Consider the following 144179-nt stretch of genomic DNA (forward strand, 5'->3'; position numbering starts at 1 on the left):
TTCGCAGCAGGCCACCTGAGCCTGCCCGCTCTTGGCACTCTAGAAGACACCCCTGCTTAAAAGGGGACACGGGAATCTGAGGCGAAATTGTATTTTTATGGAGCAATGCAATCTGGCAAGCTTATTGGGAAGTCCACTGAATGCTTAAATACAAAATTGCACTCGAATATCTTAGGTAGTTCTGAAAAACTTTTATATGCTTCATTGCTACACCAAACTTGCAGAAAGCCTGGCTCTACAACTAAACATGTTAGAAGCCCACAGTCACTTTTTTTACCAAAAGGATTGGTTAATGCAGTGACGTTCTCCATATATTTGTAGCAGCTCGATTTCTTTTCTACAAAATGCTTTATCCATGCTTGCATAATGCACTCATTATCGCAATGCCAGATTAGTGACAGTGAAAAAATGAGAAATTCAGAAATGTAGGTATGTCACTATATGAAGAATTTATCAAGGAACACAACGCAACCACATGAAAATCCGTGAACCCAGTGTCATGCCATGCTTTTTGCAAGCAGTAGTCAGGTCGAACAACACTTGAGCAAACTGGCATTTTCAGATTTCGGGTACTTTTTGCTACCTACGGTCACAAAAGCATTTCGAAGTCATTTCTGGGCTGTTTCCGGAGCAAATTTTTCAAGATAGAATTAAAATCCATTATTTTAAACTTTTGCGAATTGATACCCACATCCCCCCAAAGGAGAACTCCGGCTGGTTTTCTACCTCCATGGAATTTACTGAAACTCATGGTACTTTCTCTCCAGTCTACCAATTTTGTGTGGGAAATTTCTGAGCCACGTGGAATTTTGTTGCAATGCAAATTTAGAATTTTCCATTTCATGGGCTCATTCCGGGGCAATTTCTATGGACAAGCTTGAGTTCATTAAGTCTTAATTTGCACACTTCTTGATATTGGTTTATGAGGGTTTGACATCCCACGGCGACTCAAGACTATGAGGGACGCCGTAGTGAAGGGCTCCAGAAATTTCGACCACAGGTTCTTTAGCATGCAATGACAGCTCACAATACATGGGCCTCTAAAATTTCACCTCCATGGCAACTCGATCGCCGCAGCCGGGATCAAGCCCACGTCCTTCGGGTCAGCAGCCGAACGCCGTAACCACCGAGCAACCTTGGCGGCCTTTCTCGATATTAACTACATTTGCTGAAGGACAGAATTTCGAGCTTGTTTTTGGTTATTTCATACAAATAACAATCCAAGCTGTCGTGAACAGTTGCCAGTTTAGCCAATCAACAGTGACATGATGGGTTTACACAGTATCCGTGATGTCATGAGCAGTCGAGATCCAGTTTGGGTTTCAGTTTCATTGTTTCTGCCATTATAAAATATTTCTACTAGGGATTTTGAAAAACTGTTTCTTTTGCCATAAAGAGGTGGCTCTAAAGAATGTGAAACAATCAACTGAAATGTTCAAAAAAGCCCGAGTTGCCCTTAAATGTTTTGTGTTCAAAAAGCACTGCAGATAAAATAATCGCACAATTTATTGCCACATAGCATGCGCTTCATGCACCTAACACTAATTCAACAAATAAGCGTGCACCAAGGTCAATTGACATTTTATTCACAAGGAACAGTGCTTAGCTTTTTACAGCGTGTTTCCCAACTGTATTTCCAGCTTGCTTGAGAAAAGAAGCATTAGTAACTAAAACAGCGACACCATAAAAAATAGAAACACTGATGCCACAAGAAAATGTGGGCACCCTTCAATTTTGTTATAAACCTCCTAAACTCAACTTGCCCAACCACTATACTGCTTGCTGTGCTATACAAGTATAAATGTGAACATATGCTTGAAAACGATTCTTTCATGAATTACCGTATATAGTGGCATGCTGAGCTGCTGTCATTTCAAATCAAAAATGAATTAGCAGCGGGTACTACCAGTTTGCTGGATAATGAGACAAATGTGCAGCAAAAACTAAGCACTCAACGGAGACGCTCCTTATCGATCTGTAGGCCAACAACAACAAAAAAAAAGCTCGATTAGCAAAAGCTAAGAGAATGAAGGTTGTAGCAAGCAAAGCCCAAAGCCAAACAATATGAAGACATAAATGTCAAACAACTTGGAAGATTAAAAACAAAAGGCATGTACAGGATCCCATGCCTTGGTTTGCCTGAAATACTCAGAACATGGGTGTACTAACAGCCTAGAGTAAGTTTGCACTACCGGGGTGACAAAAAGTGCCTGGAGGTTTAGCATTGCTAAGCATGAAATATTGAGTGAAGGCATGGATTTTTGCAGGTGGACACCACCGCTACGTACCTCACAGCATGACTGAGTGAGCACGACAGCACGACCCAGTGAGCCAGTCACACTTGATGTTTAGAGGCTTCACAGATATGGACCCACACCACTGAAACCCAGGGAGTATGGCTAGAAGTGCTTGTGCACTAAAAACATCAGTTTTGCTTGACAGCTTGTAGCAGTCAACTGTGCTCAAGCAAACTTCAATCACGGTTGCTATTAGTAAAGTGATGCTGACCTTGTTGTAGGCGGGATCGTTCACAGAAAGCCATCCTGAAACTGCAGGTTAAGGGCTGAAGTGGCATTATTAGGCCATGTGGACACACCACTGTGCTCTACAGCCTGAAGGCCCTTGGTTGGCAAAGGTTGCTTCAAATCAAATTGCTTGAGGACCCTTTTTAAGCCTAGCTCAGCAAGTAATTCAGTTAGCCAGTATCCAGCAGCATGCAATTATCATGATTGGGTATAAAACACGCACACAGATGATGAGAACCGTTTCTAACACCCACACATTAGAAGCAATAAAAACAAATTTACATGGGCAGTATACTACAAAATATAGTGTAGACTGTAACATGCAAGAGACATGAATGACTAAGAAAAACCGTTTCCCTGCATAAAGCTATACACTATTTGTGCAAAGCATAAGCATTTACATAATCACCCCGAATGGGTGGAAATCGCACACACGTCCGATGTGAAAAGTGCTAATAACCGTGTGATAAGAAAAATCGCTTAGCTACATGCAGCTGTACATTTCACACATGATATGCGCATTTACATAATTTGCACAATAGGCTAAAACACGTCTGCAATGACGTGCACACATAGCGTCATGATAAAAAGGAAAATCGCTACGCTGCTTGTACACTGTTCTTAAATAGCGTATATGTGTCCGAATAACTAGCTCCGTACTCTTTCAGTTCCGATATAACATGTAGGAATAGGCATGTGCATACAGTGATAAACACAAATAATAAAATATACTTGATCAATTGCAGTCTAGTGTCTAGTGAACAGTGCAGCAATACAGATGAACGTGAAGACGACCATTCATGTGCCTGAATGTGGTTGGTATCATACTTTATACAGGCACCACTAAGGATGGTGCAAAATAGCTCCGTTTTGATCCTACCATGATTTGTTTCTTTTCGCTCCTTGCAAACCGCTCAATGGATGCAATGCCTTCCCTTGGCTGAGCTCGAGTCAATAACAGAAGGAGCACAAAGCATGGCGCTACTTTGTTTGGTTTATCGGCTTAAGATCCCAAGGCAACTTAGGCTATGAGGGATGCTGTAGTGGAAGGCTCAGGATAATTTTGACCACCTGGGGTTCTTTAACAAGCCCTGTCATCACACAGTACAAGGGCACCAAGAATGTCGCCTCGATCGAAATGAGACCGCCATGGCCTCGATCGAACCCGCGTCTTTTGGGTCAACAGCCGAGCGCCATAACCACTGAGCCACCGTGGTGGCTGGAGCTGCTTTAGTTAATCCTACAAAGTAAAAGAAAACTGTCACAGAATCTAAGTGGAATTGTTATATTATACGAGCCTAGGTTTCATGCTGCCTTTTCTACTCCTAGGTGAGAATTGGCTGCAAAAATCCAGAGACAACAGCTGTATCTGTTGCTGCACAGCTTTTGTTTCCATGAGGCAAGAAGGCGTGAAGTTCACGTAAGAACAACACAGAGGCATGAATATCTTTGCCAATGTATGGCCTTCTTGTATTACATTCATTTTCTTTTTCTCCTGTTTGGCACTGCCTCCTTGGTCCAAACAAGGTCTGCAGTACAGGACAAGAATAAAACTAAAAACAAAAAGGAGCGAAGCCCTGGCACAAATACAGGCATGCATGATACCAGTGCATATATATGCCATAGATGGCATATTTGCCAGTGGAACCACTGCTTTCATTTGAACACTGTTACTCTACACCTTTTGCCCCCACAGGTATAACCGGAATTGACGAAATCTGCATGATGATTAAATATTTGGACGAGAAAGCAGCAAATGGGTCTGTGAAAGAGCAGCTGTTCACGTCGACAAAGCAAGCGAGGACTGTAGATGCAAAAGATATACTGTCATTCAGGACAAGCCTGTTATATACCTAATGGCACATACAAATACATATTTCTGATTTAATTTTTTTTACTCGTGCCAGCATAGTATTTGCCAGTCAGGATGGCTGCCCAATGCTTTGCGCCAACAAAGAAAGCCTCATAACTTTAAGCGGGCACTGATCCTCCTCCTAAGCACACACAAATCTGTTCCCAGAAGAGATTGAAAGAGACCATTATAGCTTGCAAAACTGAAGTAAATGATACAACACGTGCTTTGGACAACCATGCCGCATTTTCTGGTGTGTAAGGTGCACCCCGTGCAAATGGCAGTTTTTCCGAAGAAGCAAAAAAAAAAAAACGTTATTTCCACCAGTGTATAAGATACACCTTTTCATCTGGCAAGCACAATGAAAACCAGGTGAAGATCCCGTAGCAACTATGAACTGCAATGCACAGTGCACGTGAAGCCAGCTGCTACGAATGCGATAAAGACAACATGGCAAAAGTGACACTGACGAAACTGACAGCAAAAATTAAACTTGCGAGAATATGCAAGTAGACCCCCAGAACAACATTTTAGAAATAGCTTCGTTTCTTTCCAGTTTTACAGATTGATTTTCTTCACAAGTGTGGTTAATGGGCACAGTGAAAGACATGCAATGGCGCGGCATTTTTCGTCGTATATAAAAAAGCGCAACTTACACACGAGAAAGCACGGTACTGCATTCACAAAAAAATCAGTAAGATGCACAATATAAGATTTTAATTGTCTCCAGCCACTTCAGCATTCCTGTTTCTAAGCTGTTTACAGTAAATGCACTGTTGCTACATAAAGAAATAAAAGCAGGCGAACACAAATTAGAAATTGGATTATATTAACCTGTGGAACACCTTTTCACCATGCTATTTTGCTGCATAGCAGCAACCATGCTGTATATTCACACCACAATCACTACTACCTTATGGAATAAGAGTAATTAACTGCACAACACCAAATAGAAGAAACTTCAGCGTTCCTGTCTACTTCTTTAGTTTTTTTTGCATTTATTAATAGTAATTAGAACCTCATACATGAGAAACTTAACACACTGATACCTTGCACAATTAGTAACAAGCATTCAGTGCCACTATTCTACTGTAGAATATCTGTGGTAGCCCTGCAGTAAACTGCTAGAAGTGTTGTATGTACAGCAGCATTATTTCTGCACAGCATGTACAAAGTCCAATGCCGCAATTACTGCTGTAAGGAGAGACAGAAACTGCAGTGACATTTTATTTCAACAAAATATGCATGTAACCACTAGCAAGTAAAATTCGTGCATTGTGGACATGACATAACTGACTAAACCAACGCTGCTTGCCTGCAAGCGCGCTACGGTTGTGTTTGTGAAGACAGAAGATAATTTTACGTTTCGTGCAACAACTCTTGCACAAAAAAGCACAACTAATTATTAAAACCAACCCATGAACTCAATCGAGTAAGAAATAACCAAGAGCAATTACTGGAAACAGACTATACTGCACAGCAGTGCTTCATAACACAAGTATGTGTGCTAGCTGCCGTGTAGTGTGTGCGTGCGCATGCAGATGCATGTGTGTGTTAGTTTCTTTAATGCTCACTCAGCAAATGAAACATAGAAATGCACCCAGTGTCTTCGCAATCACAAACAAGAACAATGACGAAAGTGAAGACAAACGTTCTGAACCATGACAACACAAAAGGGAAAAAGGCAGGACGTTGCCCTCGCCTCCTCTGCACAGCAAACGCACATTCTTGCCTATTTCCCTGACATAATGGGAGCCCCATATCAGTAGCACAAATGTGAATGTGCTTGCGTGATTAAAAAATTGGCTATGGTTTAGCTCTGGTTAAACCTGGAGTGACGCGAGAGCTACATCTGGCCGAGTGGAACTCGCTCAGTCGAATTGCAAAGTCGGTCTTTCGCCGCTCTGTTTCGCTGGGCGTCGTTCCTTCATCTTCGTCCCTGGATGTGGATTCACTGCCCCGCCCTCCCCCACTCGGTTTCGCCGGTGCACCACAGGCAGCTGCTCCGCACCGCGTGACCGACCACGTGACCAGCCACGGCGCCGCCACAGAGCTCAAGGGCGGCCACGAAACTCAAGGGGTGCCACGCTGAAGGCTCGAAGTGCTAGCGTAATGTAGCTATCCCTACAAAAGCCGCGTGAGCGTGCATATTTTGCTCCAGGAAGTTACCATTTAACTACGTACGACTAGAGACTGGCGACTAGGGACTCTGAACGGGCACTCCCAAAAAATAAAAGACCACACAGCTTAGTAACAACTGTTTTGCAGCTTAGTGCAGCCGCATTTCAGGTGGGCTCCCAACGTTTCTGCCTGTGGACCATACTGTTTCACGAGTCTACTGCCACGCACTGCAAAACAAAGTCTACAGGTTGCAACTTTAGATCGTGCAGCTTCCATTTCTGGTTGCACTAATCTCTGCACTACAGAAAAACTAAGGAGGCCAGAAGTCTTTTTTTCTTTTTTCCTTGCTTGTAAGTCCGTGCGCTTAGATGTGCTCTTATTTTCTTTGAAATGTGCCAATCTGCAAGCACTACCAGTCAGAACTGTAGAGGTAACAGCAGCTCTACAGCTACCTCCCACGGAAGCAGGCAGCACTGTGAAAGGCTGCATTCAGAGGCAACCCCAAGGGAACCGGACGCACGACTTGCAGTCTTCCTTGTTCTCTTGCATCCTCTCTGTTTGCCTATGAGTGCTACCTTCCACAACACGTGCATGCCCTGCGGACTCACCTAGCCACGAGTCCTTCCACTAAATACAGGGTGGCAGGTGTTTCAAGACCTGCCGCGGGACCGGACTGCTTGGGCAGAGGAGGTGGGGGCAGCGTGGGGTGAGACCAGAATTTGGGTTGAAAAAGGACCAGGGGAAACTTGAAACAAGAGCATCACAAAACACCACGGTTTAAAAACACTGAAACGCCGCCACAACAGCCTACAGGTCAGCTGCAAGTAGGACTAACGAGAATAAAAGCCAGAGGGGCCATGCTAGAGGGAACGTTCAGCACACCAAGGCGTTCTTCCCAATCCCTTCGTAGAAGCGGAAGCCCCCTCTGATTTCGCAACCAATGCTTGTATGGGCATGACAAGTGCTCTTTGCAGGGTCTACCAATGCTTGCTTTTTCACTGCATCGGTGCCTTACTGCTTGCTCCACAGCTGACAGGCATGAATGCTGCAGCCGCTTCTCACAAGCACAGCAGCGCTCGGCTACTTCCCTCGGTTCGACCCACCCGGCCACCGTCGGAGCACTCTGGATGAACACATCACCGAAACTCTGCCATCTTTCTTTTTCACCCAATGCATTCTTCCTTCGCACCATGGCGTTTCATGCAAAGAATGTCCGCACGGTGCCACGGATGGCTGCGCGGCAGATGGGGCAGTCTACGAGAGCCGAGGCGCACGACGGGCACGCAACGAGGTGGCCGCACGGCAGGAACACGACGCCTACCTCAGCATCGAGGCACACCTTACACAGCCGCTGATCCTTGAGCCGCGTTTCCTCCGGGTCCGAGGGCTCGGACCCTGCTGGCGTCACGGCCACCGGTGACGACTGCTTTCCAGCGCCTGTGCAGACAACGGTCCCCATTAGTCATCTGACCATACCATGGGCAGAGCAACACGAGGTTTCAGTGAACAATTCTCGGCTTTTTTAAACAAGCTGCTGAACTAACTTGCCAAACGAAAACGGGAGAGAGGGCTTTCATCGTAGCTGGATGCAACAGTTAATGAAAGGGGGGAACAGCACTATGTTAACAGTATACAGGACTATGTGCGATATTCAAAGAAACTTTTGGCACTGCGAAACAATTAACACTGGCTGCTAGCAAAAGCAGCCAATGCTTTACTGTCACAGGCAGTAAAAGAAATAGAGGGTAAAGAAGCCTAACAGACCTTTAGCATAGCAGAGACAAACCTTCAGATACCTTAACTAATAGGTTCCATTCTGAATTTTTTAATTATGAATAGAGACCCGCAATGCTGCCAGCCCCCCGCCTCATTACTTCTCTTTTTTTTTCCATATAGGTGAATGCTGCACCCATTATGATAGCTTTGTTCTAAATCACTAATTACCAACAATTTTTAACTCAATATTTAGCACTTCCCACTTCACTTTTGCCTTGACATGATACTCAAGGAAAAATGCGTCTTTCAGTAGAGATTTTGGTCACCTCTCTTGTGCACTTGGTTTTCTCTATTTCACCTGCACACGTTGCTCTCTCAGACTACCTGGCATAGCCTGATAAGCCTCACGCTGGCTTAAGCTGACCTGTCAGAATCCTTGAGATTTTACTTTGCTGAATAAAGGTTATTGTTATAATTAAAAACAAAAACTCCAAGGCACTATTTGCATGCCACATGACAAAGAACACCCTTGAAGCCTCAGCGTCCACTGCTTTGGACCCCAGCAATGCCTCATGGACTTACCAGAAAAGATATTCTTGGAGGAAGCCCCATTGGTGGCCCGTTCCTGCGGTGTCTGGTCAGCAGACGCCCTGCACAAAAAACAGAGCTCTCTGTTAGACACCCAATTCCAAACAAAAACCATCTGATCAATACTGAAAACGGAAAAAAAAAGGAAGAAAAGAAAAACCACTTGTGGCCAAAAAATGTTCAGGCCCAATAACCCACAAGGAAAGATCCGGTCTGCTGTGCTGATCAAACTGTCAGATCGGCTTTGAAAAGAACAGATAAAGTTCGGCCAGCACAGGAAGCACCACCAAAACTGTGCAAAGAATTAAATGTCATTAGGACTGCAAAAAATATTACAATTAATCATGCAAAGCAAAAAAAAAAAAAGGTGGCCCAGGAATAAAAATTTTGTTTGGAAATGCAATACTTTTATTAGACGTTGCATGAACTTTGCGATTATTTAATGCATTCAGAGATGCTGGTAACCTAACCCCTAACCATGGCATACCATAAGAATAAACGAAGAAGCATGCCGGCATGGGGCACCTCCGATGGGTCGCTGCTTCACGAAGTTTGTGGAAAACTTGACGTCGATGCCAGATTTTCTGCTACACAAGCTCCGTAACGCTATCACGTCAAAACGGTGCTCTTGAAATTTATACACACACAGGTTTACATATATGTTTACATATATATTTACATTACATATATATCTGTAATTTAAGTCGGCATGTACACCCCCCACCCTCCGAGGGATGACATCCCAGCGTGGTCACCTCAAAAAAAAAAAAAAAAAAAAAAAAGAGAGAGACAACTACACAATCGCAAATGGAGACCAAAGGCGATGAAATGGTGCTCCTTCCTGCCTTCCTTCCTCTCATACTTGAGTGTGGCCGGCTGACTAGCAGCAAACCGAATTTCCGACGGTCTTGTAGTTTCAGATTCCGGTGCAACGTATACTCTGGAGGTTTCCGGAAGTTTGCCATCATGCTGTCTACCGCTCGTCATGTAATGCCAGCATAAGCGAACTGCGTAAACGGTGCAATTCGAAACTTCACAGCAGAACCAATTAGCGCACAAATTGAAGATTCCATTTTTTTCTTTTAACACATTGACCTCCATGCATCCTGCCTGGAACAAGCACCAGCACAAGGCACATACTACTTGTGGCTCGGCAGAAACTACCTTCAATGCCGCAAATAGGTCGACAACCCCCAAATTTCAGGCAGCTGTTTTCAGAACCAAAAAAAATAAAATAAAAGAAAGAAGTCTAGTTATTCGCAGCAATATACGGTATTCGAATAAGTTGTCTGGCAATCAGCGAAGCAAAGAAGCAGTCCAGCAACAGCAGCACCTTGTGGCTATCTAATCAGAGTCTTTCTCTGGGAACTGAAACAGCCCTCTCTGCTTTTCGAGTGGCTTTATTGAAGATAAAGTAAGGCACTCGCCGAAATACCCGCTCAGGTCGGGATAACGGGTGCGAGCATATTTGCCTCCCAGGGGCGGGTGAGAAAGTGCCCTGGTTTTTCTTGCACTCTCCACTGTTGACTAGAACACGGTGAAAAAACAAGCTGCAGAGAAGGCTTTGGCGCTTGCCAATACGAAATAGAATGCCGGGCAAGGACACTCGGGAAGAAGCACCGTGGAGTAGCGCCCCACAATTTTTTTTTTTAGCTGAAAGCTATTGTTTCTGTAGGAAACCTTAGTTAACAACAAGGAAAGAAAAGAAGACAAATAAATGATCGAGATATTCATCGCAGCAAACTGCTGCTACAAAATGTCGCGATACACAGGCGCGTAATCATCAACAAATTTTTTTTTTTCATTCTCCTGTGGTTGTACTACGTTAGCGCTATTTAACTTCAAAAGTATGCGGAACCGATTAGCCTCGAGCAAAGTTCTACTGAAGCAACTGTTCGACGCTGATAATGCTACTGCGTGCAAACGGCCACCCTGAGGAGACATTTACTTGGGCAGGGCAAGCAGCTCGCCAAGGACCTGCAGCAGCTCGTCGCGGCTGGCGAAACCTCGGCCCTGGCCACGCATATGCCGCAGCAGTGCAGCACGCAGTGTCTCTGCAGGAACCCCTTGCGACAGGTAGAACTGCACGTCGTCCGACCGCATCAATGCCGCCAGCTCTGTCGCCATGCCCTCATCCGCCGCTCCTGTCTGCCCTTGCTGAGAGCTCGTTGAGGCAGCAACCTGCAACAGATGAAAAGCAATGAGTTGCAAAGGCGGAACAAGTGTCATGCGAAATGAGGAGATAGACTTTTGACATGGTAAAAACAGACCTGTCCCTCCTTGGCAACAGCATATTGTCGCAACACTTTTTACTGTTTGGTCATGCCGAAAATCGCTGCCACACGGCTTTATCACTTTATAATAAATAGGAATGCCGCAAAGGACACGGACACAGGAAGTTCAGGGTGGATACAGCACTCTTTCCATCCACCCTGCACTTCCTGTGTCCATGTAGTTTGCGCCGTTCAAATTGATAACATGAACCAACAAGCACTATAGCAAGTACTACTTTATCGCTTTGTTTGCGATGCAAGATGCGACCAGGTTTATCTCGCGTGACTGCAGCAGCACGCAACTGCTTCTACATTGTTCAAGATTGGTGCAGTTGCTTTTGGCGCTTTATCTCGAATGTTTTCGGCCAGCTTTAAACTGAGTGCAGCCGAAAGCAGCAGCGATTCTGTTCCTTGATGACTGCCGAGCACATCTGTTGGCATCACCACCGCTGAGTTTGTTCAGTTCTTTGAACATGCAAGGCAGCCCAATCAAGATTTCGTTTCATTGACACTTCAGTCTGCTCGTTCTATTCTCCCAGACAGTGTTGACACCATGTGCCAATATCATGCCTAGCTCAACCGAAAGACAGCCAAGGTGCTGGAACTAAACGAAATAAGCTGTCCAACTAAAACCGCCAATGACCAACCAAAGTGAAACCACCTGCAACGTTCTGACATCATGAGACTGCCCTCATGCAGAAAAAGCAGTACCTAAACAGTGCTCCACTTATACAAAACTTTCTCCATGCACAGACATTATAACAGCTGGATCAAACTCAAGAGTGAAGCAGCAGACCCCCCAAAGGAAGCCGTCCAACAAAGAAAGAAAACGTCGCTGTTAATCGCCCTGCGCCCACCATCCATCTGCGATGCCACATTGGCAGCTGCAAGGCAATTGACCACGATGTCATGGCAATAGGTTGCCATCATTGGTTGGAAGGCCTCCTCTGAGCGCCATTTGCTGCTTTACCGTTGAGGTGTCTGCAACATGCCACTGCCACGTATGCACTACATGCGTGGGAACTACTAAGAAGAGAAGCTTACAATAGAAGAAGTTCGGGCAAGTTAGTTTTTCATGATAGGGGCAGTCGCAGTGCCAAAAAGGACAGTACGAACACATGAACTGGACACACAAAATGCTGGTGTGTGCAGAATAAAACTGTATGCTTGTATCCAGTTCTTGTGTTCACGCTGTTCTTTTCACGCTCTGACTACCCTTAACAGGAGCATTGCCGGAGTTCATGAAAAAAACAATAAGACAGACAGCCACCTCCAGCTTACAGCACAGAACAATAGGAGCACCACTGCCTCACCGAGTTGAGATGCGACTGGTGTCTCCGCAGGCAGTCATTGATGTACGCCTCCCCCTTGGCGAGCAAGACAAATTGGCAGCGGGGGAACCACCGGGCATGCTCTTCCCACGGGTCGTCCCCGGAGTCCCAGTTGCAAAGGCCACCATCGCAGTGGAAGCACTTGGTGTAGTCCTGCACACCTGAACACATTCAGGGACAGCAGAGATTATCAGTCTTTGTTCCCTCCGGCCAAACATAGGCAGCAGCAGCACTAGCCTAGCAACAAACATGTGACGTTTCTTGAAAACAGACACCAAATTTTCAGGACATTTATTCTGATTTAATAGGAAAATTGGAAGCACAGGACAATAATTCTAAGTTTCTAAGAATGCTTGGAGCATGTAGATCAAGTTCCCGCAGTAAAAAGACAAAGCTCAGAATCCTCTTTAGTGCACCTTTAAGGGGGGAAGCGGGGATCAGATCGCGATTTTCGCGAAAAAAATCGATTTTTGAAAAGTACACTTTTCAGAAACTACAGCATCATTTCTATCTTGTACTGAAATATTTCACCGAAAAACAAACTCTAAGCACTAAAAATAAATATATTTGTCGGTGCCGGTGTCCACACATCCGCCCGAAATCGCGAAAAAGCCGGAAAGTTCAAGGCGCGACCGCTCGAATTTCCCGCCACGGAGCGCCGCCATTTTGGTATCATTGGAAAGCCCGACTCTTTGACTCTTTGTCCCAGCCCTTCCCTTCCTCCCCTGCCAGCCAGCAAGCGCACAAAAAAATAAAAACCGGAGGGTGGGAGCACGGAGCAGCCAATGGCTGCCGCGCCCCGATTGGCTCTGCGCCGCGGCGCGTTGTAAGGCGTCTCCTCATTGGCCGACACCGCGGCATAATGGCGGCTGAGGCAAGGAGCGTCTGCTTTCGTCCGTTGCTGGGAAGCCTTTCTGGCCTTTCCTTCTCTTGTGTTTCGAGGACTTCGACCACGTGCAATGGATCCGCGCACGTTCGAAAAGAAGTACCGGACGAAGCATGCCTACGTGAAGCGGAAACGCAAGCCCGTCACAGCATGGAAGAAGCGGCGATGTCAGCAGGTGGCTCGGCCGAGCCGAGCGTCCGTTCAGAATCTGCGGAGTACGCGCCCAACGTGGTGTGCGATCTCTCGCCCAACGTGCTGTGGGATCTTGCGCCGAGTCGAGCACCAGCCAGCGATAGTGAGACGAACCATGATCTTTCGCCGTTGAAGCGCGGGCGCACCGGTGACGATCGACATGCCAGTGAGTCTCGCCGTACGCGAGCGTCCCGTCGCAAGTTCGTCCAGCACAGATCACGGAGTGGGCTTGCAGCCTGCAGAGCATCAGAGACGCGCGTCCACGGTGAGTCGTTCAACACCGAGATGTCTCCGCAGCCAACAACCGCCAGTGAAGGCAGTCCCATGCCATTGACGAGTTCCGGCGCTTCGACGGAGCTGCAACGCGGGCGCACGCTCACTGCCGCGGATGCACCGGCGGCCGTCCTTGCCGCTCATCGCAGTGTTGACTGTTCACCCAGTGAACGTCACACTATTCAAGCTCACCTGAAAACACGATTTGTGTTCGCGGAAACTGCAGAACTGCAAGCGTCGAGAGTTCGCAAATCGCTTCGCGCGGTTTCAGCAATGGAGCGCAAGCTCGGGCTGACTGGCTCACTGGAAAATGCCATTCCCGCACCTCCAGAAGAGGAGTTTATGCTTGTTCAAGTTGCTAAGAGGGCTAAGAAGTCACCTGCTGCCAAGGACACCAAATTTTACAATGCAGGAGCATTCTAGACAGTGTGTGCCAGTATGGAACTTTGAGGCTTGTTTTCTCAAAAGTTTGTTTTGGGCTTATCAGCTCACTCGTGGAAAGCATAGCACGGCAATGGGAGCACGGATTTTAATCCTGTTTGTTTTGTTGCAATTGCTGAAGTGTGCCTTATTTCAAGACAGTCTTAGATTTACCATTTAGGCTCACCATTTTTTATTACACAATAATTGGAGCATGATACATTCTAAACATAAAGGGAAGGTGCATACTATGTTGTTTAGAAGAAGAGCAGAGAAATTTAAAAAGAAATCAAGAGAATCTTGACTTAGACTATACTTCTTAGTAACTATTAAAAACATTTACAGACCCATAACCCATTTTGCTGTCACGCTAGGCTTTCCACGAGCAAGCAACATGTGAGCAATATATAAATAATGATAAAATAAAAACTACTGAAGATATTATTGTGAAACTTTGTAGCTGTCTGTTTGATGCTATTTCAAACCTGTCTGCCAAATTTCATCACTCTAAGTTAAAAAATGAAAAAGTTTGTTCCGATCCCCACATCCCCCCTTAAAGTGTGCCAGTCAACACAGACTTTTGTGCATGGATCCAAACAGCTGTGCTAGACCGCTGTTCACTTCATAACAATGGAAACCCATCCAAACCCAATCTTTTCAGTAAGGACATCATGAGTTTGAATCGGCCGGTGGGAAGGAAGAGATCCACACGTAGTAGAAGTGGTCTCAGCATCATTGCATTACTTTTAGAAACAAGCAGTGACAGTGAAACTAGCATTTAGTTTTTTTTAAAAATATTTTGTATTCTAACAAGTACCCTCACTGCTATTAGAACGAGGTAATCTATCGACATACAGTGTAATGCACTTATAACGATACCAGATATAACAAATATATGTCGCTTACAACTATCAAATCGTTTAGATTTATCAATTCTCCCATTGCCCCTATGTAAAAATAAACCGTATATAATGATACAAGGATAGGATTCTGGCCACCCGGAAGGTGTTTACCAGCAAAATTTGTCTGAAAGTGATAAAAAATAAAGTACTTTGAAGTGAATGACATAAGAACTCCGGAGGAAACAGACCAGCGTGGCCAAATCTGTGAGGAAGCGCTGACTACGGCACTGGGAACCAAGCGCTATCGTCGCAATCACTGGAGAGAAGAGCTTGCTTGGCCACTGTCTCACACAAACCTAGTTTCAGCCAAAGATGGTTGAAAATTTACATATTACTTTAAGTGTTCACTTCTGTTGTGCGTTTGCCCGTTTCGCGTTGACCGCAGCACAGTTCTTAGCCTCGATAACATCGGGGTCCGTTTATCATTTGACAAGAGCTCCGGAGGGGGACTTGGCAGAGCGCCAAATGCTGTGCGCCCTTGACAGGAGAACCGGTGGATACATGCATGGGGAAATACACGTGTGTTCTTTTTGCTTTTTTTTGGCTGGTCCAGATATAACGATAACGGATTATAACAATCAAATTTTCCGGTTTTTCAACATCTTTGTAAGTGGATTGCACTGTAGAAAAAAATTTGAATTTGTCCCGAGTGCCCATTTTGTTTGTGCCAGTTTGTGCCCCTCTCCCTCTTTCAAAAATGAATATAAATTAACTTCATGGCGACTAACAAGTGATAATAAAGAAGCGTCAATGATGCTCACCAATGTAAAAAAACCCAGCTTGCACCAGCTCCAGTGGTCTCTTCGCACACGTGGAAGGCCACTTTTCAAACGTACGTAACCGGGCGTCGGGGGACGCTTGCGATGGGTGCTTCGGGCCGACGTGTACAGACACACCCAGGCCAGAAAGTTCACTCGGAGGGGTGTCCCCTTTCAGCTGCACCCCCTGGGAACTACACAACATCCACAGCAGTCCATCAATGCAAATGAACACTTGTTTTATGCCTGTGAGCATCCTGCCTTAGTAACGATCTATGCCAGGGGTTCTCAAATAAGGTTCCGCAGAATCCTCGGGTTCCATGCAGTGGTTTTCGGTTTCCCTGAGCACCTAAATCCATGCAAGCCCCCAACCTCCCACCTTTTCTTTACACATGTTATTTTGAGACTTGCCACACTAATTCCCCATAGCAAACTGTTTCACTACACAGCCAGCCATTACCAATTGAATTATGGCCGTTTCAAAGAGGCCGTGCATCAGCGAGCTCCTTTTTGCATCCATGTTAGGCACGAAGGGAAGCCATGACACAGAGTTCCTCAACATGTTTCGAAAGTCACTGCGGCTCTACAAATTTCAAAAAAAAGATTAAGAACCACTGGCATAAGGTACAATAAAGTGCCTGTACAAATGAAAATGCAGCAGTAACCCCTCAGGTGGGAGTTACCCCCCCCCCCCCCCCTTGCCCAACATATATGACGTAGCGAGAGGTGTGTACATAAAACAGGTAATGCACAGTCCTGCTTAAGCTAATGACTGCCAGCACTTACGCCGAAAGTCAATGCCGACTGTCAATCGTGTTACACCCAGAGCAGGGAGGGACTTATTTTCCAAACCTTTTGCTCATCCCAGCATACTCATCGTCCCTTGCAGGGCAGGGTACGACCTTTTTAAGGGTTCTGCCTCTGGCCCTTTCTAAGCCATGCCCGCTGCATAAAAATGCAACATGCATGAGGCAAAGGCAGTCCATAGGGCAATTATTCGGTTTCAGTGCGCTTTCTGCAGTTTATCCAAACAACAGTGTGCGTAGCAAGAGGGATGTAAACCTCATCCCAAAAGTTTACGGGGGACAACATTAGCTGCAGACAACCAAACACACATACACACAATTTTTTAATTTTCCTTTCCTCCACTTACCCCATCAACACCCATCACCACCTTTGTGCACCCAACCAGAACGGCAGTGACCCATCTGCAGGAGTGCAATGGAGAAGCCTTTAGTTCAACGAGCATGAGCAAGTGCTGAGCACAGGGGAAAGCACTCCGGAGCACTCTTGAGAGAGTGCTCCGGAGCACTCTTGAGAAAGTGCTCCAGAGTGGCAAGAAGGAAGGCAGCTGGCAAATGCTTCCCTTCCACATGGAGGTCTCTGTCACAGCTACGTCAAGGTCACTGCTGTCACAGCTGCAAGACTAAGCTGACACAGAACCCTTTTATGTTCACACTAATGGTCAAACAAATGCACTAAGCTAGCCAGTCCAGAATTTTCAAGCGAAGCACCTGCAGGATGACACAACATCAGATAAAACAAGCAGTTAGGTGCATCAGTCAATGCCATTACTATAATAATCAACACTGCCAAGTTGTTGTAAGACTTTTTGAGGCAAACTAGTAACAACCAAACATACCACTGCAGTAGAACCAGAGAGAACAAGCACTTCAATTGAGCTCCTGGCCTCTAATCTGACTGCCACGAAAACTAAATTTCTGCACAGTTCAGGATGCAGAGCTTAGCAGTCAAAAGCCATGACATCGTTAACAACGCAAACCCAGCAAATGCAAGCTAAGTCTTGAAAATCACAACAAAAAGGTTGTACCATATGCACAAAGTTTTCATTTTACGGATGAATGATCAAATAAAACGAAAAGAAGCCTTTGTCAACTTCTAGACAATGCAGTGTGGATCTTTTTTCGTCTCGCCAGTGTTTCGATTCTTTTGTATGTAAAAGGAACGCTTGTCTTCTCTGCTTAGAAGCTTTGGACATTCAGGGGTGCTGGAGAGCCCCGACACGAAGCTTAGAAGCGAAGCAGTTAAACCCTTTACTTTTGACAACGGCTGTACCACATTTCATCGCTAAAAGACTGCAGCCGTACTCCTAATCTCTGCTGGTCTATGGCAGACACCACTTGGCCATTTCCCCCTCCTCCTAACAATGAAACTCTGTGCAAGAAACAGGCAAATGCAGGACAGCTCCGTTTCCTGGTCTTTGAAACTTTATTCTTTGCATCAGTATGAAGTTGAAATGGAAGAAATGGCGCAGTAACTGTCTCACTCTTGCTGAACCCTTCAACAGCGTGACAAGGGAAAGGATGAAGCAGGGAGTGAAAGAAGGAGTAGAGAAAAGTGGTTCTGTAGTTAAGGTCTCCTGGTTAGTTTTGACCATCTGTGGTTCATTAACGATCACTGACATTGCAAAGCACATGGCACCCTTTGCAGTTCACTTCCATCAATCCTGTGCTGTCACAATCAGTGGCTAGCTCTCTCACTACTGAACCACCACAGTACTTGAGTCCAAAGAGGTCCCGTTCTTATTTTAGGCTGATAAAAACATGTTTTTGTAACAAAATGTTTGTGACACTTTCTAGTAAGAATTTCCTGCAGACACTGTCACTTATTTTGCCACTTTTGTCCATTCCCTCTGTGAAGAAAAAAAAAAACCTAATACCTTATTCTTAGCCAGAAGCCATTCACTCTCCCAAGAGAACCGCGAAAGTCAGAGGGTGCGCGCACATACCCGTTTGCTCCGATGAGCAGGTGGCGGCCCTCGGGCACTGAGCGAGACCGGTGCCGAGACTCGTGGCCGCACTCGTCCTGGCCGGCCAGGCTGGGGTCCAGCAGGAAAGGGCAGCACGGGTAGTGCCGCGCGTGCTCCCTCAGCGGATCGTCCCCACGCTCCCAGTTGTGCACCGTGCCGCGGCAGAAGGCACACCGCACCTAAGGGGAGAAAGGGTGCACTCAGACACCAAAACATTGCTGCAAGGAGGCCGAATTTGGCGAGTATTAAAGGCATGCCGAGGATGAAGTGATGTCTGCATTCTAACGACTAAGAGCATTTTACAAGCTAGAAAAAGTAAAAACAAAAATTAAAAAAAAAAAACTGGATGGCTGCCGCCAGCTAGTTTTCACAAGCAAGCTGCAGTGATGCCAAGAATATTTTTTTAAATTTTTGCTCGGATCATGAGGCTCGGCCACACTAACATTTACTTCAAGTGGTGATCGTGGAGTCCTTTTCGGTCTTGACAACACGACGGGTGTGAATTGAGGCGAAGTAGGAGGAAAACTTGCTCTACTTTTCAATCCAATTTTCTCATCAATATATGTGCCTTTACTCTGTGGAACACCATCAACGTAGCCACCTGGAGCCAAACATCACTTTTACTAAGAAAAAAAAAATGATGTGAGTCTTCCTCAGTGCCCTTAGAAGAGGGGCCACAAGTTTCAAACAAACAGGCAAAAGGAGAAAGGTAAATTATATCTCAGGACAAAAATACATATAAAAAAATTAAAAAACACTTATGAAACCATTTTAATGAATTATTTGGATAGAGGCAAACAAGAAGGGAATGAGAGGGACTAAGTGCTGCTATCAACTGATGTATTTCTCAATCAAAGCACTTCAAACCAAAAAAATAAACACATCAGTAGCAGTGCCAGTCTCCTGAATTCCCTTCTTCCTAATGGACTGTCTTAGTCATTAGCAGCAGCAAGCCTGATAGCAACCGCACCATACTCAGGGTCCCCACCTTGTCCTGCTCGTGAAGGTAGTAGAAGCCTGCCTGGGCCAGTAACCGCGGTGACAGGTAGTCCAACGGCCAATCCGAAAACGTGTTGAAGCGCTCCTCCTCTGACGCCTGGAGTCGGTGAAGCAAAAGGTCGTTTTCCTTTAAAACTTGAGATGATGCAGGTGTGTGGACACCCGGTGCAATGCCGACACGAGGTTGCGTCCGACAGTCGACTTGCATAGGGGTCGAATGCCTGGTGTTGTCGAATGAAGGGGGTGTTGTCGTAGCGGAGACTGGGCTCTGCGCAGCAGAGGCTGGCGCAGGCAGGGAGCGCACAAAAGCGCAATCCGGCCGAGCTTGCCGATGTCGCTTCACGACCTCGTCGGCGATCTTCCAGTCCCCAATTTCCAGCCCACACTGAAAGCACCGTGTGTGGTAGTCGTGACCCGCGTACACGAAACCACCCTGCAGGAAAAGCATGAAGTGGAGGAGGAGGGGGAGGAGAAAAAAACAAAGCTTAACATAGCCACTTATGATTCCACTGCACATAGCCCAGGCGACAACCGAATATATCCAGCTTTTTCGACACAGCAAAAATGATGCAAGCATATTTCCAATTACCGCACTGCACATTGTGCATGGCGTTATTTGTTATGCTGTTTTGACTGAATGTAAGGCACAGTGCAGAAATGCTGGGTAGAGAGAATCTCTCAAGGTGTCGCACCTCATTTCGAAAAACAAATGCCTGACAGACTTCATTTAGTTACAACAAAGAGAAGAAAGCATTAGACTAAAATCTGCGTTAGGGCTAGTCTGTTCATACTTGACTCACAAGAGGGCAGCACAAAAAACTGCTCGGGACACAGCAGAAACACAGCGCTCGTCCAGTCTTCTGTGTTCTCAGTTGATTAAGCCCTCTGCACCACTCAACTTGGTCGTCATTGCAATTCTGCTTCTGTGAAACCTGCAAGCAGCAGGCAAGCGAGCTTTCGTGTGCCTGGTGTTGGCATGCAAAACAATCCTCCTCCAGAGAAAAAATCCTGGTGAAGTTTGGACTTTGAAGCTGCCCCCACTCACAGAGCAGCACCCCAAACCACCCTGCTTTCTTCCAGTGAAACCAAGCCCACTGGGAAGTGCAGTGCCCACCTGTGCCAGCCTCTTGGCGGGGATTGGGGCGTTAAGGGGCCACCCATGAAACGAGGCGATCCGGACATCTTCCTGGCTCAGGTCCGGGCTACGGCTGACGGTGGCCATGCTTGAAAACTTGACCCCCAGTGGCCCATCAGTCACCATGCGCTCAGGGGCGGGCCGGAACGTGGGTGGCTGAGCCAACCGTTCTGCCACTGTATGTACCATCATGGGCGCCTGCACAGGGCAAGAAAGGTTCTTCAGACGTCGTGGCAATGAAAGCACCACAATAGAGAGAGGAGAGAGAACGAGGAGTGGAGGCAGTGAGGTTAACCAGAGGCTACCCTGCAATGGTGCAGAAGGAACAGGAGGGACAAGAAGGGGACAGAGAGAAGAGAAATAGGGGGTGAAATAGAGAAAGAAAAACACGATTAGTGAGTGTCATAGTGGCAACCTGTCCCGTTAGCTCGATGCTCCGAGAAATGAGGCACAACCTGGCAGGCTTCCTTATCTTTTGAAAAATGCAATTAAAGGAGTACAGTCATCACATTTTTGGTTAAATGTTTTCTTCTTCATAATGATGCGCAAGACATTAGTAGCATACACGGATCACCATGTGATATTCGCCTACAACTGCATAAAATAATTTATAATCGAATTTCTTTTGTCACCTGTTTCGGTATCAGTTTAGTTTAAACAGCTCAGCAATGGGTATAGGACATCAAAGGTCAGTATAGGTCATACGAAACATGGAAAACAAAAACAAAATAGGGATATAATAACCGATGCATCCATAAATTTTTTCTTAGGTACAGAGATTGGGGCTGTGAGATATGCCATATTGGAGGCCTGTCGATTTGTTTTCGGTACTACAGGTTCTTCAAAGCGCCACAGCTTACTATGTTCACTGTAAATACATCTAAACACAGAGCTAGTACAACCGTGACCAAACCCACAACATTCCCGCTCAGCAGCTGAACATCATACAGTCATCGTCGAAGTCATCGCGGCCAACGAAAAAACAGCAGTCATAGTCATGGTGGCAACAGTGGCCTCAACGAAACCAACGATGCATCACAACAGCACAACCAATCCTAAGAATCTTGGGTGTGAACACAAGATCCTCAGGAAACGGAAAGACCGCTGTACCACAGTGCCCCGCAGACGCAGCTAAGTGCTATCATAAACTTGCATAGGTATGCTCTAAAGCTGCCCTGAACTTTTGCGGCTGAGAATTTGTCTGACTTAAGGAAGGATCAAGGACCACCACTAGACTAGGGCAGTCTATGATGGCGACCAAATGCTAATTTTAACTACCACTTTGCTTGAAATCTATGTTCGATTTGTGTACCTCCTGTGCACACACCGAATAGAGCTGGCCAATGCAACTTCCCTGCCTTCACGCATCACAGCGGACGTGTTACATATTTTCCAAGTTTTCCAAGTCCAGTTCCCTGCTCTGGTTCCAATGAATCCATACAGAGGTACCTATGATACACGCGACTAACATGCTTTGCCGATTGATATTTAACTGGTTGTTCAAATGCTGCCACCTAAACATAATTTCCGACATTCCAGATGCGTTTAGGGGATGCGGAAAATAAAGTGGCCAATTTAGTCAACATTTCTCTGAGCAACGACAGATATGAACGACGCAAATTAATCCGGCAAAGCTAGCACTGGAGCTGGCTACTTGAGTCACATGGGTATCAAGTTGCAGCAGGAAGCCCGCGTTTCCGTCTGCTCTGGCGCTGGGTTCAGCGCGTGCAACGGGGAACAGAGCAAGATAATACTAGCTCGAAAGGCTGCTTTTCGCTTAGCTCGTTCTTTGCCGCTTGCTAGTTACACAGCAACAGCAATCCGCAACACGACAGCACTCCAGCCGTCACAGCTGTGCTGTCGCTTTCATCTCCTGTGAGACACACTGCCTCACATCACCTCGCACTGCAAAGGGTGCAAATGGGAAGTAGTTCAGAGCAGCAGAAAATAACAAAATGATGAACCTTGCTGTGGCAGCGGGTGCTACTGTTGTCACCGGCATCATTAGTGCTAGGGATGCTAGTGCACGATCGGCCTGAGAGCCACCTTGATGATTTTTCAGGACGCACTGAAAGCCACATCACGCAATATGGATGGTCCCACCAAAATCCTCATGTGTGATTGTGACACCTTCACCATGCCTCTATGCAGTATGCCTGAAAAGGATGCACTACAAACGGCAGCACACTGCCACCAGGGGTGGAAATATCTGCGCCCAAAACCCACCAAACGATAGGGGCTATTCAATTGAAAAATCATTTGGCTCCCTCATGCACGAAGTGTTATAGCAGAACCAGTTAGCATGTTTAGTGCCGGGCGCGAAACAGCAATAGTTGGATACCGCATAAGAACAAAGCGGCAAATGCTCCTAAAAAAAGCCCAAGTATGACGGCGGATTAACCATGAATTAACTTTGTAGGGGCACCGATATTTGCATTATAATTGAATCGGCTGCAGCAAGCAGCCGAAAAGTATTTACAGCAGCTGATAAAAACTACAGAGAATGTTTACTACATTCGAATCAGTGGGAAAGCATGGATTAGTGCTGCATAGAAGATGACGAAAAGCAGGTAGTGCCGTGGAACGGAGTGCTCGCGCTAGGCAAACAGACAACAGAACAAACAACGGACGATTTTGCTCGCAGTTGGTACCCATCGGATGAATCAAACAGTTACGACTACATGAAGCCTCCAAGAAAGAATGCCCCCGATACCAAGATTCATCTGGATTCTGCACATTTGAAGTGGTTTTCGCTAAAAATAGGGCCAAATAAACATGCTAAAGAATTCCAGAAAAAACTATTGTTTTTTGCGTGAGTCAGCCCTGCAGACATTGATTAATGGATTAAAACTTTCAGGCTTTTCATATGTGCTAGTAAAATAGTTCTTAAATTTCACTTTTGTAAAAAGTTTTCACATAAATGTGATATGCAAAGTTTATTCTTATAACTAGGCATTTAAAAGGAAAAATAACAGCATTAGTGCACACATTCCGATTAAAAAACTTGTGCACCTGCTTTATCAGTTAATTTGGAGATGACTTAAAAGGAGTCTTAATTGGCATTTTTTAATAACCATAAGTACTAACTCAGTTTTGGAATCATCACAACAAGCTACATATGGAAAGCAAGTTTGCAAAAATGAAATAGTGAAAATAATTTAAACTGCTGCTTCCCTGCCTTAAGCACGGTCAATAAGAAGAAAAGAAATGCGACTATTCTTAGAAGCAATGAGAAAGAAGCAAGCACTGTTGCTGTGTTTGACATTACGAGAACGCAAATCAACACAAAAATCCAACCACAGTCAATGCAGCTGATGCCCAAGTTAAAAAATCCTTGGGTTCAGAAGAAAAGTGCACATGAACGGATTCTACATGTTGTAAATTTTTTCTCTTATAGATTCTGTTTCAACAGCCAAGCAATGACTGTGACGCCACGATTCATAAAAAAACGTGAGGCATCAAAAAACTGCAATATAAATACAAACCGGCCTTCTTCCAAAGCTGGAATGATATTGAATGAAGAGCAGTGGTAACATTGCTAGGGTTTTTTTCTTCTTCCTTTTACGCCTTATGTGACCTAAACCAAACGGTGTCACAGCCATCGTTTGAAAGTCGAAATCTCGCAGCTATAATCTGGCACTTGTACCCCAGACTATAGGGTCTCTCACCTTTCGCCATAGAACCGATACAAGATAGGCACTTTCTTCTCTTGAGGGTATGACCTACGGAGGAACGAGCGGGCCCTTCTGCCTGCCTGAAGCATCTAGACCAGTGCAAAGGCTCCAGCCGACACAGTGGGGCATTTGTGGCACACAAGCTAATCAGCTGTGTGACGTCGGGTAAAAACATCCCATTTCTGGACACTCTGGCAATAGATAACATAGAGATGTGGCTCAAAGACAAAAATACGAGTTGCGTGTCACACATGCAAGTCCCTCGGTCCGTGTCTTTTCTTGCCAGTACAGCCACCTTATGGAGCAAAATGCTGTAGGGTAAGTACAGGCCATAATTATGAATAATAAGGAAAGCAACTTATAGTAATTCAGCATGTGCAAGTTTCCACCGAAACCAGTCAGCGTCTTGTAATGCCCCAGGAAGAGTGTCGGCATGTAACTCTAGGCTATAAAATGAAGCAATAATATCCCAATAAAGTGTGAATTATGATCCACTGCGGGGCAAATTTTCATATAATTTAACATTTTTGTAAGGAGCATGCCAGGATTGCGAAGAAAACATTCCAACCCTACCCAACAAATAACTATGGAATCTGTTGGGTCCTCATATACCCACATCATGATCCAACACTATTTCCAAGGTCTTAATTTTACTTCTTTTGACTAATACCAGTCATAATATATTGTTATGTAAAGAAATAAACATATTTTAGGTGCTGTAAACGGTTTATACTTGCAAAATAAGGAAACAAAACCTGACTCATCTAAGCCGTACGAAAGCTGCCATAAAACATGGAGCCACAGGTAAAAAAAATTGATTCCTGCATTCATTTCGCATGCCTAACTCGATATCTTTGTACACAAAGTTTTTCAGAATTTAGCATACATTTTGCATCCACATTTGTGGAAATTGTGTCTTGTATAGAAGATAATTGTTAGTGTTCCGGTCACATCCACATTAGTGGACACAGAGCCTGAGAGCGATATAATGTCATGGAAGGCGAGAAATTGTGATCATAGTAGCGATGAACAAATCTTGTGGCACTCTTCTGAATAGATGCTATAGTCACCAAAGAGTGCAGGCAAATATAAGGTAGTAGTCTATAAGAATTTCTATGCTCTTCAGACAGCATTAAAAAAAAAAAGCCCAATATTAATTATGCTTTTGCGAAGATGAAGAGTGCTGACTCTTGTCCTCTTCCATCTCAAATGGTGGATGAGGCAAATTTTACCTTAGCAGTGCTGAAGATCACATTATATGAAAAGAACCAGGAAAATAAGGGGCTATTAACTGCAACAAATTAGCCCAGCCAGAAATAATATTCAGAATCTTTAGTAAAGTGCAAGTTTTTAAGTAATGCTTGAGATTAAGGCTAAGAATACAATGACAGAAAGAAACTAAAGGAACAACATGACACTGAACACTACCATACACCTAACCTAAATGTGTCATATCCAGTCATATCCAGCCTGAGTTGCTTTGGGACATTAAACCACCATAAACCACCATATCCAGTGCTTACAACTAACAGTAAGCTACAGCAGTGGCTGTCTTCATAAAAATTTGGTGTAAAGTGCAGGAACGCACTTGAAAGCTGTAGAGAAAGTTTGACCCATTTCAGATTATTCTGACCCAAATCAACACTGTGCAATATCAGAAGCTTCTTGGCAGTTGTCACAGTTGCAACGCACTCCACGCTTACAAAGGCTTTTTAAGCCTTACTTGCACCAGGCAGCTATTAATTAGCACCAGTGATTCACATATGTAAAAGCTCATTTTGCAATTAATTTGGCATTTTCATTAGCTAAAGTAAAGTATGTCCCCATGCAGTTTTTGAGCAAATGTCTTCTACTTGCATTAACACGGCTGTTCTTTCACTCGCAAGCAATGTGAAGAAAACTTAAAAAAAAAATCCTCTACACCAAACTACACCAACACCAAAAGCGGGTGTTGAGACTGCTAGAGGACCAGTTCCATTGTACTCCGGGCGGTTGTCCCCATGCACTAAGTTATCATGAACATCGCGGAAATGATTAGACAAGGCTTCGTCATGTGAGCGATTGAGGTAACCTCTGGCCTAGATATTTTTCTTCTATGACGTTACGGCTGGAGTCAGGATACCTTTATGGGTTCGGCATGGCAGAGGCAATATCAGTTCACAAAAAAAGGCGTGAACAGCACAAGAGAACAGTCACTGCTTTTAACAATGGTGCGCGCATACTTGCAATTGCCTATTACGCTCAAATGGTCAGACCAAATGAAATCAATGAGCAAGCTAGGCAGAATGTACAGCTCCTACTGAATAACCCCATTTATAGCTTTCCTCATTCCAATGAGTGCATCTAGCTATCCCAAAGCAATAGGCAAAGTTGTTACATTTTATAAAGCCAACCTCTGACAATGCAAAGGGCTGTTTGTTGATCCTGAAAAAACTAGCACTAGAGAAAACAGCCTTGAGTAGTTAAGTGCATGCCTTATAAACCATGCTATTTCATCAAAGGAATACGTAACCATTCATTAGAAGCTGGTAATAAAACAAGGGCAGTGGGGGAGATGAGAAGCACGTTTCTTTCGATAAGCAAACCTTCTTACCGACTCCATGCCACTATCAATCTTTCCTTGCCTTAAAAGAAAAAAAAAAAAGCCAATTTCGAAGTGGGACGCTTAAAAATGTATTAAGCAGTAAATCAGAATATCATGGTTTACTGCAGCAAATTAAAATGTGACAAAAAAAAAAATGCTTGCAAGGACTTTTAAAAAATACACAAGGAAAAAAAATCCAATTGGCAAAATTTATGTGGTCAACAAGAATTTGCAAAAAAAAAGTCAATTCATGAAGATAGAAATGAGAGAAAAATTCCACAACACACATTTTGAAGCTTATGTAGAACAACTCTTTGGTGCAAGAGCTCCCACTCAGCTGTGACCCTCGTGCCAAAGCCTTGCAAAAAAAAAAAAATTAAAAAATGCTCATCTGATGCTTAACTTTTCGCAGCGAAGCTTGCAATTTTTTCACAGCGAACCTTGCAATTTTGACACTTCTCCCTGACCTCAGGCTTGCACTAGGGATTTCTAAGAGTTGATCGAGGATGAATAGACGTCACCTCCAGACCTGCTTTCATTACTTTTATCAAAAAACAAAACCAACAACGTTCATAGTACAACACCAACATAAGCTGCTTTCAGGCGGGGCAGGTGCTGGATGAAGACCAAAATGGAAGCAGCTTCTCAGCTGTACACAAGATGTTGATGCGCATCCAGAAACAGCTGTGAACATGTTGAATGTGCCGTGATACGAATCGATCTGCTGCCGTCATACGAATCAATCTGAACAGGCATGCTTTGGAATGAGTTCACACGGCCCTTCAGCTTGGCATGCATTTGCAAACATCAACCAGCTTTCCACTGCTATCCTTCACTGCGAACCAGTAGGAGAGCATAACGTCTTCCTCGTAGTAAGACGTGCTGAAATATTTCACCTTTTGCAAGCATGGACACTAACTACCATGCTAGAACATATCAACAATGTGTTTCAAAAGCAAACATAATAGACTTGAGCCACAATCTGCAGGCTATATTCGTAGCGAAAACCACTAACTCCACCCTCTGACAGCTCTCCTCGCCCTGTACACTGTTTTATCCTCTTGAGAAAGAAAAAAAATGGCTTCAACTTTTTATACTCCTCAATGTCTCTCAAATGTCTAGGGCCAAATGAAAATGCTACTTATTTCAACGCATTAAAACCCTAGATAATTTTATGAGGTATATAAAAAAAATACCAGAAGTTGTTTTCCCAGAAGGGAACAAGCACACGGAAGGTAAACTACTCACACTGTTCACAATCAAGAATTGACTGATTGTGCTCCTTCCTCTGCAAAAATTCTGCGATGAAAATGTGCCGCATAATATGAATTTCCAAAACACAGAAGGTAAACTACTCACACTGTTCACAATCAAGAAATGACTGATTGTGCTCCTTCCTCTGCAAAAATTCTGCGATGAAAATGTGCCGCATAATATGAATTTCCGAAAGGTGGCGATCTAATAACTTCCTTTATTTTGTGTTCTTGTAGCGGTTTCATTATCTCCTTTCATTCTGACACTGCCCACCCAGTCTCCTACATCTTGCTGAAACTAAATATTATAGAAAACTCACCGCAAGCATCTTCCGAAGTAGAAGTATTCAGTACTGTTAAAACTAGTATCCAGTATAGAAAGTGTTCCGAGCAAAAGGGGTCGGTGCTGTGCAGCCCCACAGCTTATAATGCACCCAAAGGCTGTCACTGCTCGTGCTGGATGTCTTATCTAGAAAACAGATTAGATGTCACCCTCCCCCAAACCTGATAAGCCCCCCCCCCCCCCCCCCCCCCTTCCCCAAATAGGACAGAAGTGAGAAGAAACAGCTATTTTACTGTCATCTCATGGTTAGAGACCTGCAAGGATGTACCAAAATGACAGCAGAAATCTTTCGCTGCATTCCGTATTTTCTTATGGCTTAAGCTGTTAAGCAATGCTTTGCAATGGACCAAGTGTTCCATTCTAAGCGGATTTTCAAAAGGAAGCTGAAGCAACGAGATAAAGGTATGAAGGAAGGAGCGTACACTGCCCACATTTATTAACCAGTGGCAATGTGGCAGGAAGGAAGTGACAAAGTGCCGACAATGAGAAACCTTTGAAGCATGTGCAAGCAGTATGTATTATCATCCAGACAGTGCCCTGAGGTACACGTCTCAACAGTAATAAAAGCAGCAAGGTACGCACACAACATGTTCCCGGCTGTTGGAGTGCCCTTTTGTTATCTTATGAAACTTGAACGTAAGGATGTGGATTTGAAGAGCATGTCCGGCCTAAGAGCAGCGGGAGACGGAGCTGAGGTCTGACGAGTGCCACATGCAGTGGTCCCTGCCACAGGCAGGAACCAAGGGCTATGTCCAGCTCTAAAGCAGCGAAGCGCATTTTCTGAGCATACCTGTGCCCTTCCTAATCACAGCACTGAATGCACACCGGAAGTGATATACAGATACCCACACACTCGTTGAGAGTGCGAGAGCAGCGTGCTCCGCCAGTGCGTCACCAACAACTGCTGTCGGCGCCAGTGTCGAGAGCTTGTCACCCGATTGCCCACAGAGCGTGCCGCCTTATCACCTCTCAATGGAGTGGCCACCTTTAACTGTGTGCTACGTTCGCTCTAGCGTGTGCTCTTTGAGGGATGAACAAGTGGTGCACACCGCTGGTTACATGCATCGTGCAAGACGCAGCATGCATTGCATCCCAGCACTTTTGTCCATCATTAGAATTTGCACTTCTTACAATGAACGAAGCGCACAGCAAAAAGGGGACCACTTAAATGTGAGACAACATAAGGCAAGCACACTTACTGCAAGCTCAAAGGCAAGCTGTCTCAACAGCACAAGCCAATGGTAGCGGTTGCCGACGCATTGCAGAGCATGTTGCTAAAGCCCTTTAGACAAGTGTGTGACCACCCGTGCATCACTTCTAGCATGTACACTACTGCATGCAGATTTAGATGAATTTTCATCCACAGTGGAAAAAAAAAACTTCCATTAAGACTGCTTGCAGCTCCCAAACTTTGAATCTTGTAATGTCATTAGTGACAGTATAAGAGCGTTAATGGCTGAATTGCAGGCAGTATATCAAGTGGTAAAAAGAGTCTACTTGATTTGTCTTGGGTCACATTGAAATAGCGGAAAACTGCAGTCAAGAACTAATGATTCGAGAAGTACTGGTACACTAGACACCATAGTTCACACCAAACGAGTCACCAGCATTTTCATTACTTTTTTATTTTCCAAAAAATGAGTTCTGTCTACACCTCACTACTCAACAACTCTCTTGTGAACATAAGTCGGGAATGTGCACTGAACTGAAAATCACTTTGCTGTACCTTTTAAAAAGGCTAAATGAACGATGCATGCTGCTTTGCGAGGCTCCATGATACACTGATTCCTAAACATCTCATAAGATTTTAGATGCAGCTCTGAACTCGATGCAAAGACGTGGAATAAACATTAGAAAGTTTTGAGAATTTTTGTCCCTGTTCAAAACAAATTACTTGAATGGCATGCGACACTTTCCCCAGTGCCTTGGTCTCAATCAGTTACGTCATGTGAAAAGGGTGGATATCCTTCTCCCATATATTTTCCGTTTTGACACGTGCCAAACAGCTTATCAGTTGCCAGCCAACACATAATCCATATTCCGTGTGCTGGGTCTTTCCACTCAGGCGCCCTGCCAAACAAGGCCTGCTGACAACGGTCGCCCGCCACTCGCTCTTTGGACGCACCCCACTTGTACAGAGTGCGTTGCAGCTGAACACAAAGCTTGGGCTCCAAGCACAGTCAAGCTACCTGTTTGTTCACAGAGTTAACTCTTGGCTCACTACTGAAGAGTTGCCATTTCTGTCCCTGTTTTTCACACACAACCCCACTAGTCCTGCCCCATCTCATTCTCTGTGCACATTCTAAAGGTAAACATATCTAAAACAGGAAGAAAAGAACACGCTTCATAAGTGAACAAGCTTTGGTTTCTAAATGTAAAATAAAGCCTCAAATTATCGTAAGCCTCCCATGCTATATTCTGTTATTCATTAGCAATTGCTTGCCTGGAGAAGTACAGTACAGAAAAAAAAAAAATCAGCTCCTCAGTTCCCAAGTGATGCCTTCAACCAGATTAAAAGAGAAGCACTGAAATCAAGATAAAAATTTTTGAAAATCAGCACCAACTCTGTACTCCCTTATGCCACCCCGTTTTTAATAACAATTTATGTCTTGTGCTTTTCCCCTTCGTCTCTTCCTTTTGTCTGCAGCCACAGATTGATGCATTATCAGCCATCTCACTGGTTAACATTGTGAGTTGATGCGCAAGAACCTTCAGCAAGAACTGGAGCTCTTGACAAGTTGCACATGCAAGCACGTGCCGTGAACATAGATGCAAGCCAAGTCCAAGCAGCTGTCGAGCAACACACTGTAGCATCAATGTTTAAACGAAGACGAAATTGCCCATTGCTGTATCAAGAGCGGCGAACTGTCGTGGACTCAGCCGTAACTCCTGCTGATCTAAACTCCATGGCTTAAAAACTGCTTCACGTCGCCAACTGGCTTCATTCACGTAAAGAACGATAAAACAAACGAAGGGGTGCAGACAAGCATTTATAGATAAGCGGAGATAACAGACCACTTGAACTACGTCCGTCCACCCCTTTTGACGCACAAGCTCCCCGATTGATAACTGCATAAAGCTTCTTAATGCGAGACTGTACCTTCTCCGCGCACACGTTTGTTGGTTGTCTGAGTACGGGAGAAAGAAGCCACAATTAATATTTGGTTCCCAGCATTAAAAACTGACCAAATAAGGCCTTGTGATATTTTAAAATTACGGTTACTTTTCAGCTGCACCACTATATTGAATGCTTTGCTATTGCAGGCTTTTTTGCTCACAGATAATTTTATGTGGTCGTTTAAATTTTTTGCTTTGTTGTTTATATAGCTGCACGTTTGTTTGAATTGTCTCATCCTATTTCTTGAGTCTGTTGAACTAAGTTTCCATTTGTGTATTGGTTTGTATGCATTTGTACATGTATGTATAACTTGTATTTGTACTTTTATAACCAGTGTACTTTTATTTAACGTTTTCTGCCTTAAATTATATTATCACTATTAATTGTGCATGTTTAATCTGTTTATTTTGTACGCTGTGATGCCCTTTTCTTTCTCCTCATATATGATTGTAATGTGCTGCTGCTTGCTGTCTTACTAAATGTTTATTTAAAAGTAACAGGATGTCCTTATAAAGTGACTGACTCTAGAACTTCCTTATGTATATCAATTTTTGTGACCACCAGTATTGTGCTATAAGACACAAGTAATAAATGGCTGAAGCTGGATATTCAAAGCAAGCTGCTTTGCCCTGCCACCACTTCCACAGGTAGTGAAACTAAATACATACTAAGGGTCAAAGGTGTCTTCCAGAGGCTGGAAGTGCCAAAAAAGTGACGATTTCTAAAGTTTTACTAAGTGTGCTCATACTGGGATATGTAGGCAATAATGTGGAGTTTCCACACCCCCAAGAAGTTGGGGTATATGTGCTTCAAAGTGAATACCAGCAAGAAAACCAAGTCTGTCGACTGTGTGCAAGCAGCGGTTTGCTCATCATTGTCATATAATAGAACTTGTGTTGGGCTGCTGGGATATTGTCTGAACAAGTAGCTCACACAGCACTACCAGCACTGTGGTTACGAATCGATCTTCCAGGAGGGTAACACGTTGCAAATATCAAACTACAAGTTGACATGTGCTGCAAATGTGGAAACATTCCAATTCACCACAATAGTAGGATACAACTTGAGAAAACAGCATTTGATAACACTGGGCCACGGTGTCCTGTATTACTCCACTGGCCAATCAGAACAGTAAACAAATTGTTTGACTATATTAAACAAGCCAGGCATCAAAATTCTAGGGCTTATAATCCTCATGTTTTCTGCTTTTTACATGAGATACTGCAAACGACTATTTTCTGCGAACTCAATATTTTGTGAATGTGGCTAATGACTCAACTTATAAATATTTAGTGAGCACTAAATTTTGCGACACAGACGTTGCAGCACCCTTAGTTCTGTGCACTTGCCCATTGCCTGCCAGCTTTCTGGAGCTGCAGACGCAGTGTGGCTCAAGCTAACTGGTACCCCTCTCTCACAACAGAAGCCATCTTGGCAGGAACTTGGCAGTCGACAAAAACAAAACACACTGATGACTGATGCTCCTCGAGGACACCTTTGGAAGTAAATCGAATGCCGCCTGCCAAATTTCGCACCTTCAGCTAGGACCACAGGTCCCTTTACTTCATAAACGCACCTCGCTGATGCAGTGAACACAAAGCGTTACTCCCAAAAGCCATAAAATGCTATCATGGTTTTTGTGCTCGTAGCTTGGTTAAAGATATTTCACAGAAAGGAGAGGGGTTTGACAGTGAGAAGCAAAGAAACAGAAACCTAGGTGACAAGTACCCTTCAGCACTTAAAGAAACAGTCGGAGTTTTTTTTCTAAATTCTAGGTAGATGTTTTGCTGAAATTATCCACAGGGGACCTATTTTTTACAAGTGGTGCAACATTAGTGAAAATTCACTACACTTTCAGCAAAGGTACTTGAGCAACAAAACGTCAGTCGTGGGTCACCACTGGGATTGTGCACTTCTATACATAAATCTGGGTGCACAAACCAGAAGAGAGTGGCAGAATTCGGTCGCAGAAAAGTGACTCCCTAAATAGCCATAGCCCATGCCCTAAGTATGTGAAGTAGCTCTAAAAACAGGCTAAAGATGAACAAAGGTAAGACACCCAAGAGGACCCATGTTTCTTAGGCCAACACAAACACTGAAATGTACATGAGTGTCACTCGAAAAAGGCTGGTCCTCCAGCCGAAACGTCGTGAATTAAATCCTGTTATGTTTCTTCAATTTTTGGTGATTTTATATTATATTGACCAAATCAGCTGCCAGAAATCACTTTTGGTATATATATATATAGTTTCAGTTTAGCAACAGCGTAACTGAACTCCGAATATAAAAATTTAACTGTGCTTGCGAGCTGTAAAACTGTTCATCCCACTTCCTGGAACAACCAAAAACTAAGATTATTGCACCTTCCTGTTGCATGTTCATGGCTATTTGCAGAGCCTTTGTTCGCCAACAATGCACACTCGAGCAGAGCCCACTAAGCGATAGCTCCCTCATGTTTAAAAATGATTAAGATCCTAGGCAACTGGCCTGTGAGCCCGTTGTCCCGAGATACTTCCGAAACATTTTCACTCTGTTGTGCAGCCATTCTCCAACACTCTTGAGTCAGAATGGCATCTTATTTTCAGTAAAGTAGAAAGAAAACCAGATATCAGTGCGCATTTAATTCAGTGCAATGTAATGTGTGAGCGAAAAAGCTTGCCTGAAAATTCAACATACCGCTTCCTTCTACTCCTGCTACATTGCACTAACTGTTGATCTTTACATAACAAACAGGACACTTTATGTGGAATCATGTTTATGCTTCAGCCATAACAACAAAAAATATTTTTAAGAGAATGCTTTTCCCACTGTTGCGTCAAGAAGCATAAGAGGCTAGCAAGAGGGGGCTCCAAAGGAAGGGAATTCAAATGAATTAGCCAACACTAAAATGAAATGCGATATATCCCAGCCACGTGTACTTCATGTCGTTTCAAAACTTATTTTCGCATGTGATTTCAGTTGGAATAATATGTACTTTATTTCTATTCCAGACTGCTCTTTTGCTGTTTCTATTGCTCATTCTTTCATCATTCATCTGATTTTTATGCTCTGTCAGTCCCAAAAGTCCCGCACCCATAAATGAGCCCTTGCAGCATACAGGGGAGCAGATCAGCAAGATTAGCTAACAGGGGGTTAATAAAGAAAAAGATTAGCAAGGAGGGGAACCATAAGAGAAAGGAAAAGCACCCTTGGTGGCATGATACAGTAATGGAGTAATATGAAGACCCCAACCTTAGTCCTGCCCCTAAATGCTGATGTCTTAGCTAGCCCGGAACTTGAGATTCCGAGCATTCCGTAGGGGGAGGGCAGGGTGGCCTGTCTCTGCTCGTTAACTGAACAAATTGCTCAATAATAACTTCGGCTCCTCTTTCAATCAGTATCTGCTGTTTCGTGCTCGTACGACTGGCAAGAATGGTATGAATAAATTCAGCATGGACTAACGGCCCTATATAGGCATATCAACGTCTTGATAGGAGGGAGGCATTTAGATTCTAGAGGTACCATAGGCAACAACTGCTTTAGAAATAGCGAGTGAACGTGCGACACATGGATGTGTGCCAAAGAGACCACAAAGGCTGATAAGAAGTGAAAAGTACACATACTATACGGAACACACCAGACCAGACCACCTGTGCTTGTCTGCATGCACTGTGTGTCTGATCTTCCTTTATCCTGTTCGTTCAACATATGGCTGGGACAGGAGAAGGTACAATGAGATCAATGTGGATACTGCCACCGTATTGTGAAACTCAAGGGGAAACTAGCTTCTAAACAGCCATTCCGAGTCAAATCATTCTGCTATATGAAACCTAAATATTCGAGTGTCACAACAGACAGAAGGTATGTCACCAAAGTCTTATCTGACCACAGAGTTCCACCCCTCAGGTGCTGATCGCACTTGACAGCAGTAAAACCGGTGCTAAAAGAGTCACTGGTGCACCATCCATGTCAATTGGAACAGGTTGGGACGCTAAAGGGGTGTGCCTACCTAAAATGTTGTGTGGAGAGGTGGTTCCTGTGCACATAAAAAAAAAAATGAGGTGGTCAAAATTATTCCACAGCCCTTCACTATAGCCCCTCTTTCATTCCCTCCTTCTTATATTCCCTAAGGGCACAGCTGAGGTGTGTCCACCCATAAGTGTGACAGTTACTGTGCCTCTCCTTTCCTCGAAAAGTAATTATTTTCTCTACTGTCGTGAATGTTTTGCAACTTGGCCAAGGTTTTCCTCTTTAAATCAAAAATGAAACCAGGTGACACATTGAATCCAAAGGCTCTGTCATGCAAGGAAACCCCCTTACACAGCCTTTCCCCAGTAAACACTTATTAATAGAACGGACAATGGAATATCTTGCCAGGTTCAAGGGCGTAATTTCTGACATGACTGGACAAAAAAAAATTAATTTGTTCATTGCTTAACTTCCCCCACATTGGTGAGCTTGTTTTCGTTCCGCCGCTGTTCTTCATGCAAACCTAACAGAACTGAGTGCCTTAGTAAACTTCAGCTAACAGCAGAGTCCCTGGTCACCAACAAATGCAAGGTGGTTAATCACACTGGGATCTCCACTCAAATTTGCACACCCTGCCAAATAAGGGGTTAAGTTGCAAATGTGCTGCTGAAGTGATGAGATGCTTCAAAGCAATCATGACAAGTCTGTCCAATTGCCCACAGTGCAGCCTATAAAAAGGCCAAGCCAGTGTATCACTTCATTTCAATGCTACCAGATTCATAAAACTGTCTTGTTTAAAGTTTCTTGAAGATCTATAATTGTTCTTGCAAAATTTTTTCATTTCAACATTATGAACTGCACGGAACTAAGTTTTCCTGAGTATCTGTAGAGCTGTCACTTAGACTACAAGAAAGCAAACTACAGCGCAGAACTTCCACAACTATCTCTACAGTGGACACACAATCATGCCTAAGGCCATCAGCAAACTAACGTATCAGCATGTAAAGAGCTGGGCTTGTGAGGACATTGCGGACATCCGCACGAGACAGCAACAAGGAAATGCTATCAGCAGTTTGCAGCAAGAGCCGGCAATTCCTTTGACCCTAGCATGACCACTAAAGTGCAAGGTATCTTTACAACCAGCAAAACTACTCGACAGCCTGCACAGGCACCTCAGCCGTTTCTCTGAACAAGTACTGAACATGTTCCTTAAGCTATGCATGAGCCCAAATGCAAAATCCATACAATTTTAAGCTATGGGACAGACTGAACTGGTGAATGTTCAAGGAATTAAACATTAAAATGAAAAGACCACTACGAATCTACTGCATATAGGTGGCAACGTGAGCTAGCTGATACATGACCATGATGTAAAACAGTTTTAGCACTATGAACAGGCAGCAGTGGTGTGCGTTGCCTCCAAAGTTCCGATTTGTTGCTCTCTTTTTACATCCCAGCAGATTCACATTTATCATGAGCCGTTCTGCCACAAAACCGCAGCCAATACTCAATGAGCTGATGCTGCCCTATTCATCCTCAATGACCAACCAGCAGTGAAATTATTTAAAGAAAGTGAATGAGTTAAGCATCTATTAATATTATTTCCTGGTTCACTACAGTATTGCCAGTGATAAGCATATACACTATTCATGGCTGCATCTGCCAATTATAAACAAGGAAGTCATTTAAGGCATCAAACGTGCACTAAATCAGCAGCAAAGCTGGCACGAGAGGAACAGCCAATTTTTATCGTGCAAAGAGTTCCTGCTAAAGAGAGCTTATTCGTTGGTATGATTCTATCAGCAGTGTGGTACGAGTAGGACGCCGGGCTGATAAACGGAAAGGTATCTAATGAAAAAAAAAAGAAAAATAAAAGGCCGGGGAATGTTCCCGTCTGATAGCAGCAGACGGCGCACCCCGTATGACTTGAGTGGCGAAACAGGTTTTACCGCGTTCCGTGAAGTTCGGTTCGTATTTTTTGTTCCTGCGACCGCACTCGGCGCATCGGTGAGCTTTAATATACAGTGCGTAGCTAACCTTTTAACAACAACAGCTAACCTAACGTCATAGCAAGCGACAGCTTCTTAAGCTTTAAGAAATGCAAAATCGTGTAAAATAACACCGAAAGAATTTGCACGAAGCGAGCAGTTCGCACGCAGCGCTGACGTTCGTGTTCGAAGTCTAGGTGTTTCCTGGAAGCCAAATGCGGCCGCAGTACTCGGAAACTTCCATGACCGAAAATTCTTCCGCTTTGTGCAGACGGCAACGCCCACTAAGATGGCAAATGCCCCGGTTACTCACGGGGATGTCTCAGCGTCCCGAAACTTCGACTAACGTTCTGCCACAGTTCTGCGGTCGAAAGTACTAGCAGGCTACACGGCCGGAACGACACGCCGAGTACACGGCTCGATAATCATTCAAGGCTTGGTCTGCTGTAATCATGGCTTTTGGTCGTCTGCTACACCGAGAGCAGCAGTAACCATTCGCAATCTGGCGAGGTCGAAAATTACCTACCGAATATCCATACCAATGACGCTAACTTTCCAAAGCTAGCAAAGAAACTAGCTCAACTCCACGCATTCACGCCGGAAATTTCAGAACGCTACGCCCCAGCGGACCTACTCATGAATCTGGCACAGACCGCAATGGAAATGCAACGGCAGCGAGAAAGCAATGCTTATCAGCTTACCATTGAGAACTTCAACAGCCACGATGTGTGACAGTCGGGATGCCGGGCGAATGCCTGAATGGTCCAGAAGGAATTTCATTCTACCGTCGCATGACTAAATTCACATGCCAGCGATAACGGACGCTCCCCCTCAGAGGAGTCAGCGCTGGCTTATCCATTGCGCGTGGCGGGGGCGAAACCCTCCTCCACACCACCAACCGGCTGCGACAGCACTAACTAGGGAAACCTAACGCAACCACTCCAAGACGTCCCGGACTCCGGTATTTCTTCGGCTTTCACAACGCAGTGGGCAGCTGGAGAAACACTGCGCGCATGCCCAACATGGCCGCCCTCGGTAACGACGACAGCGTAGGCAACGCGTCGTTAAGCGCGTCCTTGCGCAACAAAGGACCAACTCGACCTTCGGAATGGGCGTACGCGTCAACTACGCATTAGCGAAGTTGCCGTTCATAAACGAACACCACAAGGTCAGGCCGTGGTCACGGAGCACGCCAAAGAGCGCGACAACCCAAGCACACGGCTCAGAGGCTTAGCTCTTCCTGATCGAGCTCACCACAGGGCTGGCGTAGTCGGCGGCACGGTGGAAGGCGCATATGCGACCGACAGCCGAAAAAAATAATTAAAAAATGGGCCGCGTTATCGGATGACAGTAGAGCTTACCTCGCGTGTCCTGTTTTTAGTTAGGTTCCAAACTGATCACGCGAAGACGCGCTATGGTAGTCCGGCCTATGCTCCACAGCACTCAACCAGCGCGCTCGAGAGGGGGAGGGAAAGGGAACGGCGGCGCGGTGAAAAAGAGCAGCACTTGGGTGACTTGGGTTGCTTGCGTGGCAAGCGGAGAGGCCGTTTCCTTTCCTACCCCGGTGCAACAGAGCGCGCTGGAAGGGGAGGATTTCGCTCGAAGCCGCCGCTTACGCCAGTGTGGGGAACAGGGACAGCGGCGGCTCACGTCGCGAGCTCGTTAACTTTTTTTTTTCACTGCGCTGGTTTACAACGCTGATGCCGCTAATACCTTTATTTTGACACAGGCGCGCGCGACGTGAGGTCCTTGAAACGCTTAATGCGAACTGGGGCGCTGACGGACAAAATAGCTGCAAAGGGTAAACTGCAGACCAATGCGCAAAGATCATGATAAACCAGAAACCCACAAATTCCAAAGCTCAGAAACAAGCGCAAAGCGACAGCGGTCGCTTCTGCTACGCAGCACCCGTTTAAGCATGTGCGTAGCATGCCTTTCATGACCGGGAGGCTTCGGTGCTTCGGGTACCAACACGGCTTCGCTAGCCTATGCTTCCCAGTCTTCGTGGCGCTGTATCCTAGTTCACAACTTCACACTACTACCGTACTACGCCAACTACGCCTTGACTCGCACTCCCGTTGAAAAAAAAAAAAATCTCAAAATGAGTCTTGTCTCGTCTTGACTCTGAAGTTCTAAAACGTCACTAGCCAACAGTAGCTTTGGATTCTAGGCAGCCACTGAGAGCCAACGTAAGCCTCAGGCCGTGACCAGAGCGGCTGGTCGTGCATCGAAAGTGGAAGCCTCTGGTTTGGTGAAATGTAACGCATTATGACGGCCCTGCACTAAAGAAGCGGGCGGTATAACGCGTGCCAGCGGGACCCCCAAAATCGGACGCATGATCAGCCGGACGAAAGTCGGCAACTGAACGGCGCAGGCCATCGGCGACGCGCGATCGCAGCTCCTGTCGGTGGCACGACGGCGTTCCGTCACCGCCTCCTGAACGATGCAGTGTCCGCGAGCCCCACGGCTCGCAAGAAGCGCTCTTCCGACGCTGTGACCCTGCGCTGGGATGCATGGCTTTGCCCAGAATGAACTGCAAACCGATCGTCACGTGTAAGCAACCTCCATCCGCGCCTGCTAGCGCGGGCCAACTGTGCGCCCAGGCTTTGCGGGCCGCGGCTGCTTTAAGACGGAAACCGGTTTCATAACGGTTCGCGGACTCATATGGTCGGCCAGCGACAGCTGGAAACGCGCACGCCTGCTAAGCTGAAGTCGGGAAACGGCTGCTAGAATCTGTTATCGGCTGTTCCGTAAGCGACCGCGACGCGTATGTGGGTGCTCTACTGTTGGCCTCTGTCGGAATGTCACGCCAGCAGTCTGGCCAGCTTGGCACGCGGAAATGTCGAGTTTGTGCCGCATCTCCACGTAAAAACGAGTTTTCGCAGTAGGACAGCGCATGAAACCGTTTTGAAAACCCGCGAAAGAACGTCTGTGGCTCTTGGTTAAAGGCCTGCCCGCGCTGTGGCCCTGTAAATCATGTTTCTCGGAAATTGCGCCTGAAAGAAGTGCAGACTTCCTGAGTACTGTTGGCGCTAAGAGAGAACTTGGTGGACTCAGCCTTCTCATTTGATTCTGTTTGTGTTGGGAATGCATGACCCTCTTCCCTTAATTTGCTGGAGTATCTTTTCTGCATTGCTGGCTGGCACTGTGACTGACAGGCAAAATTGTTTAGTGCAAAAATATTTACACAGACGCATGGAAAACAAGTGGCTGTCTATTGGACATCATTATGAGATGCCTTCGTTTTTTTTTTGTGTGTGTGTGACATTGCCAGTGCCCTATTTTTTAGTGCATCATTTTTCATTGCTAACAACCTATTTTGCTTAATTCCGTGAGTGGAGCTGAACAGTAGTCTTTAATTTCTGCTTCCTTACTATGGCAGGTTTGGGGATTTCACTCAACTAATGAGTTGTTAGCACTGTGGGAAATGGTTTATCGCTTTCCCTAACACTGCCGAACAGCTCAGAGCCCAGCTTAAAAGGATAGTTGAGACTTGTTGGATGGCTGAGACATTGAAACTAGCAGCGAGGACAGGTATTCACATCAGGCAAGACCCAGCTCACTGGTGGCTAGTCATTGCCCTTGATGCGCATGTATCCCACTTTTTTTTTTTAGGAGGGCGTTGTTGTGGGCTAGTTGGTTCATTTCAAGGAAGGTTAAGGCCAACTTCAGGGGTTCGTTAAATATTTTGAGTTGATAATCGCGTCACATTTCTTATGGCCCCTTCACTCCGGTACAAGAAACCATTTTTCAAAATACCAAGTAGAAGTATTCAAAAAACGAAAAAGCCAGAAATCAGAAACCTGGTTTCGACCAAACGATGACGTCACGACATACTGTCTTGTGACGTCACGGATACTGTCACAAAACCTGTTATGTGTGCATTGGCTGGCTAAGCTGGTGACTGTAAGTGCTTCGTTCATTATTTGTCTGAAATCACCAAAAGCTAGCTCGAAATTTCGTCCTTCAGCAAACACAGAGTGAATATAGACAGGCGTGCATCCTGTGATGTCAAACACGCAAGGTTGCCCGCAGAAATCTCTCAGATTGAGGCCACGAAATGGAAAATTTTGAAATTCATTTGTGCTGCTACAAAACACTGCCTCGCTGCAAAACTTGCCATGAAGGACAAGAAAACTGGGGAAATATAACGTGAAAGTTTGAGTAAAATCGGATGAGGCAGAAAAAACGCTGGAGTTGCCCTTTAAGACTGCGCTAAAAGGACAAAGACAATAGGCAAAGAAATGAAAGGTCTGTATTAATTTCTTTGCCTCTTGTTCTTTTCACTCAGTCTTAACTTTCCTCACCTTCTGACTGCATTCGCTTGCTTGGATGGCTCACCATGCACTTGATAGTGAGATATTGGAAGCTTTGGGGTTGAAGAAAATAGAAGACAAGTACTCGCTTCTGTGGCTTGTTAGCTATGGTATTATTTTATTGAACACAAGTTCATGGATTGTGTCTCAGATGGGGCAGTCAGATTTCGATGAAGGTGAAATGTAATTACTCTTTTGTACCGATAATTTAGTGCATATCAAAGGGGCACCCCCCTTTTTTCTTTAGGAGAACGTTCTTGTGGGCTAGTTGATTCATTTCATCATCATATCAGCCTGACTACGCCTACTGAAGGGCGAAGGCCTCTCCAATGTCTCTCCAATTAACCCTGTCCTTTGCCAGCTACGGCAACCGTATACCCGCACACTTCTCAATCTCATCTGCCCACCTAACTTTCTGGTGCCCGCTGCTACGCTTGCCTTCTCATGGAATCCACACCGTTACCCTTAAGGACCAGTGGTTGACTTGATTTCACATTACATGTCCTGCCCAATCCTATTTTTCCCTCTTGATTTCGATTAGGATTTCATTAACCTGTGTTTTTTTCCTCACCCACTCTGCCCACTTCTGGTCTCTTGACATTATACTTATCATTTTTCTTTCCATAGCTTGCTGCGTTATCCTTTTCGTTAGCCTCCATGTTTCTGTGGGTATCTTTTGTTACTGGTTCATTTCAAGGAAGGTTAAAAGCCAACTCCGCAGGTTTTTTGAATATTATGAGTTAATAATCACATCACGTTCCTTTCATTCACTTCATTGGTCTCTGTTCTCGGCAAAACCTGATAGCTCGGCTTTTCATGACTCGTTCGGCATTTGTTGGGCAGCGAAGAACACTTTCATTGTGGACACGGAGAGAAATAACTTGACTTCAGTGCAGAATTAAGGATAGCCTGTGCCAGTTTCACCAAAAGCCAGCTGGTCCGTCATGTTGGGGAGAGCAGTGCGGATAATGGGGCAATTGAATAGCGACGGAAATTTGGAGTTAACGTTTTTTCCCGCCCCTCACATTCAGACTTGTGGCCTTGGGGAGGATGTCAAGTTTTGTGGGATTGGCTTGTTTAATCTTCCTCATTTAGTTTTTGTTCTTGACTTCCTTGTGCAAGAAAAGTGCAATACGAAGGTTACCTTAATAATCAGGCACATAACCATTTGTTTCCTGGTCTGTTTATCATATTGTACTGGTGGAAATGGCTGGCGGTGGCAGCACCTGTTTATTGCTTTCTGCTCTTCTCTGACTTATAAGAGCTCTGTTTTCTGTGAAAAGAGTCTCTCTATCATTAGAAAGTAGTAACTTATCAATTTAGTTTAACTTTTTAGTTTAACCTCAATTTGTTCTCAACGTCCCTTTAAGCAAACCCAGGTGGCTGTAAATTAATCTGGAGTTCCCCATTATGGTATAGCTTATAGCCTATATTATCACCATGGCACAAAAATTGATTAATCTATATCAAAACCGGAGGCAAGTAGGTGAGCTGGATTTCATTGATAAAAGGTAGTCTATATTAAAAAAATATTATGTATGTATCAAAGTTTTGTGACAGCGCTATGTGCCTAAAAAGAGTAAAAAGAAAGAAAGTGTTTTAGTGCGCAAGCTTTCCTTGTTTTTTTTTTTGTGGTCTTAGTTTCTAGAAATTAGGTGACATGTTATAGCGGTGTCCTGTAAAGGCCATGTGCTGGCTACAATGTCTCAGCAATAGAACCATATTGTAACAAAGGCCCTGTTTTTAATGCAGCAAGAAAGAGGAGGAAAAGAAAATGATAGGTGTAACATCAAAGGAACACTGAGGAAAAACAGAAGTTGACCTGTATCAATATGGTACCACGTTCTAATCACAGAGAGACGTTTCACACCTAAAATGGTGATTTTATAAGCTAGAAAAAGTCAAAATATGTAATACAGGTGACGCCGCCAACAGCTGATTTTGCAAGTAAAATGCGTGCATTGACAGCAATGTTTTGGTGCAGATCCCAGAGGCTGCGCTACACCACTTTGAAACTGTGGCAACCCGTCCTTTTCATTAAGAACATCACGAGTTTGTATTGATGGGTGGGAAGATTTTTAAATAGAATTTTCTCGTCGATGAATGCATCTTTTTTGCTCGACAAACATCAGCATATCTGGAAAGAGCCAGAGAATCGGTTTTTGCCACGAACAATAAATGCACAAAGTTGTCAACAGTGTCCCTTTAAAGGTGCCCTGAAACACCTTCCGAGGAGAGCACATCAACTCGCTCAGTCACTGCATTGTGTTGTCATGAGCACCTGAGCCAAATAATACACTTCTACATGCAGCAGAGAAACCACAATCACGCGCGAAAGTTGGCAAGCCCTTTCTGGTGACTTTTTCATGCTCGTACCCTCCTCCGTCTGCTTAGATTCTTTCAGCTACCTGGCCGTGGCCAATAAGCAACGTACCTGTGGCGGGTCAGGATGCTCCGCCCCCGGCGGTGGGGCCGATGGAGGAGCTTTGCACGCTGAAAGGTCAGCGTGCAAAAAGTGACGAGAGGAGAGGGAAAAGCGCGAAAACGCTGAATTTCGAATTGGGACTAAAGATGACCAGCTCCTACAAAGCGCATCAAAAAAATTCTTGCTGGAGGAAATTCGTTAAGTGGCGACTTTTTACATCACAGGCATATCGCAACTTTATTAGAACCCTATCAAAGCCCCTTTAAGAGATGGGAAGAGAGCAGAGTAGGTCAGGGAACAAAGATGAATTAACGAGATCCTTGTAAAAAAAAAAAAAGCATGGCCAGGGCATATAATGCAAAGGCAGGGTAACCGATGGTCGTTTAGAGGAGTGTATAGTACATTTCAGAAAGCGTAGAAGGGGCGGCATTAAGTCATGTGGGTGGATGAGATTAGGAAGTTTGTTGGGATAAGATGGTTGCAGCTGGCACAGGATAATGTTAATTGGAGAGATATGGAAGAGGCCTCTGTCCTTCAGTGTGCATAGTCAGGCTGATGATGATAAATATTAGGCACAGTTATACCAAATGTGGCAGCATTCTCCAGTTCACTGGTCTGTAAACAATTCAGTGGGTTTTACTGGTAATTTCACACAGTAGCAGTTTGAACTTTCTCGGTCAAAAGTGTTCCTTATTCTTGACAATGGTTTTGGTTTCACGCTATACTTTATTGATGTTGCTGCTCTATCTGCAGTTCAGATAAGTTGAAAAAATATCTCGGCAGCAAAATTAAGTGGTGTGATTTGTCGCTAGCATGGTTGTAAAGCTCACAGATGGTGCATATTCACCCTGTTCAGACAAGGGGGGATATTGATGGTGAACAGGCTTTCTTTTAATTCACACAATGCAAGCAACTCGAACTTTTTTTAGGCTCATGCAGTGGGATGAAAAATGTACTATAGGTTCTCCCATCTGTCCTGACCCTTTCCACCAAATTTGGCAACTGTGTGGTGCTTTGTTGCAGTGGAAATAGATAGAAGTTGATTGTTTTCGTCACCTCAGTTCTGGTGATTTCTGTGGGCAACACTACATTTGCAACATCAGAAACATTACCAATGCATTGATACCTGCTCCCTGATTGCTGAAGGAACTTCTCGGGCGTGCGTTTGGTCATTTTTGTCATTTCAGTGCAATGGCATTACATGTCCCGTTCGAGAAGAAAGCCGGCATCCGTCCGTCTGCATCATGAAAAAGCAGGTGGCCGACTTGCCGCGGTGGGCAGGTTGCAATGAAATTAATTAAAATGAATTCAGTGCAATTGCCACCTGCCTGACGTGGCACTGCATATCAGTCCACTGGTCGAGGGATGCACAGCCTCGCGAAAAACTATCTGTGCAAAAATGATCGCTATAGGAGCGTGGGCAGAGTAGCCTTGGTTCCATAAGCCCCACTGGTGGCTGCATCTGAAACAGCCACATGCTGGAACACTGACGCATCACTTAACCGCTGCATCAGTGCGCCAGTAGTGGTATAAGGACTTATGCAAGAGAAGTAGTACTTGCACGAGAGGGATCTGTAATGCTATCGCATTGTACTTTTAAAGGTGCATTAAAGAGGACTCTAAGCTCGTCTTTTTACCACGGGAACTCTACCTACACTCTCCTAGCATTCCTAGAAACTTCGAAATATTGTCCTGTGCGGCTGATTTTCCTATTAAATTGAATTAAACGTCCCAGCTCCCGCCTTTTTTTTTTTTAACTTACCTCCGAAAGTAGGAGGAGTGCTTTTGTGTGGAGTGCTTTTCAGCCAGTCGTGTGGCGGCTTTGCTTTTTATTTTGTTTTTAGGTTTCCGTGAATAAATAGTTTCAGTCGCAGACAACATAGCCGCAGATTAGGCCCACGGAAATAAAAATACGCATGGACTCTCTGCTTTACGTATCACTCCCCCAGTGGCAGAGCGGCAAGCCGCCACGCGACTGGCTGAAAGGCACTCTACGCTTTGGTCGACTCCTCTTACTTTCGGAGCTGAGTTCAAAAAAAAAAAGCGGGAGCCGGGATGTTTAATTCGATTTAATAGGGAAATTGGCCGCACAGGCCAATGTTTCGAAGTTTCTAAGAATGCTCGGAGCATGTAGATAGAGTTCCCGTTGTAAAAAGACAAGTTCAGGATCTTCTTTAGTGCACCTTTAGGGAAGGTTAAGCATCCAAGTTTTTTTTTAATGTGCGTATTGTTTTCAGCCTCTATTTTGGCCATTCAATGAATGTACGAGACTTGTAATGTCATTGCTGCATCACTCGAAGCGCCCTCTAAGTTTAATTGTGGTTTGCCATTTTTGCTGCTTTAAGAATTGTTTTACTGAGTAATTTAAAGAAGAGATATCATAATGAAAAGAGGGGATAATTCGACCATCAACTCAAAATGCTGAAAAAAACCCAGAGCTTCCTTTTAAACAAATTGAAATGCGGATTATTTATTACAGGTCATAAAAGCTGGTGGGCAATACTTTAATTCACAACTGTTGTTGCTACAGGTTGCGTAGTTTGTGACAGTTGTCTTCTTGTTGTGATGAAACACTTTGAAAAAGAGCTGAAAGTTTTACTGTAAGAATGAATTGGATTTAATAGCATACTGCTGACATGTGTAGCACTGGGCCATTCACTCTTAATTTGATGCACCTCTGAAGTGGAACACTAATTGCCTGAGCTTTCTAAACCTTCCCACGATGCAAAGTTTAGTACTGGAAGTCAGCACTGTGAGCAGCTTCAGCCTAGAGCTGTATAGCTAGCTGTGGCTCGTCAAGGTCTGACACTTGACTAGTAAGCACTGCATGTTAATGGATTAAGCAAAAAACAAAAAACAAAACAAATAGAGCAGCGAAGGTGTCACTGAACTAAAGATCGTAGTGCTTTAATCTGCAAATACGAGATATGGGTGGTAACAATGGAGAAAGGATAAGAAATAGAAAAAAGCAATTTCTTGTGAAAGGTCGGTAGCTAGCAGGAGCCAAAAAATTCGCCTATGCTTTGTTTGGCACTGGTTTTACATTGTTGTTTTTATTTTTTATTGCGTCCCATTTTATTAACCTTTAATATCTATGCAGATTACAGCATGTGGTTGTCACTCTCTTGCCACCTCATTCTGCTTGTCATGTCCTTGCGCTTGTTGTGCACAGAGTGAGACAGGAAGGTGCCTTGAAACAGCTGGTGTGCAGTGCTGGTTTCGTCTGTCCTGTCACGCTGAGAGCAGTTGTTTTGGCAGCTGTGCGTTTGTAGTCCCAAGCTACCTCATTGCTATGGGCCACGTAGCGAACCATGTTGTTGCTGAAAACAGTCTGCGGGGAATGTGCGCAGGTTGCTAGTAGTGCGTGGGTGGTGGTACTGTCTGTTTCGTGTTGCATTGTTCTGGGAGTGGCTGTGACCTCCTGTTCCGTTTCCTAATGACTTCTTCAGGATGTCTGACTCCTATATCATCGAGGAAAAAGTCATCCGACTCAGTCTGAGCGAGTCAGATGACTTTTTCCTCGATGAAATAGGAAACATTTCAAAATATTCTGCTCAATTAAGACACCAGAGTGCAATTAAGAATTTTTAACCTCCACAATTTTTTATGCTGACAAGAAGCACCGCAGCTTTGCTTTGCTTGCATTTGCAGGAAAGGAAAAATTCTGAACAACTGTAGATGAATTCTCAGCCTGTCACATCTGTATTGCAATTTGCGTTGAGAGCTTACTGGTTCTTTCATACCTTCCTGTCTTACCAGCATTGTGCTGCTTTGTTCCTCCCCAGCACCAAAAGAAATGCAGAGTCGTTTCAAAATGGTTGCGTCATCGCTTATAAAACTAAGTTTGTTATTCTTGTTGAGCTGCATTGAAAGCAAGACAGAATCAGAGCAAATGTCTCACTCTGGTTAGATGCCTGAACAGCATCGTGAGGGAAAGGATGCAGGAGGGAGAGGGGATTATTGCAGTGGAGGGCTCCACATTAATTTCTTCACTTACAGTTCTTTAACATGTATTGACATCCACAGCCCTTGGGCATTTTTGTGTTTTTCCTAGTGGCTATTAGTCGTTGCCAGCTCCAGATAGTAGTTTCTGTTGTTCTGCCCACATGCATCCAGCAGCAGGAAGCTGTTCAGTTATAAATCACGTCATCATCGTCTTTGACCCTGAAGGTCTCATGAGAAACATTATATAATGGGGTGGGAGGTACACTAGTTAATCAGCACTCATATACACACACATAAATAACAAGTGATGATGAGAATATAAGGAAAATAATCGATGCGAGAGGTGAAAAGTCAAAGTAATAAAATAAAATAGAACCAAAACATGGCAAGAATGATTTCAATGTAGACTGAATAGGCAGCGTTGCAGCAATACAGGCTAATCAAGGATGGAGCACAAGCAAAAGTTGCTGCTGGTAATTAAGTGGTCAGTTGTGGTGGAAATTTGTTAAGTCGCGCTTAATTTGAACTGCCAGTTTATTCAAACTGATTCTTTGGCTCTGCCCATATAACATTTATTAAAAAGACTCCCCTTAATTGAAACTCTGTGTAATATAAACAGATTTTCTGTCCCCTTCCAGTTTGAATTGCTGAGAGTTGACTGTAGCAGCTGCCTGAATCTGAAATGGTTAGGCTCAATCGTAACCATGTTTGGGAAGATTATTCCTTCCTTATGTGAAATGTATAAACAAAGAAAATGCCCGAACTGATATAAGTGAAGCAGGTCAAACAATTAGGGGTAATAGGTAAGGCTATTTGAATTACCATGAAGGTAAGGCATTTGTGCTGGAAATCTGGTACCTTACTGCTTGGGACTACTGCATTGGCCTTGATGAAGAGAACAAAAACAAATGGAGTTTCTGTGTACCAATGTTAGCACCTGAGCTCTGTGATGCGTGTCATAGTAGGAAGCTCCGGATAACCTTCACCTACCCATAGGCAGATTTATGGGCATCTCTCGTAGGTAGCATCCGTGATATGTGTCCCAAAATCCACTTCTTGAATTTTCTTTGCCCGAAAAATGAGGACCAGTGCACTGTTAAGTACAGTAAACTTTCCACTTAGGAGTGAAGTGGTCAGCACCTCATTAAATCTGCACCTGCACTTGCATGGAGCTTTGCAACAAGGTTTGCCAAGCAGTTCTAGTGTAACCCGAACTGCACTCATTTTGTAGGTTCCCCCTTTTGTCACACAGAAGCTTAAGCCAGAAAGTTGTGACCCATTGTCCAAGAAACTTGCTTCGCCAATAATTTTTTGGAAGGCGTCATTAAGAAGCGAGTTACAGCTGTCACACTCAAACAGTTTTGTCACCGTCTCAGCCGTGCCGTCCTGAAGACAGTTTCTTTCACTTGTTAAGTGACTGGCCTCTGAAAGCGCTATCCATCTCCTTCTCGCTAGAGTAGGGGAAATGAGCACCAGAACTGCTTGTCCTTGTGTGTGCTTCCACTTGTCACATGGACGAGACAAGTCACAATAGCAAAGCTTGAGTCGAGCTCAACTAAAGGGTAATCATCGTAACAGCAGAATCACGCAAAGCGATTACATGCAGTAAATTTATAGTGGCGCTAATAATTGCTCTCGCTGCAGAAACTGTGTGCGGTAAACCTTGCGATAAAGATGCGAAACGAAAACAGACTAACAAATAAATGAAGTGAAAGACTACACGAGACACTCCTCACAAGAAAAAACTGAATGGATCAAAATCATAGCTAAAGTCCTACTTCTTCATGTTGGAAAACTATTGGCTCAATGTGCAGGTGGTCAGATGCCAGGAGCAAGTGCAACCCCCGTCAGTCAGTCTAATGTGCCTAGGTGGAGCAGTAATGCGTTTTACGTTCCGGGTAGTTCAGTTTTGTCACCAGCAAGTGGATTTATGTGAGGAAACTTGGTATTTCAAGCCATAGTGTCCGGGGGATTGGCTACGTGTGAGTGGGGTTTGGCTTAAATTTTTACCGTATTTTGGGGCACGCATGATAATGTTTTGCAGAAATGATCGTAACCACTTGATTTACGCCCTGTGTCTGTTTCCTTTAAATATCAAAACCTGATTAGGCATCCCCAGTTAGACATTTCGCTGTTATCAAATAATACTTTACCTGGAGAATCGGTGTGCAGTCGGGGAAACGCGTATTCCTGATTGGATCATTTGAAGTGGCAGAATTTTGTATAGCATGTACAGCTCTCTAGAAATAGCTTTGAAAGAATGCAGTTGGTGCACGTTACTCGTTGGCCAGTTGGTGAGAAGAACAGATTGGGACTGAGTTCACGCATACTGTATTGTCGAGCCCGGATATATCAAACACGGTTATATAGGATTGTCGTTTATACTGAACATTCGGAACATTCCCTTCAAAATTCCATGTGATAGCATAGCACTATTGTTCGTGTTTTTCAAAATTGCATTCACCAGAACATTCGATATATCGAACGGCGTACTGCGCCCCTGCAAGGGACACTTGTCTTAAAGGAGCATAGGCACCTAAATTTTTGGGTGCATGTTTTCTTGTTTGTAATGATGTGCAAGGCATTATTATACATGGATTACCAGCTGGTATTCGCCTGCAACCGCTAAATAATTTATAATCGCATTTCTTTTTCATGCTGTTTCGGTATCGGTTTCCACAGCCGAATGAGGACTGTGACGTCAATGTGCACTTACAGGTCACGTGAGACATGAAAAAACTGCAATATAATCGCTGCTTCCTCATTCCTTGTTATTCTGGCTCTTGAGGAAGGCTGCCTTCAGCACTGCCGTAAATTAAAACGATGAAGCGGCGATTTTATGGATTTTTTCCATGCCTCATGCGATACAAAAGCACTCTTTGACGTCACAGCCGTCGTTCAGCTGTTGAAACCGAAACTGCATGACAGAAAAAATTTGATTATAAATTATTTAGCGGTTGTAGGCGGATATCACATGGCAATTCATGCTTAGTAGTGTCTTCCGCATCATTATAGAGGCGAAAACATGCCACCAAATTTAGGTGTCTATACTGCTTTAAAGGTGCACTAGAGAGGATTTTGTGCTTGTCTTTTTACCACGGGAGCTTGATCTACACGCTCCTGGGATTCTTAGAAACTTCGATTTACTGTCTAAAAATTTCCCTATTAAATTGAATTAAACGTCCTGGCTCCCTCCTTTTTTTTTGAACTCGCCTCCAAAAGTAGGAGGAGTCAACCAACACATGTAGTGCTTCCTTTCAGCCATTTGCGTGGTGGCTTCACTTTTGCTTTTATTTTATTTTTAAGAGTGTTAGAGTGTTAGCTCTTATTCATCACGTTTCTCGATTTCTTGGGGTCTGCTTTGGCGTGAAATTTTCAAAGTCCGAGGAATTCAAGATGGCGGGCCCCATAGCAAATCGATATAGCAAACAAATTGGTGATTGATTGGTGACATCATTAGCATATCGAATCGGTGATTGATTGATGAGGTCACTGATTTTGTGATGTCATAATTAACTAGTCACGTGACTATGTTTAATTGCTTATAACTCAGTAATTAATGAGGTCATCATAAAATGAATTAGATATTTGGAATCCTCTAGATAAGCAGAACACGTTAGACTCTAATATTAACTGAAGTTAATATTTAGTTTATGATTAGGCTTAAATTTAATTGCTTATAATTAATTAACCGATGATGTCATGATATAACTAATGGCATATTCATAATGCGCTCAATGAGTAGAACAAGTTAGACGAAAATATCGCCTTATTAGGTTAATATTTAGTTATGGTTGCGCTTAACATGGCGACCGTGATGTCAGCACTCGGCAGCTCACGATTTCTTACCTCATGGCGACCGGGCACCGCCTTGAGGTAAGGAAAAATGGCCCTCCAAAGAGCCGCAAAATGTTTTCGGCCCAAATTGGTCAAAAATATCCGACCTCAAGGCGGTAGGCGTTTGCTTGCCATAAGGTATGGAAAAGTAGCGTAATCATGTGGTAATACATCGCATGGACAATAGATTGCGCTACCAAACAGCTAACGCTCGTTACTTCGAAGTGTTCCAGGTTTTTTAGGTTTTCGTGAATAAATAGTTTCAGTCACAGACAACATAGCCACAAATTATGCCCACGGAAATAAAAATACGCGTGGGCTTTTTGATTTACGTACCGCTCTGCCGATGGCAGAGCGGCAAGCTGCCATGCGACTGGCTGAAAGGCACTCCGCGTATTGGTTGACTCCTCCTATTTTCGGATGTGAATTAAAAAAAACAAACAGAAACCGGGCCTTTAATTCGATTAATTAGGGTAATCACCTGCACAGGGCAACAATTAGAAGTTTCTAAGAATACTCGGAGTGTATAGATCGAGTTCCCGCGGTAAAAAGACGAGCTCAGAATCCTCTTTAGTGCACGTTTACCACCACTATTCAATCACTTGTCGCATGCAGAAACGAGTCGGCTGTGCGGCTTTTGGCACCTTCTAGCGGCAACAGCACTGTGAAACAGTGTGACAAGGTGATTGTGAGGTGTGCTTGAAGGTGGCCTTCAATCTCTTGCATTCACTTCGCACACTATGTTGGTGTCGTGTGGTGAAGCCAACCTAATCAAAGACTGGTGTGCTTCACAATCGAAGGCATTGCGCAAACCGTCTGTACTAAAACTGTAATGAGATTATTCTATTTATTGTGTGCTGGTGATGGGAGCAGACATCTTATGAATGATAGGCAGCGGCTAGTTCGAAAGCCCTGTCCGCAACGGCTTCAATGCCACCGCCTGGTGAGCGGTGTGCTGCCCGCCTGCCAGTGGGCTGCACATCGGTGCATGAGGCCTGTCACTAATGTGGGCACGATGTATTCTTGCCTCTAGATTAGAGATAAGTTTATGTATGAAATTATCAGTACATAGAAATATTTCGCGGTCCCTTTTAAATTCAACATATCCGGGTTTGGCTGTATATGGTATTGTGGACTTAGATCACTTTGCACTCCATAAAAATGTTAACGTGGTGATGTTGTGATAATGCATTGGGGGTGTAGCGTGTCTGATATGGAATGTCAGAACTGCTGAGTGGAATGTAACACAATAGGTAATTAAAGGGAGAAAGTGTGGACATCCTGTAGTGCAGAGTGCAGTACTGCAAAACAGGATTCATCTGGCTGATTCCCTCTATACAAGGCATTTAGTGTGTGACCAACTGCTCAACATAGACTATAATTACAGTCACCAGGTATACTATTAACCTGCATGCTCATGTTAGGCTGACTTTCATGCATCGCATCCCGAAACAAAATAAAAGTGATAAGACGTTAAGTGTCTGCCTGGTGTAGATAACTATTGTGGCTTGTTGTTGAATAAATACACATGAGGAGATTGTGCGCAAGTGACCTAACACGACATTCCTCCAGAAGGCAGCGTATAGGCCTCCTGCGCTGAAGATGTGAAGGTAAAAAGTAGTGCCAAGTATACTATAGTATAGTAGGATAGTAGTGGTTAGTATCGAGCTAGCGCCACCTATGCAGCAGTGCGTCGCTCGCTGGCTTTCTGCGTCAACTCGCTCTTCGTGCTGCCCCTTCTTGAGTGCGAAAAGACTGATCATGTATCACGAACCCCACCGTGTGCCAGCTATAGCCTAACCATAAAAGAAAAAAAGTACTGCGCGTGCCTTGCGGTGATGTATTAAAAGCATGCGATCTCAATCTTGCCATGCAGCCCTCCGTCTCGAAACATCATCACTGTCGCTACTGCTGCTTGCTTCGTAAGCTGGCACGAGCAAGATAACAGTTCCAGTATTCGGCTATACAGTTTTATATCAGAAGCTGCACGGAATGGGGCTGTGGTGTGATGGATGCAGGGATTCCGGTGCACTGGTTGAGAAAAGATTGGACGGGACACTTAAGCTCCGCCTTAAGGGTATGGCGGTAATGGGTTAATTTCTATATATGCAGACGGTCATCCTCTACTTTTACAATCATAGATCCCTGGGAGTTCTTATACCCCCCCTGACACAATGGTGCAGCGGTTAAACTATGTGACACTGCCCTGCGATGGGCCTGCCACCCTTCCATGGTGGGCAGGTAGTGATGACGCCACAAAGTCACATGACCTAAGCGGCCCACCTGCTTCCTAGGTTGCTTTCTGGACAGCACTTGCCAGAGTCGGGCTTGTGATTTTTCGCCCACAACGCTGACTCCGGAGTTTGTGCATAACGGGACCTTTAAGGCTATTGCGTTAAAACATGCTTTGCATTTGGCTGGCTGCTCTGCTGGCTCTGAGCTAAAATATATAGTGTACTACCAGCTGCCTATGCGTGTTCATTCTTAGCTGTGAGACAAACTGTCCACTAAGCTACTCTGTTCAGTAGTTGTGCTAACAAAAACCGTGTGTCAAGTGAAAAAAGTGAGGGGTACGCAGCAAGCTACAGTTCATTTAAAACTTAGGGTATCTCATTGCAAGCAGCAATGCACCACCAAGCCAAACAACAATAGACGTAATTTGGAGCATGTTCATGATTTGTAACCATCCGACAAAGTGGCATTCCACCAGCATGCAAAATGCAGAAGTAGCTAGCCGCGGGCTGTCAATGTTTGATGTGAAGTTGCAAGTGCATAATTAAGTAAGTTAAGCAGAACTAGGCTGATGCGGTTTCGCTAAAATTCACATAACGGCGACAAACGGTGGAGCTCCTGCTGCAGCGCCATTCGAACGTTGCTACCAGTCTTGTACATGCTGCAGAATACAATTACAATTATTCCATCTGAAATGTAGCAGATTACAGCCCCAGAAAAGTAACTTAATAATTACGGACAAGTAATCGATTATTTGCCTTTCAACTTTTATTGCCACAACACAAATTTACACAGACTGCAATGAAATACTATAGCTTAATTGCTTGATATTTTGTTGCACGTTGTTAATTTTCAAGGGTTGGTTTTCGAAGTAGTTGTCACTAATTCTTCCATGTTTCCTCTGAAGAGATCAACAGCAATATTGTACATTCTCTGAATGCATGCAATGAAGGGAAGGGCGGTATTATAACATATGAACACCGCGCGCACCATCTCTAGTTGTGCACAAGTGCCGCCCGCTGGGGCTTGCATACCTTTTCTTTCTATCTTTATTTTTTTTTCTTAGACATTTGTCTAAGAGAGGGCTGAGACTAAAGGCTTGGTATCGCCTGACGAGGCCTCAGCCCCCTGTGCATGACAAAGAGGCAAAAAGTTTATATATATATATACATGCATATAACAGTGCAGCTGGGTGGCACACAAACAATATCATTGGTCAAAACACAAAAGCATACAGTGCATACAAGAAACACAAAGATACATCTGTAAAAGGAAAGGGCACTCAACGAGAAAGTTGCACTATAAATGTAGAATGGGTACAACATAAAAATGGTAAGAATCATGATACATATGCAACATAATACACTAAATCAGAGATTTTTCCTCATTTTTCCCCTTTCCTCTTCCCCTTCAAGCACAGAAAGAAAATATGTCCATGAACAAATATTCGCACATATACGAACAGTACAGGCATCGCAAGTAAGAAAAGTGGGAGATGGCAAAGGGAACATGATTAACTGCAAAAGAGACAAAACATCTGTATACTACACTTCCACGGAAAAGATATTAGTGAGAAGAGTAGACAACATCACTGAACAAAAGAGCTCTCTTACAATCCTTTCTGAAGGCAGGGAACGGTTTATTGTAATTAACGGGAATGTCTCTTCTATTGAGCATTTTGGTAACCTGAAAGGGTAGTGTTTGCCAGCCATAGTTTGTTCTAACTATTGGCATTCTTATTTTCGGATCTCTTATTTCGGACCTGTTAGCCTGTACCACAATAGAGAGTGACCTGCTCATGAACAGCCGTGATAGTGTGCTGGATTTATTTATTACTTGTTTTTAGTTCGCTTAACTGCCACTGCCACCACTGATGCTGCAGGCCATTCCATGCTGCCGTGATGCTGCCTGCTAACCTCCCTTTGTGCTTGTGTTTATTTCAGTTTATTTGATTGTTGTAGGTTGTGGGTATGTGCTTCACATATTTTAATGCTGTGGGCTGTAACCAATGTGCTCGGAAGTTGTAAAGGAACTTGCAAAATTATTAAAATAGTCATGCGGAATGCGATTTTTTGCCTACCCGAAAGACGTGGGTACGATCTCAATGGTGGTCATATTTTGATCAAGGTTAAATGCTAGAGGCCTTGTGTACTGTGCGATATCAGTGCAGAACCTCGGGTGGATGAAATTATCCAGAGCCTTTCACTATGGTGGCCCTCATAGCCTGAGTTTCTTTGTGACGCTAAAGCCCATAAAACCAGAACTTCCATATTTCACCCCACTTGCCGCGGTGGCTCAGTGGTTAGGGTGCTTGGCTACTGATCCGGAGTACCCAGGTTCGAACCCGACCTTCAAACGCAGTAGCTGCATTTCGATAGAGGCGAAACGCAAATGGGCACATGTGCTGTGGGATGTCAGTGCAGGTTAAAGATCCCCAGGTGGTCGAAATTATTCCAGAGACCTCCACTACGGCACCTTTTTTCCTTTCTTCTCTCATTCCCTCCTTTATCCTACAGTGTGGTTCAGGTGTCCACCAAGATGTGAGACAGATACTGCACCATTTCCTTTCTCCAACAACTAATTTCGATTTCATTTCACCCCCCAACAAAATGCAGCCAGAGTTGTTGTTTTTATGGTAGAGAACCTTCTGTGCTCTCAGTGAATCAGAGATGGAACAAAAATGAAACTGCTTCACCAGCTGATTAGACATCTCATTGCTTCAATATTTACTAACAGATGGCACCACTGTTTACCACTTTTTAAAAGGGCCTTGCAACATAAATAAAGTATGTGGTTTTTAGTTTGTTTGTAGAGTTTGGTGCATGGTGATGCATTAACATAAAATTAGATTGAAAATAAAAATTGGTTTTTGAGGAAAGAAAATGGCGCAGTAACTGTTAGACACCTGAACTGGGGCTGTAAGGAGGGGATAAAGGAGGGAGTGAAAGAAGGAAGGAAGAAAGAGGTGTTGTAGTGGAGGGCTCCAGCATAATTTGGACCCCCTGGGTATCTATAATGTGCACTGACATCTCACAGCACACCTTTTGTGTTTTGCCTCCATCACGGCAGCTGGGTTCGAACCCAGGTGCTCTGGCGCAGTAATGAGCGCCCTAGCCATTCAGCCACTGTGGCCAAAATCGAAACATTTAATTTTTTGTTCGGCTCCAGAAACACCTGTCCTAGGCTGATGGCGTTGAAATATTGCGACCATTTTTGGCCGTGAATATGAGCTGGCAGCCAAACTGGGGACTGCCTTTCTGATTGGTTGGGCGTCCAGTTCGAACTGCATTCTTTCATAATCGAGAAACTTTATCCTTTCAAACTTGAGAAATGAATCCGAAAATATGGTGTGTCTAAGTATCATAAGCTTTTCGCATTGGAAACTAACTGAAAAGAAGCACTGCAAGTTGTCGAGAACTAATAAGAATATAAAGGGGAAACATTTTACATTTTGCTTCGAACTATCGTTGCTGTTCAGAATGCTGATTTTGAGAAGAAAGCCAAAAATTTCATTGACGATCCATGCAATTGAAGCGGCCGAGTATGCTTCAGCATTAGTGACACCACTGTGTGATCATTTTGGGTGAATGAACTGATAGTACATCAAGTCATTAAAGTTTCGGTTAGCTGGTTTAAACTCCTATCGTACAGTGGGCACAAGTGCAACTGCTTTGGAGACTGGAGGAATACGCTTAATACACGTCCGACTGTTTTTTTAAAAGAGTGAAAGAGGCCACTGCACTCATACTGTGTTTCCTCCCCTTTCCATCATCCCCCTGCTCTTCACCACTCCCTCTCTCCTTATATGATTGACTGCTGCATCTCCTCTCCCATCCTCCTCCCTATTCAACTCTGACTTGAGGCTTCAGACAAACAATGGTCAGATTTTGATGAAATGGGGTTCTAATGCTAGCATATTAAAAAAAAAATTACGGAGGGCGCTTAAGACTACTTACATGCTTTGAATGCTAAAGCATTGTGCTTTTTTTTCATTTTAATTTCCTTTTTATTATTCAATTTCTTTATCTTAAAATTTTTTCTCTTCCTTTCTAATGACATACCTACTCATTAGTGTACAGTCGTAAGCCAACACACATACTAGGTTCACTTTTGTTCGCCAAGAAGCAATGCAGTTTTGTGGCCCATGGGTTGCGTGCCTGTCTCTCAATCTGAAAGTCCCGGGTTCAATTCCTCGCGCCTTCGAAATAAATTTGATTTTACTTTGATATCACTGTGACGTCATTTGGGATGTTTGGGATGACTTTTGCATTCGACAACAACGTCTGGTTTTGTAGCTGATGAGCTATATAATGCTGTAGCTTAAAAAAAAAAAAAAGTTGACGGACTTTGTGAGCAAGAATGTGGAAACAAAACAGGAAACATGGGGTGTGGCTGGAATGGGCTGGGATGGGGGCGGGAGGCGAACAGGGGGTAGGGCTTCCAACCCGAGCACCGAAGGGATTACTGCAAGCAGACATTGGGGAGCCGTGTTGCGGCCCTCTCCTTTAGTCACACCTTCCCCGTCAGTGGTGCGTACATGGAAAAAGGTCGTCATTAAAATTCGCGAACTTTGCAAGGTAACAATGGCATGTCAACTTGCATTACGTGTGCACAATGTGTAGTTCTGACTGCTAGTGCCCGGCCTTGGCTCTGGGTGAGTGAAATGGCAAGTCAAGCGCAATATCATCACGTCTTTTATTTGGAATTTTGTAAGTGGAGTAACTTTTGTTTGCATGCGCCAGTTTCTATAATTTTTAAAATGATCTTTGGAATGCAGCAGGAATCCTTTGTACTAGAATAATTGGCAGCAAAAAAAGCATCGCAGTGCCCCTTTTAAGCTGCGAAGCAGTAAAGCTGACCTCTCAAGACATGACAGCCTCACCGTTCAGAAAGAGTTAAAATGAGCTTCCGCTTGTCTTCTGAAGCTACTGAGCAAGATGGCCTCATGCATGCTGGCCAATCAGTATGTGAAGCGATCGGTGCTTCGCATTATTTTATCTCGGCAGCACTCACTGCACTGCTTTCCCCTTTTTGAAGCAGTGTTGCACGTGAAAGCAATGAGCCAATCGTGCCTGGCGAAGAACTGACTTGACAGGGCACAGTCTTCAAAATTCGTGACATGCGTTACTACATGTCTTTTAGTTTTCTATACTATTATTTCTTACCCACACACTGCTGTTGGTAAAAATAGTGTGTTGAAATACTGGAACACAAATTTCTTAATCTATAGCTCAATGTTCCTTATTGTTGATCATATTTCACTTAATTTTTTCTTGTTTTAAGATCTATAGGGAAGAGCTTTGCCCCAAGCAACATAGGCTCTCATACTCTGTAACGGCAGCAACTAAGTGAAGGTAACCCCAGAGAGGAAAAATAACTGGCTAAACTAGGCTACGGCTTAGTTGAAACATTTGGCGAGAGCCGTAGCTGTGGCTGGTTAGTCGTTGCGGGATCTAGAACAGACAGACTTAGACAGGGCAGACACAGTTATGCAACCACAGCAACGTCACTCGCATGCCACAGCCACAGCGATGTTTTTCCATTTTGTCCCCCCTTCCTCTTCTCTTCTTTCTCTCTTGGCTGCTTGGATTGCATTGGGTAGGCTTCAGTTACATGAGGGCTGAGATGGGTGTGCAATAACAGCTCTCGCCGTAAAACCAATAACCAGCAAACGGAGAATGCCAACATTACAGAACATGGTGTTCCAGCTCTTCATAAAATCCCTCTGCTCAGATAGATTTGGTGGGAGGTTGTTTCAATATGCAGTTATTCTTAGTAGCTGTTTGTGTGATTGACAGCTGGGTATAAGGCATGTTCTTGACAGGGACATGTTTTCCTAGAACTCGGGGGTAATATTGACATCTAGGCTAGTTGGTGACGTGACGATTGGCAGAGAGCATGGAAAAACATGACGGATAGGAAATGGAGACTCACACCTCATGGTGTGCATTGTCATCTGAGCTGTCAATTGCATTCTGTCAAACAGAATGCATTACCGGCCTGGAAAATACACTGCCTTTATTGCGGAACCTCCCTATCAGTCCTGAAATAGCCTTTGAAAACAGGCTTTATCACGGCTCTTGCTGAATGATGCAGAGCAGCATATCCTGTGGTAGTGTACAGAAACTGCATTATGAGTTGTCCAGGGTCAATTTATACCCTTGTGGTAGAGCTGTTATGAGTGCAGTGTGCAGGAATGCATCAGTGATGGTCATGTACACACTGATGTTGTTTTGTCTCCATTGTGCTAGGCTAGTTAGGTCTGCTCTTTATATTTATCAGCCTACGTGCATTTTTACTTTTTGTCTACCAGTAATTACTAAAGTGTGAGGTGTTGCAGAGAGGTCTGTAGCAGAAAAAGGAAAATCAGAAAGAGAGAAAGAAAATTTACGAGGTAATTCAGAACCAAGGAACTGAAGGAAGGCAAGGTCAGCATTTTTTAAGGAGCAGAGGCGGTGCATATCTAAGGTTCTCGCATTGCTCATCACTGAAACAAACTTCCTCCCAAAGTAGGTAACCAGATGTGTATCGAACTATGTTCAGCAGCTTTTGTGCCATGGGTGCACTGATATTAGAACATCTGGTGTGAAGCTACAATTGTCGCATATTTACCTTTCCGACAAAGGTGAGCTTGCGGTTGAGCTTGTGTCCTGGAATTTTTTCTGGCACTTGTTGATTTCCCCCTTAGTAAGTGCTCTCTATTTTTTTTTTTGGAGGATAAATTTCTGAGGGTATTCATTGCCTAGTTCTGCCTTGTATAGGAAACACATCCTATTGTTTTAGTTTCATTGCCTTGGCCTTAATTCTCCTATCTGGCAATTAATTTCTTAAATACGTAATCAAGCAAACAAGCTAATAAAACCCGAGTATACTAGTAAAGATAACATATGCGGAGAAAACAACTTTTTTTTTAGCAATTTTATGAAGCTGTTGTTAGTTGCATAAGAAGTTCTGCTAATGCATTGTCAGTAAACATTTCATTAAAAGCCTTTTTTATCGTAAGCTTATTCTAAGTTTAACTTCCTTGGGTGGAAGTCAAAGAAACCACTTGTAAGATGTTCTGTGATCATTACTGTGGGTACTTCTGTGAAGTGTGACTCCTTACTTTACCAGCTGTCTCAAGGCATCTGTAAGTGTGTGGCAATTCGTCTCACACTTACACTTACACTTGCTTCAAGTGGTGGCAAATGGAAAACGGTCCACCTGTGTACACCTGCCGCGGTGGCTCAGTGGTAAGGGCGCTCGACTACTGATCCGTATCCGTTTTTGAACCCGACCACGGCGGCCGCATTTCGATGGAGGGAAACGCAAAGGCACCTGTGTGCTGTGGGATGTCAGTGCACATTAAAGATCCCCAGGTGGTCAAAATTATCCTGGAGCCCTCCTCTACGCCACCTCTTGCTTCTTTTCTTCTCTCAGTTCCTCCTTTATCCCTTTACTTAGGGTGTGGTTCAGGTGTGGGCTGGAGGTTAGGTGCAGTGTGGTTCAGGTGTGGGCCCAGGTGCGAGACAGATACTGGGCCATTTCCTTTCCCCAAAAACCAATTTTTCAATTTTTCCACCTGTGTACCATGTTTTTTCATGTTGAATACTTCTGAACTATCAAACAAACCATTCAGCATGTTTTTATCTTTTGCTAATTAGCCTCTCTGGTGTTCTGTACATTTTTACAAGCATGGGTGTACAGCTCAACAAGACCCATCTTAGCAGGGAAAAAAAAAACGAGCGGACGCTGAGGCAACGATGGAACATCGAGCGTTAACACACCTAACATAGGTCGCAGGTTCGAATCCCTGCCAGAGATGGACTTAACTAGTAAGTTTATGCTGCACGAAATTGATAGTGAGCAGGACCGCATACAGTCAAGCTCGAAAGGGAGTCATCCGGGCAAATAAACGCAAAATCGTATGCCACCACCCCAGACCCTCTGCAACAAATGGTTGAGCCACAATGTTCATATGAATATTCGTAGTGACGTGGAATTGGGGGCACATAGTTCGCCGGTTTGAATTCCTGCTGCTGGCTAGGGTCTAACTTAACTAGTAAGTTTATGCTGCACGAAATGCTGAATCGCATGGCACCATCAGGAACATTCTGGGCAAACAGTTGGCCCGTAAATTTTACACGAATGCCGGGACTGAGTGGCCCAACTTTGATGCTTGCCAGACAGGGACATATATACTGGATTGGCATAGTTTAGTTTCGAGTTCTGGTGGTCGGGCATCACGCTGCCGCCTCTTATTTTATTCCATTATGTAACCATCTCGGTTACCATGGTAACCACTGGGTTACAATTTGTGTTTTAGGGCATAACGCTGAAACTCTAAACTGGAGAAGTAGAGCTGAATGCTCTAATGCAATGTTGTTGCTATGCAGGCCGCCCTCTTGGATTCTATCCGTTGAATCAGCATAACTCGGAGGCTCGAAACGTGACCAGTAGAGCTAACGCTCTAAGAAATTTTGAAAAAATTGTTGAGGATTTAGGTCTTTTTCATGAGTCAAATGTCTCGTAATACTTCTTAAGCAGTTTTCGGTTCTAATGCAAGTTGTCTTTTGCATCTAAAAGGCCAAGGTATGAGTATATACCACATTTTAGGTCTTTTTACGACTTTGTCGGTAGAGTTGTCTACCCTTTTTTTACAAAATCCGTAGTCGAAATAGCTTGAATGTGATGTCATTCATTGCCTGGAGACATTCCGAGTGCAGTTTTACCATTTGAATGCATGTGAGGCATGCACAGAGCTTATGTCTTATAATGGGTTAATTTAATCAGCACAAACCTGCCAATTCTTTTCCCAGTTGAATACTGTGCACTTTCCTAGACCTCTTAGGCACTATGTGTACGTGTGTTTTTAGTGCAAAGGCACTCATATGCTCACCAAAACCGACTAAGAATCTTGTCATATACATACATAGGTAGGTAGGTAAGTACGCATATACATATGTACGTATGTACGTACGTCAATAAAAAGAAATCAACTAAATATCCACGACTGGGAGTTGAACACGCAGCGGCGCGAACAGATAAGCTTCGCAGGCCACTGCACGAGAGAGCTAGGCTATTGCCATAGCTGGTTACGTCTCATGCTAAACTGCAACACACTCTCGAGCTGTGCATTGCACATCGTCGTCTTCCATCAGATCAGCTTAACCTCGATCAGGGCTTAACATGAGTTTACTATCGTCATCAGACTTGCCGACGACCCAGCAAAGCAAAACCATGAGCCAACCAGGCTAAACACATGCTTTCGCATGTCTGCTCGGTTTAACTTCGGTAAAAACCTACCAATTTTTTCTTTTCAGAGCAGTAGTTTTCCTAGTTATGCATGCTCACTTTCCTCCTCCAGCATTTTTAGATTTTTTTAAAGGTGCATATACTACTAATATATGTTAGTCCTGAAATTTTTCTCATAAAATCTGACAAGTGGTTAAAATTTTTCACCTTTTAGCTCTGCACCTTCCCTTCAGTTTGCCTTTGCCATCAATGAGAAATGCTTTGCATTTTTCTTTACATCTCACAGTCAACTTTTTGGGGTGGTTTCCATGTTTGTACGCTATTTTGTCTTTGTTGCAGGATATTTTTGCTTCGTTAAGCCATTGTGGAAGCAAACAGTGAACAACCTTGCCCATTGCCTTGTAGATAGGATGTGCAAGCAAACTGTCATGGGACAGGATTCACTGACGTTTTAGTCACTAGGTCATCAGACTGATTAGTTTCTTTTTCCCCTGTGCTTTTCATTGCACTTTGCCTGGGTGTGGTCAGTGTTGAAATTGTGTGAGCAAATTTGGTGGCCGAAAAAAGAACCATTTTTGGCGCAGCTATAATTTTCTATGGAGCCACCTTGTGTTGTGTACCACGAAAGTTTCACTTGAGTCTTGTACCCGTTGTCCTCTGCGTACCATCTTAGTGTCATAAACCAAATTCCCCATGTCACAGGGAAGACTGTGAGCTGCCACGAGGGAATCTATGCTTCATCTCACAAGTAGTTTGCAGTACTGTAGATACTGCGGCGGTCTGAGCCAGTCATGATGACATGCGCTTGCGCTCCATAAATGTGTTTCTCCGTGGCCACATTTGCCGACTGGTGGCTCTGTCTATGTGGAGGAAGGAGCGTCAATAGTTAGCTGCTCTATCTTCGCAACGAGTGGTGCTTGGCGTCTTTCAGGCATTTTTTGTTTTTTGCAATGCGAAGCGATTCAAGGACTTACAGAGATAACTGCTTCGCTTGCTTGGGGAAACAGTGCACTTTCAACGGATTGCGTGCAAGAGGTACAGCTGGCTCGGCGGGCGCCATGTTTGCAAATGGCGGCACGCCACTTTTTCTCTCTCTCATTTTTATTTTGTGAAATCAATACACATAGGCCTCTGCAGAGCTGTACCAGTGCATTCTTTCGCAGTTAATTTAACTGCTAATTAAAATGCCTGCTGCATTTGAAAAACACTGGCCCACACTGCCTATTTAGTTACTGTATTATTTGTTTGAAAAACAGTTCTAGGCTGTTCAGATGTTTGAGGGACTATTTGTTGTGTTCTTGCAGCCTTGATTGGTCTAGAGAGAGCTGTAGGGTCTACACTGCTGCAAACTGCTTGTGAGATGGAATGTATTTCATACTAACCCAGTCAAAATAGGTCGTTTTGAGCATTTGAAACTTCAAGGTGTGCACTCTTGCTCTGTTGACACTCAAGCTTCAAACAAATGGCTTCGCACAGCTTGTGAGATGTTAAACTTGTTGCAAAATAGATTTCAACAAGGTACGCATGTTTTTATGAGGGTAATTTGTGATGGCCATGATTATGTCCCAGGCCTTTACACTGCGATTTATTTTTTCCTGATCTGGAAGTTTGTCCATGCCTTGCGTGCTTAAAAGTATGTGTTTCTTCTTGTGTGTGCAACATATAGAGTCATTTGTTTGTTCTCTGTGGTCATTGCAGATGCAGGTGACAAGCAAGTGTTCAAAACCTTGGAGCCTCTGCTCCTGGAAGGGCTGCCCCAGGAGCCTGTCGAGTGGACACGGTATGGCATCCACGTTTGTGATCAGTCTGCAGTTTAGCAGGCATGACTGCTCAGAGCATGAGTTAGCTAGGGAGCATCAGTAGCACTACTGGCTTGTTAGCTGTTAGGCTTCTCCTTCGAAGTAACTTTCGTTTCTCTTTCTTTTCTGCTTTGCTAGCCTCTTGGTTTCGACATTTCGTTCACTGCAGTTCACACGAAGGCAGAGTTAGCTATTGCTGTAAACAAGAGAAATGAAAGGAACGTTATCACTGAATGGAGAGATATGTTTCGTGAAGCAAGCTGTGCTGACTAGGCAGCCAGCTGTGTACAAGAACATTAGAATTGTACAGTGGTGGTTGAAACGGGCATGTCTTGGTGAAGACAAAAATATGGATTCAGTTTAGCGGAAGCAACGAACACCTTTCTCTAATACTACTGATCTCCAGGTGTCTGTATTGCTCATGCTTTTACAGCAATAGCTGTTAGGCGCCTGTCCGTGGCTTGCGCGGCGGCGGCACCGTTGGTGTAACCGGTGGACGCGTTAATGATGTCATTAATGCACCCCACCACTCATTAACACACTTACCATATGTCATGGACAACATGGGTCACATAACCCTACTGGTGGCTCTGTTTGGAACAGCCGCCTGCCAAAACTAAATGCCTACATAGCTATAGCTGATCTTACTTTACACAGTCGGAACCGTCTTGCGAGTTTTTTTTTTTGGGTACTTGTGCTGGTGACGGTGGTGGTGGCCACCTTTGTATTTTTGGCAAGAGTAGTCGGGCTTTTCAGAGCGAGACCTAGCCTTCACACCTTTTAAAGTCCCGAGTGAATGGAGTTGAAGGTTTTTTTTTTTTTTTTAGAGCCAAGCAAGCTAGGTCTGTGAGTTGTGCATGCTTGTGAACAGAAGGTGGACGTGTCTGGTGGACATTATTTCCCTGTTATGAATTATTTGCTTCGCAAAGAAAAAGCAGGGATGTGAAGGCACTTTTAATCAGCAGGCATGCATTCATAAAAGCATGTCCCTGGGCGGATTATTTTTCAAAAGAGGAGTGATAAAAGGAAGAGTAGTAATGAAGGAATGCCTTGTCAGCTCTGTCCGCACTTTCTGTCACTGTTGTTATGAAGTTTCCATAGCACTCTTCAATGGAGCACTTATGTTTTGTGCAGGTACAAGTAGCACTAAGGTAGTGCTTAGTTGGTGCTCAGGAACCAAATTTACTTTTGCTTCTATATCAGGTTTCAGAAAGTACTATTACGTACATCTTTTGTTTATCAGAATGCAACAAGAGTAATTTAGCCTGCGTTGCACCCATACCATGAGGAGTATTTGTCAGTTGCATTCTAGCATGATGGTCCCTTTCATGTGACTTGTGTCTTTACACATGATTGGACTGCTTGCACTTTTTCAGTCCTTGATGAAATTGTTCGTGCTGTTCTTGATTTCGGGGTCATGGAACATGCAGGTCCTATGGCCGGGGTCCCAAGACGGTACGGGTGGAGTGTCGCTTTATCGAGCACGATGTGGCACAGCTGGCCCGGGAGAAAGATGGGCGCCTGCTCAACCAGGCACACCTGCACATATACTGCACTGAGTGCAACGTGAGTTGCCATTTCACCTGGAATGCCACCATGCTGAGACATCAACATCAAGCTTGGCGCAGCAAATTCTATATTGGGTCATTGTGAATTTTTTCAGCAGCAAGTGGCTTGTGATGCTGGACCAGAATATATGGATGCATGCACCCTCGCCTTTCATTTTCCCACTTTATTTTGGAACTACTCATTCCCTAATTGCTAATGGCAAACAGTGCCACTGTGCAGCTGGTCATGACTACAACCTTTGTCAGTAAAGTTTCGAGACTGATTTATTTTCTTCTCTAGAAATGATTCCCCAAAACAAATGTTGGTTAGTATGTGTAGCGCCGTCTTTTCGGGCTAATGTGAACTATTTACGTTAATTGTTGTAGCAGCCGCTAGATGGCACTGCATGTAGAAAAATACGTTGTCACTTGTCATCTGCGCATTCCACTCTGAGTGAACGTGGAAAGATGGACGTCCACCTCGAACAGCGTGTAAACATAAAATTCTGTGTGAAGCTTGGCAAGACAGCCACACAGACATATGAGCTCCTTCGTGACGCTTATGGCAACGAGACATTATCGCGGGCGTGAGTTTTCGAGTGGCACAAGAAGTTCGTTTCGGGGAGAACGTCGGTGGAAGACGACACAAGGCAGGGGCGCCCTTCAACCTCACGAAATGAAAACAACGTGACTCGGATCAGGGAAATCGTACAGCAAGACCGCGCCATTACAGTCTGCATGCTATCAGATGCTCTCGACATTAGTGAGACAACATGCCACCAAATTTTGCGTGAGAACTTGGGGAAACGAAAGCTGAATGCCAGACTTGTGCTACACTCCCTCACACAGGACCAGAAGGACACACGGGCATCACTGAGCGCTGATTTGCTCTCTGAGGCAGAGAAGGATGGTGCATTCGTAGACAGCATCATTGCTGAAGAAGAAACATGGTGTTTTCAATACGATCCTCAAATAAAGAGACAGAGCGCCGAATGGCGGTCCACAAGCTCTCCGGCGTCGAGAAAGGTGCGGCGACAGAGGACCAAAACAAAGATGATGCTGATAGTTTTTTTCGATGCCAGAGGTGTCATACACCACTAGTTCGTCCCACAAGGGCAGACGGTGAATCAAGTGTTTTATATCTGCGTGCTCCAACACATGCGTGATGCACTGCGACGCCGTCGCCCTGACTTATGGGCATCTGGACAATGGAGCCTTCTCCATGATAATGCAAGTCCGCGCACTGCTCTCAGCGTGACAAAATTTCTTGCCAAGCACAGCGTTACTGTACTTCCCCATCCGCCATATACGCCTGACCTCTCCCTATGCGATTTTTTCCTGTTTCCTCGTGTGAAGAGAACCCTGAAAAATCGCTGGATGGGGAGCGTGGAGGCCATTCAAGACGCCATGACAAAGGAGCTGACAGCCCTGCCAAAAGAAGCGTTTTGCAACTGTTTTGAATACCTCAAGAAGCGTTGGAAGCTGTGTGTAGACTGCACGGGAGACTATTTCGAAGGGGTGCTGCACAAATGATTTCAATGTTAAACACATTTTTTTTAATGGACTCAGTCTCGGAACTTTATAGACAAAGGTTGTAATTGAATTTGGGCATTTTTTGGGGGGCCATGCATCTGCACACTTTTTTTTGCAATTATCTTAGGTAGGAAGGGATGAAAGTTGGGACTTATGAGGTACCGGAGCACCTTTCATTTAATTGCCATTGGGGTTCCCTGAGGCCAAAACGAGCACTCATGACAGAACTGATTGAAAGGGACATGTATAGTTTTTACTGTGATAGCAGTAACAGCGGCACTTGGCGAAAATGCCGGCATTATCTGCGTGAAGCCTCAGTGGGTGAAGGTTCCACCCTCCAAAGAAGCACCACCCACCCACCCAACTCTACCCTCCAGATGTTCCACCCACCTCCAACCCACCTACCTCCCCCCCACGCAAAGCCTACACCCGCTAGAAGTCCATGTAGCAGCAGAACGAAAAAGCAACAGTTAAATCGAATTCAGCGATGCAGTCGGAAAGCTAGCTGGCCTATAGAAGCACCACCTACCAGCCACCTTCCCACCCCATCCCCATCCCACTGCCACCCTTGGCCCATCTCCTCACACCACCTCCACCTATCGTGCAAAATCATTCATTAGAGTAAAAGCATCAAATTCAACTGCTTTTGCAGCTTCTTTGCATCAGGTTGCTAGACTGTCCGTCAATTATGCAGATTTCGCATGTAATGTTTTTTGTGTGAGCGGTTGTCAGGTCTCATGTTATTCTGCAGTGTCTACTTGACTGTGAATGCATAATGTAGGGTGTGACATGTTGTGAAGTTCTAGATGCTAGCTGGTGTTTGCATTGCGTGACACTCAAGAGAAATGCCTTGAGTGGCAAGACTGGGCAGTTTTCTTTGTAGATATGAGCGTGGCTGTCAAATGGCGTTGCCTTTACCAGCAGTCACTGAGCATTAACTGATTTCAATAGCTACACCTGAAGAGCTTAGTTTTTCTCAAATAGACCTCAGCAGCGATATTTGGTTCAGTGCCAATTTTTATGGCGCATAAGTCAAAGAATCTGTCCAGCTGTGGAAGGTGCCGCCTTTGTCAAATGTATGCATGCCTGCCTTCGTTCTGTGCCATGCTCTGAGGCTCAGTTTGCATCGCTAGTGCTGCTGTCTTTTCAAGGGCTGAAGGAGTTCCCATCCTTGATAATCCTTGGTTTAAGAGTGCCAGCAATTCTAGAAGGGCATATGCGGCAATGGCCTGCTACAAGCCTGATGTCCTGGTGTGGTTTCACTGAGGCTAGTGGTTAAATGACTTCATTAATTTTGAAAAACGAGTGCAATCTAGCCTTAGCATGGTCACATTGGCGAAGAAGGGATGTGTTAAATGATGTTAAAGACCAACTGTCCTTTTACCACTGTCCTGCAGGACCTGGAGGCATACCGGTCTCGGGTACGGGACGACATCATTGAATGGATGGCGCAGTTGAAGGAGGCTGGGGTGTACGACTGGATGCTGGTCGCCGTGGACCCGGCAGATGCGCGGCGTGCCAACAAGGCCAAGCTTCTCTCACGAGCCACCGTCTTTGACCGCATGCGTGCTGATTTCCCGAGCAAGACTTTTGACCGGTTCGTTGCACTAGATGTGTGGCGCCATCTGCATAAGCTTATGTCTACTACTCTATTTTTCCTATGCTGCTCTCCATCAGTTCTCAATTCCTTTGCGGTTGACTCGTATTTTTTTTCTTTACCAGTGAAAATCATTGACCTGTGCATGACCAGCAGCCTCTTAAGTTAACCATGTAACGCCCAGGCAATAAAAATGTCAGCTAAAAGTTAACAACTGCTAGCACTTGGTGAGGAGTGGTTCCTACATTGCAGAAATGTAAAAAAACCTGGTGAAATTAAGATATGATTGCTGCATAATTGCAGTTAGTGAATTATAATTTTTGAGTGTCACTAGGGTTGGCACTTGCACTGAGTTATCTTTCAGCAAGCCTCCCACATCTCTGACAGTTGTCAGTTCCACATAGCTTTTGTAGATTTGTTGGAGAAGGCTGTTTCTGCAGTAACATTAAAGACTGGGGCTACTGCTCTGAGCATAGCGAGATGTACTCATATTTTTGATCTCTGCATCGTATGTGAGGGGCCAGGCATTGCAGGGTGGACAGTTGAGTTGCTCCTTTCTACTGTGCTTTTGTAAATGTACTGGCACGCTGAAACATGGCAAGTGTTATATGTGCCCTTCTCATGACCACGTTGCTTGCAGTTGTGTGCAGGTGTGCGCGGAGACAAGTGGGGGTTCAGCCGGGGTGGGCCCCCTGCTGGGGCGCCTGCGGCAGCTTCTGCTGCATGCCACGGGGCGTCACCTGGGCCGCTACGAGGAGCTGATCCGGATGCAGCGGGAGCGGAGAACGCAGCCGCACTGGTCCTTTCTGCACTTCTTCTTCCTACAGGTGGGAGATGAAAAACCGAAAAAAATAAAAGTAGTTTTTTGCCTAGCTGAGAGTAGGTGTAGGCTTGAAATGATCTGTGGCTGGGGAAGTTTTTAGCACACCTCACCCAGGCTGAGCTCCAGAAGTTTTCCTCTTGATGTCACGTGTGGTTTTGTAGCTGTATTAGTAGAACAGAATGAAATTTTACTTTCATGGCCAGATCGCATCACTAGGGTACTGCTGGCAGTATTCCTCCTCCATGCTTGTTGTCTCCTTGTCTTAAAGAAGGCTGTGTTCAAGAGTTTATCTCTCTAGTTTCACTGGATGCATGCATAACCTTTCTCAAAACGATTATCGAGTTTGCATGAGTGCATTTGATGAGTTACCTTATTTATGTGATTATAAGTAGACTTGAATGTAAGTCAACCCCCCCCCCCCCCCCCCATATCGCATGTCAGTAAGAAAAAAAAAAGCCATGCCCATGGGCATATTCCAGAATGAAAATGTATTATTCTTTGAACTACTCGTCCACACTTGCGCCATCGCCCTCACTAGTGCTGCCGTTGTCATCACTGGTGCAGTCTCATAGCACATCATTCTGTGTCATCATCCTGCGAAATTCCGCACTTCGCAAACAACCGCACCACTACATCGCGTGGAACGGCTTAAAATTTTGCCTCGCTGCAGCCGCCACACCTGCATCACCCATTACGAAACATCGAACATGCGGCCCCGGGCTCAGTTGTCCGTTTCGTAAAGAATGACAACCATCTTGAATGTAGCTGTGAACGAGCACCAAACGATTACTGGCCGATTGATGATTGACGAACCATTGCATTAAAAACTGGTAAAACATGGCCGGCAGTCAAGTCAAATGCATTGAACAGAGCCAAAGAGAAATTATGCACATCGATGCTTAAGCAGTGTCCGCTCTTCCATCAGCTACTGATACTCCTCGGAAGCACTGCTGTTCCGAGTGGCGATGTCCCTGTAAATGGAACAGCGGCCCTTCCATCAACTACCGACACTCCCATGAGCAGCAAGTGCACAGTTAAAAGCAAAAAAAAGAAAAATCCTTTCGATCAAGTGCACATAATAGCTGAATGCTACTAGGCAGAGCTGTAGAGCAAACAAAGTTGCAACCACATTGTAGCATCTCTGATATCTAGTTTGTCTCGCCTTTATTTATGGTGCCATTCTTTCGTTTCGATTGCAAGTCGCCCCCGCACTTTGAATTTTCAAATGAAAAAAAAGAAAAAACGGGTCGACTTACAATCATGTAAATACGGTAATGACATTTAGGGTTGCAATTGTCAAGGTTGTTTTCTCTCAGCTCATAAGGTACTGAAATATGTATGTTTTTTTAAAAATTTCACTGGTCACAGGTATGTTAATAAAGCATTATTTTTTATACCTTCATCAGCTTGGTAAACCTCCATGCTATTCTCTATTTGTGAGTGTGGCTATGGATTTCTCAAACCTGACACTGTATGATGAGCAGGTGGCTGCTAGCGCTTGACTATTGCTGTACTACTGTAAAACCTTGTTGATACATTTTTACAGCGAAGCTGTATACCTCTACCGTGCAAGGAAATTTTCGTGTCATTGGCGTCGTCAGCAATAAATGCCGGGCTAAAAATTAAATGCTACTCCGTTTGCAAAAGTACCCAACAGCACAGAAATCATACATCATACTGATCATAAAGCAGTCGTAATGTAAAAAACACATACAAAGTGTACAAAATAATAAAAACAAAAGTAAAAATAAAAATGAGAAATAAAGAACAAAAAGAAAAAACATAAGTAAAAATATGTATAAAATATAAAATGGAAAAACAAAGACTAAAAAACAAAAATGTAAAATAAAAAAATTAAAAAGTCAAAAATTAAGGGGAAAAAATAAAAATATGTGAAAGGTAAATCTCCTTCCAAATCAGGCATACAGCGTATAGCTCAGTACTTGTTTTCATTAAGAAAAACACAAAACAAGCATAAAAACCACATGATGGATGATAAGGCGCATGTGAACAATGGGAACAACGTCTGACGAGTTTCGGTAAACATTAGGCTGAAAATTGAATGCGAACAGCATATCTCCTTTGAAATCAGGCATACAGCATACAGCTCAAGTACACTTCACTTTGTGTCCGGTTTCACTCTTTGTAGAGCCACGTGTGTGAATTTTCATGGGGCGTCGCAATGGGTAATTGGCTGTCGTTTTACAGCTTCGCTGTCCAACCACCTTCGCAGCATGGATTGGAGCTACAATTTTTTTTTGAATTGCGGGAAAAACGTATTATCCGGGAAAACGTATGATCCAAACTGCCTGATTTTGGGAAGTGTAACTCTGAATGAGGTAAAAAGACATTTGTTGACAATTTCACTTTATAAAAATGTCGATTGACATTTCTTGGCATAAGAGCCTAACAGATCCTATTCCAGTGCTCGCTGAATTCAGTCCGCGTTCGCGCTTTCTTTAGCGCGGAAGGAAATTAGTAACGCGTCCGGTCCATCAATGGCAGTGACAAAAAAAAGTAACCAAAACTTATTCCCTGTCATTTTCGGATGCTTCGCCCCTTTGCACGTAAGTACTGTGGGAAAGCCACCGCCGCGGCTAATTATCTCGGTGTTTCTGCTTTTTAGAGCTGCGTTTCTCATACCCGGCCCGTTCGTATATAAGCGCATCGCTGTAGTTGGTGGAAGCTTCGCTTCTTTTCCCTTATGCGCCGCTAAGAAACCTTAGCGTTTCTCCTCTTTATACCGCGTCCCTGCAGAAATGACCTTGTGAATGCTAGCCCAGTGTTAAGGAGCTAGTATCGCAGAAAAGCTGGTGTTGTCGGCGTCTTTGCCTTTTTGGCCGTGAGCGAAAAATGGCGCATCTCGGTGGACACCTGAACTGCTCCATAAGGGAAGGGATTTTCCTTCCCATACTGTGAGGTACAGGTGTCCAGTGTCCAGCGAGAATTGTGACAGGCTGTGAGACAGGCGTCATTTCCTTTCCTTAAAACCAATTTTCATTTCAATTTCCTTCCCTTACAGCCTCGTCTTTTCCTTTCCTTAAATTTTATTTTCATTCCCCCCCCCCCCCCCCCCCCCCGTCGCACTGAAGGATGATGGCGTTCCACGGATTCCTTGACAATGCTAAAACACGCTGTCGCGTTCTGCTCTTAAAGGCGATTAAGCATCCTCCAAATTTTAATTTTTTTGTTCCTGGTGGTGGTGGTGGTGCTTCGCCTCGTTGCGTCAAGCCACTGCAGAGAAGCCACAACGCAGGTGACTGTCGCAAAAAAAAAAAAAACGTCGCGTGCACATGTGCGGTTGGTGAATAAATGGATTATACGACCACAATTCGTCGAAATTTTAAACGTAGTAGCCGGGAAATTGTGTTTTCCGGGAAAGTATTAACCAGGAAAAGTATAGTGTAACTCTATGGGACATATTGTAGCGATAGCTACATTACGGTAGCATTCGAGCCTTCAGCGTGGTGGCGACGTGGCGGTGGCTGCGCCGCCACGTTGTCATGTGGTGCGGAGCAGCTCTGGGCGGTGCTGCGCCGTGGCTGATCACGTGGTTCATCACCTGGTTGGTCACGTGACCAGCCACGTGGTGCGGAGCAGCTGCTGCTGCCGGCAGTGCGGCGTGCCGGCGAAACCGAGCTGCCGTAGCTGTGCGCATGCGCCGTGTCAAATGGGACGAAGATGAAGAAGGAACGCACAGCTAAACGGAGCAGCGAAAGACTGACTTGCAATTCAACTGAACAAGTTCCACTCGGCCAGCTGTAGCTATTGCGTCACTCCAGGTTTAGCCAGAGTTAAACCACCGGCAATTTTTTAGTGTCCGCGACTTTGAGTGTACGAACCGGGAAATCTTATGAACCGGGACGTATCAACGAGGTTTTACTGTTCACGGCTGCCTCAGTGCTAGTAGTGGCTTAAGCGGTTACAGCACAGTGTCGTTTGTGGTGAAATTGGGCATTTCCACTTTGCACTTACTTCCATGAGCATTTGTGGCGAACACATGTGCCGTAGTACCTAATGTGCCTTTCTCAATTCTGCCCCGCCACTGCAGGAGGAACTGGCATTTGTCCTGGAAGCATTGGGCCTGTACGATGAGGCCCTGGTGCAGTACGATGAGTTGGACGCCCTCTTCACTCAAGTGGTCATCAACTCAGCCAGTGGAGGTCAGTTTTTCTCTTCATTTTTCCTTACTTGTCAGTGCCCCCTGCAGGGACAGGGATACTATGGGAGTAAAAAAAATTGTAGAGCTAAGCTAACCGGCTAAACTCATTATAATCGGCAAAAGCTGTTATAGCTTTGGCTTCGCCATATAGCCCTGCATTCCACCTTGAAACCACCCTCAGGTTACGCATTCCTCCACTCTCGCCATAACCTCCCAAGCCACTAAGTCACATGTCAACTCCTACCCCCTTTCTCTTCTGTCTCATACTTTCCTTCTGTCTACTTTATCACCTGCCCATCATGGCAGGTGGTCAATGGTTGGCAGGTGCCAGTTGAATTGTATTGAATTTAAATGAATTAACTAAATTAAAGTAAAGTAATTCACTAAGTAATTAAGGCCGAAGCTGTATATGCTGCGGTAGAATGCAGGGCTTTGTGCCTAAACGAAAACAATAATAACAGCTCTTGCTATTAAAAGTGTGGTGAACAGAGAATTTCTGGAACTGCATTGTGCCTTGAAACAGGCTAGGTAGCTAGGGAAGCAGTTTTTGTTTTTGGGGTACCTGATGTGCAGAGCCATGCACTTTGTCTAGCTGATGGGCGCTTTGTTTTCTAAGGTCACAGCTAAATCCTTGGAAATGATTCTTGCTTACAATAAGCTTAGACACCAGTCTTTGCTCTTTTATTGTGTGTACGATGTACACAAGGCTCGGAAGTTAACCACGTTGCACCAGAAGCTGTAAATAGTGCTTCTGTGCAATTCCATAAGGTGTAAATCTTCAGTCATCCATGAACTGTTTCGATTAAAAAAATTGTCCGCACATTCGGGGTGCTGCCTGCGTCCACATGCCGCCTTTCTGTGTTGTACAGGTTCGTTCCCATAGTAGCTTAGCTTTTCTCCTCTTTGCAAGTGTCTCCAGCTGTGGTGGTTTTCAGCCACAGAAAAAGTGAAACCACTGCCACTGTTGACTGGCAGAGTGCAGCAATGTCTCATGACTGACCTATAAAAGCAGAGGCACACTGCACTCTGCTGGCACGTGCATGCAGCATGCTGAAGAGCACAGCAGCTTTGAGCGCATACAGTGTGTGTAGCAAGTGTATTGTAGCCGCCACGGTGGCTCAGGGGTTATGGCGCTTGGCTGCTGACCCGAAAGACGCGGGTTCAAACCCGGCCGCGGCGGTCGAATTTCGATGGAGGCGAAATTTTAGAGGCCCTGTACTGTGCGATGTCACTGCACGTTAAAGAACCCCAGGTGGTCGAAATTTCCGGAGCCCTTCACTACGGCGTTCCTCATAGCCTGAGTCGTTTTGGGACGTTAAACCTCCATAAAGCCATAAACCAAATGCATTGTCTAGGCATTCTGAAGCTGAACTACCTATATAAGGGGAGCCTTCATTCTGCTTTTTTTTTCTTTTGCATATTTTTCTGGAGTCCTTCCTTGGGCGTCTAGCACAAAAAAGAGGAAGTGAAAAAGGATGTATTTGCGTTAAGTGGTGGTAATTTCTTTCCTTCCGTGGTGACTTTTGCCTTTCAGCAATGTCACTCCTATCACTGGCTGATTGCTCCAGCTGTCAGCAGTTTGTGATGTTTGCTTTTTTATGTGGTTCACTGAGCATTTACAAGCTGTTTGGCGAGAAGAATAAATGTTTTGCTTGAAAAAATGTGTTTGTTTTCTGTAGGAAAGAATGATGGTGAATTTGTTGGACATGGCGAGAATGACATCAAAGGCAGGTCACCAGGAGACCTGACACATGGCCAAATGCACTCCTGCAGTTTCAGAACAAAGCAGTAGATAGAGAATAATTGACTGCGCTCAACTTGGGGGGCCAGTTCCCCAGACATGGCTTGGACAAACTCTGTTGCTAGGTTCCGGTTCTGCTCTGTTCTCTGTGTTTTCCATTTTATGATGTGGTGTGGTGGTGTGCTAATCTTGGCGGCTAATCAAAAGGCTTAAAACTAAATTGCAGACAATGCAACGAGCTATTGAAAGGAAAAAAAATTAAACAATTTTGAGACGGGAAGAGAGCAGAGTGGGTTGGAAAACAAGCATGGGTTAATGGTATCCCAATTGAAATAAAGAAGAAAAAATGGGTATAAGCAGGGTGTGTAGCATTGAAAGCAGATAACCGATGGTCGTTAAGGGTAATGCGCTGGATTCGGAGAGAAGGGAAGCGTACCAGGGGGTGGCAGTTAGGTAGGTGGATGAGATTAGGGAGTGTGTGGCATTAGAATGGGCTTGGTTGCTTAATTGAAAATTTTAGGGAGAGGTCATTGCTGTGCAGTGGACGCAGCTGGGATGACGATGATGATTGTTTGATGGTACTACTGTGTTTATCTAACCGTGCAGTCCAGCCCACAAGTTGTTCCCTGTGAGCTTCTCTTCTACTTCTTTGGCTGTCTTCAAATGCTGAGTGGCATTTCTGGCATTTTTTCTGCATTTTTCTGCGGCTTGTCTTCCATGCCTTTTAGCCTACCTTGCATTTTTTCGTGCTCATGTGTGAATGGTGCAAAAAGTGCCTTGTTGCCAATGGTGCAGCTTGAGTCAGAGCGCAGAGCTCTCAGTTGTCCCTATTTGTGTTGTCTCCGCCCTCTGTGGTGTGCATGTGGTGCCTATTTGCATCCCCCAGAGATGCCCGAGTGGCTGTCCCAGCTGGCCCAGTTGGGCTGTGAGGCGTGGGGCGGCCTGCGGCTAGGTCTGGACCCTGCGCACAGCCCCGAGCGGCAGCTACTCCTGGGCGGCCGGGGATCCCTGCTGCAGCTGCGCAACTACCTGTTCTCACGCCAGTGCGCCCTACTCTGCTTGCAGGTACAAAAGGGGGAGGGGATGACACTCCCGCAGTTGAAAATGGGGGTCTTACTGAAGCTGGCTTGTACTCGATTTGAATGAAGGTTTTCACTTTAAGCTCAGTGTACTCATCTTTTTGCAAGAAGCAAAATGAAATACAGGAGCCTGGTTAGCCACTGGTTTACTCTATAGTGCACCATCAGTTTTGTTATGATGTAGGTGACTATCGCAGTAGGGAAAAAATTATTTGTCCAGTACAGGTGGAACATTCAAATTCCATTAGACTGTGCCTATTGCGCAGGAGGAAGCTGGCGCAAAATGTCATCCAGAGTGGTGGTGGTACTGCTGTTTAGAATACGGGACCCCAAATTTCCTTAGGTTAAAAATGTTCCTTGTTTTCGAAAGCTTATAGCTTTGAAGCATCGAGCAGAAAAAAATAATTGCAAGCATTCGTTGGTTTTGAACTTTGCAGGTTGTTGGTTGGATGTTGGTGCATTTTGTGAACTACCGGAAAGCGTCATTGGGTGTGCCTTGTATAAATTGTTTCTGGGCAGTAACAATGCTCAGAGTGTATAATATATAGGAAGCCAAGAGTCACCGAAACCAAGGAGCGACATTAAAAGGATTCTTCTATCTTTATTTGAAATTGAATTTGTGTTTTTATTTTTTTATTCAGAAGCAATTTAATAGTGTATTTTGTACCTGAAAGATAATTTATTTGAAAACAGAAGAAAAAACATTAAAAACATCCACATTCAACTACTGATGAGTCCAAACCCGTAACCTCTGAATTTCGCGCCCGGTGCTCTACCAACTGAGCTGCGGTGATAGCTGTCTAATCTTCTGCTTTCGGGTTTTAAGTTGCCTGTAACTTAACCTTGAGTGCGATTACCAGCGCCACCCTTGTCCTTAGCAGTGGGCGTAGTACTTTATGTATTACTGCGAGTGTCTCATGGAACGTGATCGAATGAGAGGGCGGAAGCTGTGCGAGACCCGCTTGTGCTACCTGGGGCATCAAGACTGCCTGAATTGAGGCCTTCGTTAAGCTATTAGCACACAAGGGAAGGGAAATGAGGGACTCATTATGACATACGTATGAGGGAAGCCAACAGTCACTGAAACCAAGCAGCATAGGGGAACGTTCCTTTTTTTATTATTATTAAATTTGTGATTTTTTAAATCAGTGGGAAATGAATAGTGTATTTTTACTTCTGCTTTATACTCAATTATCTTTCAGACATGAAATAGGCTGTCAGTTTCCCATTGATTAAAAAAAACATGAATTTAATAAAACAAGATGGAAACATTCCCCTATGCACCTTGGTTTCGATGACTGTTAGCTTCCTTCATATATATGTGATAATGAGTCCCTCGCTTCCCTTCCCTTGCATGCTCAATGCTCAGAGTGGGTTGTTTTAAAGAGGTGCATGAATAATAGGTTGTGAGGGAGCTGAGGCGATCGAAACATGGCAAAAAAAAAAAATCCGCAGACGTTTTTTTGCATGTCTGGCCAAAAACAGTGCATGATTTATGATGCAACACTTATTACGAGTCCCACAGCCGCAGTGCAAAATAGAAATTTGCTTTTCTGAGGCAAAAGGACAGAGAGTAAAAGAGAGAAGAAATGATTGCAAGAAGCATGTCTATTCTGTAATATTAAAAGAAAAAACTGCTAAAGAATAGAGTTTATAATAGTCACTTTTAACTGCCACTGTGAAATGGTGTGGGCTGTGCAAGTTTTCCTGGGTAGGTGGTTGGACTCGTAGCAGCTACAAACTCCCTCTTGTATCGGCTTTTTTTTCTGTTTATCTTTCAGTTCGTTACCTTCCTTTGTAGTATTAAGGTAGCAACATGTGTTGCATGTTTTAAAGTAGAATGCTAGCATTGGTTGGTTTCTTTGCTTGAGAAGAAAGGAGAGCACATTTGCGCCACAGAAAAACAAAGGAATGCAGCATGTGTTCATGTGGTGGCTAGCCAGTCATTATGTGCAAGCAGGCAGGAATGAAACACGAATTCTCATATGCCGTACTTTTCTAATTTAGAGCGAGATATTCTTTTGCAACCGGTTTATTAATATGTAGACCCTTTACCCATAAATGTGAACCAGGACAGTTGTACGCTGCTACTGAAAGCACACAGGCAAAATATTTTGTTCTGATCACAGGTGTTCTTTGCGGTTCATTCCGACCTGACCGTACATTACATGTGCCACACCCCGGCACGTCCCCATGGCTCCCAACATAGTAGAAGTTTCAAGAGGGCAGGAGAAGCCTGAGGAGTGAAGAAGTGGCAGCATTGCAGAGTCATTTAAGGCTCCCGGACAAAGCGTGTCTTTAGAACTTCAAAAAAGGATGCTTAGCAAAATATTTTCCTGAAATTTCAGTGCAGAGAGGCAGAAGAAAAGAGGTGGATGTCGTCACGTGCCTAGCTTGGAAGGCACCACTGTGTCAAGTGATCTGTGATCATGGAGATAGCCGCCTAGTGCATGCGGGGCTAGTAAGTGTATTGAGGAGAATTATTATTATTGCTGTTATATTATTAATAGTAATAATGAACAACACTTCAGGCATGCCCTAAATCACCAATTCAGCTGCCTGTACAATGTGTGTAGTTTAGCAGTGAGCCTGGACCATTGGGGCCTCCCTCCTGTCTAGGCGCCAGTGCAGTTTGGCCCACCAGATGACTTGATAAGCCAGCACTTTTTGCTTTCGTTTCTTTCCCCCCCATCTCTTTTCTTGCTTGGTGTGGCTCTTGGCCTGTATCATTGTGGAGGTAATTCTTTTGTGTGTGCATTGCATTTTGTCTCCCAGAATCGTACGTCTGAGATGGCAACACGCACCCTCTCATTTCTGCACAACACTGTCCACGAGCTGGCCATCTTGGAGGTGAGGCTTCTTTCACTGCCCGCTCACATCGACGAGGGTGGATGGTTGTGTCTTGCTGTTACAACTAGGGCACATAAGCAGTCTCTCTCCTAAAGCTCTCTGACTGTACCAGCTGTGAATCTCCGCTCTGAAACCCTGCTGCTCCCTTCGGGCACTTCACAGAGGTTAGTGGGCAGTCGTGCTTAAGCTGGGCAGCCAGTTGTCAGTGGTGCCCAGAAACATTTATTTTAGCGCTACGCTTGTATTTTCAGCAGCGCTGCACAGTTCGTGAGAACGCCGCTAAATCTTGGTATCTTTTTCATGTGAGATCCGCTACAGTTGGTCAGTGTGTTCGGCATGTGGCTGCTGATCCCAAGGTCGCGGGTTCGATCCCAGCTGTGGCGGTCGTATTTTGATGGAGGTGAAATAAAAAAATGCCTGTGCGCTATATGATGTTGGTGCGCATTAAAGCACCCCCAGGTGGTCTAAATTAATCCGGAGTCCTCCACTGGCTGCTGATCCCATGGTCGCGGGTTCGATCCCAGCTGTGGCAGTCGTATTTAGATGGAGGTGAAATACAAAAACGCCTGTGCACTGTGTGATGTTGGTGCGCATTAAAGCACACCCAGGTGGTCTAAATTAATCTGGAGTCCTCCGCTACCGGGCACCCCTTCATAGTCCGTGTGTCACTTCGGGACCTTATTCCCCACAGTTTACAATTTACAATTTCTTTCTCATGCGTGTTTTGGCGGTAGTGCTAGCTTTTCATCGCAGAGGAAAATTTCCTGTCTGAGAATCCCTCGTGTCCCTGCTGTAGTGCATTCCAGTTTAAGCCAAAACGCCTGACAGTTGACAGTTTCGAATGGCTGAAATTATTAACTGTCATTTTTGAAAGTGCGGGGAAGCACCCAATGGAATGGTCGCTGCCACCAGGTTTCCACGCCACCTGGGGCGGTGGCATGCTGGGTGTTCACCAGCTGTCTGGAAGTGCTGTCTGCATGTGAGGCTGGCAACTCAACAGACGACATGGTGGCTCCTGCTAACGCCACACCACCGCCGTCACGGAAGGAGCAACAACAACAGCAACAGCAGCAGCAGCAGCAGCAACAACAACAGTCCACCATGGTGAACGGTGCAGCGTACTCTCTACACACAGTGGGGCTTTGGTCTTACGCTCGAGAAAAGGTTGGTACCATCCTTTTGGGCATTGTTTTAAGAACCTGAAACATTTGGTATGATTGACTGATGAAGAGGCAGGAAAGAAAGCTGTAGGTGCACTTCTTTGTGCCTTAGAAAACATGGATGGTCTTTTTTTGGGGAGGGGGGACACCTTTTCTATTTTTCCTTTGTCTGTCTCGTATGTCTGTCTTTGGCATACATCACTGTGCAGTGTTAAGTTGGGTAACATGAGCTTCAGTGCTTGTGGTTGTACTCTTGTGAGCATTGCATTGCTATCACTTCTTGGTTGAAAGAATGCATCAGTGTAGAGCGTAAAATGGAAAGTGCAGAGAACTGTTCTCTGGAACGGTACTGTTGTGTCTCAAATACTTTGAGTACACTTTTGTACACTACTGTACTTTTGTACACTACTGTACTTAGTCAATGTAAATACACCTGTTCCCATGCACTTTCTACCTCATTTAGTCCACTCATTGTCACCACGAGGCATTCAATTTAGCATTTTTAAGTGAGTGTGCTCACCCTTGAAGTGTGCTTGACATCACACAAAAAATGACACACTAATGGAGCTATATGCCTTGACAGCGCCTGGTGATTTGGAGCTTGTTATGCAGTGCTTTGGCATGATGTGACATTGTGCTTTGGTGGCGACACAACGCACTTTATGACACATGGCTCCCATGCCGACGTTTATTCCTCTGCCCTTACATTCCGTTTGTCCTGCACCTAGCGCCCTCCTATCCTTATTATTTCAACTACAGTCGAGCCCACTTATAATGGCCGCAGTTATAACGAATGCTCGCTTATTACGAATGAGGGCCGTGCTACCGTCAGAATATGTATTAGGGCTATGGCATCACATATCAAATACAATGAACGAATGTGGCCGCAGAGCTCGTTACAGCGAACAAGGAGACCCTGTAACATCGTCCCCGGAGTCGAAAACCCCTCATTCCTCTTAGGAGCGGAGATTGATGAATGCCTTCAGGCCTTTGTGGCACCCCCTCTCCTCCTTTTTAAAAAAAACAGCAACGCAAGCCCCTAAAAAAAAAATGGGATGTATAGAATGCCGACGAAACCTTATGACAGATGAAGACGTTAAAAACGCATGCCTTGAAAGGCGGCGCCTAGTGCTGGTGAAAAGTGCAGCCGTGCGTCTTCAGGAAGGTGAAGCTAGGTGCAGTGCTGTGAAAGCTACGCTCTCATGCACATGACACAAGGGGCTGGGCGATGTGCGACTTTTGTTTTTGAAAGGTGCGCCACTATTTAGAGGGGGTATGGGGATGACAGGCGACTTGTTCGCCAATTGTTTTGGAAAAAACAGGAATGTCCTGTCCGTGCTCGACAGCCGTGCGGAGCACCACATGCTGCCTTCTCCAAATGCAGTGACGCGACGAGCCAGACCTGCCACATCACAATGGCATAATTAATGTGCTCGAGGTGTCCTATCGGCTCTGCATTACCAGTGCATATTGACAGCAATTGACTGACAAGGTGTTGACATCCCAGTTCGAGTAACTCTGTTCCCAGCCATGGAATAAATTCGCGTGGGTGGAAATGACTGCTTATTGTTCAAGAACTGCTTATGTAGGACAGTTTATAATCCCATTAACAATAGAGGACGCTGTCGATCACCTACATTATCGGGCGCATGTATAGATTTGTGGCAACACATCGTCGATGCGCTGCTAGACCGACCTGATGTCAGTGATGACGCTGACACAAGAGACCCATTCACTGACGAAAATATTAATATGTTATAACTACGAACTCTGCAATTGCCAGGAAAATGATGAAGGCGATGACAAGGAGGCTGACCTACCACCGGTTCCCATGGAGGCTTCTACCGCGATTAGTTATATTGCCTCCCTCAAGCTTCCCATCACAGTTGCTCAGTAGTTAGGGCGCCTGGCTACTGAGCCGGAGTTCCTGGGTTTGAACCCAGCCGCGGTGGCTGCGTTTCGGTTTTGCAAAAGGCGCCTCTGTGCCGTGCGATGTCAGTGCAGGTTAAAGATCCCCAGGTGGTCGAACTTATTCTGGAGCTGCCTTTCTTCTTTCACTCCCTCCTTTGTCTCTTCCCTTACCATGCTGTTCAGGTGTCCATTGAGAGATGCGAGGCAGATACTGCGCCATTTCGTTTCCTCAAGAACCAATTTGCAATTTTCCTCCCTAAAGCAGCTAGTGGGTAGCAGTGCAATCAGTGAGGGATATGCGACTGCTTTGGAGAGCCTGGAAAGGGCCGTAATAAAGTCTAGTTTGAACAAACACGCGCATAGTGGACTTGCACGATCTGACTTGGTACCTACTTTTAGCCCTAACACGGGAAGTCCACTTCCTACGAACTTGGGATATAACGAACACAATCAGCGCAACTGTCAAGTTTGTTACGAGTGGACTCGACTCTACATACAATACAAAGTGCACCAGCATTGTTCTGTGGCACTGCCAGCTGTTGAATCTGTTGTTGCAGATGCCTTTGCCGTCGCACACTCCTAACAATGTTGTATTGTCATACACTTACATTTGAAGCGATGTGCAGCTTCTGCTCTTCCATATTGTAGTTCTATGGTCATGGATCAGCCAGACAGCGTGTTTTTATTGCTCTAGCACTTAAGAATGGCCATTCCCCGCATTCTGTTTTTGTTTGTCTGAAGCCTGATTTGTGACAGGTTGCCCACCTGCCCTGTGCGCGTGCACGCACGCTCACACACACAGATACACACACACCTGGCAGGTTGTAATGATGTCACAAGTCCATGTGACCTAGATGGCAGGTGCTCCTTATTCGGATTTGGCCTAAGTACGAAAATGGACTGTGATTTTCATTGACTGACCTCTTGGTCGTTCCATTCCGTCTCACCTTCTTGCAGCTCAAGCAGTTGGGCGAGCTGTGTGGACTGATGCCTGGTCGGGAGTCCACCTCGGAGCACCTGCTCATGGTGGTGGCATTGCTGTCAGGCATGCAGTCATCAGGCGCTGGTGAGCATCACAGGTTCTCTTTGCATGGGAGTCAAAGTAACGAGTAGAGTTATGCATTTTGCTATTTCAGTTTTTCATTGGATCAACTGTCACAGCCTGTATCAATATATAATTTCACTTGTAAATGAAGCTTTCAGTTTGTGCATGGTGTCGCCGGCTTGAGCTAGCTCAGTGCTTTACTCACTGGGGAGCCTATGAGTAAAATTCGTGAACCTTCAGGCTCCAATCCATAGGAATAAGGCACCTGGTTTTCTGCAGTGGAAAATTTTAAATTTCGCGAATTGGCTGCAAAGAAGCTGTAATATTCCGGGCTGTGCCTTCGTGCATTAATGCATGTGGCATTCCATGCAGTAGTACCCATTTGCTCTTTTTTTCCTCCTGTACTCCTCGCGGCCCTTCCACTGCCTTCGCTTCTTTCTCAACAGCCCACGCCACTTCTTTCCACCTTTGTGGTAGTACTATCTCGTCAGGCCACTTATCTTTGCATATTTGCCAGTGTCTTCCCAGATGCTATTAGTTCCAGCTCTGGCCAGTGCACGAAATCTATCGTCATCAATGGAAAGCCCATACTTGGCGACGAGGTTGCTGCGTCCGTTGCGAAAGTGCAAGCAATTCCAAATTAGCTGAGACAGATCAGTGCAGCATGTTATAGCCACAGTATGAGCGCAGTTCATGGCGTCTACCTTGCCCCATAATGTGAGCGAGGGCCAGGAGGCTATTTGTGGATGATGTGTAACCTGTAAGTGCCATAGGCAGTGATCTTGTTAATGAATATTTGCTCAGGCCGTGTGAGGGCAGTTGAGGTAGCAAGGTACCCGGCGGTGTAACGGCTTTTAAGTCAAGCACATATGCTTAGTTTGGCATGCTCTAGTCTGCACGTTAGGACAGCCAGGTTGTTGGCCAAATCAGTAGCATCAACGGTAATGGTAGGGTGTGCCAGCGGAGGGCTCTGGATAAATTTCGACCACTTTGGATTTCTTAACCTGCACTGAAACCAAGCAAGTAATCAGGCCACAACGCATTTCCACTCGTTACAAAAAGTTGCCTTGGACCCCTGCCGAAATTTCTGCCTACGTGCCTGACTGACACCAGTACATGGGAGTCTTGCATTTGGCCTCCATTGAAATTGACCCTGCGTCCTCGGGCTCAGCAGCTGAGCACCATGACCGGTTCTGAGCCACCGTTGTAGGTTTGCTATGGATGTGTCAAAAAAAAGCGAATAAAAACTTCACGGCGATCGATTGGATTGCTGCAGAAGAAATGAAATGGTATTTTTCTTCCACTCACCAACCTAATCTAATTCTGATTCTGTTCCAGTTCCAGTTCTGATTCCATTGTCTTTCACTCATCAATATATTCCAGTTCTGATTCTGTTCCAATTCTGACTTTATTCTTAATCTGATTCTGTTATTATTCCATTTCTATTCACAATCATGGTTTACTGCAGGCATTTGTAATCGTTACAAGTATTCATTTTTGCTGAGTAATTCTTAGTCCGGCGTCTTCCTTCTCTCTGCTATAAGTGTAGGTGGGTAGGGGGACGGTCGCCATGTGGAGGGTGAAAAAGCCTGAAATCCCGTAAGCGCCACCTGCCACCTGTCACAGTTGACAGACGCTGATGCTGGACTGTTTCCACCTTCATGGCCCTCCTAATGCCATCACATTAAAAATTTGTGTTATAGTCATAGTTTGGCTCAAAATATAATGCGAGGTGCTTTCTGAAGCAGATTATTCAAGGAAAAATGTAGCCGCATATCTGTGAAAATATGGGAATACTGCTTTTGACAGGTGCCAGTATCTTGACTCATAGCGTAGGAGAATTCTGGCGCGTTGCAGGTCGAGGCGTCAGTGGAACTTCGTTCCTTACCAGGTTCTACGTTTCAAGAGAATTCAGACGAAAAAGTTAATCACATACCCATCATTCTGTCATTGCTACTGATGTCTGCAAACACAATATTGTGAAAAAAGAAGAGAATTTGGCTGTTAATGCACAATTCCGTGAAAACTGCGAAAGTCCGCGTTTTTCATGGAATCGCCGAATCGCGGGAAACTAGGGGCTTTATGTATGAGTTTGTTTATTGAGTTGTCCGTGCATTTTGCAGAAGTTTAATACTGTTTGCTATTCTGAAATAAAAAAGTCTGCTGTGAAATTCATTGTGCAGAAATGTTTTTACATGTAAGCTGTAAGTGTTCAGCATAGTTCTGCATAAAAATTTATAAATCTGAAAATTTGTGAATGTTGATGTTTGTGATAATGAAATTTCACTGTGCTCCTGGTCTTGTACATGGTACTTCTAAAGCGAGCGCTCTACTCCGTAGGGTAGAGCTTCTGATTTCGATGCAAATGAGACAATGACCTTCAATGCCTCACAAGGTCAAACCCAACTTAACTGCATTGCATGGTGGCATGGCCCAAGGTATCATGGCATGGCCCAAGGGTACCTGACCTTGACCCTTGACCTGGGCATTTGAACTGAGACAGTGGAGACCATGCTTAGCAGAGCTTTCGCTTGCATAACTAGGTTCAAGCCATGTTAAACACCAGCCATTTTTTCAAGCGCCCTTTCAGAAAATGTGTCACGTTTCACGAAATGAGCAAAACTTGCAAGGAGCAGTGGCAAAACTGTGTGGTGGTGCTAAGGGGTGGAACAGCGATTTAATTTTGAACACCACTCACTGTGCATGCGGTATTGGTTCTGAAACCGTCATAATTGGAGAGGAGTATTCTGTTGACTCCTTGAGCCGAGAAATTTATTTACTCTTACTTCCTCTACAAGAGAACCACATGCAGACAGCTGCCCTGGTGAGCAGTGGCAGATTTTGTTAATCGTCCCAGCCACCATCAGGATTAAATCTTGCTGCTACATTTTTAATGTCTCGAGATCCGAGGGAAAAATATCAACAAAATATAAATTGCTTTCACACACTATTACCTGCTGAGGTTTTTCTCTAGTTTGCTTTTAATTTTGTATGATGGATAGCTCTGAAAGGCTTTAAGGGCGGCGCCTTCACCTTTCAGGCCCTTTATACAAAATGTGCTGCACTTGTGATGCTAGTGGTATACCGGGTGCCTTTGAACGCAAGGACCTACTTTATTTACACGATTGTAAGTCGACCCCCCCAATCGCATGTCCGAAAAAAAAAAAAACACCGGTGGAGCGCTTCATAAACGAAAATTTATTGCATAGATGGGCTATTCATCATCACTTGAGTCATCTTCAGTGGTACTGCTGTCGTCGTCGTCGTTGTCGCCGCTGCGATCCCACAGCACATCGTCCTCCATGGAAAGCCTGCACTTCCTAAATGACCGCACCACGGCGTCGCGTGGAACGGCCGCCCAAGCGGAAATCACCCACCCGCACACAGCCGCCGGGGAGGCTCTCTTCATGCGCCCCGTTGGCGTAAGTTCCCGCCCTTCTGCCACCAGCCACTCGTTGTACTCACGCCGGAGCAAGTCCTTGAATGGCTTGTTAATGCCAACGTCCAGCGGCTGCAGCTGCCCCGTCAGACCGCCAGGAATCACCAGCCTATCTGTATCTTCTTTTCGGAGCTCTGCCTTCACTTTCGCGGTAAGGTGGCCGCGAAATGAGTCCAGCACGAGGAGGTTCGGACTGCGATTTTTGAGGGATGCCCCTGGCCTTAAAAGCCACACCCGACGGTACCAATCAATAACTAAGTCGTCCGTCATAAAGCCTTTTTCGTTCACTCGCACAATCACACCGTTCGAGAACATTTCCTTTGGCATAGTTTTTCTTTTGAAAACGATGTACGGTCGGAGCTTTGTGCCATCTGCCAAGCATGATAGCATAACAGTGAACCGAAGTTTCTCGTTTCTTGTCGTGAGAAGCTTAACCTCGTGAGCTCCCCTCACGCTCACTGTTGTGTTGCTCGTCATGTCGAAGTAGACGGAAGTCTGGTCCGCATTGCCGATTTGGCCGAGCAGGTATCGCCGTGAGTCGCGGAGCTTGAGGTAGTGCCTATGGAAGGCGAGAACTTTCTCCTCGTAAGCAGCAGGCAGCTTCTGGCACACACTAGTACGCCGACGAAAAGAGAAGCCAGCCCTCTTCATAAATTTCGAAGCCCAAGCCCTGCTGGCTTTGAAGTCTGTTCGGAGTATTCCAGCTTCCGCAGCAAAGACCCGGGCTTGTTGCATGATCATTTCACATGTCACTGGAAGGGACCGATCACGTATTTCGGTGACATACGCTGGAAGCTTGACCTCCAGCTTTAGAAAGCGTCCCGACTTCGACCCGCGGAAACCTCTTCGCTTGGAGTCGCAATCGAAAATTTCGTCTCGCTGCTTCCGCCACTCCCGCACCAACCGTTCAGAAACGTCGAACTTGCGGCCCGCCGCGCAGTTGTTGGTTTCTTCGGCGTAAATGATGTCCTCCCTCTTGAACGCTGCAGTGAATGAGCGCCGAATGCTTTTCGAACCTGGAAAGCTCATGGCGAAGCACGCGGCCGGCAGTCGAGTCAAAAGCGCCAATTCCAAGCACCACCAAACAAAGAGTGATCGGTGTCGGGGCGTCGGCTCTTCCAGCAAACATCGGCATTCCCCAGAAGCGCCGCTGTTACGTATTGTGCAACCAACTGAAATAGTCGCTCTTCCATCAGCTAGCGACACTCCCGGGCGCTGACGCAGACTCCACGATTGGAACAGCGGGACAGCGGCTCTTCCCGCGAGTGAAATGAAATGAAATTGGTTTTGGGGGAAAGGAAGTGGTGCAGTATTTGTCTCAAATATAGGCGGAAACCCAGTTGTAAGGGAAGAGATAAAGGAGGGAGTGAAAGAAGAAAGGAAGAACGAGGTGCCATAGTAAAGGGCTCCCGAATAATTTCGACCACCTGGGGATCTTTAACCTGCTGTACTGACATCGCACAGCACACGGGCGCCTTTGCGTTTCGCTTCCATCGAAACGCTGCCGCCGCGGTCGAGTTCTAACCCGGGTATCCTGTTCAGTAGCGCTGAACCATCGCGGTGGGTAATGGTGTGCGCAGTAAAAATAAAAAAATGAAAAATCCTGGCCAAAAAGCCCGCGGAATACCTGAATACTACGCTTGGAGCCGTAGAGCAAACAAAAACTTCTAACATCGCAGTAGTGTCCCCGATAGATTGTTTTTCTTGCTTTTATTGGCAGTTCAAGGTTTCGTTTCGATTGTAAGTCGACCCCCCCACTTCGGAATTTTAAATTTCAAGAAAAGGGTCGACTTACAATCGTGTAAATACGGTAATTCTCAAAAATATTTAAGGTATGTACCTGACTGATGGGTATTTGTGTGCAGCAAGTCGCGTATAAGGATGGCAGACATTGAAAGCAGTGTAATTTTCACATCAAAGAATGGAAGGTTTGATTTTTCTGAAGAAAAAAAAACGACATCAAAACAAAGCAATTTATCGAGTGAGTGGGCTGCTGTAGCAGTCCTGTCTTAATAAAGGTTCACTTTGTACACCAGTACTTGGAGCAGTGATCTGGGGAGACTTCAGATGGAAACAAAGCAGTGGAGAAAATTGAAGTAACTCGACCTACTGTTACACTTCTCATAGATGTATAATTACTGTGTATACCCCACTGTTTTGTGGGCATCATGTCTCTGAAGCTGAATGTGATACTGTGAGACACTGAAGCCAGATGCAAGGAAGGCTGCATTTTTGCCGCCTCTTGGCTCTGCAATACTAGTCGGGGCTTTTCATTCTATGTGCAGAAGCGGACAGTCAGTCTCCCCACAGCCAGCTGAGGGAGGCGCTCTCTTCCAAGGATTCCTTCCTCAAGCACTACCTGGTGAGTGGTGAACATGCATAAAAAGACCAGTTTTCACAAGTGCAAGATAACTGCTAAAGGCTGGCCTCTCCCCTCTACGTAGTTGTCACATATTCTTGATCTGCTATGTAATTCCAGGCCTAAATGGTGAAACAGAATTGTCGTCAGGCTACATTTGCCATCATCGACATTGTTCTCTGATTGCTGCTTACAAGGGAAAAGAAGAAACATTAACTGCACTTCCATAAACAAAGTACCTACTATCAGTGTGGGGGTACCCAAATATAGGGCTATAAATAGGTATCGGAATAACTTAATTCTTCTTTCATCCCCTTCGACCAGTTGTTGCATAATCATGGTGTAGCTGCATCTCCATTACTGTTCCTGAAGCATTTTTTTTTTGTTTCTTCTCTAATGCACTTGTGTTCAACAGCTTATGCAGTATAAAACCCCATTGGTATGTTGTCTGTTAATCCGTTTAGAACTTGTGCTGGGACCATGTATTTCAGAGGTAGGTTTTTGTCTGGCAGGCACGTGTGCCCAAGACAGACTTTTTTTAGCTGGAGCACAGTGCCACCTGTAGCAAGAATTTTCGTGACAGTACCAGCTGACTTCGGTGTCACAGAAAAAAAAAAAATAAAGATGGAAACAGCACAGCATTGCCCCATCACTTGTTGCTGCAGCTGAGATCAGCTTGACGGGACCACCGATGTTTCTGTGCAGGATCTGTCTGAGCACACCATGATCATGTTCAAGCACACAGGGCGTTTACGGTCAGCCAGGCTAGTGGGCAGGGATCTGGCTGAGCTGTACATGTGAGTATCCATATGCTTGATAACTAAGGGCTGCTTGCTCAGACTTGCGGGCTTGTCTGTGTTCATGGCCAAAGACTATCAGAGAGACATGGTTTCCATAGTGTGACAGTTCGTGCTAGCTTTTGATAGCTTGTGCAACACTTGGTGATGCTGCCTTTCTCACCAATGCGAAGCCGTAAAAGTTGTTGGGTGTAGCATTATGCAGCAACCAAGTCGCTGCACCAAGTTGCTGTGAGACTGAAGATTTTAATGCACGATGTGCACTGCGTCATGCATTAAAAACTCCTTGGGTGGTCTGAAGGTTTCAAGTTAAAAAATGATCACTGCACAGAGCAGTGCGAGTCGTGTCCATTCCTACACTTTCTTGGCGACATTTCATTCTGCGAAACACAGAAAAATGCCAATAATAATTTCCATTCAGTAGCTAGGATTTGGCCTGATAGCTTTGTGTATTACAGACCAGTATTTAGCTGACTTGATGCTGTAGAGCCATTCCACACACGGGCAATGAGACTGCTGTGGGGCTGGAAAATAAGTACTAATAGTCTAATACCCATTTGAGAATGTGACTTGCATATGTAAATGTATATACATTGTGCGTTTCTGGCCTTGTCAATGCATGTTATGAAAATGAGGGGGAAAACAGTCACGAGCTGAAAGCTGGGAGTACTTAATGGAAATGCACAATAGCTGTGGGGTTAAGTATCATTTCTGCAAGCAAGGCAGCAATATGGGCTGGTTGGTCGTACATTTGATGGCATGGGGGTGTACATTTGTCCTGTGTCCATCGTTTCAGTTGTCGGTTTTTGTCCGTGTGTAGCGCGTTATTCCCATCAAATCATTTCTGCTCCTGGGTTCTTTTTTATTTTTCCTTTCTTACTGTTTTTTGCTGTTTACTATGTGTCTGCAGTGAGTAGAAAAGTGTTGTTGACGTTTTTTCTGAAAAATTCGTGAAAAAAACGTGTTATCTGAAAAAATGTATCATCTAAACACCAAGATTTTGAAAAGTGTGGCTAAGAATGAAGTACAAAGGCCTTTATTTACACTTTCACTTCCTATAAAGGGGGGTTAGCGCTCGTTGCAACAGGATATGAGAAGATTTTATGTTGCTTGTACTTCTGTTGCATTTGCTTTGTCATTGACGTGAAATAAACTTAGCAATATATATCCGGCCTAGCAATATATGCCCAGGCCGGCGACAGCTAGAGTGAAAGTAGGCAAGACTTCTTCATTGTCGCGGTTGTTGTTCTTGGATCCTTTCCTCAGTGCACATATGCTGTGTGGAGAAGTCACTTTTGCAGTTGACTGTCGCTGAGCTTCTTATTAGGGATTAATTGAGAGTTTTAGCATAGCGGCTATGAACACTGGTTTACCAGATGCCGGCTGCACATGCGAATTGCTAGGGGTGTGGCCAGGCAAGGCCAATGCGCATGCTCAATCGGCGTCCGGTAAATCAGTATTCCGTCTTGCTAGTTTGTCTCTGCTGTGCTAGACGTCTCTATCATGTTGTCTGCTTCCAGGGTCAGCCTGCTCTTTTTTGGGTAGAAAAGAGCGCGAATGGACGAAAGAACAAGACAAAGAAATGCACAGACAAGTGCTGGCTCGCAACTACATTTTTTATTCAGAAGAAAAAAAAAACATATTTATAATCATCATTTTTGAATGCTTCACCCCATTGCACTGGCGCTGCATTGCAGAAAAGTCACCCTGGTGACTGACTGCCGCTGGTTTGCTGATTTCGCGAGCCCCCCAGCCTCGCTCTGCTTGTCTTTTTGCGCGTGTTTGAATGGCCACCAAACATATCGCACGATCGGGATTGGCGAAATTTTGAACGTATTTACCGGTAAATTGTATTACCTGCGTACGTATTAATCAGACGAAGAGCAGTGTAAGTCTATGAGACATTTCTATTGTTCGTGATTTTGACCATACGAACCGAGAAACTGTATAGGCTGGGAATGCATCAGTAAGGTTCTGCTCTATTCTGTGGAAGCAGACAGGTGTGTGAAGGATGTGTTTACACACGTCTTACTTTGATTTGGTGTCTTGCTTATTCATAACTATGGTAGAGAATTTTCTGTATTGGCTAAAGCATTGTCAGCAGGGCTGCAAACATTCCCAGGAGAGGGATGTAGAACAGAATTGTCAGTAATAAATAATAGTTGATGGATGTTTATTGTATGCCATACTTGAGCGAATAGTTATGGATACACTGTTGTAGTGCATGAGGATCCTTGTGCATGAGGATGCTTGTGCCTCGTCTGCCCGCTGACGTCATCAGGGAAGGGAACACGCAGTGAGGTGTGTAACTCTAATAGGTTACAAGGCGCTGTGAGCAGGGATTTTTAGAAATTATTTATAAATTATAGGGCGCACGCAGAGCTTTCAAATTTGACTCGAATACCCACAAAGATCACCTCTACAGATCTGTTGCGCTAGAATATGCCTATCGAAATCATTTCAGGGACCCTTCAACATTATGTGTCACTAACACTACCGCTTGTGCATGCACTGTGCTCAAAGGTACCCTTTTGTTTTTGAGTCTTAAAAATGACTTCATTTTAACTGTGCAAGGGCAGCGTTGGCCAAAGAATTGTCATGGCTAACTTGTTTGGTCTACACGAGATTGGGTCAAATAGTCATTTTTCCAGAAAACTTGGCACTAGGCCAGGGGAAAGATTGTATCCACTGGGAAACCGGTGGGTACCAGGTGGCACTGGGGATTGAACCCCGCGTTTCCTGTATGCAAGTTGGATGCTAAAACCACTAGGCCACTGCTGTGGTCTCTTTTTTAAATTTTTTTTAGTTTCGCCGCTTCCTTCCTGACAAACATTTTCACTCTTGCCGACAGCAAAATGACCTTTCTAGCTTTCTTTTCCATGTGTGGCTTTTGCATCATTCTTGAAGAGCGTCGTTCTGTTCCTTCCCGGTGCGTGGATGGGTGCAGCCAGCTGGGCGAGCCACAGAAGGCGGTGCCCTTCCTGGTGGAGCTGGTGCGGAGTCAGGCAGACGAAGGGTGGCACCGGTTGGCCGCCGTTGGCCAGCGGCGCCTGCTCAACTGCTACTCACAGACTCACGAGTGGGGTCGGTACCTGCGTGCCGCCCTCATCCTGGCCGCCTGCCCCGCACTGCCCACACCTGAGCGCCTCCAGCTCTTCGAGGAGATTCAGCCGTGCATGCAGAACCTTCGCGAGATGGGTGAGTACTTTTCCACAGATTTCTGCACTTGTGCAGTTTTATTTTTCCTCCTAAGGTGAGAAGAATTCGTACTCCTTGCTTTCTTTACTTGCACAACGATTTTTGTGTGAAATGTGCGAAGTTTGGAGAGCATGTGGCTACAATTCTTGAATTGCTATGTGCTACTGTGTGCCACCGTGTCAGCAGAAGCGTGCAATGCTGCAAAAGTGACAGATGACTACCAGCTTCCTTTTTTTATGAGCCCTTTTATGAGCCTTTTTTACGAGCCCAAGCTTTCTGCGTCAAGGCCCACGTCAAGGCCGCATCAAGGCCCGAAAGCCATAGCTTGGCCACTCCAAAGCCACTACAGCATTGTATTCTTGCAGTTATCAAGTGGCATTTGCAGTTTAGCGCGTGGACGTGAAGCTGGTTTGCCTGTTAAGACAACACATCCTGGTTTTGTGGTCAAAATTGAGTTTATTGAGTTTGTTTTAGCTCACAGAAACAGGAGCAAGTGCAAAATGCTGTTAGGGCTGCCAGGGGCACTTGCTGTGGTTTGAACTATTGACATGTTCGGTACCTAATCTACCAAATAACATGCATTGCACATGAAATATAGCAGGAATTATATATTGCTAGCAAGAAGGGTAACAGATACAAGACAAGCACTTCCAAAAATTTAGGTTGGGATGTGGCTTCAGCCGGCGAGTGCATGGTACACTCGACGCATGTCTCCTGCATCGCTGTCCACTATGCAGGGGACGGACCAGTGGTGCTGCCCATGGAGGGCCTGGTGTCGCTTGAGGCGGAGGAGGGCCCCGGAGGCCTGCCTCTGCCTCCACCGGCGTCAACAGTTCCGCGGTGGTCAGTGGGTAGCCGGGTAGAGCTGTCCATGACTCTGATGAGCCAGCTGCCCGCTACCCTCAAGGGGTGCACTCTCACCCTGCACCTGCACCGGCTAGAGGAACCACCCTCTGCCCCCAGCACACCCTCCGTGAGTGGCTGCTCCCCCTTTGAGATCATCCTCTCGTGCTTGGGTTTGTCACTTTTCTTGCGTTTGGAAGAGCTCACTGGGCTTCTTCATCTGACTGGGAAAACCTCCTCAATGAGTTCTTCCTTTTGTATTTATTTTTTGCGCTCCCATGTGCTCCGAGACCAAAGTGCGGAAAACTGCAATGACACCCTTGGTCAGTGAAGCTCTGTGCAGGGAAGGTGCACCAGGGCTTGTAGGTCGAGACCATCACAGGCTTGAGACATCACATTGGTTTGCACCCGTATAACTTCACATACTGCCTTCTATGACACAGCACAGATGAATAGCAGTGTGTAAATATTCAAAATTTTGAGTACGAATTGAATATTTTTGTTATCGCATTCGAGAATTTTGAAACATTAGAAAATTTCTGAATGTTTGCAGTGGTTGAATATCGTGCAGAGTTTCATAAATCTGACCATGGCATAACCATAATATGTGGACATATTATCCAAGTATCATGAAGAAAGTGTTAGGAAAACAGTACAAATGCATCCTTTTAGCTTTCTTCTCCATCATTTATCTGCTCACATTCGGACATCATTAGGCTTTTACCAAGAGCGAAATTCTGCAACTGAACTTTCCCACTTATCACACTTGATGCAAACAAGATGGCCGGCCTCCCGCATCGATTAATCACAGTGCAAAGGCGTGCGTTTTTTTTGTTTGATCCTTCTACAACATGTTACAAACCTAACGCCAATACCCTTGGCATCTGACCTTTACAACTGTTCAAGTGTGACTTTCGCCACATCGTTTTGGTCAAGTATGATATGTGGAAAAGCCCACTTGTGGAATTTTACATGGGGCTCCCAAAGTGGGGTTGAGTTGAGGCGTTACTGACAGGGCAAGCATGGTATGCATAGTGCATTGTAACATGCGCACCTGTGACGTGCGCGTAACAGTGGGCGTGACAATGATAGGAGAGTCCGTGTTGCTAGGCCAAAAACTAGCCTGGCCGCCTAGTTTCGGTTTCTAAACATTGCAGCCAGCTCACAGCGATGGCGACTGTTGGCTGCGCATTTGCCAGCCGTCCAAACCCACCTGCGTACTGCTTTCGGGTGCCGACTGGCGCATTGCTGGTCATTTTCTTTTTAGAAGCAGTCTAGTCATTCTGATGACGTTGCCCTAGTTTACATCCGCATTTCTTTCAGCACGCCGAAACTACACGCTCGTAATGGGCTTTTCGCTGTTTATACAAAGCAGTCTCCTTGCAAGGCTTCATCGCATTTTCAAATTCTTGGCATTTTTGTTTCGGTGGTAGGGCATTTAATAACTCTGCCTTTAGATAATTGCTGCATTTCTTCTGGTACCTTTCATCCGAATTAATGAGATTTTAATACTCATCATGTTATCTTTAGTTGCCAGCCTTGTGTCGTTCATGTATTTCATTTTGTTGCTCATCTTTTTATAACCACAGTACAGGTTGCATACTCTTATGCTGTCTAATCAAACTAAAGACTATTGTTCACATCATTTTTCTTTTTTGTGATGCTGAGTCAGCCTTAGCCTGTTTATTTCGGTTTAAATGGCCATACACTATATTGAAAAAAATATGGATAGCATTCGCTTATTATCTTTTTCTAAAAATTTTTTTTTAATACTGTACAGATGGTCTATATTCAGTTTGATATTCGAAAAATTTCAGTATTAGCACGTATCTACTAATGGAACATTCAATTTATTTGTTTGTCCTAGTGTTCTTAGCTCTTCTGCCCTCCTCCGAGCATATTGCTGAATGTTACAGTTCAGAGCACAGCACAGTTAAAGCTTGTTAATTCAATTCCATTATTTAAGAAATCTGTCTAATATTAAGTTTTTAACTGCTTGCATGGTTGCAGGGAACATGCACGTTCATCTGTGACAGCAAATGCTCATTTATTCCGATGCAGCTGTTTATGCACGGTTAATTCAGCTGGCTCCGGGCCTCCTGCAGCACCTGACCTAGGTCAAAACTTGCTCACTTGATCATAACTTTACAGAGCCACAATAGCCATAATTAGGGCCCCTACTTTTCCGTCATAATGCGAAAAATAGCGGGTTTGAGCATTTTTAGCGGAATTTTTTTGTCAGCATCCGCATTCCCTTTCTTGTTCTGTTATTTTTGTTGCGTCCATTGATAGGAATAACTGAAAAGGTGCCTTGAGCACGACTAGCTTCTTCTAAACGCTGTCTTGCCCTTTGCCTGCAGAAGCACCGTGGCCGGTGGAGCTGGCTGGCTTCAAGTGGGCGTCCCGGTGGTTGGACGCCTCGCATGGCCGTTCTAGTCTCGCGCACGGCCGCCTCTACCGCAGCCTCTGGCACTACCAGTGGGCGGGGAAGTAGCAGTGGCCATAACAGTGGAGGTGGTGCTGGGTCTGTTGGGCTGGTGTGCTCCAACCTGCCCAACATGCTGCCGCCTGCGCCCTGCCTCGTCAGTGGTGGTGGAAGTGGTGACAGTGTTGAGTTTCGGCTACAGGCTGTTGACCTTGCTCCTGGGTCAAACCGGTTTACCTTCTCTCAAGAGGTGGGTGGGCATGGGAATTTGGCATTGAATATGACTTTTCTTTAGAGCTGCTTATGTGATGCTCGGCAGGTTCGTCCACTTCTAAGGTGAACACGATATATGGTCAGCATGTATTGGACGCTTGCAAACTAATGAGCAGCTGCAGATAGTGGCAGGGAGAGGTCTTTGCTCCTGCATTTTTTGTGCATGTGCAGTAATGTGGACGTCATTCTTGTGTGACACTGTGCAGAGCTGTGGTTTATTTATTTTATTTGTTTACAGGTACTGCTGTCTCTGGTGAGACATCGCAGAAGTGGTTATAAATGGGAATACAAAGAAGAACAGGGTATTATGTCGTAATATGAAAAGGCAATGTACTGGCAAACTCTTCAGGAGGCAAACTATGCAAGGAACCGTCAAGGTTGTTCAAGATTTCAGTCGATCATTGCGTGCTGCTGTGTTTGCCTCGTTAGTGCCTGCACCTGACTGCAAACTCATAGGCTTGGTGAAAATTGGTTTCGTACCGCAAGAGCTATGTTATGGCTTGATAAAAAAAAGTTACAGCCGATTTAGCTTACTTGGCCTGATGCAAAATAAATGCGCTAGCACATCATGTTTCATTTCGCTTTTGATTCGAGGCTAGAGTTTCGAGGCCAGGCTTCAGACAAAGATCAGTGAAATAGGTGAATGGGATCCTTAATGGTAGCACACAATAAAATTTTGGGACCGCTTTTAACGCACCTCAAGAGAGCACTGCGACAGTGGTGTGTTCTGGATCCACTGTGCACGGATGGAAGTTGACGAAGATGACGACATGCAATTAATAGCACGAGAGAGTGGCAATTCAACATGAGGCATGATCGGTTACAGTGCAGTGCTCTCGTGCAGTGGCCAGCGAAGCTGATCTGTTCGCGCCGCCGCGGGTTCGAAACCCAGGCGCAGCATAGTCACGGCAATACGTATTTATTTTATTTCTTCAGGTATGGCTGGCTTTGGACAAAGAGACAGTGGGTTTTTTGCAGATTGGAAGCATTAATGCTAGCGCACTAAAAAAATTATTTGCCACATCTGCTGATGCTGTGGCCCGCCTTAGCATCAGGTTCTGCTTTCCGGTCAGCCACAAACAATACTCCATTGCTAACTCGCTTTGTGAGCATGTATGTTATAGATGAACTGGAGCTGGAGCCGGAAGTGCCTCATGTAGTAATGTATTATGATCGAGATTTATTAGAAAGAAATGTGCACTGCAGTTGTTCAGCTATTGTGACAAAGGTTATGTGGCCAGAAATGCTATTCTTGCTTTATATGTCAAATTTGTAAGAATGACCTCTGTTGTACCCTTACACAGTAGCATTCCCATTCATTGTTCTCAATGGTGCTGACCGAGAAATTAGAACCACATGAAGGTAGAAGAGTGCGCGTGCACAAGCAAATGGATCAGTTGGATGTGGACTTATGAGAATTTCTCCCAGCATTTTCATGGCACTTTTTTGTGCAGTAGCATAATATTGCCGGTCGCCTAAAGGATGTGCATATCGTGGCTCTGTAACACTGAATTACGCAGAGCAGAAAGGTCAAGAACAATGCGTGCATGTATACAGACTGAAACAGCAATCCGGTCTGTTGTGCCAGTCTGCATTTATAATGTTTTAATCTTGGCATGGTTGCCAGGTTAAGGAGCTTGGCTGTAGGATGAATGTCTAGAACCCATTGTTTCAGTCACACAGGGAGTGCTGCTGTGCTGGACACTACACTGTTGTGGCTCCACACCCCCCCCCCCCCCCCCCCCCCCCCCCCCCCCCCCCATTTGTGTGCAGGTTTCTCAGGTGGGCTACTATGTGGGTCGGCAGGTGGACCTGCGCTGGGAGCAGCTGAGCCTGGCGCAGCTCACCCTGGGCGGTGCCCCTGCCAGGGGGGGGCCTCCCATGGGCCGTCCGCCAGCCTTCACAGTCTACTACGACAGCCCCAAGGTGGCCCTCCACTTTCCCCTGGGTGAGCCGCGGCTGCCGTTGTTGGCATATCTGTAGTGGTCTGTGTTGTGCAGCCAGTTTTCATGAGCACTCTTGAAAAAGGAAAAATAAGAAATGCCTCGTTACCTTCCTGAAGTATTCTACGTGCTCATATTCTTCTTTTCAAATACAGTAAAAGCTTGTTAATTCGAACTTCACGGGACCGGGGAAAAAGTTCGAATTAAGAAGTTCGAATTATCTGACGTTCGAATTGTCGAATGGCCTCGAAAAAACTGACAAGAACTATTTGCATTAGGTATGTGTACTATATTTAGAGAGATCCATATGGATCGAACTTGCGCTGCAGATTTTGAGCGGCGCGGCGGAACGCCGAAAACGGGTGGCTGCCGCCAGACCGCTGCCGCCAGGATTTAGAAACGGCATGATTCCATATCCTTAGTAAAATGCTGAAAAGAGCAGCCGTGCATTTACAGTTAAGCTATTATTTATTCAATGACGACAAAGAGGACGAATTATTCTTTGTGACCCCTTTCTGAACCAAAATAGTTAACCTGTTCGAACCTCTCATGCTTCCTGACGTCAACAGATGCGTAGTGGCTAAGCCTAGCAGCTTTCAAAATCCAGAAGCATTCTGAAAACCTGGCGCGTTTCATCGCTAAAATTTTGTGCTGCGGGCATCTTCAGACAAAGCGAAAGCTTTGTGCGACTTATGTTTGCCGTGAACATGAGGCACAGTGTAGCGGCAACGACGAGTTCGTGGTGAAGCGAGAGGCCGCTTCGGCAGGCGCGACCATGTTGTAGAAGCGGGCGGAAGTCAGTCGCTGTCGCGCCCTGATTTTCCCGCGCTGGGAGCCCATGTTGGCTGCTTCCGGCCAGTGGCTGACCGCCGGGCTACAGTGTTCTAGAAGGTTCTAGAACACTGTAGCCGGGCGATGCTAAAAGCCGGCGTCATGATCGCGGCTGACCGCCTGCTTCCGTTGGCGACTGTTGGAAGGAAGGCCTCAGACGTTGCTGGCACATACCCACTACGGGGGAGTGGCCAAGACACAGGCGGTTAATTGCTGGATCCAGGAAAGTTTTGACGGGAAAAGGAGTGGTAATAGGATGTAGTCTGATAGATTGGAAGAGGGAAGGAAAGGGGTCCAGTTAACTTGGAGATCGAAGACGGGACAATTGCTTAATGTGCATAATAGTACACAATGCCTGTAATGTTGCAATGTCGTACTGATTGAGGGCGGGAAAAAGAAATTAGAATGGGAGTCGCTGCGTTTCTTGAAGAAAATTTTGCACAGCAGAGCGCACACTCCTGTCGCTTCGTCCAAGCAAAGAAGCGCCAATGGAAAGAACAACCGCGGAAGACACAGGCAAGCCCAGTTGATGAAATGGAATTTGCAAAAGACGCTTCCTCAAATGTGAAAAGCGGCGGCAGAACAGCAGGAAGTGATCCATTGTCTCAGGTTCGGCACAAAAAGGGCACAGTGGGGAAGCTGCCAGGCCAGATCTGTGAAGGTAGAAATTTAGAAGGGGAACCCGGCAACGCAAGCGCGTGAAAGAGACCTCTAGTCTGCGTGAGCGCCAGTCTTTGCTACTCCAAGGATGCAGAAGATGCTGATATTCGGGAGATGATGTAAGAGCCGAGGCAGCAAATTCCTGAAATATTGTGTGGCTGCAAAACCTCACCGCTGCTGTATATGCACATGATGGCAGGACAGCAACAATTGGGCTGCTGAGAGAGGCTCTTGCTAAGGAATCTGCAACCTCATTTAAGTGAAAACCCATATGACCTGGTACCCAAAGCAACCTTACCGAATTTAGATGGAGCGGAATCAGGAACTTAAAGAGGCGTAATGCCCGAGACTCAGTGGGTGAGGATAATGAAGAGCATATGGACCGAGACACTGTCATAAACACGACCTGGGAAACGGTAGATTCTAATTTTTGTAAGGCTAAGATTACAGCTAATAATTCTGCCTGAAAAATGGGAGTGAAGTCAGGAAGACGGAGAGAAAAGACCAATTCAGCGAAGGCGAAAAAATCCCCACACCCGCCTTTTCGCGATCCTGCGAGGCATCGGTAGCAATAAGAACATGAGAGGGAAAGGACCTTAGGTGGTCCTGCAATAGACCCTGAAGAAGCGGGAAGGGCTGCAGCTTTGCATTCGATGGGAAAATGTCATCGAATTCAATCTGGACAGATGATGAGTTGTTATACATTTAGCGGACATCTGTGAAATGAATATTTATGCGATCAAGCAGGGACTGCACGTAACATATCTGTGGGGTATGAAAACGAGACCAGGCAGCACTAAAAAAGGCGGAAGGTTGACTAAGAAATATTATACTGGAAGCGTGAAGAGGTGAGGCGCACAATTTTAAAAATGTTTGAACTGTTAAAAGGCGAAACCTAGCTGATAACGAAGGCATTCGCGCCTCAAGGTGCAGAACAGCATTGGCGACATATTTTGGAAGCCCCAGACAAAGGCGCAACGCCTCACGCTCCAAAAGCACAAGAGGGCGAAGTTTATAGGCAGATAGGCAGGAGCTCCTGAGAATAAAACACACCCGAACTCCAAAATTGGGCGGACGTACATTTTATAAATCATCGGAAGTGTATGCATTCTCATGCCTGACCTAGCACTACAAAGCCTGCGCAGGATGCCAATGGTCCGAACTCCTTTTGCAGAAACTTGCTCAATGTGTGGCCGCCAGGAGAGAGTAGAGTCGTATATTACACCGAGATACTTCACCGTCTGAACTTGAGGTATTATGTTATTTCTATAGACCAGGCAGATGTTTACAGGAACAGAAACTGGAAATACTAACAATGCGCATTTCTTCACATTAAGGGACAGATGAATTCTTCCTAGCCAGTTGTCAAGAGCATTGAGGTAATTTTGCAGGGTTCGATAAAGAGTGTGAATGTCACCTGCTGATGCAAAAAATGCAATATCGTCGGCGTACACATAAGATTTCACATTTTGAATGCATGGAATTGAGCTTAGAAAAATGTTAAACAGAACAGGCGAGAGAAATGATCCTTGCGGTACACCTCTTGTCTGTTAAAATCTCCTTGAGGAAACACCATTTTGGCAGCAAAGAGTTTTCTATTTTCCAAAAAAGCAAAAATCCAGGCTACAAAATAGCTTGGTAAACTTCAGTTCCTGTAATCTTAGTAATAGAGTCGAGTGCTCAACGCTGTTCTATGCTATACTGACATCCAAGGTGACAAGCGCAGCAAACGGTTTTCTATTGCGAGCTAATTTAATAAGACTCTCTAGGTCAGTATGGGCACACCAAATTGAACAACCCGGCCTGAAACCAATTTGACATGGATTCAATAGAGCATTTTCTGAAATGAATGACATGACACGGCTGAGAAGGACCCTTTCCACCAATTTCACTAGGTTCGATGTTAACGAAATAGGGCGTATATTGTCTAAAGTTAAGCCCTCCCCTTGCTTTTTAAGCAGTGGAACTATTTCCGCAAGATGCCACTCATGCGGTATCCATGGACCTTTAATAGAATAGTAATTTGTAGTGCCGTCCAAGTCATAGCCTTTCATGGACGTTGGCAGGGACCGCGCCGACAGTACTTATCCGTATTTCTGAACTAATAGGGCTCGAATTAATGAGTATTCAGTTGCGAGTTTTGGAGACTGCGTGGAAATGAGGCTATGCAGCCATCACCGCGGTCGCCAACCCGAACCCTCTGGCGCCGCCAGCCGCCGCGCTGGTGATGGCGCCATTTAGGCTGTACCCACTCTTCCACGATTTTATCTGGTTCCATCTTCTGTCCCTGTTTAGGATGTGCGCAGCCTCTAACTATGCGGAGGTGCTTTTTTTTTTTTTTTTGGCCACATGCTGTGTGCCAAGCCGCTCAGACGCGGCAGCGCGTAGTTCGAATTATCCGTAGCGGAACCGACTCGCTTTTGAACTAACGGGATTTTTTATATACAGGTCTCTATGGAGCTTGGCCGGACCAAGTAGTGTAGTTCGAATTATCCGAAAATTCGAATTATTGAGGTTCGAATTAACGAAATTTCACTGTACTACATTTAATCCCACAAATTCTCGCAAGACTCTTCCTCAGTATTTGGCGATATTAATGTGCAGCTGGTTGATTCTAGCGACATCCAACTATCGAAGCCAACACCGATAGCGTGTTATTTTGGTAGATCTGCGTTCTTGTGTTTTTTTGTCGTCTTTGTCTTTGGGGCCTTCTATGCAGTGGGCTCGCTTTTGCATCTGAGCTTTGTCTCATCATGTGCGCTCGTCAGTGACTTGCCAAACAGTGCAAATGTCGAAGGCTGAGTTTGTGGATGCGGCTGCCCTGCCGTGTGATCGACGAGTGCCGTCATCCAGCATGGTCCGATCGCACTGATGTGTCAGAGCATGCGTAACACCATCAACTGTTTCTCCGAGCAGCTTCTCTTTATAAATTCTCGAAAAACTTAGAAAATATTTGAGGTTTTTGAATATCGCTATTCACTTCAAAGCCCAAATCGAATTTATTTGCTTTGATATTCGAAATGTTCAAATATTCGCACAACTCTACATCTGGCACGTGACTGCCGCGAGCATGCTTCACCTGTGCATGCAGATTGTTTGAAATTGCATCCGGGCAGGCTGAGAAATGTAAACATATGGGAAGCAGACGGTTCTGACCGTGCTGTGACAACTCCCACCCCACCACCAACTTCCCTGCTCTCGATTCTGTTTCCATTCTGCGGCAGTGGTGTCTTAGCTGTGGAGGTGCTCCTGCTGTTGTGCATCAGCGTGATGACGTGCTTATCATCGTAGGTTGTGATTCTTGCACTGCTGTCGCAACACGGGACCTAAAAAAAAAAATTTAGTGTGTGCCGTTGCCTAATCAAATGCATTGGCACATTGAATCCAGAATGGTGCATTCCTTCGCAGAAAAGAGTCTGCTTGACTGCAGCAGTGCTGCCCGCTCGTGACTTACTTAGTCTTAAAAATGAAACTTTTGGCCTCTACAAAGTCTGAATTATCGCACAGGTCCAAATTATTGGAGTCCGAAAAATTGGTCAGCTTCTCTGTCATGTAGTAATATTTTTGTAGTTAGTTTTCTCGTAGACATAATTTTTAATGAATTTTCAGTTATGATGCTAAGAGAAAAGTGAATTTAGTTCTTGAAGTGTTCGCCGTCACAGTACTTATAACTGCACTTCTACACTACTCATAACTGTATATCTACACTTGCTGTCCCAACAGCTATTGAATGCTTTTAGGTATAGTATGCTGGTATTTTTAAGCACTTGATGATGACAGTTGATGCTTTATAATTCATACTTTAAGGGGGTAGAAAATTTGCTCGAAATGAACAGCGCTGAAATTAAGGGGAGCCTTTCTAATGCACTAGTTACTGGTAGGACCAAATTTTGAGTTTGAATAAGTGAACAGTTCGAATTAAGTGAGTCTAATATAGCGAGAGTGCATATCTAGCTTCACTCTAGCTTCATCAGACGTAGGTATTATACGTGCATCTCTTTAGGGTTTCACGATACATATCCGACTGACAAGCAGACCAGCAGAGTCCTTATGTGACATTAGCCCTCAGCCACGCCCCGCCTGCTATCCATTACCATCGCCTTTCTCGTCAGGGCTGCAGCAGCCATTGGCTTAGTGATTGGAGCTGTCAAATTCAAGGAAGACCCACGTGTTGCTCTCTCATGCATGTGCAGGCGAGCTGCTGGCGGGTGTCCGGCAGAGGCTGGAGGTGGTGCTCACCAGCGGCAGCATCCCTCTCAGCGCCGAGCACCAGCTGCACCTCAAGGCTTCCAAGGGGCTGCTCATGAGGGTGCGTGTGCAGTTCCTTCTCTCCTTCCCCGAGTCGCTGGTGTCGGGCTAGAACGAAACATGTGGCGTGCACTTACCCATGATTTTTTTCCTTCCCTCTCAGAGCTTTTTTTTTTTTTCAGCAGGGGTGCAAGCAATTAGGCAGTGTTATTATGATAAAATGTGTGTTTCATTCCATTATGCAAGCATGTGCATGAAGTTGAGGTATGGTATTGCCGTGAACCTTTGTAATGTTTATTATAAATTCAGGTTCCGTGTTCAAGGCCGCTGGCATGCACCTTACCTGTTCATCATTCCATGGGCAGCCAGATTTATCCAGAAAAGTTGCAACCATGCGGAGCAGTCTCTGCGACATTCAAGATTGTTTTTTACGGCAGAAAGTTCTTCGCCACCTTTAAATTGAGCACGGCTGAAAGCTGCGGCGATTATGTTCTTCGACAATTGTCGAGCACACTTTATGCTATTGGCACCACTGAGTTGTTGAATTCTTTGTTGGACAAAAGTCAGCCCAATGAAGAGTTCGTTTCACTGCCACTTCAATATGGCATTGCCACCACCACATGACATCTTTGTTATTGGGCCTGTAATTTGATAACAACCAGAAACAGCAAACGGTGCTAATCTGTGACATCTGCAGCATTTGTGAAGACTTTTGCAAGAAGTTCCCAGTGTTTTTAATTAGATGTGATTCTTTACGTCGAAAAATGTTGCTTTCTGATAAATAATTTCAAATATGTAGGCAGCAGTGGCATTGCTTTCAGTTGCAGATGTGCAAAAATGTGGACTGCACTTTGCATCTTTGTGAGCTCTCATTTTTCCCACCTGTCTTAAAGAAATGAAATTGGGCTTACAGTGGCAGCTTGCATTGCCCTCAGCATCAAAGCCTATGTCTGTGGGGCAACTGGAGTGCAGTGAAAAATTTAGTGTACACTACATTTTCACTTTAAAGAGGTTTGACGGACTGAACATTTAGTTCTTCGCTTGCATTGCAGGCTTTGACACTATCCCAGGATTATAGCTCTATAATAAATTTGAATGGCACAAAGGAATGAACACAGAAAGACAGAGAGATGGAGATCTGTCTTCCTGTGTTCGTTCCTTTGTGCCATTCAAATTTATTATGAACCAACTAGCCCAACAGCAAGTACTCCTATAGCTCTAGTTGTCAGCATGTCGAGCTGTTCTACATATCTTTTAGTGGTTCAGCCATTACTCTGCGCATCTTTCAGCAGAATGTGTGGTGTTGGGCGAGGTCGCTACAGATTTTCAGCTGCAGGATTTTGTAGACGCCTCTCTGTCAGTTGGGCACACTGATTCTTGTGACTCATTCACCATGTCAGTTCACCATTGTTATTTTGTAGCAACAGCATTTTCAACCAGCAGTGATGTTTTGTTTAACAAGCACCTAAACACTGTCGTGCATAGAAGTTTGAGAAGTGCCGTAATATTATGCTGTGCAATTTGCAGTGGCAGCACTGACCAGTATTTTTTTTGTCTTTTCTACCTTATAAAATCTTCATGTGTAGTGAGAGTAGTAGTGTTATTAATTTGTGATAATCTCTGTCCTCAGCATTGCTTTGACACCCTCTGCAGCTGATAGGTCAGCGGGAGCAAATCAGACTTCACATTTTATTTTTCTCCCAAGCGAATAAAACATGGTGGAGTGAGAGAAGTCTAATCTATGCATTCTCGTCCTGCGGCTCACAGCCCAGCGGCCAGCAGGCGAACTCCAACAACGAAGAGCCAAGCCGCGAATGCCCGCAGTCGCCACCCTTCTGCGACGAGTGCCGCTTGGCAGTGGGGGCACCCGGGCTGGCGCCGTCGTCGTCAGAGGGACGCACTTTCTCGCTGGTGCTGCAGGCACCACTGGGGCAGTCAGCTTCCGCTGCAACTCACCAGATAGGGCTGGCGGTGGAGGACCCTGAGGGTGCTGCTGTGTCGGGCTCATCACAGACAGTGGCACTCCACTTTCTGGCACCGTTTTCTTGCACCCACCGGCTACAAACGTGTGACCAACGGTGAGGACGCTTTTGGCGCACTGATCTGTTTATTCATGCCGTGAAACAGCATTTAGGACATTGAAAGTGCATTGACTGTGCAATAACCCCCAAAACATGAAAGGAAGGAGCTTGCTCAGAAGTTAATTCTGCACTGCCACCCAGTGATTTTATGCATGTAATTACTGTCATTAGAACATGCACTGTTGCGGCTTCTGGTAATTTTTTTTTTTTTTTGGTATGGTTTCGTTTCTAAATAGTATCATTAAATAATAGGTACCAAAAGTACGAATCGCACTTTGTACAGTAGAACCCTTTGCTCTTACATCGTTAAAACATGAAGTTGGGCTAGTTGGTATTTACTTGCTGGAATCATTTTCTTAGCGATTGATAAACACAGACACTACATATACGAAAACACACAAGGAGCATGTGCTCGGTGAAAGCTATGTATGTCATGTATATGTCCAGTGAAACTTAGATGAAGTCTAGCGGGTGTCCCTTGTGTGTTTGTCACAAATGTAAGCTGCTAAGAAAATACGCTCCCGTGTGCAACCCATACAATAGAAACTTGGCTGTTGCGTCACAACCCTGGTGGCTTTCCCTCATGCTACATCACGAATGTCACTCTGCGATAGTGGTTCATCCCTTGCTGGCATTCTGACAGCTGTTACGTTTCAACTTGTGAGCATCGAGATAGTGGTCTTGAGATTGAGATGACTACAGCTGGCAACTCGCCGTCTGACTAGATGAAGTCTTAAATACGGTGCCGCTCTGGGAGAGGGCCTGCGGGATTTTCCCACGCTTTGCTGGGTGGTGATGGTCTTCCCGGAGAAGGACGCCTGGGGACAGCAAAGGACGTCAGTTGGAACCAAGAATGCCCATTTGGGGGAACAAAGGGACGGGCCATCAAGCAATTAACCATTTTCATTGGGAGCTGGCCCCACCGTGGAGAGCTCGCTGTTGGTATGAGTTGACGCCCGTGGCGGCGCACAAACCACGTTTGTTTTCGGGGAGACTGGGCCGCCAGTGCCACTCTTGCTGCATTACAGGAATTAGAAGTGGACTTTCGATTTCTCCTCACCAATTCCCACGGGTTGACTCTGCAACCAGTGACTCTGCCTGCTGCAGTGCTGTGCTATTTTTGATTGGCTCCCATCTTGAAGGGATGTGCCTCGTGTTGGACTGGCCACTGCCTGAGGAAAGGGTGGGACCTTAGGGGTTTTAAGGATGGTGCCGATTGCAAAAGGATGCCCTGAGCCCTGAAAGAAAGGCCCAACCAGTCTCTGTTAAAACCTTGCTATTTGGAGATAACTTCGCAGAAGTTCTTTTTTCTCTCTTGTCTTGATGTGAATAAATTCCTGTTAAGTTTTCTCTACTCCTCGGCCCGTCTCTGCTTTGGCGACGACTGCCTGTTGCCCGAGTGCCTGCAGCCAGACATCTGACTCGGCCCCTTGCTATCCTTGGGTCCACTGCCAAAGCAGTCGCAATGCAACACAGCCAACTTTTGACGCGCGTAGAACGCCGATGGAGCCCAAGAGGAACTCTAGACTCCATGTTCGGCGGCTTCTGGTGTGTTGCACCTGCGCTGGTGCCGAGCACATTTACAGATGGCGTGAATCTTGTTTTGGCCGTTGGTGCAGTTCCATCACTGTTGAGGCGTGAGCGCGAATGACAAAGGCGCGAAAATGAAACTATGGCACAGCAAACGCCGCACGGGTAGCGCTGTATGAGATGCAGTTGGCACCAAGGTATGTTTTTGTCATCCTCCTTGTCCCTGTTGCCTGCAGCTTGAAAAGGCAATTTCTAGGCTCCAATAGACGAGGCCGCCACGAAAACCTTGCAGGAGCGCTCATGCGTGCTGCCCAAACTTGGCCCGCTCCGTGTGCCTGCCTTCTTCGCTGCTGTCTCCCTTTCATCAGCAGATTAGCTGCTCAGGCAGTTTGAGAACCGTCGCAGGGCATTTAGGCCACTATGTGAATGCAAACGATCGCAAAACCCACAAAGCTTTACTAATTCCAGAGAAGCATGTTCCTGTTACTAGAAGTAAAACAAAAACAAAAACGGCAGACACTGATGTATTTTTTAACGTGAAAGCTCTACTTCATTGCCAAAGCTGCAAAAGCCGATTCAATGCTGAAGCCTTGACCTTGAATAAATAAATGAAATAAATATTGTCGCGACTGGGTTCACAACCCGCGGCGGCGTGAACAGATCAGCTTCACTGGCCACTGCACAAGAGCACTGTGCTGTCGCCGCAGCCGATCACGCCTCGTGTTAAACTGCAACGCTCTCCTGCGCTGTGCATTGCACATCGTCGTCTTCATCATCTGCCATATGTGGCGCGAACAGATCAGAGCAGACTAACCTCGATCAGGGCTTAACCTGAGTCTAATATCGTCGCCAGATGTTCCGACGACCCAGCAATGAGCCAACCAGGCTAAATACATGCTTACACACATCTTCCCAGTTTAACAGCATTAAATCCGGAGCATTTTTTTTTTTTCACATATGGTTCCCGGCTACTACATTACCCGGCTGGTACGTTTTTGTTTTTATTCGCGGCACTGTGAAAAACGTACCAGTGGGGTTCTGCTGTATATGTTCGGTATATGTTTTAAAGCGCTAGCTGTATGAGGGTTGTCCAGCGGTTTAGCCCTTGTTGTCATCGAGACTAGTACAGACCACGACTGGATTGACATTTGAACCTCCTCCAAAGCTGATTCGATCCCCTGGTCTAGTGCCACGGCAGTGCATGGTGCAATACCCTTAATTCGCCTGCCACTGTACTGATTACGCAATCAGGTGATTTCTTGGGCTAAGGTGGAAGCGAAACTGTTCCTTGAACTGCTACCATTATAAAAAGTCAGTGCTGATGAGAAGCTTGCCAGGGCTTTTCTTAGCCACGACCAGGATAAAAAAGCACTCAAAAAGGCAGACATGGAAAGATATTGCACATCTGTCTTTGCATGTCTTTGCACTTGTGAGTGCTTTTTTTTCTCCCTATTGTGCCAAACCAACTACAGTAGAATCTCAAGTACACACATCATGTGGAGTCGTGAAAAAAGTTTGCATCATCCAAAATTTTATATCATCAAGAATGAAGAAAATGCATTCACGCATACCTGTTTACAGCTGACGTGATTAATTTGCAGCCACGCAGCCACTGCTTGCTACTCGCTACTCACGGTGTGTGCAGCGCGACTGGTGGTTGCGACGTTGCAATGTGTGGGCTGCGCGCCGTTACTCGGTGCTTCCTGTGTGTACAGCACGGCTGGCGATTGTGGCATCGGCGATGTACAGGCAACGTTTAGTGCTTGAGGGTGTGGTCGAAGCTCGTGCATTTGTATCATACGTACTGGCATGGAAGAGCATTGAGAACGTCCCAAATTCTACCCATTGTACACAGTGTACAATGTACACAGTGTGTACAAAATGCCGGTGGGGAAATTTTATGAATTCTTATCGTCCTGAAATTTGTGTCAGCCATGTTCATATCATCAGGATTCTACTGCAGCCGATAATTTACCTCATTTTTTAGGTACTGCTCACCTGTGCTCCAGGTACTTCTTCTCGGGTGGCATGTTTGTGTGCCACATCTCATGATGGCTGGTGTGTTACAGGAAGTATGTGCAGGTGACTCTACAGGGCCTGACGTCGCAGCCCTTCACGGTGGGGAATGCCACCCTGTTGGCACTGGACAACGAGCCTGTGTACCTCAAGCCGCTCCACTCCAGCTCACAGCTCCTGGTCAGTGTGACAAGGCCGCCCTGGCTATGTGTAACGCTTATGTTCTGCTGCATATAAGGCGACCCCCCAACTCGCAGTCCTCATTGGCGAATAAAAGATCTTGGCTCCAAATATTATATCGATGTCCTCTCCCCCGCCCCCCCTCCCCCCTGACTAGCCACCTAGCCACCGGAAAATGTAGTCCGTCAAAAGTGTGCTCTTTGTTATGTAGTTTTCTGCGGGATGGCATTCTCAGCTCAGCGCAACAGATGTGCAACAGTGCAGTCACAGTCACAAGTTGAAGGCAATTGTCAAAGGCGATATAACGCTGCGTCTTGCATGCCTTGCACACTTTAGCGTGGCCCGACTGAATAGCCTGGTAAGTGATAAATCGAACTGCCTATGGTTCTATAGTTTCGGATTTGGCCGTGACGCGTGCTTCGGAGCTTGCCGGAAGTTTGCAATTGTGCTCCATACCACTATTGCGAGTAATTGATCTGTCAGCACTAGTTAGCTGGGTAAACAGTATGCAAGAATTTTTGTTCGCAGGACTGAATTACCTCTGAATTGTTTTTTTTACACCTTGAACTCCATGCATCCTGTCAAGAACGGACACTGGTGCTAGGCGTGTGCTACCCACGGCTTGGCTGGAGCTACCTGAGACCCCGCAAATTGGCCGACTTTATGTATAGATCGCCCCCGTTTTCGGATGTTCATTTTTGTAAAAAAAGTCGACTTATGAACATTAATATGCGGTATATTGCCATGCATAAATAGACTTGAACTAAAACTCTATTAATCTAACTCGCACTCCTCGCTGGCCAAAAAAAAGGTGACTCTAAATATAAGTCGACTTATACCCCGCCCCACCGCCGCACTCTTTACTACGTAGTTCCCCACGAAATAGCACAACGGTGTGTGCATAGCCCAAAACAAAAAATGCGCAGTGATTGCAGAGCCAGCAGTCAGAGGCAAATAGAGACAAAATATGATAAAACAGCATGCTCGCGTGCTGTCTGGCTGCCCAGTTGACTAGTGGCAAACCGAACAACCAATGGTTTGGTTTTGTGACCCCACCCATCCCTTTAAATCCACTCCAGGTAGTGTCTACTCCCTTGATGATCGAGGCAAAGAAGAGCGTCACCCTGTCTGTGTTGTGTCCATGCAGAGGGTGAGCCCTGAGCAGACTGCCTGCTTCCTTTGGGAGTTGCTCAACGCCCAGGGCCAGCCGCTGCGCCTGTCTTTCTCGGTGCTTTACGTGCACGGCAGAGGGGAGGATCGCGTCGAGGGCAGCTACGGCCACACCTTCCGCATCGACGACTACCAGGTGCACGATATGCTTGTTCACTGCAGCTGGGCATAGAATTTCCCTTACTGTTTCCTACGGGGACAAAAGTGGCAATGTGGCGCCTCATTTGGCCGCAGGTATTGCAGGAAGTGGACACCTCATGTTTGGCTTGGCTAATGTTGGTCCAAAAACATGGATTCAGCTGTAACAATACAGCTTTTCTAGACATAAATTAGGAAGAAATGCTTTTTCCTGAAGAGGTGCACACCTGACATTAACTTGCATTAAATTTGTTTAAAAAAGTGAAAAGTGGTCTTCTAAAAGATCTTACCCTGCACGGAGTGGAGAGCAGTACGGTGCAGCTATGATTCTGAATCCACTTTTTTGGCACTGTGGGATTTCTTACTATGGCTTGGTCCTTAAAGGCTGATTCACACGATGGGCCGTTCGCCCCCGGCCCGCGCATCACGTGTTCGTGTGTCACCAAATTGAGAGGCGTGCTGTCAGCCCGCGGACTGGTCAACCAAGGAAGTTCAAGTGCCTCTCCCCGCGCGGGAATTGGCGGCGGCCCGCGAATACGTGTGCGCTAGCTCTGGCAATCACCACTCTTGGCAATATTTCGGCTGCCGCATTGCGCTGTTTTGACAAGCTGCGCTGCGTTCACTACCATGACAAAGTGATTGACTGGACTAGCAAGACGGCCCAGGCCATTGAGGAATTGGACAAAGGGCCGCAACTGCACCATTCAGTCGCAGTCATGGGTCGGGAGGAAAAACCAGTTGAGCAGCGTTGCTAAACGCTTTAAAATAATCTGGCAACAGTGGTACACCCAGCGCGTCGTCTGCTCTTTTGGTCCATCGCATCCGCTTGACGTCATCGGCTCGCAGGTCAGTTTTTAGTGGTGCATGAACACGTGATGCGCAGGCCGCAGGCGAACGGGCCATCGTGTGAATTGGCCTTAAACAGCAGTAAAAACACCACGGTAAAAACACGGTCTACAATTCTCCTCAAGTTGAGGCTTTTAAGCTGCCTTCCTCCTTTCTGTCTTGCCGTCAACATGCCAGCCTCATCTGCTCAAATTGTCTGGCACCGGAGCAGTGGTCTCGAATCAACCTCGGACGTGCCTTGTATGGTCGTGTGGTGTCTATGTGGAGTCTTGCCTTTGTTCTTTCCATATAAGGGGATACGCGTCTCAGTGTTCAAGGCCACCTCTGAATGACTGTACGATTTCTCGCCAGGCTCCAGTCCAGTGACGAGGGGGAGAAGACAGCCGTACGACCGCTAGATTTTAATCGGCCAACTTGACGAGTCAAGTTGGCCTATTAAAATCTAGCGGTTACCCCTCTCATGTGATTTCCAGGGAATGTGATAAACTTCTAAGATGGTTAAAGAGAAGGGATAAACCAAAACAAGAAAGAAAGAAGTTTGTGGTGGTGCCTTACACACATGGTGTAGGGCATGGTTTAAAGAATGTGGCAGCTAGATACGATGTTGACGTGGTTTTTTTTCAGCTCCAAGGAAACTTAGAGGTGTGTGCAGGCAGGTGGAAGCGAAGGCAAAAGCAACAACCGCTAAGAAAAAGAATGGAGGCTGTCAGACCAACCATAAAAGCCCTTTTGTGCCCTGTAATGTCGGTGTTGTGTACAGGATACGGTGCACTTGCGGGATGACTTATACTGGCCAGACTGGGCGTTGTGTTAAAGCTCGTCTAAGTGAGCACCAGAGGTCCCGAGATAATGGTTCATCTTGTAACCTTGCCTTTCACTGGAGAGAAGGTACATGCACTCCTCTGTTTTCTAACACTGTCATCTTAGGTAAACATAATGACAGCCCAACGCTTGAAATATTAGAGGCTTTTCACATCCGCTTGGAAACAGATACATAGTTGTATTAGTGACCCTTCTGTCACACTAACTGATAAAGAGATGATGTACTTATCCGGCCAAGATGTGTAGCTTTGCACTCTTGCCGATTGTCACCGTTGTGGGCATGATGATTAGCCTTTGTGTTTTCTTTTGTTTTCCCTCTCGTTTGTGTTTGTTGTTCCTAGTATTTAAGAGACCTTTGCCGTGAATAGAAAACTAGTTGCGAGTCAGTGCTTGTGGTGTCCTTTCTTCGTTGTGTCCCGTTGTTTTATTGCGCTGTTCAAATATGGAGGGACAATAAGAGCAGGATGGAAAGTATTTGTGAGTGTTTCTTTTATAAACCAAAACTGTGTTTAGTAAGTATCCAATTAATTACGTCCTTTCTTCGTTGTGTCCTGTTGTTTTATTGTGCTGCTCAAATATGAAGGGACAATAAGAGCAGAATGGAAAGTATTTGTGTTTCTTTTATAAACCAACATTGTGTTTAGTAAGTATCCAATTAATTATGTCCTTTCTTCGTTGTGTCCTGTTGTTTTATTGCGCTGTTCAAATATGAAGGGACAATAAGAGCAGTATGGAAAGTATTTGTGTTTCTTTTATAAACCAACATTGTGTTTAGTAAGTATCCAATTAATTACCAGAGAGCATCCTCAGAGCCATGCCTTCACCAAAAACTGATATAGTGAAGACCCTGATATAGTAAAGATTTTTGCTCGTCCGAGTCACTTTACTACAGAGGGGTTCTGCTGTAGTAGATGCAGGGCGAGTTATTGCTGACATGATTAATGTTAGCCTGATCCCGCCTGCATCTCAGTACCACCACCACCCTCAGATTGTTCTACTCATTGATGCCGTTTTTGTGCGACATGAAGGCTCGCACAGTGTTGTCACCCTGAGTGAAGCTTGTGGACAGTTGGGAGGATAACTGTTATTCTTGCTCCCTCCAGACGCTGTACACAGTACGCGTGCGGGTGGAACCGCAGTCTGGAGCAGAGTTCTGCCGTGCGGACTGTGCCTGCAGCCTGCATGTGCACATCAACCAGCTGCAGGCGATGGCACCGTCCGCACTCATGTACGAGCTTGTGCCAGATTCCGCCACCTGGGCCGTGCTGGGACGCACCGCGGGTGGGTGCCTCTCGTGCTTGGTTTGGTCCTCACTGCGCTAAGAGCTCACTAACCTTCTTACGGTGCTGTGTGGCACCGTGGCTAAGTTAAGGGCCTACCTCCTACTTCATTTGCAGCCTTGTAGGCTTGGCTACAGTCACCTACAACTTGGGTCAGCAATGAAGCTTTGCCCACATCCCTGGGCAACATTTTCTGTTCCTCCACAACAGCGAAATAGTCTGTTGTTGAAGATTTTCTTGTTACCTAAGCAAAAAGCTAACCACAGACAAAATTACAGTAGATTCCTGTTAAGGCGAACTCAGTTAAGACGAATTCTCGGATAAGATGAACTATGCAACACCATTAGGCTGGTTTTTCATAGGACTCGGTGTGAAAAAAAAAATCGGCTTAAGATAAGCTGTCTCGCGTGTGCTTTGATTAAGACGAACTTTCGCAGAGGTTACGGACCACGGTGACTTGTGCCACGGTACTGTCAAGGAAAGATAAAGAAGTATAAAATGCTGCTATGCAAGAAAGCACACCTTCTACAAGATGGCTTCCACGCACCTTCGAGAAAGATTGCGGGGAAGCTGTCTTGCGGGAGTGTGCTTTTTTAGGGGGGAAGCTTACTTGCCAGTGCGGAGAAGGCAGGGTACCATCGCGCCTGCACTGGTGCAGAGGTCTGATATGGTCAGATCTCGGCATCGCGCACGCACGTCACGTGCCTCCCGTTGCCTCTGCCAGACTAAAAGGTGCGTATATGCACAGTGCATCCGCTCGTTGACTTGGAGCTTAAAAATCCTGGGGCTGCATTTTCAACTAACATGCCATCGCAATCGCGACGCGTGGCTGATGGATTTGGTAACAGCTATGATGCAGAAGGTTCGAGGTAAGGGAGAGAAGATTGAGAGAAGCACTCTGTGCAGGATGGAAAACAAAAATCAGAAAAGCACACAAACAGCAGCCGTTGTGGTACACAGTGAGAAAAAAATTATGAAAAAGAAATCTAGACCAGTGTCATTTTCAAGTAGGATAATGTGAATTTGGTCGTGCTCTCAGTCTTCAATGCATTTTATGCATAGTGCAATAAATGCTGTATTTTCAAGTAGCCTCTCTCTGAGAGACTGCTTTACTCTCTATTTTCATGTGACATATATATGGACACACTTAGCTTTCCTGCCCACATACCTTTTTTTGGATGGGGGGCAGTCCATTTTAAGGTGAACTTCTGATAAGACAGAAACATTTTCATGGTCTTTTCAAGTTTGTCTTAATGGGAGTCTACGGCATAAGTGAGAGAATTGGGATACATGCTACTTGAGTCGGCTATTAAAATGTTGATTTTGTTTACTGCTGTGATTCATTAATAGAGAAAGACAGCACCCCATGTGCTATGGGATTATTTTTGCCAATCGCAGTCTATTTTTTTTTGCTTAGGTTGTGTCCCTCTATGAGACATAATAGCCCATACTTGCATACATGCACTGAACATACATGCACTGAATTCCTGTGCACAGAGTGTTGCATCATTTATTCTGTTGTTAAAGGATTTATGCACATCTGTTGATTATAAACACTCCACGAAGAGACACTACACTTACCCCATACCTGTAAGCCTGGTTGAGGGGTGGAGTGATGGGCAGGGCCCCCTAGCTCAATGCCGGACTGTTGTGAGCGGCCTGTATGCTAAAGTCAATACATTCTTAGTGATACTTTTGGTATGCTGACTTATCTACTTATACTAAGCTACTCAGTAATTCAGAGTTCTTTTTCGCTAATCATCGTCGGAGGAATAATCTTTCACTTGAAATTGCACCCATTCTAAGCCCCAATGAATGCATTTGCAAAATGAAGTCCTTACCAGAAATGTGGTACACCTAAAAGCTCTCTTTCTTTTGTTTATTCACTCAGTTATACAATTTGAATCGTTTCAAGTGAATAATCTGTGATATGGAATGCTATAAGTGGTGTAATCTTTATTGCTTCAACTTTCTTTTTACCTTCGGGGTTCAGTTCTTGTCCTGTGTTTACTTATCCCCCAGCTCCGCCTGTAAGGGCCTTTTGTGGGTGGGTAGGTGAGAGAGTGTACGAAAGGTGAGAATTGAAAACAGTGCCAGGCTACAGGACATCATGCATGCATTACTGTATGCCTCACCGGGAGAACATGCCTAACGTAGACTGACACCTTCGTCCTGTGTGCTGCGCAGGGGTGCTGCAGCTGAGCCTTGAGCAGCGTGAGCACACGGTGACCCTGGAGGTGAAGCCGCTGCAGGTGGGCTTCCTGCCCATGCCCACTGTGAGGCTGTCACGCTACATCCCGTCGGCCTCCTCTGCCACAGGGACCCCTTCCAAGAGCCTCGGTGAGCCATTGGTTGAAGTTCCTGGGGGGCACAGATCAATATGCATGCATCGCATGCGGCAGAACCTCTCCGCTGGTTATGCTGGTGCTGGCAGATTGCCAGATGACATCGCATGAACAGTATAGAGTGGACTCTCATTATTTCGAACTTGCCCAATTTGAATTGCTAGTTTATTTGAAGGACGCAGTTGTCATGAAGTGTATTAATAATCCACCAGAATGCTGCCCTAATGCCCTTCAGTTATCCCTGCCCACGTTAGTTGTGGCCACCCTTATACCAGTGGACTTCATAATCCTTTCTTAGACCTACTTCATGGATAAAGAAAATGCAGACCTACAAAGTTCTCCCTTAAAAACAATTTCTCACTGAACAAGTGAGGTGGGGGCTGGTCCCCTCTCCTCCCCCATTAAATCCACCCGCAAAGTTTCAGCTCCTCGCTTGTACAATCATAGCCATAACAATACGGAGCATGCTTTCATAATCAAACTGCTCTCATGCCTTGCCTGGTGAAAATGAAGTGGCACCTAATCTACATGGTGGAAAATTTCATTGGTGCACTTATGCATAAACAGAAGAAACATTCGCAACTTTTCCACTGAATGCACGAGAAGGGTTAGAGGACTGGGGCATGCTTTATGTTGTCCTGTCTTCAACTGTATAGGTATCTTCACTGTGAAAGAGAACATATCATCCGCATTCAACCAATGATTGCTCTGCAAGTATGCTTGCAAAGCACACCATTTCTTTTGTTCTGAACAGTATTCCCCTGGGTGAACAATGCCTGGTTGACACTTTCGTCTTCAATTCAAAAGAAGGAATAGAATTTGTTCTTGTGTGTGGAGCTGCCTGTACATGCGGTCAAGGTCAGACCGTAATGCATGCGGCGTGCCTTCTTCATATTTTGGCACAGGCTCTGAAGGCAGTAGCGGACAGGGCACAGCTAAACTCGAGCCGTTCCTGCCCGGCCAAGTCTACAACTGGAGTCGAGCCACTCAGGTGCACGTGCTTGCGCCCTCAGTCAGCAGCAGTGAGCCGCCTGGCTGACGGCATCCACCGTCACACTGCACGCTAGGGGCCGCCTCCTCATAGTGGGTGCCCACTGCCTCCACCCTTTGCATGGACTGCGCCTGTATTATTCGCTGCCAGCCCGCCTCCCCACTAGGCTGCTGTACAGAGAGAGAGAGAGAGACGGGGAGAGGGTGGTCAGGCTGCCTCCCTGCCGCCAGGAGTGTAACAAAGACGTTTGCTCCACTCGTCGTACTTGATTCCCTGTTGGGGTCGACAACCTTTTTTTTTCCCTCGTTTGGTTTCTGTGGGCCAACCTGTTAACTCAAGCAGTCTTTTCCCTGCGCTGCCTTGCCCGGTCTTGCGAACAATTGGCTTGTGTCCGCGAGAAGGCGGTGATCAAGAAGGAGAAAAAGAAACTTGTTGCTGTGTTGTGGCGAACTTTGCCGCCGGCGTTCATAGGTTCCTTGCTGATTTCCTTTGGCAACTGTGTTAGAGGCCTATCTTGGACAGGAGGCCAGTGTGCTTAGATGAAAAAAACAGACTGTTCCCCTTTTTGCTAGTAATGTAATGACGACATTCCTGATGCCCTCTCTATTTCTTGGTGTTCCTTTCTCCTCTCCTTATCCCTACCCTATTCCCTGCTAGACTGTTGTACAAAGTAAGAGTCACGGATTCCCTGCTCTGGGGAAGACGTTATCCGCCGTGTCCCTCCATGTCGGCAGGATTGTTAAAATGTCCCCAGCTGTCCTTACCGAGGCCTCCTCCTGTCTCCGTCCGAAGAGGCACTTCTACGAGGGTTGTACATGTTCCCGAGCAAAGTGACATGGTATTAGCGCTTTGGATTTGTTTGCACACGCTGGGGGTCGTTGCGTGACGCTGTTCAGATGCGTGTGTATGGCTCTAGGAAACAAAAAAAAAGGAATAAATAGGCCACATTGCAATTTCACATGCCTGCCTCTCGACTTTACTTACTCTTTCAGTGTCGAGCTCACATAAGCCTTCTTGTCTGCACTTAGTGATGATGTGCACAGCTGTTTTCTTTTTTTACCGGCTATAAAAACTCTGTGTGACTGTCTCAGCAGGTGAGAAATGGAGAGTAGCTCCTATCATATGAAAGGCCATCGCTTAAAAGAGGCTGGAAATACAAGCTGTTTATTTCCGTGCAACACTTCGAGTTGTGAAACTCACTAATGGGGGGATGACGTGAAAAAGTAAAAAAAAAGGCTGGCATCGACAGAACACGTAGTAGCACGCGCTTTGAGCACCTTGTGTTGGTAATAATGGAAGTACTGGTGCAGACCAACTTATACAATTCACTAGCAACACCCTCATCAGAAGTTTTACCTACCACTTAGCAACACAGCCACAATTTGAATTTTTTCACAGAATGCCACTTTCAGAGCTGGTAGCTGGTGTGTGGTACTAATCTGTCTTGTGCTTTACTTCATGGAAATACCTCCTACATGTTGCGCCATCTTATCGTGCATGTGTACTTACTTGAAGCATATCAAATGCTTATTGCTGTCCATCTTGAAGCAGCTTCCAGAATTTCCCTCTGAAAGCTAGTTAAAGTGCTGATTGAATTCCTTAAGGAAGCAAACGTTTTCTGACTGTGTCAGGATCTGTTTATCATAAAGTAAGTGCAGTTGCATTCTATATGGTAATAAGACTAGTGCACAATTTGAGAAATAGAAATGCTTGAAAAAAATTGGGAGTGGCTTAGCTCTGGTTAATCATAGTTGAATTGCGAAACCTTCGTTTCCTCGGCACGTCGTCTACGCAGCGTCTCATTCCGATGATCTCGAGAACTCAAACCGGTCTCTGCCGTAGTTGAGTCACTCCGGGACGTGGCACGACTTCTTCTAGTCGCATCTTCGTTACGACGCTTCTCGAGTCGTGCGGCGTGTTCTTGTGCCGTCTCTTGAGCGCGTTGTTTCTTCCCCGCTTCGTTCTTTCGTTGTTGCCTATCTTTCGCGCTCTCCATAACAACTAGAATCCACTGAGGCGAAGTGCATGTGTGTGTGTATATATATATATATATATATATAGCAGACAAGGCAAAATGAAGTGAGGGGCTCGTTTGACAAACACATTAACGAAGACAACAGTCACGGAAACCAAAGTGCATAGGGGAATGTTTCTATTTTTTTTAATATCTAGTGCCAATCGATTAGTTTTTTAAAGAAAATTACTTATAAAGCAGCAGAAAAAACAACCATGCCGCCGGTGGGATCCGAACCCACGACCTCCGAATATCGCGTCCGGTGCTCTTACCAACTGAGCTACGGCGACGGCTGTCCAATCTGCTGCTCTCGTGGGTATTTATGTTTACTGGGTGTAAGCGAGCCTTGAGAGTGTTCACCAGCGCCACCCTCGACCATAGCGGCGGACGTAGCACGTCCTGTAATACCGCGAGCGTGACGTAGAACGTCATTGGCACTAGATATTAAAAAAAGATAGAAACATTCCCCTATGCACTTTGGTTTCCGTGACTGTTGTCTTCGTTAATGTGTTTGTCAAACGAGCCCTCACTTCATTTGCCTTGTCTGCTAGTAGCTTAACGGGGGTCTCGGTTCTGGCAGTCTTGATGCCATAGGTAGCATTAGAGGGCTCTCGCACAGTTTCCGCCCTCGCCGTTAGATGTCGTTCTACGTCACACTTGCGGTATTACAGGACGTGCTACGTCCACCGCTATGGACGAGGGTGGCGCTGGTGAACACTCTCAAGGTTCGCTTACACGCAAAACGTAAATACCCACGAAAGCAGCAGATTGGACAGCCGTCGCCGTAGCTCAGTTGGTAAGAGCACCGGACGCGATATTCGGAGGTCGTGGGTTCGGATCCCACCGGCGGCATGGTTGTTTTTTCTGCTGCTTTATAAGTAAATTTCTTTAAAAAACTAATCGATTGGCACTAGATATTAAAAAAAAATAGAAACATTCCCCTATGCACTTTGGTTTCCGTGACTGTTGTCTTCGTTAATGTGTTTGTCAAACGAGCCCCTCATTTCATTTGCCTTGTCTGCTAGTAGCTTAACGGGGGTCTCGGTTCTGGCAGTCTTGATGCCATAGGTAGCATTAGAGGGCTCTCGCACAGTTTCCGCCCTCGCCGTTAGATGACGTTCTACGTCACACTTGCGGTATTACAGGACGTGCTACGTCCAACGCTATGGACGAGGGTGGCGCTGGTGAACACTCTCAAGGTTCGCTTACACGCAAAACGTAAATACCCACGAAAGCAGCAGATTGGACAGCCGTCGCCGTAGCTCAGTTGGTCAGAGCACCGGACGCGATATTCGGAGGTCGTGGGTTCGGATCCCACCGGCGGCATGGTTGTTTTTTCTGCTGCTTTATAAGTAATTTTCTTTAAAAAACTAATCGATTGGCACTAGATATTAAAAAATATAGAAATATTCCCCTATGCACTTTGGTTTCCGTGACTGTTGTCTTCGTTAATGTGTGTGTGTGTGTGTGTGTGTGTGTGTGTGTGTGTGTGTGTGTGTGTGTGTGTGTGTGTGTGTGTGTGTGTGTGTGTGTGTGTGTGTGTGTGTGTGTGTGTGTGTGTGTGTGTGTGTGTGTGTGTGTGTGTGTGTGTGTGTGTGTGTGTGTGTGTGTGTGTGTGTGTGTGTGTGTGTGTGTGTGTGTGTGTGTGTGTGTGTGTGTGTGTGTGTGTGTGTGTGTGTGTGTGTGTGTGTGTGTGTGTGTGTGTGTGTGTGTGTGTGTGTGTGTGTGTGTGTGTGTGTGTGTGTGTGTGTGTGTGTGTGTGTGTGTGTGTGTGTGTGTGTGTGTGTGTGTGTGTGTGTGTGTGTGTGTGTGTGTGTGTGTGTGTGTGTGTGTGTGTGTGTGTGTGTGTGTGTGTGTGTGTGTGTGTGTGTGTGTGTGTGTGTGTGTGTGTGTGTGTGTGTGTGTGTGTGTGTGTGTGTGTGTGTGTGTGTGTGTGTGTGTGTGTGTGTGTGTGTGTGTGTGTGTGTGTGTGTGTGTGTGTGTGTGTGTGTGTGTGTGTGTGTGTGTGTGTGTGTGTGTGTGTGTGTGTGTGTGTGTGTGTGTGTGTGTGTGTGTGTGTGTGTGTGTGTGTGTGTGTGTGTGTGTGTGTGTGTACACACCTCCGCGAGGCGACACCTCCTCTCCCTCTACCCCAGCGGAGCACATCTGGTGGAGCGAACGGCGACAGCGGCACCATCTGTTGGAGCGCGGCTGTGGCGTTGCTAAGCAACGCCACAGCATACGGCGGAAGTGCAATCATGCGACGAACCAAGCTGGCTGCCTGGCTGGCGTAGTGTTGCTTTCGTAACAAAATGCAAAGCTTAGTAATATCAGTAGTATAGAGCGCTGAGAAATGGCGCCTCCTCAGCTGGCACACACTTTCAGGGCCTAAGGCATTTTCCTGCCTATCCAAATATTGCAGGTCATCCTGGCATCAGTATTATAATGTAATTCAACAGGTATGCGTGGTCATTCATGTGTGTACACCCTATGCCAAAGTCTACAGGGCACGTGAGTTGCAAAAAGCATAAATTTTGTGTAAGGTACTAGATGTTCCCTGAAATGAAAAGCTACAGCCTGCGCTTTAGGCTAGGAACTGTGCAGAGCCGCTGTGACTTTCGGGCTGTCTGCCCAGACCACATGGAAATAGCGTTTTCAGCTACATGTGTGCCCCGCAAACTTTTGGTGTTGGGTTTTCCTTTCAATGAAGGTAGTAAGGTAGGAAGGACAAGTCCAATGAAAAAAAATTTTGATACCGGTGTGATTCGTAAACCAGTGCTATGGCAGCACATGCAAACAATTTTTGCACGAAGTCTTTGCACAGCTGACCACTGTGCCATTTGTGTTGTATGAAACATAATAAAAAACGCAGTTTTGCACTGATTTGCCTGTTTTGAAGGAAATTAAGGGATGGTAAAGTCAAACAAAATTTTTTTTCCTTAAACTGTATTTTGCCCTCGTTGTGTACAGTGCCATGTGCTTAATCTTGGTGATGAGAGGGACAGGGGCATTAGGCTATAAGAATAAAAATGGGCTGGTATTGTGGTAGAACGTAATCCCAGTTCAGTTGTTCCAATCTCAGCTTCCACACGAGTTCTGGTTCATGGGGTTTAACGTCCCAAAGCGACTCGGGCAATGAGGGACGCTGTAGTCGGGTGCTCTGAATAATTTCAACCACCTGGGGTTCTTTAACATGCACTGATATTGCACAGTACATGGACCTCTAGCATTCCGCCTCTATCGAAATGCGACCGCCGTGGCCGGAATCCAACCTGTGTCTTTCGGGTCAGCAGCACCGCCACCGCAGGCGGCTGTGCACACCAGTTCTGTGCACACCAGGGGCCGTATTATGGAACTATCACAAATTCTGTCAAAAGTTATTGACAGTGACACCAAAATGACGAAACGATGAGACGTCACCACTTGATGCAACGAGGAATCAGCCAATTACAGCAGGGCGGTGCCCTGAGGGCGTTTATTTGCACGGCAAGGGACCGCCTGCTAAATTTTTGTAAAAAGAGATAAGAAATGAGCAGCGATCAAAATAACTAATATTTTAATTTGCCAAAACATTGTGTTTAAAGGTGGAAAATATTAAGCAAAACAAAAAGTGTACGAAGTTGTGCTGTTAAATTTGCTGGTGGGCTACTTTCAGTGCCGCGGGGGTGCCGCCATTTTCTGTCACAAACCCAACAGTCAAATTGACCACCTCGAGGCTGTCACAAAAACTGTCAATTTGTGCCTGCATAATTAGTTGTTCAACGTCATCACTTCTGCCTCATCCGTGACGTAATCTGCAGCCACCCATGACGCGAAAAAGCAATATGGCCGCCGGCCACGACCGACCAATAGGAGCGAGGCTAATTGACCCGTTTTTGACATGTTTTTGACAGCTTTGCTATTTGACAGTTCCGCAATACGGCCCCAGTTCTGTCGATGATAATGGGCCTGGAAGTTGCACATAAGGGTATTATACACGGAAGAAAGACTGCTGGGTATAGCCAAAGCAGCACAACTTTGGGTTACTACGAAGAAAATTGATTTTTGGGGGAAAGGAAATGGCGCAGTATCGTCTCACATGTCCGGGACCATCTCGTACAAAAGAATGATTCGTTACTGGCTCATGCCTCTGTCTTCTGCAGTCGTGATTGGCTAGCGCACAATTTTGAAAGCGACAGTTTATCGCAGCAGTTTATGGGACGGTCGGGTCGCCGTCTGTACAACGTGGCGTCAATACGTGCACTGGCAAAGATACCAATTGATTACGTTGGCTCACAGCCTCGCGCGCCAACGGTCACAAGAGTGTGTGCTAGCAATGGTGAGCAGTCAGGAGGTGTTCAATCCAGCTTCCTTGGGTCAAAGCACGACATTAGCATTTTTCAGTGAACGTCACAGAAAATCGCGAAGACAGCGCCGCGTACCAGTGAACCCATTTCTTATATATCGCGAATTGTTCCAGTTATGCGCCGACCGTGAGCGAACGTCACCCTCAAGGCCAAAATGTATGCTTTGTACTTCAACAGCGTGGGCAGTGGGTATGCGAGAATTGAACTGCACAAATATGTCGACTTCTGAATTATGCAGCTCTCCATGTTTTCCTTTCGCGCTTTACCAGCCATTAATATGAACCATCTTGCCCAACTTTCTGCTCTTCTAAGTTGCATGTAGACTGTGTCCGATACAGGACTGTGTTGACAGAAGCGAAGAATTTCTGCGTATTAACCCAAAAGAGAAGGTTTGGGCTGCTTCGTATTTGGTTACGTTGCTGCTGGCACAGGGGACAAGAGGTGGAAGGTAAATGATGTAGAGTGCTATGAGACGGACAGATGCTTGTACAAGAAACGATCAAAACAACAGTTACGATAAGAATGTGACGGAGCGCTCCTGTCCGTGCATGCTCTATCCATTCGTTTCGTCCATTCTACTTACACTCTGTAAAACAAAAAACAAAAAGAAAGTGTGTATGAAATCCTACAGTGTTCTGGCATAGGCCGCAAATTTAGGTAGAGTCAGTGTCAGTTTTCTTCGCTTGATCTATTTATCGTGCATTCTCATCCACCGTTACCAGGCCAATATTTGAAGTTATCATTAATAGTGCGCGTTCCTTCGGGAAGCAACTGGCGAGATTGCCATTGCTTCCTGCTCTTTTCAGATATTGCCATCATTGTTTAGGGCACGACAGGTAAGTACCAACTGCAGGTATGAAAGCATTTATGTGTGGTGTAGTTCAAAATAAAAAATAAAACGAACGCCTAATGTGGCCAATTTGCTGATGCTTAATTTTCTTTTTACTTTGAACATGCAGAGACTGCTTTTAGGTTACGTGTTTGGAGTGGCATACGTACCTGGTTTGTTTCGGGGCCGGTCAATATCTTCCATTGGGAAATTGGTTGTTAGTTCAACGCTTTCCGGTCAAGCCAGTCTCTGTACTCTCCTGTGTGTTTTTGCAAGGCGTGCTATTATTATTTTTTTGAATGAGGCGCGCATGTTCGTAGTAATGTCTATTCATTGTATGATATGTAGGCGACGACCGTGGCTTTTACTGGTTCCGGAAAAAAAAAAAAATTCCGTGCTGCTTTCGTGGGCATTCAGACATCTCAGCGCTTTAATCTTGTACACAGTTTACAAAAGGTATAACACGCAAATTCGTTGAGATTGAACACATAAAGATGAGCTCCGAAAATGAGAAGTGTTTGTCGCAATATCGAATAATGTTTGCTGATGGGCCGCGCGCTTCACAAGGAAGAAGTTCAGAGTTCACCATGATGCCTAATGACTCATGAGAGACTTTCGCAATCAGGTTGTGCTGTCTGTGTAAAAAAACAAACAAGCTTGCACTTCTAAGACTGCGCACCGGCTGTTGCTAGGCTATCATAAATCAACGAGCAGCCGTCCTTTCAGTTGCCCCCCAAGGAAGCGGGCGAAGAAATGCGCAGTGCAATTTCTGATGCTTATTTCCGCACCATCTGAAACATAATTAGCAAGTTGCGTGCTTGCAGAAAAAGGAAGGAACGTCATGCCACTGTTATGGATCCTGTTGGTTCTTCTTGCTTTGCGACGTAATTGTCAGATGTGTGGCAGACTTCACTATCTATGACGCAGACAAGGTAAGCTATGCAAGCTAACCCGGGTTTTCTTAGCATTTAAATTAAAAATTTTGGACTGTTCCGTTCGTGAATTTTGTGACTCACTCTCACTATGCACCTAACCTGTCGAAGGAGTTGGCATGGAGGTTGAATATCATCTCTGCTTGCAAATAGATGTGAACAAAACTAATAAATCTTAGTCGATGAGTAGTTGTTGACAACAGGGCAGGCTACTTAACAAAAGCACCAAAATCGGCGAGTATTCATTGCAGATGTAACCACTGCAAGGCCATGGTAGATAGTAATCGCTTGTGTAATTTTCTAGCAGAAATTCAAAGGGAGAACTCATTTATTCGTAGAGCAGGAATATTCGAAATCTGGCCTAACCTGACCACACTTAGCACCTAGTACTTATTTCCTGTAGCAAACTGTGGGCACAAATGAAAAACACAAAAAAAACGAAAACGGATGCTAGAAGGTGCGACCACAGCTGTAATCTTTGCGAAATTTGCGGGCATATGGTAGCTGCAGTTGACAAAGGACTGGGTTAATTGGAGAGACATGGGAGAGGCCTTTGCACTGAAGTGGGCGTAGTCGGGCTACTGCTGCTGCTGATGATCAAGTTGAAGACCCACTTTGCACTGAAATTTTTGCTAGTAGCTCCTTTAAAGAGAGTTGTGATCTGTTCCTGCATGTTCAATATAATTTGAAGGGAGAACTTGGCTCGTAAAGTCCCTCTATTTTTTTTTTTTAAGTAGTTTGAAGAAGCAAAAAATGTGCCACATTATGGACTGTTCCTCGGAGGAGAGACTGCGGACTTCTGAATTTGTGAATTTGCTTAGGCATAGGGAGTGGTAAGCGACCACGAAAAGAATAACATAGACTGCTTGCGCGTGGTGTTGGTAACGGTTAGATGGCCACATCTATTGCTAGGTGAAGTGAGAAGTGTAGTGGTTACCTAAGCTGCATGTTCAGAAGTTTTAACCGCAAGTGTAAAGAAAAAAAATGTCTGCATGTGCACTAGTGCCATAAATAGGCAATCACACAGTAGAAAATGATGCTAAACTGCGCAATGAAGAGGGTGCGTGGGTAGCAGAGCGGCGCTTGCCGAAGCAGGCTGTTTTGACAAAGGTGGCGAGAAAGACGTGAATGCAAAGAATGCTCGAGAAGTGCTTGGATTATAGCCTTCTGTAGAAGCGAGCAGAGGTGGGATGAGGCTGCTGCTTGTAATTCATAGAAATGTGTGCCTTTCCTGAACCCTGACGTTGAGCTCTGCAGACGCATCTTGCACCCATAAGACCACCATGCCAGAATTTGAAAAGCTGACTAGCAACATTATTAGCATTGCGAACACTTGCTCCGCAGATGCAAAAAAGGTTGCATCACCGCAGGGCTTCACATGTTGCTCGGATGAAACCGAAGCCTTAGCATTAGCAGTCACGCAGTGCGCAGACAGCCGGCAACCTTCGAGGCAACGTTGTAGCCAAGATTTTGCTCCCGTTGTTGGCAACAGGCAAGCAATGCGGGGCATGAGAGTGCGGCAAACATTCAAGCTCGTGGAGAAACTGCGGCAAAGATATCTCCCTCCAATCTCCAGACAGCCCGGAGTACACGACTAACACGTACGAAGATGACAGATGCCAACAATGCCTCCATTCGCCGATCGCAGTTGGGGGAAGTCTGGGCAATACTCATTGAAACTCGGTAAAACACCGCACTGGGGCTGTACAATTCGCCGCACAGACTGCTCTGCAACCCTGTAGAATAAAATCTAGCCCTATGACACGCCATTTTTTGTTTCCATGGAAATGAAATATTTTTCCACCTAAATAAGATTTTGAGAGATTAAGAAAGTAAATTTGTTAATTATTTTTCCAGCACAAAATACTAGTGGTAGATTTTTTGCAGGGATAGGCAAAATTTCGCACAAAGTGTCATAATTGATGAATGCAGCTCCGCGACATGTCAAATAAATAACCGAAGGATCGTAGAAATAATTTGTTTCGAAGGTATTGAAATTGAAAAAAAAATTGTTACTATTGGCTGTGTCCACTCTCGAGAATTAGTTACTGGCGAGTAGACTAGGCAAAGACGTTTGCCAAAGCGATTTGAGCTCTGGATTGAGGGCCAAACGGCGACCAAACTTCTTTTCAATGAAAGGTTATTTTCTTTCACTCTTCACGGAAAGTTTGCTATCTTTGCTAATGCTGTCTCATTAAGGGGCTGTGAGGGTGGCACACTGCAAAGGCAAGTAACTTTTTTTTTAGCTGAATACATTGTAAGCCTAAGTGCACGCACGCACGAAGACTATAAGAACATACATCGTGGGTGGTACAGTGCGAACCGGACTGGAACGAAGTAGAAGACAACACGGATGACAGCGTTCGTCCGTCTCGTCTTCGACTTTGTCTGCCGTTCGTTTCACGCTGCACCACCCGCATTGAACTGCTATTACCAACTCGTCCAGATATATCTATCCTTCTACAGTGCAGAACACACATTTGTACAATCGAGGACAAGCGTGCACAGAACGGGCGTGCGCTCACAAGAAACTTATTACTGGCGGCAGTATGTTTTTGTCCCGAGAGTGTCCCGGGAAATTTGTCCCAATCTTTCTGCTTGATACTTGAAGCGACGCTCTGTGGCGGCACACACCAGGACCGCGCCAGTTTGTCGGCTCATCGTGTCGGCTGTTTCTCCCATGAAGCTCAAGAGTAGACGCTTCCAGGCGAGCACACCTCGGAGCTCGAAATAAACTCGTCATTCTCGGGCCACTCCATAAACATTTATCTGTTCACATATGCCTACGTAGCACTCATACACGCGGCGCCTAGCCAACGAGCTAGCCGAATTGGCAAAAATCTGCATTTTTTTTTTGCGTGTCTGGGTGTCTACATAATATATGAACCCTGTTGTGACATATCCAAAGCTTCTAAATTCGCCCTCTGAAAATGTGACGCGAGCTTACCGATAAATCACCAATAAGGGATATCATGGGCGCCCAGATTCGACGTGGCTGACACTGGTAGACACAGAAAATGGTTCTTTCTGTATGAAGAGCGCGAAATGACTGAGTGCATCAGCCATGTTTTCTCTTCCCTTGGCGCAAACTCCGATTAGTCCGCTTTTGATCGGTTGCTTTGCGTCTCGCAATGAAAATTGGTTTATGGGGAAAGGAAATGGCGCAGTATTGGCTGTCTCAGGTATCGGCGGACACCTAAAACCGCGCCGTAAGGGAAGGGATAAAGGAGGGACTAAAAGAAGAAAGGTTCGAAGAAAGAGGTGCCGAAGTGGGGGGCGCCGGGATAATTTCGACCACCAATGGGGATCTTTAACGTGCACTGACATCACACAGCACACGGGCGCCTTTCGCGTTTCGTCTCCATGGAAACGTGACCGCTGCGGTCGGGTTGGAACCCGGGTACTCCGGATCAGTAGCCGAGCGCCCTAACCACTGAGCCACCACGGCGGGTCGCAATGTGGGACTTCTTGTGGGATTGCCCTTCCGAAAGGTACGCATTCCTTCGGATTTTTGATGGATAGACACTTGTACTTTTGCTTTTAGCGGGGCAAGCCAATACGACTGTAGGTGAACTGTCACCAGAATTAGTCTTCAAGAGAAGTTACTGTGCCCTGCCGCGGTGGCTCAGTGGTTAGGGCGCTCGACTACTGATCCGGAGTTCCCGGGTTCGAACCCGACCGCGGCGGCTGTGTTTTTATGGAGGAAAAACGCTAAATCGCCCGTGTGCTGTGCGATGTCAGTGCACGTTAAAGATCCCCAGGTGGTCGCAATTATTCCGGAGCCCTCCACTACGGCACCTCTCTCTTCCTTTCATCTTTCACTCCCTCCTTTACCCTTCCCTTACGGCGCGGTTCAGGTGTCCAACGATATATGAGACAGATACTGCGCCATTTCCTTTCCCCCCAAAACCAATTATTATTATTAAGAGAAGTTACTGTGTTGCGGCTTATCGCCTTTTTGTTTTATCGTTTCAGCTCTTTAATATGTCGAAAAGGGCGCAAGGTAGACTTGCAACCACCAGCACTATTGCCATAACGCCAGCAATTACTGCACTGCAGTGGCTTAAACGGAAGGGTATCCACACGGAAGATTAAAGGCAAAGCTTTTATTTCTGACGGGCAGGCAGTACCCGCAAAAGCGGCAATAACGGATTTCGCTGGCACCCGCACATTATTCACCTCCCGGCTACAGCGATAACAGCAGCAGCTGCCGGGGGGAGAATGTCTAGTGCCTAGGCCAGATGAGACGGAATGAAGCTGTTTGCTGGAAGAGACCTGAAAGAGGAGTAGTTTAGAAGATCCTTTACGCACGACAGGTCAGGTGAACGGCACAGAACCCCGCCACGTCCAAACTGCCGTACCTCAGTGATTACCTCATGGAGGGAAGTGGCTGCCTGGAGAGCAGCTCGAACAGACCCTAGAAGGAATGCTGCGAACGCCGGAGGGTTGAAAAGCTCCCATAGAAATCTCATGAGGGGTTAGGAAAGCCGACCAGGGGGAGCTCCCCTGGCCGGGAGACTGCGTATGCATTCGCTCAAATTTACAAACTCACCGCGTGCGTTATCCATTCAAGACACAAGGCGCAGGGGAAGAGAAAAAAAAATGATGATGGCCTAGCTCTGTTAGGCCAGGATGCACGTAGCGGAAGCGCGGCGACATCTGGTTCGGAAGAGTTAATATATGAAAGGCGCGCATTCATTACATGCGCATTTATTCATGATTAAACCTTCAGCCGTCGTGGCGGTGTGGTAGCGTCTCCGCCTCAAACGCCAAAGGCCCTGGTTCGATTACCAGCATGGACACAGGGTCTTTTTATTCATTGAGTGTGGGGGTTTCAATGGCTCCCGCCACCGACCACGTGGTTGGTCACGTGGTAGCAAAGCAGCTGCTGGCGGCGCGGCGCCGTGGCTGGCCACATGGTTCGTCACGCGGTTGGTCACGTGGCTAGTCACGTGGTTGGTCACGTGGTGCGGTGCGACCACGGTGGGACTGCGAGCACGGCGAAAATGCGAGGTCGTGGCCAATGTAGCTTTCGTTACAAAAAAATTGAGGGGGCACTCAAAGCTCTGCCGGGGAGAACGCCGATGGAGCCGAGCGGAGCGGACGCGCTTCACATGAGCTGTGCGAACTTCCTGCTACGCCAGCCGCTTCGCCTCTTCAGCATGGTCGCACTTTCGCCGTGGTTGCACCTCGGCCGTGGTCGCACTGGCCTTGAGTCGTTGCCTAGCAACCGCCGCAGCTGGCGGGTGTCGCCGCTCGGCGCGCCATCTGGCATGACGTCACTCCGCTGTTGCGCTCGTCGTGGTGCAGACGCCGCTCGCCTCGCCAGCTGTGCGCATGCGTAGTAGAGGGAGAGGGGCTGTTGCAGTGTATATATACATACGGTTCGGCGTAGCGGGAGGCGTACGCGCTCAGCGTCGGCGCTCTTGGCGTACGCCAAAACCGGTCTGCGCATGCGCACTGCAGGAGACGCCAACGAACCTAGGCGAGGCGCCGAGATCTGTCCGTGCTAGATATCGGCGTCAGCGCACGGGCGTTCGCGTACGCGCCGGAAGAGGTGTCCGGTTTTATGACAATGGGAGGATCGCGGGGACCTCGGTGACGCTTTTCTTCATGGCTTGAAGCTCTTCCAGGTTCCCCGAACTTTTATTCGCGGTTTAAGTTGGCCTTTCATCGCCACCCAACCCCTTCTCTCCACGGCTTGAAATTTCCTCCCTCGGCTCGACAGGGGAAGCGAGCCAGCGCCAGGAACATGGAGGTGCATGCCCCTTTTCGACGCCCGTTTCGGCGTACGCCAAGAGCGCCGACGCTGGACGCGTACGTCCAGGAAGGGCCCTTGGAGTTGGCACTCCAAGGGCGTCAGCGTCTCGTCTACCGGCGTCGTCGCAGGAGCCCGCAGGAGAAGCGACCAAACGCATGAGGGCATACAACTGGCGTCTCCAGACGGGGGGTGGACAGACATCGTGGGTAAAGCCCCTCAATAATCCTTTGTCCGTAGCTAATCGTCCCATTCAGCGGCGACGGGAACCTTATGCGGGGACAAGGGGGCCAATAGCGAGGGTGCAGAAGGGGCACTGCTGCCTTCGCAGAAACACGCCGCGGATTTTGGTAGCTCTCGCTACCTACCAGGTTTAACCAGAGGTAAACCACGGCCAATATTTCACCTAATTAATCATTCATAGTGCCCTAAATTCCTACCTCAGGCTTTCGTGAACACGGAGTCACCGCACTGAGCCTAATCCTCATCGGCGGCGCACGGCGGAGCGGCGTTCCACGCCAACGCATCATATGGCCGACGCCGCTGCCTTGCCATCCAGCCACAGCGGGTCGTGCTCGCTGTCCACGACAACGGAGGGAGCCCACGAACTTGCCGACATGGAAACCCAGGACTCCACGCCCGGAATCTCTACCACCCACACACCGGAGGGGGGCTTACCTCACGGGACGCCGCAGGAGGACCCGTTCTCCAACTCGTATTCCAACTGGACGACACGAGACATGACTGAAGCTTGCCCGAAGGCCACACCATGGCTCAGGATGATCGACGCACGAAAAAAAAAAACGATTCGAACCTGTAGCGGAGGCAGAAGCACGCACACACCTGCGGAAAGACCACGACCCGCACGCCCCATCAAATTGCCGAGGCTGCCTCATGATGATGGCTATGTGGTAATACGTTTACGCGGAGGGATGACGCTGCAGAACAACTCCGGGAGGTCACTACTTGCTGCTTTGCAATTCAAGCTCAGCCGCTAATTAACCCACTATGCCACGCCGGAGTAGTTTTTCTCCGGTCAAGCCGGAGCAAAAAAATCGTTATTCCGAGCACCCCGGATCCGGACCTGACAACAGATATGCAACATCCAGGCAATCAATCTAGGAGGAAAGGAATATTCAATGAATGCTTATGCATCCTCACCAGACAACTCATGTAAGGGCATCATTAACGGCGCCTTACCGGCACCAACAGAAGAGGAATTGCTAAACTGCACTGAAATATATCCCTAACAAATAAACATCATTAAAGCGAGTCCTTTCGGCACATAGGGGGCATGTCTATATACATTTGAAAGCAAAGCCGTACCACGGTATGCCTACCTCAGCGGCATAGAATACAGGTGCAAACCATTCCGACCAGTGGTGCAGGCCTGCGTAGGCTGCCTGAAAAGATGACACCGTGCTGACATTTGCCCCACTCCATAAGAGAAAAGATGCTACAATTGCGGAATACGCAATCCTCCACCAGGACATGTCGATTGCAAAAAGCACTGCATCGTCTGCGGCACATCCAACCACTCCATCATTGGCACGAACACTCCACCAAGCCGGGAGAATTACACCAAAAGAGGGAAAAAGACAGGCAAAACCGATGAAGCCGCAATCCGACGCCATCCTTAAGGAGACATTGCTGCACAGAGCACTCTTCTAGATGTGCAGAAGCAAAAGACTGCGCAAATCTACCCAGGAATGAGCATCGGCCCAAATTGAACCAAGCCCAAGTCGACCGGCCGGGAGAACCGCAAAGATATAGCAACAGCACAACACTGCTCACGAAAGTGGATCAGACCAACGGTCCAAGCAAGGTACTCACCGTCCATCCAAAGAAACCTTGGAACAGAAGCACAGAAAAATGGCCGCCCCTCCCACCGCTGCGGAAGGAGAAACCAGTGGTCACGACGGCCGCCCAGACACCTTCGGAGCAGGCCATGGATACCGAGAACCCGGAACCGTCGCACAAACAAGATAACAAAAACCACACGGAAAAGCACAATGTGGACACCGTGAACGCCGGACATAAAACTTTGGAGCCCAGTGGTACCAAGACGGACGCCACCGAACCACGGGCCTCTACCTCGAAAGCCAGTGAATCTGCAGTCCGCATCCAGGAGACGCAGTCACTCCGGAACGCTACACCCGAGGAAGGAGCCGGCCCTGGTAAAAAAGGTGAGTTGTCCGTCCAAGCTGCCTCCACTAGTACCCCTTATCTAACCCGCCCCCCCCCCCCCCATTACATTTTAAGAGGCGGTAAAGCAATACATACGTTCCGCTGAATTTTGCTCAGAAATCACTAGCGTAATCAACACTATAGCTACTTAACAACTCGGAGCGATGCAGCAAGGGCTCATCCAAGCCCAGGCGCAGCTGATACAGTCCAGGACTGACAGGATAGATGTATACGCTTAACGCATGCTTGGAAAAACATGAAGCCGGCATCAACAAGCTTTTCGAACTTGTACCTAATCAGGAATTGCCTCGCAAGCAGCGCGCAGTTCAACCCGCTGCCTGTCCTCATCCAGTATCTCCAGTCCAGCAACATGACAGAGAACATTAGCACGCGAAAAGATCGGCGGCGACGCCAGTCCACTACACCAACAGAAACAATTATATGGCATTGGAACTGCCGCAACATACGCCGAAAACAAGCGCCACTAGCAACATATATTGCAAACTCCCCTAATTCCCCCCCCCCCCCCCCATGTCATCGCTCTGCAAGAGACGGAAACAAATCGCATTCATATCCGCGGTTATCACACGGCAGCCCTTACGCTACGTACGACAATACTGACACTCGCATCCATGCCGGTTCTAGACCGCACATCGACAAACACGCCTGACAGCAAGGACACTCAATATACCGCGATAGATCTCAGCTCACCTGGGCACACATATGGCCTCACTTTTCTTAACATATACAGCAATCCCAAAGATAAAGGCAGAGTTATACCCGCCGCGGTGGCTCAATGGTTAGGGCGCTCGGCTACTGATTCAGAGTTCCCGGGCACGAACCCGACCGCGGCGGCTGCGTTTTTATGGAGGCAAAACGCTAAGGCGCCCGTGTGCTGTGCGAATCAGTGCACGTTAAAGATTCCCAGGTGGTCGAAATTATTCTGGAGCCCTCCACTACGGCACCTCTTTCTTCCTTTCTTCTTTCACTCCCTCCTTTATCCCTTCCCTTACGGCGCGGTTCAGGTGTCCAACGATATATGAGACAGATACTGCGCCATTTCCTTTCCCCGAAGACCAATTATTATTAATAAGGCAGAGTTATTCCGGGCATCCTGAGCTCTTTTCGTTCCTCAAAGCTTCTTGTGGTGGGTGATTTTAATGCGTCACACGCACTGGGGATACACCTCAGATATCCCCAAAAGTAACTGTAAGGCCGCGCTTCATCAACGCGCATTTCTTTTTGTTATTCCTTTAGCTTGTAGTCACTGTGGGCCTCCGGTCTACGCCCCCCCCCCCCCCTACCCTCGCAAGCAGTGGCAAAGGCGCAGGATGCACTGGCTGCTTGACAGCACCACTGTGACGGCCGAGGACACCTGGCGCCAAGAAAGCATGCGAGGCGCGAACAACGAGCACGTGGGGCCGCTTGATCTCAGGCAGCATGCCCACGGCGGCAGAATGCGAACCACCCCGCATTCCGCGATGGGTCCCTTTTTTTCTTCTTTTTTCTGGCATTCTCGATGGCACCGAAGCGTCGCGGTTCTCCGCCGTCTGACATTCCTGCGGCGAGCCAGTGGTTTAGTGGTCCCGCCAGTTAGCTAAAAAAAAAAAACGCTTCATCCTTTGAGAGGCGACGCGCGGGTGCGGCAGGGAAAGGGAAAGCATCAAGCGCTAAGGCCGAGAACTCCCCTTGGGGAGAGGGTTTTCAAAATGTTTTCTGTATATGTTTCTTTTTCTTTATAGCCAAGCCCCGGGCTTGAAGTTGGGTCCAACCTTCAGGGGCTGTGGCTACCTCCATTGGTTATCGAAGCTTAGGGCGGGTCTCGATATATGACCGCCCTAATTTATTTGTTTGCAAAAGCTTTAAAACTGCATGTGAAATCATTGGAGGCAGTCTTGTCTAGTTGAGCTAGAGGCTCCGTGCAGTGGCACGTAATTCTACAACCCTAGACTCTAACCTCGCGTCGATGAGTAAGGGCTTGTAGAGAGTGTTTCTCTGTGTGAGAATTGTCTTCGTCAGTTACAACTTGGCCGTCTGTGTGACTCAACTTGTAACGCAGTTTGCCCTTGTACATACTGTAAATATATTCTATCTTTGACCTTCATCTGCACATCTCCCTTCATCACCGCCGAACAACAACGTTTGGAAGGGTCTGCACCCTTCCGAAGAACCCAACGGACCATCAAAAAATTACTGGCGCAGTCGACAGGATCGGGCCGATTGACATGCCCTCAGGCCGGTGCCATAGGTACGCTCTTTGGCTGGTTGATCACGCGGTGGCCCGAAGTGGTTTGTCTGCGTTCACTAACCGCGAGAGCAACATGCGACGCCCTACTCGAAATCTTTAGCCGCACCGGTATCCCGGAAGTTATATGCTCAGACCAGGGAACTAACTTCACTGCACAGCTGACAAGGGAGATGTTAGCAAGATTGGGATGGGCGCCCCGTTTTTCGACTCCAGAACATCCCGAGAGCAACGAAACAGTAGAACGGTGGAACGGTGGAACCGCGTCCTCAAAAACATGCTTTTTCATGTAATAGAGAAAGACCCGAGAAACTGGACAGGCTCATCCCATTTGTGCTTTGGGCGTACAGGGAGGTACCCCATGACACCACAGGGGTTGCCCCATTCCGACTCCTTTACGGCAGGAATCCTACGGGGCCGCCGGCCATTTTGCAGAGCACTTGGACGGGTGAGCAGCCACTCCCAAACACACTAAGGGAAGAGCTCGCAAAATATTTGAGACAGTTGCGCGAACAGCTAGAGATAGCCGCGGCAGTAGCGGGGCTAACGGCAAGCGCACGACAGGAGAGCTACGCGCAGGCATACAATAGGCAGCCTAGGAACAAGGTTTCAGCGTCGGAGATAATAATAATAATAATTGGTTTTTGGGGAAAGGAAATGGCGCAGTATCTGTCTCATATATCGTTGGACAGCTGAACCGCGCCGTAAGGGAAGGGATAAGGGAGGGAGTGAAAGAAGAAAGAAGTGCCGTAGTGGAGGGCTCCGGAATAATTTCGACCACCTGGGGATCTTTAACGTGCACTGACATCGCACAGCACACGGGGCGCCTTAGCGTTTTTCCTCCATAAAAACGCAGCCGCCGATCAAGTTATCGTGTTTGATACCGACCGCGACAACAAACTAGCTCCTAAATGGCTCGGCCCATATGCCATAACCGCACAGGAAAGGCAAAACTCCTACAGGATCGATACCGGAGCCCGAGCCGCGCCACTTGTGCATCCAAATAGGCTTCGGCCTTACTACGCGCGGGTTAGCCACGTTGGTGTCGTATTCGACGAAGACACGGATTTCGGAGAAATTGAGTGCACACCTCGCCCTGCTCCCACACAGTCTGGTCCCTTTTTCATCGAACAGGAGAAACTGGCACATTTGAACTCTCAGCAGGCACCCCTCAGGGTTCGGTACTTTCCCCTATTCTCTTCAACGTTGCCATGATACGGCTCCCGACGAGACTGGAGGGGATAGATGGCTTGAATTTCTGCATGTATGCGGACGATATCACCATGTGGTTGACCCGTGGCCACGACGCGCACATCGAAAGTACGCTACAGAAGGCCATAAATGAGGTCGAAAACTATGTCAGCCGTAGGGGCTTGCAATGCTCGCCGCAGAAGTCTGAACTTTTTTATAGACCTCTGCATCAAAGACAAAGTAGAACCATCCCTAACATCAAATTACAAACTCAAGGGGCGGAGATTCCTCATGTTGACAAAATCAGAATTTTAGGAATGATTATACAAAGCAACGGGTATAACGGTGATGCAATAACTAAGATGGAAAACTGCGCGCAACAAACTATGCGGCTCATACAGCGGATTGCCAACAGAAGACACGGCATGAAAGAGCAGAATCTCCTACGGCTGGTACAGGCGTTCGTAGTAAGCCGTATCTCGTATGCTGCCCCCTTCCTTGATCTTAAAGTTTCAGAAAAGGAAAAGATAAATGGAATTATCAGGCGATGCACGAAACAAGCTCTAGGATTGCCCATCCGTACATCCACTCACCGCCTCCTAGAGCTGGGAATGCATAATACCCTGGAAGAAATTACGGAAGCAGTGAGAACGTCCCAAATCGAACGCTTAGCCGGGACCACAACCGGCAGGGCCATTCTAGAAAAACTCAATCTTAGCCGAGATAACAGAACAACCGCCAAAGTTGACATGCTCGGAAAAATTCGAGACAATATAGTTGTACCCCCATTACCCCAGGAATATGCATCCTATTCATCACTCAGTGCGCCGGGCCAAGCGGGCAGAGGCGCTAGAGAAACGCTTCCGCTCCTACAAAGACGAGGACGTGGTCTACGTGGATGCCGCTGAGTATGGTAAGAACACGATGACCGTCGCGGTCGTCAATAATAAACAACTCCTCAAAATCAGTGCCTCCATACTCTCGGGTAACCCAGAGACTGCAGAGGAAGCTGCCATAGCACTGGCTTGTGTAGGTACAAAAGCGAGATACATCATCAGTGACTCCAAAGTTGCCATACTAAATTTCAGCAGGGGCCGGGTCTCCCCTCTAACGAATACAATTCTAAACCGTCATGTAATAGACCGGAAAATTACGCTAGTCTGGACACCAGCACATGCATCCCTGCCTGGTAATGAGACGGCCCACGAGTTCGCCCGAGGCTTTTCTTTCCGGGCGGACCCGAGCGAGGTGGTCTTTACAGACAGGGATCGCATGGTGACCTACAGAGAAATTACACAACACTATCGTTTGCAACGAGCTAGACTTCCTCCAGCGGATAGATCCTTGTCCAGATACCAAGCCATCAACTGGCGCCGGTTACAAACTTACACATTTCCAAACCCGGCCCTCTGGAGTCTTATGTACCCAGGGCAATTTTCAGAAAAATGCGCGAACTGCGAACTTAGGGCCACCTTGGACCACATACTATGGGAATGTCCTCATGCTCCCCGGGAGGGACGAGGTATTAACACAAAAGATCAATGGGAGACCTTACTACTGAGCTCCGACCCGGCGACTCAGTTACAACTCGTCCGACTGGCCGAAGCCGCCGCCGAGAGTCAAGACCTTTTGGCCGTCGTCTAGGCGGGTAGCCCTCTGGCTACCCTCTTTCTGTTGGATATTAAAAGTTTTCCTATCCTATCCTATCAGCAGCGCGCTGAAATGGCGAAACTGTTCGCCGGTTACGTTGACCTGTTCGATGAAACACCGGGAGCGGCCGAAGTGGGACTGCACAAAATCGAGTTACAAGACGGGTACCAGCCAAAACGCGCCTTCTTATATCGAGTGCCCGAGCTTCTTAGGGTTGAGGTTAGCCGCCAGGTTGACGAGTTGTTAGACCTGGGTCTCATATACCCCGTAGAGAGCGACTACGCTCATCCCGTGGTCTGTGTGGGGAAGAAGGACGGCTCAGTGCGCATGTGCATCGATTACCGCGCGCTGAACGCAGCCACACGCACTGATGCATTCCCGATGAAACCCCCACATGAGTTAATTATGAGGGTAGGCCGCGCGAAGGTCATTACACTAGTAGACCTGCAACGAGGTTATTGGCAGGTACCAGTGGCCCCCGAGAGCCAACATTTGACTGCGTTTCGTGACCCACGAAGGACAGTACGCTTGGCGCGTCATGCCATTTGGGCTAAAAAATGCGGTTGCCACTTTCCAACGAATGATGAATACGCTGCTGTCCAGGCATCAGGCCTATGCTGCGGCGTATCTCGATGACATTGCTATTTTCTCAACGTCGTGGCAGGAACATCTGAAGCATCTGACCATTGTGTTTGGCTTACTCCGCGACGCAAAACTTAAGGTGAGCCCGGAGAAGTGCCAAATCGCACAGGTACATATTATGTACTTAGGTCACGTAGTGGGAGGTGGTACCCACGGGCCGGACCCCGAGAAGCTAGCCGCTATTCAGGACCTCGCGCCGCCCACCACAAAAAAGCAGCTGCGAAGCCTGCTGGGGCTATGTGGCTACTACGGCGAGTATGTCCAGAACTACGCTGAGGTCGCCGCGCCACTCACGTCCTTAACGAAGCGAGGGGTACCAAACGCGATTCCTTGATCTCTGGAAGCGCAGCAGGCTTTTGATAAGCTAAAGGAGTCGCTTTGCGAAGCGGCAGCGCTAAACACCCCCGATATCCGCAAGCCGTAATGGATGTTCACGGATGCATACGAAGTCGCGGCCGGAGCTTGCTTGGCACAGATGGGAGAGGCGGGGCGAGAGAAACCGATCGCCTTCGCCAGTCACAGGTTCACGCCAACTCAGACCCGCTGGTCAACAATCGAGCGCGAGGCATTCGCCATAATTTGGTCGCTTAAGAAATTTGACCACTGGGTGTTTGGTGCAAAGATTAACGCGGTCTCCGATCACAATCCTCTTGCATATCTGACGACGAGCACGCCTCATGGCGCGAAACTAGCTAGGTGGGCACTGGCCTTACAGCGCTACAATGTGGTTGTAACGCACAGGCGAGGCGCCTGCAACGGCAACGCTGACGCGTTATCTCGCGTCCCCAACATCTGCTGGGGAACAGAGCAAAGCAATAATTGAGCCATGACCCCTCAGGCAGGCGTGAATGTTCCCGTTCACTTCGCTGCACTTTGTGATGTGAACAGTGGTGTGTGACCGGAACCATGTGCAAGAACGCTGGCACGCTGACGCTCGTACTGTGATGAACTTCATTTATGAAGAAAGAGAGAGAAAAACTTTATTTTTGGAGAGGAAGTCGGGGCACGCCCCTGGGTCTCCGCAATGACCCCACTGCACTCAAGTGTTTATGTCCCTAAGGTCCATAACACTGGCTGCCCGGCCGGTGGCGATTGTCTGCACGGCCGGGTCCTCCGAGGACAGCAGGGTCTCCCAGTCCTCCCAGATCTTGAGGTCCTCTAGGCCGCGCGGGGGAGGATCCGCCGGGGCAGAGGGAGAGGATGTGGAGGGAAGAGGCGAATGGTTCTGGGCACAAGGTGCAGGCAGGAGTGGGGAAGGAGGGGTGATAGTGGGCTAGGGTCAGGGGTGAGGGGAGTGTGTGTGTCTGTAGTTTGCACCAGAGTGTTGCGTGTTTGTTATCTAGGGAGGGGTGGGGCGGGGGTAGAGCTGGCGCGAGGCTCTGTAGGCCTGCGTCATCTCGCTGAACGAGTGCATTCGCTCCCGCGCGAATCCCCGATCCGAGGCCACCTGAACCCGGTTTAAAGAACCTCGGGCTAAAAGGTTGGCGACCTCGTTTCCGGGATTCCCGGAGTGCGCAGGCACCCATATAAGCTCTACATGGCGGGGTGGGTGTGCATCGGGCGAGCCCAGTATGCCAAAAGCAGGGACGTGGACTCGGCCTCGCGCAAAATTTAGAATTGCAGTTTTAGAGTCTGTTAAAATGTACTGGGCTTCCGTGAGGGTGATGGCAATTGCGATGGCGGCTTCCTCTGAAGCCTCTGGGGTGGTGTCAGGGGGGAGAGGTAGTGTGAGGAGGGCGGATGAAGAGCAGTCCACCACGGCAGCGGTTGCTTCGTCACCCGTGCAGGCGGCGTCCACCTAAATGGCGTCCGGCTTGGAGCCGTACACTCGGTGAAGTGCCTTCGCACGGGCTCTGCGGCGCTGCTCATGGTGGGAGGGGTGCATATTTTTTGACAGTGGCTTGATGACCAGCTCTCGGTGAAGGGATCGAGGAATGGGGAGTAGGGTTGGGTCGTTGGCCGGTATTCTGATTCCGAGGGAGTCCAGGATATACCGGCCTGTGGAGGTTTGTGTAAGCCTTATGTATTGGGCCTGTCGATGGGTCTCCACGAGTTCCCCGATCGTGTTGTGGAGGCCCAGGCCTAGTAATCTGGCTGTGGGGGTGTTGAGGGGAAGATGAAGTGCGACTTTGAATGCCTTGCGGATCAAGGCATCCAAAGTATTTATGTCGTGTTTGGATAGTTCTAGGTATGGGGTAGTGTAGAGCACACGGCTGAGGACAAAGGCATGAATGAGGCGACAGAGGTCGCGCTCCTTCATGCCTCTATGATGGCCCGAAACTCTGGGGATGAGATGCGATATCGCGCCTGCAACCTGCTTGAGTTTCTTGAGGGTGGTGGTGTTTTTGCCATCGTTCTGGATATGCAGGCCCAATACGCGAAGGGTGTCAACTTCCGGTACCGGGTCCCCATTCAGTTCGATGGCAATGGGGGAGCGGGGGGAGCGTTGGTTCTTTGGCCGGATGAGGAGCAGTTCGGACTTCTCTGGGGAACAAGACAGTCCGGTGTCCTGTGCATAAGTTTGGGTGAGGGCGGCTGCTTCCTGTAAGGTGTTCTCTATGTCGCCGTCACTGCCGTGGGTGGTCCACAGTGTGATGTCGTCGGCATAAAGAGTGTGCTTAAGGTGGGGGATAGTTGCCAATTTTCGGGCGAGGGGGATGAGGGTGATGTTAAAGAGGAAGGGGAAGAGGACGGACCCTTGAGGGGTTCCGATACTCTGAACCGTGTAGGAGGGGGAAGAGAGAGGTCCAAAATGTATCTCAGCCGTGCGGTCAGTGAGGAATGCTTGAATGTAGGCGTACGTGCGCGCACCTACATTCAATGGAGATAGGGCAGTCATGATCGCCTGATGTTCGATGCGATCAAAAGCTTTGGAGAGATCCAAAGCTAAGACTGCCTTTGTGTGACCAGGCAGAAGTGGGTCGAAAATGTCATGTTTGAGTTGCAGCATGGCATCCTGTGCGGATAGATGGGGGCGGAATCCTACCATGCTATGCGGGTATAGATTGTGGTCCCCCATGTGCGTTGTGAGTCTTGCTAACACAACATGCTCGAAGAGCTTTCCGAGGCATGAGGTTAGCGAAATCGGGCGAAGGTTTTGAAGAGT

At 46.1% G+C, this 144179-nt stretch overlaps 2 protein-coding genes and 1 long non-coding RNA gene across 6 annotated transcripts; 2 read left to right on the forward strand and 1 right to left on the reverse strand.

Moving 5' to 3' along the window:
• Positions 1-1565: 1565 nt before the first annotated feature.
• LOC144099414 (baculoviral IAP repeat-containing protein 7-like) lies at positions 1566-39752 on the reverse strand. Of its 4 annotated transcripts, none has more exons than XM_077632701.1 (9): positions 38351-39752; positions 20721-20939; positions 19596-20039; positions 18587-18786; positions 15841-16031; positions 12389-12567; positions 10751-10983; positions 8797-8864; positions 1566-7935 (listed from the first exon to the last, which is right to left on the reverse strand). In XM_077632701.1, the coding sequence occupies exons 1-9, from the start codon at positions 38351-38353 to the stop codon at positions 7697-7699; spliced, it is 1776 nt and encodes a 591-aa protein (XP_077488827.1). In that variant the 5' UTR covers positions 38354-39752; the 3' UTR covers positions 1566-7696. The 4 variants fall into 4 exon arrangements, with proteins under 4 accessions (XP_077488827.1, XP_077488828.1, XP_077488826.1 ...); XM_077632702.1 differs by having other exon boundaries at positions 39011-39149; XM_077632700.1 differs by lacking the exon at positions 38351-39752 and adding an exon at positions 28573-28663.
• A 65-nt stretch (positions 39753-39817) lies between these two features.
• On the forward strand, positions 39818-120258 carry SIDL (SIDL trafficking protein particle complex subunit 10). Its single transcript, XM_077632699.1, has 23 exons — positions 39818-40202; positions 65337-65418; positions 66868-67003; positions 69915-70114; positions 70755-70941; positions 74989-75100; positions 77727-77905; positions 80695-80769; positions 81682-81933; positions 84798-84906; positions 90610-90686; positions 91389-91480; positions 94428-94678; positions 95416-95651; positions 97882-98196; positions 99993-100167; positions 105847-105962; positions 107669-107979; positions 111582-111708; positions 112856-113014; positions 115788-115965; positions 118152-118304; positions 119215-120258. Exons 1-23 carry the CDS (start codon positions 40163-40165, stop codon positions 119346-119348), a joined length of 3696 nt encoding a protein of 1231 aa, XP_077488825.1. The 5' UTR covers positions 39818-40162; the 3' UTR covers positions 119349-120258.
• Positions 120259-123411: 3153 nt separating this feature from the next.
• LOC144097337 (uncharacterized) lies at positions 123412-124176 on the forward strand. The gene is made up of 2 exons (XR_013306983.1): positions 123412-123480; positions 123588-124176. It is a non-coding gene; the product is annotated as an uncharacterized LOC144097337 (long non-coding RNA).
• Positions 124177-144179: the final 20003 nt, after the last annotated feature.

This window comes from Amblyomma americanum, chromosome 7 (genome assembly GCF_052857255.1).
Source record: "Amblyomma americanum isolate KBUSLIRL-KWMA chromosome 7, ASM5285725v1, whole genome shotgun sequence".
Classification (NCBI taxonomy): Eukaryota; Metazoa; Arthropoda; class Arachnida; order Ixodida; family Ixodidae; genus Amblyomma; species Amblyomma americanum.

What these genes read in the sequence shown, in the direction of transcription:
- LOC144099414 (XM_077632700.1), bottom strand. An exon ending in CCGCCAAGAGGCTGGCACAG is followed by an intron (nt 20,040 to 20,720) that starts GTGGGCACTGCA and finishes CTTTTCCTGCAG; the next exon opens with GGTGGTTTCGTGTACGCGGG. An exon ending in AGCTGGGTTTTTTTACATTG is followed by an intron (nt 12,568 to 15,840) that starts GTGAGCATCATT and finishes GAATGTGTTCAG; the next exon opens with GTGTGCAGGACTACACCAAG.
- SIDL (XM_077632699.1), top strand. Translation starts at nt 40,163, where the DNA reads ATGGCTTTGCCCAGAATGAACTGCAAACCGATCGTCACGT. An exon ending in GATCTGGCTGAGCTGTACAT is followed by an intron (nt 91,481 to 94,427) that starts GTGAGTATCCAT and finishes GGATGGGTGCAG; the next exon opens with CCAGCTGGGCGAGCCACAGA. An exon ending in CTACAAACGTGTGACCAACG is followed by an intron (nt 107,980 to 111,581) that starts GTGAGGACGCTT and finishes GGTGTGTTACAG; the next exon opens with GAAGTATGTGCAGGTGACTC.